Here is a 114,341-nt window from a genome sequence, read left to right on the forward strand (position 1 = left end):
CAAAAGAGTGCCAGTCTCTTATCTCAACCTTCCCTCCCTTCCTCCATGTTGACTAGTATCAGCCTAAAAAATCTCAGAAACAACATTACTGAGTAAACCTTGTTGACAGACACCTGCCACTGATTTTTGACAGCCTTAGGGTGGGACTGTTTTTTGTTTTTATTATTGTATTAACAGTCAATCCCCCTGTCAAAACAAATTATAAAAAGAATTTGAATACAAAAATTCAGAAAATCTACATGCGATTTATTCCGATACCAATAAAAAAAAAATGAAAAAAATATTTACCGTAATTTTCGGACTACAAGTCGTGTTTTTTTTTGTTGGTTTGGGTGGCGGGGGGGGTCGACTTATAATAAGGAGCGACTTTGTTTTTTGCAAAACCTTTCAAAAAAAAAAGGGTACTTTGTTAACGCTACAATATAGTTATATACTAGATCTGTGGAATAACGACGAGGCTGACGTCAGGGCGCACGCGCGGCGTTGTTGACAAAGGACGAGGAATTTGATCGATGGATTTAATGATTTAGAGTGCACAAATGGTTTGATAATATTATTGCTTATATAATAGTTATTTGATAACTAATTTATATATCGTTATATGGGCCTGTGGAATATTTTGAAATGCAAGCGTCGTCAGCGGCGAGCACCCATTGTTGACAAAGGACGATCGATGGATTTAATGAAATGGAGTGACACAGATGGTTTTATAAACGTGTTATTTATATAATCGTTTTTTTAATAACTCTGAATGTTACGTCAGGCACGTTCTCAGCTCTTCGTTTGTGTTTATATCACGTTAGCATACCTATCGTTTAGCCTGTTGTTGCTCGTTTAGGTCTGTTCCTGGTGTTGGATTTTGTCGAATAAATTTCCCCCCAAAATGCGATTTATGCTCCGGAGCAACTTATATGTTTTTTTTCACGGTATTGTGCATTTTATGGCTAATGCGACCTATATTCCGGAGCGACTTTTAGTCTGAAAATTATGGTATTCCAAAAATATCTTACTTGGATGCTAGTGTTGTACAAATAATATTGCCACGGATGAGGACCTGTGCCATGGATTAGGGCTAACCAATCCCTATCAAATATTTTTCAATCGTTTTACTCTATTGTTTATTCCACTGGTTAATTGAATAACATTTTACTTTACATGAAAGTGTATTACAAAAAACAAAAACTAAAAAAGATTGCAAAAGGGTCAACAGTGATATTGTTTTGTTCTTCACTGCAATACCTGTCATGTTTTTCCACTTAGCAAAGAGGACAAATGAGGCTCAAATTTAATTTATTTGAGAAGAAAAATATGCCATGGCAGTTTAAACTGCAAATGTTACGCTAAAACGAAATTCTTTATCAACAACAGTAAACTTGTATTAGAGTGGCTTCCTCAACCAGCTTTATATATGTGAAAAGTCTCTATTACTAGTTGTCTTTGAAAATCATGCTGCTGTTGCCACGTAACTGGGTAAGTAAGTGTTGGAATGACGATTTCGTCCTTGATGCTGTTGGCTTGGGCATGATGTCCCCGAGCTTGGTGCTTTCCAAGGTGAAATTAGTACAGGAAACGTTAGAGGTCACACTAGAGTTGTCTTCATTTGTGCTTTCTTCACTGTGAAATCCCTCAACATTCAGACAAGATAACTGAAAAGCGCTCTTATTGTTGCACTTGCTACTGTTGTCTGGCGGGGGGAGATACTTCTGCTTGGCCATTCGAGAACCCTGAGAATCATCTCTTTGCCTCTTCCTCAGGTTTCTCTTCCTCTGCTTTCTTTCTGCCACTTGGTGAGGCCGTCTGAGGTTCCTGACACACAAACACATCGCATTTCACAGAAAACAGGTTAATTCATTCATCTGTCTTTAACAGGAAATGAGTACTCTGAGTATTAAAGTATTACCTCTGAAGGAAAACATGCTGCCTCGAGCAGAAGTTTTTATGGCCATCCTGGTTGTTCTGCTTTGCTTTTTTCTTGCCCTTCAACTGTGTGTGAACACGGAGCACGCTGTGGGAAATCCTCCTTAAAAACACAACAACAACAATATTGAGTGTTGTTATTTACACTACTCATAGGCCACTTTCAGCTTTCCACCAAAGGTTTGACTTACCCTGAGTGAGGTAACCTTCTTGGCTTCCACTTTTTGACCAGGAACCACTGATCGCATATTAAGGAAGTGGGATCTGAAATAGAAACCGCAACAAGTATAGAAAGCTTGCATCTTTATTGACAATGGACGCACAATATTTGATCGAGAGATGCATAACTAAGCATAAGTAAACTTGTCAAAATGAGTCATACAGTGATGGCCAAAAGGAATCTTTTGGGAAACTTACTATTATCCAAAAGTTTATCTTTAATGGGAGTTTTCAACGTCTTCGCCCTCTGGTAGAGCTTCTGACAGGATGGGCATAGGCCTGTTGGTGATCTTGTTTGTCTGGGAGTCATGACTTTCTGAGGGGAAGGAGCGGTACTAGAGCAGCACTGTGAATCTGAATCATGTAATCCTTGGTCAAACACCACTTTTACACTACTATCCTTTTTGGGCTCTTCCTCTATATGACTGTTGATCAGATCAATGATGTCACAGACACTATCGTCCTTCTTATGAATGTTGCTGTCATCAAATTCCATATTTCTCCTCCTCCTCTTTGGCTGAATCCGGCGTTGGACAACATGTTCACTTAGCTTGGGACTTTTGTCAAATTTCTTCTTTGAAGCTGTTTTCAGCCTGGAAGAGTGTTTATTGCTCATCCTGACTCTCCAACTCAGGTTGCACACTGAAGAGCTGTAACCAAGTAAACATAAGAGTGTTATCGTCAGTGAAGCAACAGACAATATAGTTACTCATAATTTAGAACTCACCTTTGAAACAACCACTTGACTTGTCTTGATTTGCTGTATGATTCAAAGCAATCTGATTGATATTCGGTGCCATCTGAAGTTCTGTTAAATTGAGGACAGCTAAAACACTTTAACAAAGCCAAATGGAGCCGTGAAGGTGGAATGTAAACAAACAGCTTATTCAGACATTTAAAACGGGATATTATCAAAGACTTGCGCCCCAGAAGATCAAGTCACATTTTTGTTCATCTCGGTTTATCTACTGCTGATTAAATATTTTAAAAGGTAGAAAGCTAAAGGCAAGAACCGTTCGCCCTGGCGAACCAAAAAGCAGCGTTCTACTTACGACTGTGTTGGGGTTTTCGACATTATACTTTTACTGTTGAACCACGCGCGTGCTTCTTGAAATTATTTCACACAAAATTGACCGTTTGATTGTCTTTCCTAAGAAATGCTCATTTTCCTTTTCAATCCCACTACTCAAACATTGGTCCTGTTGTCTTCTTTGTTTGCACTACATCTAACTAATTCTACTAAACACTGCCCCCTTGCGGTACCTCCAGCTACATTGCGTGGCACATAATTCAACAATTCGAAGCATTTTAGTGGTAGAAAACAGACAAAAGTAGAAGTATACGGACTCAATTCCTTAAGATAAAAAAAATCCAGACGTGAAATGAATTTATGAATATTGAATTAAGTAAAAAAAATTGCATTTCTATTCTTTTAAGTTTTACATATATCTTAAAAAACACGGTATTCTAGTATTTATCAGAGCGAATAAAAGTGTATCCTACTTTAAAAATTAATGACAATTTCATTCTTGTAACACTGACGTAATTTCCTAAACTATTTATTGTGCGACATGGACAATAAGCCTATCCTTATTAGCGCATCACATTATACATACGCTGTTTCACTGGCATCTAGCGGTAAACTCGCACATTGCTGTTAGAATAGGCCTCTGGCACGTATTAGTTTCGTTTAGAAAACCGGTTTTGTTTTGCAAAATGGGAGTCGCTCCATGTTCATATGCGCTTTCTACCGCAATTCTTAGAAATGGGCGAAAGTGAAAATGAAGGAGCGGCTGGTTTAATTATGTCGACCAGACAAAAACCAATGTCCGAAAATGACGTACAGAAAGTGGAGAAAAAGATAGCTGTTGTACACTGGACTGTTTCACACATTTGGACAAAGGGCGTACATGGACTTTAAGATGGACCTTAAGGATATCGAGTAAATGCTCAAACGGCTTTCCATACACCTGATGTTTACGCCTTAGTTTTATAATACAGAATGCAGCAAGTAAATGATTGTGCCTTATCGAACAACTCCCTCATCTCACAGGGAGGACTTTGAACACACCGCTGTTAATTCACATAAGAATTTCAACAAGCCACGGGAAGCAGTCGCCTCAGGGAGAATTTCACTTCCCCTTTTTCCTTCAAGCTGTTTTTGCTGCCCAAAGAGGAAAAGATAACCATGAGGATTGTAGTGTGCGCGCTCTTGCTGCTAAACACGGCTGATTCCGTGGATCAGGCCAGACGATCTGAAGCAAGAGACAACACCCCTGCAGATCACACGGGGTCTTACGTGGGGAAACTGCTGGTGATACCGATGGATGGGAGTCACTGGGTGGGTATGAAGGCCATTTGTCAGGAAATGGGTCGACGCGGACACCAAGTGACTGTTGTGATGCCAGAGCTCACCATTCTGATGGGTCCAGGGGAGCACTATGAGACGCTGACTTTCCCTGTTCCATTTGACAAGGCATTTGTGGACTTTGTGATGTCCAAGAATGAAGACGTGTTAGAGAAAACTTCACAGTCTTTTGTAGAGAAAATTCAGGACAAATTCTCACACATACAAAGAATTGCGGGACTGCTTCACACCATTGCAGAGAGCCTTCTCTTCAATGACAGTCTTATTTCACATCTGGCTCAGCAGGTGAGGGCCTTTCAGTAAGACTAATCTTGATTTATTGTTTATTGTATCTCTTCTCTGGATAAATCTGAACTACTATTACTTATTCCACAGAGATTTGACGCTGTCCTGACAGACCCCATGGTGCCCACAGGCGCTTTAATAGCTCGGAAATTAGGTGAATCCTGCAGCAGTGCCATTTGTGTGTAGAGGTGGGGAAAAAAATGATCCAAGCAGTTTGGAATGGGTGGAGGAAAGTGGCAGGAGGTTTCTCTTTTTTGTGATACAAGAGTCTCTGCTCAAATAAAAGTGAAAGTTTATATGAAAGTGTTATTTTTTGTTATTACCATGTTTTTGTACCACTTTCAGGTATTCCAACAGTTAATCTGCTGAGAGGGATTCCGTGTTTTTTGGACATGCAGTCTGCAGGGTGTCCATCGCCGCCTTCCTATGTGCCTCGCTTCTTCACGGGCCTCACCGATAAAATGACCTTTAAACAACGGGTCGTCAACACTTTGGTGAGTACTGACACGCATATACAAATACTTGTCATTAAGTTGTATTTGTCATCTTTAAGTTACAGAAACATAAAAATAGTTGGAAAAAAAAGTCACAACCTGCAATGTTGAGACTCCCTGCATATTTCCTGCTCCATTTCCATCATTGTTTATATTTGGTTGGGTTACATGTGTTTTCTTTCTTTTAAAGTGAATTCAATAAAGTGTCTCAACTCAAGCATGTGTCCTCCAGGTGAGTGCGCTGGAGCCACTCCTCTGCCGACTCATCTATTGGCGTTTTGACCAATTTGCTTCCAAGTTCCTGGAAGAGGACCTGAGTGTAGCTGACGTGCTCTCAGACTCTGCAATCTGGCTGCACAGGTAATGTGAAAAAGTCAAACAAGGGAAGAATTCAAGACAAAAAAAAAAGGTTGCTATCTGGGATCTAGCCTTGCTTGGAATTTATTTTAAGCCTTTCTGGGGTGTGGTGGGCCGGTATTGAAATTACATCGGTGTCGTTGTAGCAGTAGTTTATCTTTTGCACATCTGAGTTTTATTTTGGACATTAAAGATTTTTTGCCATAACGCATATTTTTAATTATAGGCTGTAGACGTTGACACAATACCATCAATGTTATCTTTCTGTGGATCCCCTACTGTAAACGGGCCACGCCCCGTATTTTTCAAACCTCTGCTCTAAACAAAGATATGCTCTAAATTTTGGAACAGGATTGACTTCACAATGGAGTTTCCACGGCCGTTAATGCCTAATATGGTGCCAGTTGGGGGCATCAACTGCAATGTGAGAAATCCTTTGCCTGACGTAAGGACCAAGTATGTTTACGGATAACTGTAAGTTCAATGTAGTAAAATGTACAAGTAATGCTTACTGTGTCTTTATCAAAGGATTTGGGGCCCTGGGTGTCAGGAAAAGATGGATTTGTTGTCTTCACACTTGGGACCGCATTGAAAAAAATGCCAAATGAGATGACGCAAATCTTCTTTGAAGCATTCAGACAAATTCCACAGAAGGTATATGACAGTTATTTTGATCATACTTGGGTGTGATGAACCTGGTAGGAAAAATATGACATTATTTCCACAAAAATAAATATTTTTGGGAGGCTATATATATTGTACTGCAGCATTCTGAATCATGTTTTACTGCATGTAAATTTTTCTAGTTATGGAAATGACCATTTAACATTTTTGTTAATGCAAAGTATCTCAATTTTAAGGTGCTCAAAGGTGACAAATGTAATTGGGACCTTTAGATACTTTTTTTTAAAATTAATTGCGACAAATAAAAATGAAAACTCACAAAAGCTCTGTTAATATGGAAATATTTCTTGAGCAAACTGTATTCTCTCTGTCTGTCTGCCTGTCTGTCCGTCCGTCCATACATATATTAGCGCAATACTTAAATTGTTTTCCTTCCTTAGGTAATATGGAGATATTCTGGACCTGTTCCCGATAATACACCAGAAAATGTAAAGATGATGAGCTGGGTGCCCCAAAATGACTTACTTGGTAAAGAAACTCCTGGCTATGTGGGTGGATGGCTATAAATCCACGTTTTATAATAGAGTCTACTGTATGTCATTTTTCAACCAAATTTTAGCTCATCCTGGAGCTCGGGCCTTCATCACTCATGCTGGCTCACATGGGGTATTCGAGGGAGTTTGTCATGCCGTTCCAATGGTCATGCTACCTGTTGGTGGGGACCAGCCTGACAATGCAGCAAAAATGGCAAGTAGAGGAGTGGGAGTGGTGTTGGATATTTTATCCATCACTGCAGAAGACCTGCTACAGGGACTGAATGAGGTCATTAACGACACCAAGTAAGTCTATTTTTCTCTAAGCGTCAACACATTGCCTTAAAAGTTTGAAGGTGACTCGAGCTAAAAGTCACTGTTTTAGGTACAAAGACAACATGAAGAGGCTGTCCGCGTTACACAGGGACCGTCCTGTTGATCCACTGGACCTTTCTGTGTATTGGACCGAGTTTGTGATGCGGCATAAAGGTGCCAAACACCTCAAAGCAGCCGTGCATGGCCTCAACTGGTTCCAGTACTTCTGTCTGGATGTAATAGCGCTACTTGTTACAGTTGTGCTGGTTTTTATAGTCTTGACAGCTAAATGTTTGATGTTCTGCTGTCAGAAAATGAGCAGAAAGAGTAAGCAAGATTAGATGAGAATTAAACAAAAAACAGAACAATGCAGGGAGAGCTGCACATTATTTGAGGACAATAAGTGAAGCCATGTAGTGAGCAAAGAGACTTTTAGTTAATAAATGAATTCAGAATAGCACTGGAATCAAAGACGGTGTATTGGGGACAAGAGTGGGGATTACAATGTGCATTAGTGGGAACCCTTCTTTGGTGGAAACAGGGCATACTCAACAGCCAGAGCAACAGTAAAGGCAGCAAAGCCCCACTTGAATCCTCTCAGCAGTACGTCAGACAGAGTCACAGCACGCGCAAAGCCACCCGCATACCTCCATGCCTCATTTCTAAACAATGAGATAGACACAGTTGAGTAAGCAATTATAGAATCATCAGAAATGTCACAAATAAATAAAAAGTCTGTCCTATGTAAATGCTTACCGGGCCCACGGGTCATTGAGGCCCCTGGCTGCCAGTCTTTGCTGTGTAAACTCCAGTGGAGTGCCCTTTGTCTTCCATTGCTGCCAGTCTGGCATGGACATCTTGCTGTGGCCATGATCACCTCCCATACTAATTAATGAGTGTATAAAGATGAACATATTTACCTTAAAAACCCTGATTTAACATACACTAAATACCGCAATCAAATAGTCTGCTTTGGAAATAAACGTGTTTATTGGTTTGGTTTATGGATGCACTTCATTTGAATGTTAGATCAATATTTGTATTTTAGTAAATCTTATTTACTTATTGTTTCTACACTGGACGTATAAAACAAGGAGCTGACTGACAAAATACAAGTGTTCATTAAGGCTACGGAGTTTATTATTGTCGCACGCTAAACATGAAGGCATATGTTCCTCTCCAACAACTCAAATTCTTTGACACTTAGCTACGTTTTAACGCGAAAGGTAATGAGTTTTTGTAACCAAAACGTGCAAAAGCAACACTTGTCGCGGTAATTGCATGAAGGTCATTAAAACTAACAAAGCTGACATTTAAGAATTAAGTTAATGACAGCGGTTTGTGCGTAGGTAAACGTTCAAATCAATATAAATAAACAAGCTCATTCCCCGGCTTTCAATCATCGCATGCTATTTGTGGCTATTAGTTAGCAATACACGCAACATTTTTCCAGTGTACTTAACAAGCCTTTACCAGTAAAGCAGTTTTGTGACAACACGTCGCAGCACAACTGATCAAAGATTTAATTTCATATTGAAAACACATTGTACCTGGACCCCGTGTCGTGACCTCTGCTTCTGCGTTGTTACGACAGTTTCTAATTTGCTCTACGGCAGTAGTATGGCAAGCGCTTTGAGACAAAACAAACGAAAACGTCACAACAGCAACGCAGCAGTGGTGAGAAAATGTTTAATCACCTTTGCCATAGGAGAATTTCGGGCACGATGTATTAATAATGTATAACATGCACATCATTATCATAGTAATGATAACAGATAATTAGTTATTCACATTCCGGTAGATTACTATGACAAAGTATCCGTGTCTTGTTTAAATCAATCAGCATAAAGCATTTGTGTTTTTGATGGTATCATTGTGGGACAAATTAATCATAGCTTGCTTTGAGGATTGAGGAGGTTCTTCAATGCATCCAAGTTCTCCCCCTTTGGACCTTCGGGCCATGCACTATGATCTAGATCAGACACACAGACAAAAGTGTAAAACACATTTGTATATAAGGAAAAAAAACACTGTGGAAGCACATTGGGACCAAATTCAACATACTGGGGATCTCCCACGTGGAGTGGTACAGACTCTGCCCTGCATCCACCCTCAGTGTGGCTCCAGAGATGTAGGAGGCGGCAGGAGAGAGCAGGAAACAAACTGCAGAGGATATCTGACCGTACAAACAAAATCAACTGACAAATAATAAAAAAAGAAGGACGATATGTCGAGCTGTCCTGAAGATAGAATATTATCATTTTTCCACAAATAAATAAAATTGTGGTTATCAACATTTTTAGCGGCAATTACTGACAGATTTTTGCCTTTCATAGTTTAGTCCCCATCTCCTGCATATCGTGGGGGAATACTGCACTTCAGCATCATAACTACTATGGTATCTTTAAATTCTCACAAATCACACCTCTTCTGGCAACCCAAGTCTCTTTGCAGGACTAAATGGAATAGACATCTTGAAAAGAGTTGGTCCCAGCTCCTTGTAGTTCTCCATTGCCGTTTTAGAGAAAATTGTGCCCTGCAATCAATTGAACGCGAGCTTGATACAACCACAATATCAAACATTTATGGAAGTGCGACAAGGCAAGAGTTATGCATACCGGGGCAACAGCATTGACCCGGACACCTGAGGCAGCCCACTCAATGGCCAAGCTCTTTGTTAAGTTATCCACCGCTGCTCTGGCTGCACCTGTGTGGCTGTCAGTGAGACAGCGGCTGCATTTGGAATCATTCACGTGTTCCCCACTCATCACATAGAAAGTATTGTTTACAGTACTAGTGGACCATATACTGTATTAGCATCATTAGCTGTATCAAATGTTGTTTTTAATGTGTGCTGTGGGCCACTAAAAATGGACAACCCTGATATAGTAGCACACACTGTACTTTCAAACGGTGCTACAAAATGGTGGACTAAATATGTAATGATTTTGGACTTGTCAACATTTTAAGGGTGACTACTTACGCCATGCCCGGAAATCCTTTCCACATGTCAGCAATAATGTTAACGATCACACCTCCATGTTGCTTCATCCATGTAGTGTATACTGTGGGGTGCAATCCAAGGTTATTATAGTTAATAAAAACTAACAAAATAACTAAAATTGAAAACCACATTTTTGTGAACAAAATAATTAAAAAAAATTTTTTTAAGAAAAATAAAACTAACCAAAACTACATCGTAAAGGGATACTCGACTAATTTTGCAATTATCACAAAAGGTTAATGTGTTGACAATAATGACCTTTTAGAAAAACTAAAATAAACTGGCCTCTCACTCACTAAAACTGAATTTAAAATAATGAATTATACTGAAAATCCTCAAACGATTACAACCCTGGTGCAACCGTGAACGCAGTCATGAATCATCTTCAAACATGGAGTGTAAATGGGTAATGTAAATGCCTTACCCTCCTTGCAACAGTGAAAGGTGCCAGTCAAGTTTGTGTCAATCACAGCTTTCCATCCTTTAGAAGACATGTTCTCTGCTGGACTACTGAACTGACCGCCACCGTTGTTCACCAGAAAGTCTATGTGACCATACTGCTTCAGCACTGAAGATACAAGAACCTTCACCTGAAGTGGAAATATTCAAGCACTGTGCATCACTCAATCAGAGGACTGTCTCCAAGGTCGAAGGAGTGTGCACCTCATCCTCATTACGAATGTTGCAACGTAGAGGAGTGACACATGCAGGGCTGGAAGCTGGAATTTTTTTTCGCATCACTTGGGCGGCTGCCTCCAATCTCTCTGCTTTTCTGCTGGAAATCACCACACTACAACCTGAGAACAAGTTTGGGAGTGGTGATCAATTACAATGCAAAGCTAAAATTAAATTACAACCTGAAATATCCAGGCACAGCTCCAGAATTTTAGTTTTGACGCAGAACTGAAGTGGATATTGACCAATATTTTGAGAGGGGAAATAATCGAGGTAAATAATCGAGATGCATAGTATATAAAAGCCTCAGTGGAGCGCCATCCCTGCAAATGTATTTAAGATTTGCTTGTACCATTGTTATTACTGAAAAATGTTTACAAAAAAGGCAAGGTGCAAGGTTCAATAGTTGAACTTCAACTCACCCTCAGTGCACAACCAACAAGATTCTGTTCATAATGTCGGCCACTGATAATTTAATCCACCATGGAGAGGACTTTAGCTCCAAGTGTGAAGCACTGTCAAGCAGTTTTGAACATACACATAGATAAAAAAGAATGTTGCACTATGCTGAAAAGTATGGTTCTTAAAGTCATGGTGAACGTGTCCAGTATTTTCTGTACAGAACAAGTTTGTCGAGTGTTTGTAGTCAAATCCGTTTCTTTTAGCGAGTTGGTCAACAAGACTGAAAAATTCGGACAACGAGATAATTTACCAAGTTCTATAAGCTCAGCGGATATTGCTTTTCCAATGCCAGTCGCTCCACCGGTCACAATTGCAACTTTATGGTTGAACAAACCCGGTCGAAAGACACCGTGCGTCGCCATTGTTTCTTTTTCCTTGAAGCTCACCTGCAGGTGGTTAGCAGTACTACAATAATTCGTCACTTGCTACTACTACTTGCGTGCTAGCTCAAGATTATGCAGCTTTGTGCAGCATTCATTTTTTGTTGTGCTTTTTTGAGTGCGGTATTTATAAAACACTCACAAAGTTCTGCTATAAGCCCAGACTGACAAAGACTTTTACACAAAACCGCAAGGGCGTTTTCTAAATTGATTTACACTCTCAGCCATCCACTTAAATAAATCACGTGACGTTCATAGCGCTGGTTCCATGTGGATGAAGTACTAGAAACTATTATATATATATTTTTTAATTCTGCGGACAAACTTGTTTCAATTTTAAAAGTGTCTTAACGTTTGCCTAAGTTTCAGTGGTGTTTGGCTATCAAGTCATTTTTGATATGGGGCACATTTGGATTTAATTCAGGAGGAAAAAGATGATCATGGACACAGAATTCCACTCCAGACAGGTTTATTGTTGGATGAGGCCAAGTCCGGGTTGGTTCTTTTGTGAGAAAGTCCCAAATTCTTCAGTGACCATTTCACTAGTTTACTGGTCCTTCAACTCCTTCAGCCTCCTGATTGCTGACTTGACTGTGACAGCAGAAGTTGTGCTGCAAAAAAAAAAAAAAGAGAGCTTATATTTGGTTAAGTTTAATACATTAAACTTTTAAGCTAAAATTTCTGTTGGCACTTCTATAATCAAATATTAACTATGACTTCTATTGTAACAAAAAAGGTTATGCCAGTTTCAAATGCTTAAATTTTTTCATCCTTACCCTTATTTCACTTCAAGGTAAGACAGCAGGTTACACTGAGATTGACACTTCTCAAACATGGCAAATTGTAAGTATGCCATAGCACTAAGTGACTAAACTTTCATTCATTCGAGCAAACCCCTGCTAACACAAGTGCGTACACCCTTGACACTTCTATTTAAACATAAAAGTTTAATGGGCTCATCTTCCTGAAATGTGAGAAGTCAAAGGCTGTCAAAGAATAATCAATGCTTAATGACAATAACAGGGTATGTACATTTAAAGGAGAAAAAACAAAGCTCAAACATATTCTTTGAACTACCACTGTGCTTTTGAGAATATGAACTCCTTAAACTGTATTAAGGTTTTATTACATATCAGCAGACTGCATGTGGTTCCATTCATACTACATTGGCTGTTCACATGAGCACATTTACTGGTTTAAAATTCAGCTTACTTGTAAGTCCAGGCTCCACCAGCCACTGTTTTCATGCAGGATCCGCAGTGCCAGATACCCACAGCCCTCCTCTTCATCTTAGTCTTCATGGAACATGTTGGGAAGGGCGGAAAAAACATTAGAATTAGCCATTAGAAGTAGCCATGGCGCAGCACATCAGCTGCAGTAGTTCATATACACATCCTCACCTTGCCACAGAATGAGCAGGTGTATTTGGCGTGCTGGGAGATCTCAATCTTCTTCACCATTTTTCGCAATGAAGCGCCATAACGTGTGCCATATTTACCAACAATGCCCACCTTCTTGGTGCGTTTGGCCTGAGGAGGAATACACAACACATTCGTAAATGAAATTTGCAACTGGACAATATGATTGACATAAATGGTAACCACTGTAATCGAAGCCCATTCGCTAAACCCATAATTAGAAATCGAGGGACAGATTCTATATTGGACTGAAACAAAGTACAAATATATATTTTCACACATAGTTTGTGAATTGAATATGTTAATGTTTATGGTTTGGGCGATAACCTTCTCGTGGCTAAATTAGCACTGTAGCCGGTACGGTGGGTGTTTTACATGGAGGCAGCCATTTGTAATACAGAGAAAATACATGGAAATGCTTCCATCGTTAATTTGCCAAGGGTGGCCTAAAATGAAAAAAATAGAATGGCATATATTAATCTAGTATGTAGGGGTAGCTTCCAGGTGGATTGGTAAATGATATTGACTACCGAAAACCTTAGATTGACGCGGATTTGGAACACTTCTTTAGGGCTCACCATCGTTTCGGTTGAGACGTAGATCCAAAGAGGAAGTACCTAGCGCGCAGGCGCGATTTGTTGGCATCATTGCGCTGCATTGTGGGAATATGAGTATTTAAAGATGGTATAATACTCGAAATGTGGATTCAAATTACGGCAATTGGTGACACGCTTACATACTTGCACTTTTTTTTAGTTGTTTTACAGTATGTCAACCAATTCAAATATTGTAAATGTTTTTGTTATGCTGTTACTAAGGACGCTTAGTGGAGATGCGCAGGCGCATTGGTGTTGAAGACGTTAGCATCCCTTCTGCAGACTAGAAATGTTTCATTTACGACACCTCTGTTTCTTGTTGATGGACTATCTGTGTTGATGGGAGGTATTCTTCAACAAGAACATATGCACCTGGGTCTGTCTATGATGAAGCTAACACGCGAGCAAGTTCTCACCGAGGCAAAAGCGTCCGATCTGGGAAGCGTGAGGAAACTGAACTGCTGGTAAGTGGTCAAATTTGGGAAAACATGCCACATATGTTTGTCTTATTTGTTAGATCAAATAAGCGTACTTTTATTCTGCAGGGGATGCAAACTGACTGACGTGAGTACAACCGTTCCATTCAGTCTCCATAACTCTAGTATGACTATTATGAATGATACATTAACTTCAAGCTAAAACTGTGCCCCCCACCCCCACCCCCCAGGTTTCTATTTTATCTCAAATGCCAAACATTGAAGTGCTAACACTAAGGTTAGTTGCGACAATTTTGCTTACTCAACACGACCTAATGCTCAATTGAACATCACATGGGTTTAAATATAAAATTAAGTATGAGTGTCCCTGTCCAGCGTCAACAACATCTCATCTCTTGCACCTCTGGCTGGATGCTTGTCTCTTTGTGAGCTCTACCTGAGAAGAAACATGATTGCCTCACTCTCGGAGCTTTCTTATTTGCGTTCAATGACACGCCTTCGGGTATTGTGGCTTGCTGACAACCCTTGTTGTGGGAAGAACTCCAGTGAGTATCGGCTGACGGTCCTGCGCTGCCTACCTGGGCTGCAGAAGCTGGACAACCAAGGTCATTACATCGGTTCATTGTGAACAAGGCTTTAAAATGATATTTCCCACAGCTGTTTTCTCATATGTAATTTCACATGTGTGTACAGTAGTGACAGAGAATGAGATTGCATTAGCACACTTGGAGGGTGAGAAGATCAGTGCACCACCAAACGCAGTTCACCAGCAGCTTTCTACCAATGGTCTTCCTGATGCAGAGAAAGAGAAAATATCTCACAGCCACGATATGAAGGAAACCACGTAAGCCCTGTAGGGTGTCATATCACTCACCACAAAATGAAACCAGAAAACAATCCCCTCTTGATTTCTTGCATACAGTAATGTCGAAGAGTTGAAGATGAAGCCTTTGTCCAAAGACAGGTTCCCCTCTCTTCATTCTCAATCGACCAGCTCATCTACGAAAAAGGTAGCCTTTTTTTTCTTTTTACCAATTCGAAAAAAAAGATGATACTCGTCGATTAACCTAAACATGTCTTTGTAGACACACACACTTGAAGCCGTGCTGCTTCTTCTGAGGGACTTGGATCACGAGGAGCTCCGGATTGTGCACACGGAGACACAGAACCGACTCGGGACTTTCACACTGGACTCGTTAGAAACGCTACGAGATACGCAAACGACAAAATCTGCTGACATTCAACACTGAATAAATTCTAGCATGTATCAAGTCATAAGCCTCGCTCGCTATTTACAAATAACTGTTCATGACTTGAAACAGGGTCATAGCTCCCCCGTTTTCTCCCTTATGCACTACTGCATGCGGTTACACATTCAAATATCCTCGCTTAGTGCTCTACTAACCAAATCACCATGTTGTATCATGAATGCTGCCTTACAAGAACAAAATGTATCTTTTATTAAAGGTCAATCTATTTCTGTAAGAGATGAATTGCTGTTTGACTGAATTTATTTGTTCTGCTGCTTTTAGCACACATCATACATACTTCAACACAATGAATGACAAGGTAAGGATGGAGGTGTAGACTAAGTCAATTAAACCAGGTCTATTTTGACTGAATCTGTTTTGTGAGTTAGCTGACAAACCATTATATTTTTGTTAGCTATAAATAAGAGTGTGATTTATAGTGATCTTCTCAGTCACCCACCCTCCTCATTCTCCAAGAAGTCCAACAGTGTGTTTGCATTCACAGCAACCATCAGGTACTCCACACCATCTGCACCCTGGAGAATTAATAAATTGCTGTAAACATGAATTGCATGCCTTTTCAATAAAAAATATTAAACAGTTGGCAAATACTGTGGAAGTTCTGAATTTGAATATCACTAAAGTTGGTAATTTGATTAGCTCAGTGGCCTAGTGGTACAGTGTCCGCCCCGAGACTGGAAGGTTGTGGGTTCAAACCCCAGCCGGGTCATACCAAGGACTATAAAAATGGGACCCATTGCCTCCCTGCTTGCCACTCAGCATTAAGGGTTGGAATTGGGGGGCTAGATCACCAAATGATTCCCGAGCACGGCACCGCTGCTGCTCACTTCTCCCCTCTCCCCCATGGGATGGATCAAAATCACACGGGGATAGGTTAAATGCAGAGGACAAATTTCACCACACCCAGATGTGTGTGTGACGATCATTGGAACTTTAACTTAAATCTTCTATAAAATGCTTTAAAAAAACAACTACTGAGCATCTGCTTCCACAGTTTAGCAGGAATTTACCTTGCGCGTCCGTATCAGTTTGTGGTCTCTGAACTCGGTCAGCTGAGTCCTCAGAGTGAGGTCAGAGTTCACCAAAAATGCCTCACGACAACGTTGGTAAAAATCTTGGAATGACAATCCTGCACGGGATAAAAATATCAATAGAAAATCCTGAAAAGAAACTTTTGAAATATTGAATGTACCTGTGTATGAAGGATTATCTTTGTTTTCCAGCTGAAATTTCACCAGGACCTTGAAAATTCCTCTGCAAAACAAATGTAAGCATTAAGAGCTGCCAAAACATGTTTACAGAATGAAGGCGTAGAAAGTACCGTGCGTTTGGAGGCAAACTGCGGAGAACATGTGTAAGGGAAGACAGAGCCAGAGCCCCCGTTTGCTGCACCAGCAGAGAGTTCTCGTATGACGTCTCTTCAGTGTAGTGCTTGAATGTCACACACTCCCACCACAGCCAGTTAAACTGACTCTGTTTAAACTGGTCCCAAACTGGGAATATATAGAACAAATTGACAATTTGGACAGCATTTAAAAAAACAAACAAACAAACAAACAAACAAAAAAAGCTCAAAACCAACCAAGAGGCGCATTGATGTGGTCAATCGTAGCCACAAAGTGAATGTTGGGTAGGGATGCCAGCTGCCCCAAGGCGCTCTGGGTCTTTTCTCCTCGCAACATTGGTCCATCGATATTATTGATCAACACGTAGATATGAAGATCTGGGCCTGTCTCAAGGGTAGATTTAAACTTCAACAAACCCTGCAAACTTTTTTTTCTTTTAATCATTAAATTAAAGCCGAGGACACAAACAAACTCACTATCTTGAAGTTTTTGGGAGATGTACTGGATCTGATCGGATGGTGTTCGAAAACTACCCTGGTGCTCAAGAACCTCACATGTCAAAGTGTTCAAAATCTGAAGGAACATTTGTTGAAAGAAAATGCCAATCAATCGTGCTTAACCAACATAATTGACGAGTTGAAATTATTTTGTTTTTTCTTCTTTTGGTGCATACTCACCGATTTCAGAGTGATGGAAGGGAAGAAGCCATTAATCACCAGGTGCATTTCTTGAGACAAGTAAAAAGACCGAAATTCCTCCAGGAGCTCTTTCTTGCTGCCCAATCCGTAGAGCAGCACGCTGAATCCCAATCTTTAAACAAGCACTCATCTTTTTTTTTTTTCCTTCCGGTCAAAATGCAAGAACCACAGAAAAAAAATGCCCTCACTTACTGTAATTGCAGCATCCATTTCCCAAAGTGCTTTGTATGTTTGTTGTGGAGGTACTTGATCTCTTGAAGGTAACTGGAGGGGTTTAATTCTAAGAGCTGCATGAGTGTCTCCTGTAAGGCAAGCAAATATATAGTTGAAACACTATTAGGATAGCATCAAGGGCAAGGGAAAATGGTTGACTACAGCTCACCCTGTCTAATTTAGGTGTGTGTAAACGATCGAGTGTGCGGTCCGACGTTAAAACTTTGGAGGTGCCGTGGGCCTCAAAATAGTCCTCAACCATGGTGGGCTGGTTGACAGGTTCAGGAGTGCTCTTGCTCTTTTTGCCAGGGGTCCTGTAGAGTGCTGCTGATAAGCCTTTACTTGGTGTCCTTGGAGTCTGGTTCTCCCCAACATCTTTCTTTACTTTCTGCGCTTCATCTACCATGACGTCATCCTCCTCTTCCTCAGAGTCGGAGGGTGAAAACTCACTGTCGCTGTCTGATCGAAGGCTGGGAGCTGAACAGGCCATCAATGTTACACATTTTAGTTAGTGCTTTTTGTAGATTTTAAAAGAGCTAATATCTGCTGGTTACACTTACTTGACATTCTCTTCCTCAGCCTGTGGGGTGTTGTGGAGACAAACTGTATTTTTTTGCGCTGTCAGAAAAGAAGCAAGTGAGAAAATAGTTCCATTTGTAAGCAGCATATGAAAAGCAGAAGAAAACAAGGCTCACCCGTTGCGGCGTTTGGTTTTTACTTCTGAGGTCTGCGTAGAGAGACAGAATGCACTGAAGGGCATGTGGATAATTATAACAACGAGCCACATAGCAAGGAGATGCTGAACTTACTGTGGCCTGCCCGAGTGGGAGTAGAGGGCTCAATGCTGGGAGTTGTGCTGAAGCTCACACTTTTCCCTGGAGTTCGTGCCAGTTCATTTGCTATGTATGACAAACATCACATGTATAAAAGGTTCATTTGCTATGTATGACAAACATTGCATGTATAAAAGGCTTAGACAGACAGACAGACAGACAGACAGACAGACAGACAGACAGACAGACAGACAGACAGACAGACAGACAGACAGATAGATAGATAGATAGATAGATACAGATAGATAGATAGACAGACACAGATAGACAGATAGACAGATAGACAGATAGATAGAGATAGATAGAGATAGATAGATAGATAGAAAATAGTCACTCACCAGTCTGGGCCATGCTGTGGCCCCGTTTGTTTCTCTGAAAAGTGAAAATGGACGATCCTGCAACTCCGGACATACCCTCATCATCTTTTAAAAATAAAATAAAAAAATGATGGCATCTAGTTTTGAGTGTAACGTGCCTCGCAGCCAAGATTAGCTGACATAGGGTCTATCTAGTAATGACGTTAAACAGACTAAGTGGTTTAGGAAAAATTGATAGAAGATGTAAAACTAATATTCGTTCAAAATTGTCACAGTGTCATCTCTCTTTTACCTTGTGTACTTTCTGCGCAAAGAGCTTGAACATAGTTCTGCTCATCAAGGAGGGCATTTTCATCCCTTTCTTTGACTTCTTCGTCTCTGGCTCGTCGTCCCTTCGGGCTCTTGAACGTGACCATCTTGTGAATTTTGCCAGAACTGCTTGGCACCACTTTAAAAACATCAACACCACTCAGAACGACATGAAGAGAAGAATTCGATCTTTGAATAACCGTAGTTCATACTTACCCTCTTGCTTGTCAACGATGTGCTCCAGAACATCCCTATCCCCGATGAACTTCACCTCCAACAGACTCATGACTCCAGGAATAAGCTTTTACAGCAATAAAACGAATAGTCGATCACGTTTTAGCACAAAACACAGCTTTCCGCGCCATCACGCTGAAGTTTTAAACCACGTGAAAGGTGAAAGTTCACTTTCGACCAATTAGAACGTACACTCTAGTAAAACAACATGTCCTAGAATGCACTTCGGTGTGCCGCTTTCGAAACCGCAGGAGAATAAAAAAATCCAACTTGAAGCTTGCGAGGACTCACCTGTGGCTCCTTTCGGCTTTTCCCCGAGCACAGCAAAACACCCACTTGTTTTGTCCAGATGATCCGCATGAGTAGTATTTGGCACAGTTTTTACGCCGGATGCCTTTTCTGACGTAACCCTCTGCATTTTACTCGGGCTTGGGACCGGCACAGAGGAGACACTGACATGTGCCCCCCTATGGCTGCATATGGTTCTCTGACCGGGAATCGTTCCCTAGCCGCGGCCGGTGAAAGCTTCGCATAAAAACCACTGACCATCAGGGATTACGAGCACTTATCTAAAACATTTAAAAGAATTACATAATTTAAAACAATACAATCAGAAAACTTGTAACTATGTATACAGATTGTTGGAACTTATTTTATAAACAACATGACATTTCTTTTACTTTAAACAAATAATAAAAGTAAAAAGTAGAAACAAATAAATTACTATTTTACAGATACCTAAAAGACCTATTTAAGTGGGATATTATTTTGTTACTTCCCACCCTTGGTATCATTTACACTTTATGAACTTTTCCCTACTTGCTCAAAACATGTCACAATGTTTAAGAAGAAGCCATTAAAGAGTAACACTTCAACCAAACATGAGCAAGATACATAAATTCGGTAATGTAAAGAGATTTCCTTCATGCGTGCACATACAATGGCGTTATATTAAAACATCCCAAACACCGCCCGTGTAAAGGGAGCATAAAACATTTATTTTACATTTATTGAAGTTAAGCACTCGTATATCCAAAATAATTCATACCTGTAGCGTATGATCAAATGCTTAAGACAACTGTGGTCTAGAGTGGCCTGTAATAAAATTCTCCTTACTACAAACGATTCATAATACATACTGCAATATTTAGATAATGATAACATGCATGCACAAACTTGGCCAATGAAGCTGGTTCTGGTCCTAATTTTGACACAAAACAACTGTTCAAAAGCCATGTTCATTGACACATCTTCTATGCCTGAATGGTTGATTAGTATGAGAAAAGAACAACTGCATAAAGGTAAACCGTTTCAGGGATCTATTTACATTTATTCACCATCCACGTGTTGGTATCCACTTGCCCACGAGAACGCCTTCTGAGTGCACATGATACACAGGATGCATTACGGCTGTTGCACATGACTGCAAAAAAACAACAACAGAAAACCCCCCAGAGTCAAATAGGAGCAAAGTTAACAAATAAATGAGCATAGTCCGACATTAGGACACTAACATGGTATGGAATCAATGCGAGTAGAAAGCCCAGAGGGTACATGCTGTAATCCAGTTTTCCTGAGATAGGCTCCACTCTTCCATGCTCCTGAGTCATGGATAATAACCTGGAAGAAAACATAGATGGTAAGCTACATTCAAGTTTGTAATTGGTTCATGAGACATTATTTATATAACTATATAAATTTGCAAATACTTGAGGTTTGAATGCCCTTCGATCACAGCGTATCCTGTTGGAAGTTTCCCAGCCCCATCCAAACTTGAGTAATATGCATTATAGGGATAAAAAAAAAAAAAAAGGAGCAGAAATTGAATTTACACTTACATAACTTCACAACTGTATTTGGTTTGGGTCCTGTGTATTAAACTGGGCCTGGATGCAGGACGTACCTTAACCCAGCCCACCCACAATCAATCAGTAGCTGGTTCCTGTGGGGACAGTGACCTATGACTCTTGTCAAAACACGGACAGCCACGTCTTCAACATTGCATGAGCCAATGAGAGACTGCTGCACATCTAGAAGCAAGCAATGTGATGGGACGGAGCAAGATTCAGTAATTGACACTCACACAAATGGCAGGTGCGACATCTTTAGTACAAGCACCCACCGTAGAAGACAAAATTTCCAGGATGCACCTCACTAAGCTTTGCCATGTCTTGGACTGGGTGACTACAGGAGGGGGTGGAGCCAATGCTGGACTTGCAGGTAATGCCAACAGCCTTTAACCTGAAGGAAAAGAAACACTAGTTTGAAAAGTATTACAACCAAATAGTATATTTGTATACTTGATAAATTACTCCCAAAATGATGATGACAAAGACAACTTTAAATTAGCTGAGAATACCCAGAATAAAATGTGCACTCACTTTTCCATGAATTCCAGAGTAAAGCTGGTGGTCTCCTTTGCGACTGCCTGGATTTCCTCGACCCCTATGCAGTTGTAGGTGTTGCCACAGTGAGCGTACACGCCTGTTAGCTGCACGCCTGCTGTCTCAGCAATGGCCTGTGCCAGTCTGAGCGCCTCTGGCTCTGAATGCAGGATGCCAGCTACAAGAAAAAAATGAAATCAGCAGCTGTTATAAATAGTACATACAGTACTATTAGCCCTATTTTGCCATTCTTGCCTCCTTACCTCTACCGTTGCCACAGTCCAGTTTCAACCAGACATGCCACAGTCGACCATCTTTCAACGGTCGCTTTTTGAGCTGCTCCAAAGCATCCGGATGGTCCAGTAAAACTTGAAAGAGCTCCAGTCTCTCTGACAAGATGGCACAACGCTCCACCTAGCAAAAGATGAGGATAATTGGTGATGTGATCATCTAATATTGACAGATTTAGTTTGGTTGTTTGTAATAGATCAGGGATGAGCAACTTCAATGATGGAGAGGACCACCAATTTTAAAGATGTACAAAATACATGCTGGCCCGCGACTAGCAAAATTCCATCTAGAATTAATGCCCACCAGTTGCGCGTTCCTGTACATCATCATGTGATCTGCAATAGAATGTATAATATGGCTAATAGAGAGAAGAGAAAGAACCTTATCAAAAGGTAGAGAATAAGCATAGAGGATGTCATCAAATCCATGGTCAGCATAAAACCAGGCCTCTGCCAGGGTGGAAACCACTATGCACCGCCGTGAACCCCGTGTCATTATGTCAGCACACTCACTGGATGATAGCAAACACATACACACACACTAGTCAGCGTCCTATATTGTTCGTGACTGAGCTACTCATTCATACCAATACAGAAATTGTTGGTTGCTTTCCATATTATTATAGTTACTTCTCCAGACAGCTTGCTCACCCCCAGATTGATTGACTTTCATGTATGAATTCATTATCATTATAATTTGTTGCAAAAAAATAAAATCAGTGAACATTGAGTGCTTTTTGTCCATTTGTGTATGTGTGTGATCGTACAGGGTTTTGTGGGTCTTCATGTGAGGGCGAAGCTGAACTCCAAGCTTCTCACATCGTTCAATCATCCTCATTGCATTTTTCTTCACTTTGTCCACGTCGACCACCAGAGCAGGCGTGCACAGGGCTGAGAGAGGCTCCCCATCCATATTGGCAGCACTAGAAAACACACTGCACTTAAATTTGAATGCATGAGACCACATATTGGCCCAAAAACGAAACCCTGGTTTTAGATAATTTCTTTACATTTGTGGCATTTCGCTGAACTTGAAAACTACAAGTGGATGAAAAACTCTGAGCACTAGTTTTGAGGCTAAAAGGCACGCACCCGTACACACGTACGCAAATAATATATTGTTCGGTTCTACCCACCGTTAAAGGGCGAGTGGAAGTTCTGTCCTACAACTGGATCATTCATGCAGAGAAGCTTGGGCCAACCTTATTTTTTTCCACCAGGGGTTGCGGGCTATGTCTCAATTCAATTGGAGTTATAGGAAAGACAGACTTGAACTTTATTTTTTTGCGCAGGGGGTTGCGGGCTATGTCTCAATTCAATTGGAGTAATGAGAAGCGTCCTTCGTTGCGACTGCGCCCTATCGATTCTTTGCGCGCCACCGTGCGTGTGTGCGCGTGTACGCGTAAGTGTGCGCGTGCACGCGTGCGTGCACGTGTGTGTTTGTTTGGGGGGACAAATGTGGCACTTTGAACCTGTGACAATAAGTAACTAACTTCACCCAAATAACGCGGGTCACACAAAACATGCATTTTTAAACACAAAATAAGACAGTTGGAGTCACCACATTTGACTTTATTTGGATTTCACGTTTACAGATGTTGTGTCTGTTTTCAGATTTGCATGAGCGTGTATTGTCTGTTCCTGTGGCATTTAAGTGGGATATGAGAGATGGTTTTAATTCCCTTGACAAACTATTGTACAGTTTCTTATAATGTAAATAATAGAAAAAAGTCATCAGAAGTACAAATGGCTTTGTCTTTTTCTCTGCTTTAGCACCTTTCATTAATAAACACTGACTTTGTGACAACAGTGAGAGAGAAAAAGAAAAACCTCCAAATAAAGTCGGCATTTTGGTTCATATAAATGCATATTATACAAATCTTTGATGAGTAGTTTCTTTAGGTTGGACAGCTGACCATAGATTTAGAATTAATAGAATAGAAACTAGTGATTGAAGATTGGCCTAACTTAAAGGGTCGTTCTTTTTTTGGGCAGGGTAAAACAATCTCCACCCATATCAAGCTGCATCAGTGCTTTACATTTGCTAATGATCATGCTCATACGTAGAGACTTGGTTGGTGCTTTTGTGTTCATGTGTACGCTGAAGGTAAGCTCCTTCTTTCATTCTACCAATTCTAATTCTGTGGCGTAGAGAGAGCATTGCAGTTCCTCACTAGCATATCCAGCGGACAAAACGCTCAAAGAAAGACGGCTTGTTCAAAATGGCGTAGTCGTCGCCTCTAAAGATGGACGACATGTCACCGAGCGCCACTTTCCGCAGCACCTCCTCATCTGTGTCACTTCCCAGGGCGATCACCGTAGGAACACCCTCGGCTCGCTTCATTGAGGACACGCCCTCCTCCAGCTGCTCGCTGGACGTAATGCCATCGGTGATGAACACAAAGGCCAGCTCAGCGTTACGACGAGCTAAGCGGTTGCCCTGCAACACACATGATGAATTGTCAACATTAGGGATGGTTGGCTACTGATATCAAGTATTCATACTGGTATCCATCTTGAAAAAAAATTGTATCGAGCAATCTTTTAAGATTAATATTTCTGTATAAAAGAAGCTACAAATGGACAACCTCAAATTCATTTCTATGGGTGATTAAAAAAAATTCAGTGAAGTTAGAATGGACTTCTTTCAGGCTGTGATAGTAAGCAGATGAGATTTTCATTCATTTCCCACCAAAGGGAGCAGATTCCAAAAATTGTTGTTATGGGAGGAAAGAATGACCAAACCTGAGACTCATCTCAGATGACCTACCATATTTTTCTAGGCCAAGAGGAATTGCGGTCATTTAATGTTTGGGTTGGGTTCACAATTTGTTAGCATTCTGGACTCGAGTCACTGTCGTGAAATAACCAGGAACTTTTCTCAAGGGAGACATGAGAGCATAGGCTACTCATTCCTCCAACGTGACTGTGTGTTGTGTTTACCTGAGCACCTGATCGATAAACCACATTGTTGACAGCGTGGATGATTGCGTTGCCCAGAGCCGAGGAAGAGTCCATGTAGGTTACTCTCGCCAGCGAATCAGAGATCACTGTCAGATTGTGCGTGAGTGGGAACTCGACTCGCTGTTCTGTCGGGCTGCCGTACTGCACCAAGGCAAAACGAGCGCTCCTCTCATCCGATGGGCCATCTGCCCGGGGGAGGCGACGAGCCACATTGTCGATGAATTCCTTGGCCCGCCGGTGGTTCTCCAGTCCCATCCGCTCAGAGCCGTCCAAGAGGAACACCACATCCAATGGCCGCTGCACACAGCTGGCCACAGCAGGTTCTGAAACACACAAAAAAAAATATATATCAAGTGAGCCTTTGATTGCAATTACTGGAAAGTCCAATTCGACAGGAAACCATTCCATTTGCTTTCTATGCCAATTTATTCAGTTCCAATATATAACATACTATATTCTTTACAAAATTCACATTTGCAAGTTGCAGTCACTGAGCTGGTATGACAACAACAGCTGAGATGAAAGCCATCAAGTCATCAATTGTCCAAGTTATTCTGCTACAAGCCAAGCCACATGCAGCAAAACATGCACATATAAAAACCATAGCTGGTTTTAAGTCTCTTAAAAAGATAAAGGCACCATAATTACATCCCAAGTGAAATTAATCAACACAACGCCAGACATCTGATTCATACACAATATTGTGTGTAAGTTGACCTTTGTGGCTGATCACGGAACCATGGATATGTGCAAAATGTCTAATTATATGAAGTCATTTCCACAAGCCAGTAATTCACGATGGAAATAAGGCTTCATCACAAAACTACCTTCCACAGGAGAAGCATCAATGGCTCCATACAACTTTTCTCCCAACAAATGGATGACATCCATCATGCGTCATGATTTAAGTTCCCTGGACACAGTCCCTGGTAAAGTACTGAGAATTCTTTGTTTTGCTTTTGGGAAGCCTGCCTGCCATATCTAGCCAATAAACAAAATGACCCGCATAATGTTATTTATATTGCACGACATAAAAGGTGCAGTGGTGTTAAGATCTCCAAGTCCAGCATTAAGCATATTTGTGAGGTAGCGGGGTTAGCATATTAGCATTAGCAGAGCCCTATAGCTTTCTCAGGGTCTCCCATGATGTCTCCATAGACATATTTGAAGGAGTCGATGAACAGCTGGGTCCACTGCTGCCTGTCTGTCCCCTTGGCCAGTTTTGCTCGTTGGGCTGTGTATGCCATGGTTGCCACGCCAACACCATATTGTTCCTTGCCCAGTTGCTTCAGAAGGCCGGCGACACCCTCCAAAGAGGTCGGGACCAATGAGGGGGTGCCTTCCTCGGCTAGAGGCCTCCATGCGGGAGGGCCTTGCCGTGAAGTGAAGCGCCCTCCTGCAACAAGGGGGCGGAATAACATTGTGGGCGGCGTCCCACCAACACCACGCGACGCGGGCAAAGTTTTTTTTTTTACACTGTAAAAACTGGCGAGTGAAATTCACTCAGAAAAACCTAGCAAAGTTTTTCTACTCAGAAATGCTAAGTACATTTTACAAGGAGAGATTTGGGGTCAATTTGACTTATTTTATAGGTTGATGTTTGGACAATACATAAAATGTTTGGTTTGTTTGGCGCATGAAGAAAAAAAACTTTGTGAAACCTTATTTTGTTCACCTTTAAGTTCAAATACTAAAAGTAATATAGTATCACCATTGTACAGACTCATGTTTGTTTTAAATGGTAATTGATTGCGAGAACAGCAAAAATGTCGACGAGATGGACTAACACAATTTGGAAAGACAAAGAGACGGGCACAGAGACAGACACATACTGTAATGCAAGTACCAGATTGACAAATGTCATTTCTCCAAGTTGTAAAGCCTTCCAAAAGCTTACCTGTCTTACATGGCAGGTCCGGGCATACAATAACAGGATCTGAACGAAAGACAAACACAGATTTAGCCAGGATCTACTTTTATAAACCTTTTGTGTCCTTGTTTATGTCCACGTACCTGGGCAGAGGACTGTCTCAATCTTGTCAATGAATTCCTCTGCCACAAGGTCGGCAAAACGCCTCATGCCCAGCACCCTTCCATCCCTCTGACAGGCTATACTCTTGAGAATTTCATTCTCTTCAATCTGATCAAACATGTCTCCAATACCGATGGCGCTGACATCGACGCTGGGATCACTGCAAACAAACAAGTGGACGCCCCAATAAAGCATTAGCTCAATCTCGCTTGACGTCAAGGTTGATGGTACTTTCCAGGTGGTAGGTACCTGCAGAGGTAGGTGAGCAATGAATCATCATCTCTGGGGTCGAAGCGTCCGTCGGTGATGACCACCACGGTAACGTTGGCTTTGGCTCGACGGTTGTCCCTGATCAGATTGTCGTAGGCGTACTTCAGAGCAGATGGAGTCCATGTTCCTCCAGCAATCCACTCCATGCGCTTCACTGCGTCCTGAATATAAAACATCCAACAAGTGATTAGGGTCTACAGAGCAGAACTAGGTTAAAAATCAACATCAAACTTATTGTTGTGCTTAAGTTACAATTCTGTCAGGTGACACGATGACTCAACAGCAAAATGTTAAAGAAACAACAATCGTCCATATTCGGGTGAGACCTTGAACGAAGAGAGGGAATCAATTTTGGGATCGTCGAGCCGGATGGCCTGGAAAGTTCCGCTGTGACTGTACTGAACGACTCCCACTCTTGTACCTGGAAACAAAATCAAGTTGAGAGAGCTGAAGCTTGAGCTGACAAAGTATTCCCATACCTGTTTCTGACTGAGGGTCTTTGGCCAGGGATCCTAGTCGGTTGATGGTGTTGATGACAAAGTTTTTCTCCAAAGTAAAGTTAGTCAGGCCAACTGACTCAGAGCTGTCAATCACAAACACAATGTCCAGAGCACCACATCGTTTTTCACAATCTGCAAGCAGAAACACAGACGATAAGGATGCGAGTCATGTGACGTTGACTCTGATGACATCATAGATATGAATGGAGGTTCACCACAGCAGCCGCACGTTTCCCTGATGTAATTCATCACATCACATTCCTGCAGGAAGATATGATCATCAAATCATGTGTGCCATATTTGAATGGATGCGATAAAAACAATAATCTTACAGTGAGGCCAGGGTCACCCTCAGGACCAGAATCTCCCTGCAGAAGAAACAATGACTTAATCAGATGAGGCCTTGAAATTAGCTTGACGTAGTTTTTCTTTACTTACATCACGCCCAATTTCTCCTCGAAGTCCTCGAGGTCCAGGCTCACCCTGATGTCCTGGTTCACCCTGTTGAAAAAGAAGTTACACCTGCACAATTCAAAGACTTGATATGACAAACAAGTGATGCTTACTGGCTCTCCTGGGGTTCCTTTTTGTCCGGGATCACCCTTGGGACCACAATCTCCTCTGCCGCCACGAGGTCCACGATTTCCCTTCTCTCCTCTCTCACCCTACAAAAAAAGCCGTCAACTGTTGTGGCACAGCTCAGGCGTAGATGTAAACTAGTTGTTGGTACCGATGATCCTCTTGGTCCAGGATAACTGAAACCAGGTCTTCCGTGGTCTCCCTGAATGGATGTGAAAGAAGCAATTAAAACACTCATCATGTTACATCATATACGATGAAGACAGACAGATAGACATCCACCTTTGGTCCAACTTGTCCTGGATCACCTCTTGGTCCAGCATCACCAGGGTCACCTCGTGTACCCTACGATGAAAATAAACTAGAGTTTATGTTCAAAACTACAGCTTTGGTTGATATTCCCAAATCAAACATTTGAGTTACATTTCGTCCTGGCTCTCCTGGTGTACCTGGTGGTCCTCTGGGGCCTGGAAGACCATTGTCTCCCTGTTTAGATGAGAGGTGATTTAGAATTACTCTCATTTAAAAATATTTGAGAATGTCCTCTTACCTTTGCGCCTTTGTTTCCCGATTCACCTGGAAGACCCCTCAAGCCCTCTGATCCCATTTCACCCTAAATATAAAGAACAGTCCAAAAACATAAGAGACACTTTCACAACAGTAAACAACAACAAAAACTTAGCTCAATTAGCTTCTGGTTCCTTCAGATTTCCCGCAATAAAAACAGACCTAAGAGGTGGTTTTGAGAAAGTATACTAAATCATACCTTGTCCCCTTGGACTCCATCTGGTCCTTGAGTACCCTTTGGTCCATAATCTCCTCGCCTCCCCTGGTACACAAACACAGACCAAATCCAAACCAACTCAAAAACAGAAAGAAAGCCAATTATTGAATTGTTCTTACAAGCTCTCCTCTTGATCCAGGAAGTCCTGGGGTACCCTAGAAAACAACGCACAGATGAGTAAATGTGAAAGAATCTGAGATTTCTTGAGTAATTTTTTTATCATCTTACAGCAGATCCTTTGAGTCCAGGTAAACCGGGCGATCCGGGACTTCCCCTTTCTCCCTGTAAACCACAATTGTCCTCCATCATTCCGAGTGATTTAAAAGTTAACCGATGATGTGAGTTTTCATCGTCCTTGTCACCTTAGGTCCACCTTCGCCAGCCAATCCAGGAGGACCAGATCTTCCAGGACGTCCAGGATCTCCCTGCAGGCAGATAATTCCGACAAGAGTGATAGATGATACACTTGATTTCCTTGAAGTTTTGTTTATTTACCTTATCTCCAGCAGTTCCAGGAAGACCACGTTCACCGACATCTCCCAGATGACCATCAGAACCCTGCGAGTGTAAACAATATTTTCAAAGTGTGCCAAAACACGCTTGTTCACGGTTGGGTTGATAATATCTTTGTCATACTCTGTCTCCGGGGTCTCCTTTGCAGCCAGGAGCGCCTATCCGTCCAATTTTACCCTGTAAGCAAATCACAAATAGAACATCAAACAGTGGAACAAAAATATCACTGTTGCAAACTGTTTTGAAAATTAAAAGGTGTTGAAGTTAAATGATATTCTTTACCTTCTGCCCATCTGTTCCATTGCGCCCTGGGATTCCGGCTACACCCTGATGACAAGAAAAAGATGCAATTAAGAAAACAAATGATCACACTAAATCATAATAATATTTAAGAATAAGAAAGATGTACCTTTTTCCCTTGGGTCCCCAACTCTCCCTGTGGACAAAAAAAGTCATTCACGGTCACTTGGCATGATCTTTCTTTGCCTCCCAATTTCTACCGGACTAAGACCAAAGCCTCTCACCTTCTCGCCTGTAAGTCCTGATTCTCCCTACACAGAAGTAAATGAAAAACAGAGAATCAGAGCAAAATTCACATGCTCCTCCTCTAAATGCGGTTGGAAATTTGTCTTACTTTAATACCAGGCTGACCGATGGGCCCCTCGATACCTGGGTCACCTGGGCGACCTATCTGACCTTTTGGACCTGGATCACCATTGTCTCCTTTAGCACCCTGCGGTGAAAATAAGTTGTGAGTGGAAAAGTTGTACAACAAACATTGCAAAAAGTGTGTGTGTGTATGAGAATCTCACTTTCTGGCCTCGATGGCCTTTTGGACCTGGTGGCCCTTCTGTCTCCAGGCAAGACACTTGATAGCACTGTAGGAGATGGAGAGAAAAATCATTCAAGTTGCATTCTGGAAAGTCTTGATGGTGTTTTGTCTCACCTCCACAAATGCTTGATGTTTCTGTGGAAAAAATACAGACGAAACAAGTTGTTATAAGAAACAGACTACTCAATGTGTGCCTACATTTGTAGCTTTGCGTTTGAGTCACCATGGTCTTAATGATGCGGTCAATGGTGTCTGTATGGATGACAGGTCTTCCAGAGCTCAGATCAACAGCCAAGAAGTCCCTCCTGTAGACTGCAGCTGGAGCGTTGGCAATATCCCTCAGCCCGGTCTCATCAATATTCTTGGAAGCCGCCACCACAAAAATACCGATGCCCTCGTCACGCGCCCTTTCTGCCGCCACTTTGATTCCCCCGCAGGGGTTTCCGGTCACATGGCCATCGGTGATGACCACGGCAAATCTCAGGGCGGTGGGGTATGAGGGTGAGCGCAGCATTTCCATGGTCATGTTGGTGAGGGCGCAGTCTGTGTAGGTGCCCTTGCCCAGGTAACGAATTCCCCTGACACCCTGGCAACAGTCAAATGTCAGAGAAAAGAACCCCAAGATATCCCATCTTCATCAAAGGCTGCCGGTGAAACTTACCGAGATGAAATCAGTCTTGGATCCGAGGCGGCTGAACACTTGCTGTCTCTGGGAAAAGTGCAGCCCACCGATATTCCAATTGATTCGAACAGCACCTCGAAGTTCGGCCGCTTCTAAACGATCTGCAAATTGCTCACTGAACCGCTACAATAGAAAGAAGCAGAACAATAAACAAAGATATTCTTTGCAAGGTTAAATTGTGTCTCTCCTGTACTTTGGATGGGAAAATGTCAAGGGGGGACAATGATTGACTTTAGATGCTAGAGTTGCTATTGAAAATGAACCTTAATGCTCTCCACAAGTGATCCAGGGGGGGACTCCTGCAGGGCGATGGTCTCAGACGTGTCAATGGTGAAGTACACATCAATAGGGCATTCTCTCTTCTCTGGAAAAAGTAGAAGGGCGGACATGGATGTTATCAAGTTGATAAGATAAGATGATGATGAGGATCTGTAGCTGTTCAGATAAACATCCACTTACTGTTGCATTCGAGTAGCTGGCCGTTACTCAGGGTTCCAAAAATAAGGCACAGCGCAATGACCTTTAACCCTTCCATGTTCTTGTCCGTTCTGTTAACACACACAGCCATACACCAAGCAAATGAAGACAATCATTTTTCTGTTACACATATCCTCTTTAGATGAAAGTGGAGACTGATCTCCAGTCAGGGCCCTTACAGGGCAACAAACATTCACGCTTACATGGAAAATTTGAGGTGTTCAACGAACCTCACATCCGTGCCCGTGGATTTTGGGAGAAAGCCCGAGTGTTTGGGAAAAAGAACATTCAAAGCATTGGGAGAACACCAAAAGTCTCCACAGGATGGCTTGAAGTCAGAAACTCTCAGATGTGCAAACCACTAGTACAGCTTGCTGCTTCTGATGCCAAGAAACAAACATGATGGGGTTTGACGAGTCGTGACGTTACATGATGGAAGGAGTGAACTTTGGGTTTGAACATTCCCGACATGGCGTCAAAGCAGACTCACAAACGTCTGGCTATGTATCACATGAAAAGATGATACGAGGGCTACTTACAACATATGCAAATGTTTCATTTTGTCAGAGCTGGGAAATGCTTGCGATTGGACCGGATACACCTACCAATCCACTAGTTGGGGGTTGTTCTGTTCTATACTGCTGTAACTCTGACAGTCCCGAACATGTCAATTTTGGCAAGATGTCTATCCACCAATATAACCCATTCTCCTATCAGCAGGTGATCTGCAGCCAATCCCAACCTATATCTTGGCGGGAGGCAACAAGGTCACACCCTGGCCTGGTCGTCAGTCAATCAGAGGGCATATTCACTCTTCCATGGACTATTCACATTGAATTCATTTAACATGCAAGTTAATGTTATGCAGGTAAACCGCACATTGCAAGTCGAGATTGAAAACCCAAACCTCTGAACTGTGAAGCTAACCAGCAATCACACGGAACATTCGAAGCAATGCCTACCTAAAGACGGCAAATAAATGAATAAATTAAGAAATAACCCCCACACGTCCAGTCAACTAGATTCACGTTTCACGCCTCGTTTTGGGCCTCGTCAAAATTCCGCATCGAAGGATCAATTATGTCTCCCTCTAGCGGATGAAAAGTAAAAGGATCCCGAGAAGTCGCTCGTGCAGATGTTCCTACTCTGTTCACTGCCTGGCCGGGAAAGTGACGCGTTTTTAACTCAATCTTTACAAAAAAAAAAAAAAAAAAAAAGAGCAAACGTATATGAAGCGATTTTAGCAACAAAATTAAAGAATTAAAGACTTTGTGAGATTCAATTACCTTCCACATCAACTTTTGTTCTGACACAAGTAAACTCATCTTTAAAAACATAAAAGCAAAAATGAGCCAGATGAAGAAAGGAACAGATGAGTAGAAATAGAAATGCACATTACTGTGGAAGGAAAAAAAAAAAAACACCACTTACCTAAAATATTTCCAACTTCAAAACGTTGTGCACCCCCGGTCCAGTGTGGATTATTTCCTCATTTCATAAATGGGGGTACACAGACAAAAAAATGGGGGAAGAAACGGGAAATAAAGTCCTGGACACCCGTTTACTCTCCGCAGAAGAGCCTCCGTTCGCTCTCCTGTCCCGGTCCAGCCCCAGTCGAAAGCACTGATCCCTCCTCCCGTATGCGCAGAAAGGTTCGCAACCATCCGCTAGGGAGCGCCGTGGCTCTGCAAGAACCACTGTGTGCGCGCGTGCGTGCGCGACAGGCCCATTGTAACAGTGGCCACTGTGGAAAGGAATTGTGCCAAAGCTTCAGATGAGTGTTAACCCTTCAACATACAACAGTGGCAGGACGTACCAAAGTACGTTTCTGTATTTTCAAGTGTTTGCATTCTCCGACTCCTGTCTCTGTCAAAATAGTCATGTTCCTGTTTACAACTTCTTTAGATGTTGACACAAAGCAAAACAGTATCTTTACTTCTCCTTAAAGTGGGAGTGCTTTTGGCACCACTGACGAAAACACACATGAATGCATTTGGGCCTCAAAAATGATGATGACTCCACAGGTATTTTGTGATGTTCACAAGACATGTAGTAAAAAGTCTAGAGCCCCCCCACCCCAAGTCACCTTATTGAAAATATTTCCAGGCGGTTCATCACAGTACATGTGGTGAGAAAGTGAATAAAACCAAACAGGATGAAACGCAGACTAAAGAGCGCCCTTGCTTGTGTCTGTTTCCAATTATTTGGTGTAGTTAGAGAGGTTTATACGCGCCTTAAACACTGACAGACTGTCCTTGAGTCTTTTTACCATCTTGACGTGTGTATAGGTGCGCGTTCGTGTGCCGGTTTGTATGTGTTTGAAGACATGCTGGGAGTTCTCCTCTTGCGTGGATTAACACACTTTCAGCACCTCACTTGGTCTGATTTCATCTTCACTTGATGGTTGCCGTGGCAGCTGCAGCAGCCACATGTTCTATCATGTCAATTTGTCCAGTTGAATTTGGAAAAGGGCTTGCGGTGGCTTGTAGCCACTAATGTGTTCTGCAGCAACAACGCAGGGGTCAAAGGCTCTTCAATGCTGGTCCACATCTGTTACACGAATGAAGGCTGTGGAAGTACGAAGGTCGAACACAACATTGGCTTGCTAATTTGAGCGCTCTTCATATGATGTTTTGCAGACGCAATTTGTTTTTCGGGAATAAAAAATAGCCAAAGGAAGCGCTAAATACACGAAGCCAATGGCCATGAACTGAGGTTTCAAGGAAGTCGTTCTAAATTGCCCGTTGGGGTGTTTGACTGTACATGTTCGAAGTCATTTTCAATCCAGTTTACCTTATATAAACCTTTTTGTTTTAACCAGTTAGAATATTACAATTATTCCAAATAATATCTCTGCGTGGTGAAAAACTTTGCACATAACATGGGCTCCAATTTTGCAAGCAGAAGCAGTTTCCTTGCCTTGTTCAGTCTCCTAGCTCCGCCCTTTGTCGTTATGGTACCGTAATCTTTACACACCATTGGCTCAGCGATAAAAAATGGGGTAGGGTGTGTCTAGTGACACATTTCCTTGAGACTGGATTGTCACATCAAAACAAACTAAGTCTAAAGAGGCTTAAAACTATTTTAACATGTGGCGTAATGCTGGATTGTTGGGCTATTTTCACAAGGTGGGGTGAGAATTTTCCGGGAGTTCACATTTATTCAGAAGTCTCCAAAAACATGATGAAAAGTCCCCAGATTTGTTGCTCATCACCCAAAAAAAAGAAGAGGCTCAAGAGGTTGGAAAAGTCACAAAATATAGCAACGGTGTCACTAAATTGCAGTCGCTTACTTTGATGGATGCCTGAACTTCGCTTTTGGTCATCATTTAGGTACATACTAAATATAATTGGATTCAGTTTTATAATTTGGAAAAAAAAAAAGTTTCCTATAAAATTGACCTTTTGAATTGGATTAAAACATCCCATCCATTGGTCCATCCGTCCGTCCGTCCATCCATTCTTCCTCTGAAGTACAAATATAGTTCAAGGCCATGTTGCAGTACTACATCCTGCAATGCTTTATCTACAGCGTGGTCAGCATGGATTCCAAGCAGTGGAGTGAAACATGGACCAAGATCTGGACTTGTCACTGGTGGTGATTTATGGTACAATTGTAAATGGGGCTTTGAACGGACAATGAGCCAATGCCATCTGAACTCTACGAATGTCTCTCAAATTTAGAATGTGACTCTTGTAAGTTTGTAAATGTCAACGACAGGAAAGCTCAGTGGATTATGAGTCCCTATCTGATTGGAGGCAAAGTCTTTGGCAGCATTTTACCGAGGAAACGGAGGAGGAGAGTGCATGAAGAAGAAAAAAAAGAGGAGGAGGAGGAGTCCAGCTGCTCACCAGTGAATCTCATCTCTGTCTTAGCCGTGAAAAAGTTTTCCCTTAAAAAGAGAAGAGGAGTGGAGCAATGTGCATGGGATGGTGGAATAAAGTGTTGGAGGGGGTGTTCTGGTCCCTCTTAAAACTGTGACTCATAAAGCAGGAATGACCCTCTCCCCCAAATAAGAGTAAAGCAGACTCTCTTTTTCACCCTCTTAGTTCTCACAAATGCTCTCTCAGTCTTTTTTTTTTTTTCCTTTCCTCAATGTCTTTCACATGGACCAAGATGACTTTTCAGCCCGGGGGGAATTTTGCATAATTGTTCCCAGAATCATAAACGGTTCCAGTATCACTTTGCTTTTTCCAAAGAACTACGAATTCACTTCATACTGTATGCGAAACGTGACAATCAAACATGTATGTGCACCAGAATGCTGACATTGACAGTGAAATAGAACATGTATGTTCTCTGCACTGACTTGAGATGTTTTGCAGCGCAGCTCCTGGGTGCTCACGTTTAGTCCAAGCAAACACTAAATTATGATAATCTAACATGTTTCTCTTCGGAATCCCTGATGTCACTTTCTCCAGATGTGGTTTCCGTTGAGGCAAAGCACCTGGGAGTCCTTACCTCGTCGCTCCTCTTCGCTCAACTTGTGTCACTCGCATTGGACGCTTGCACTGAGGTCTGAGAGGAATCCGAAAGGCAGCTTTGGAAAACAGGGGGAAGGAGGAAGTGCGGTCTCAGAAAATACTGAATTACCTGATTATACGCTGAGGAGCTTTGCCATATCAAAAACTAAAACCAGACTCATTAAACTTGCACACCCAAGCGAAGCGGTGATCAAAACAGTGGCTCCAAATCAAGTCTCGAACGTAACTCACAGGGAGACGCTTCTACTGGAATTGTTCAGTAGGCCAAAAGTGAACATTTAATATGAAACATGTGTCAGACTTTTAGATTTACGCATCAATACAAGCTTTTTATTTTGTGTATCCATGGAGTTGAAATTGATAGGCTTCAATTGTGAATTTATGATGTATTATATAAAGTCATTTAGTCACTAGCTAGTGACTAGCATTTTCCTACATTGCAAAAAAAAAACCATTTCTGGTTTAAACAGTCATCACACTTTTTGTCTTTGTGGTGCTATTTTGTCATGACACAAATATAGAAACCAAACCACACTTTGCGGTCTTAATATTTAACACACAAGCTTTGCTGATATCTTGAGTGATGCAACATAAAATGACGACTTGAACTTTGATTTTGAATTTGTTTGACTCCCTCGTAGAACATTTTCTTGTCTAAAATATGATTTTCGGGGTTTTTGACTTTGGAGGTTTATCTCTCGAAATTCCCCTCCATCTAAAGCAGGCTCCTGCAGAACATGAGGATGAACTAATCATCAGGTGTGTTTAACAAGGGAAACTTGGAAAACATTTATGAATGCGGCCCCCGAGGACTGGAGTTTGAGACCCCTGATCTAAAGGAATTGGAACGTTTTCCAAAAGCGGATGTGAGCGTGAATAAATAACATTGAGCAGGCCCATGTTTGTGTAGCAACCTTTATTTTAGAAGCACTTTTGACATCCCTGATGTTTTTTATCCGCGGTGAATAGTGTTCTTGACATAGGTAACGGTTGATACACAGACTAATAGCACCACAACTGTACAGTGACTCTGTGCCACCCGTTGACAATAACATAAAAAGTGACCAAATCACACTTCTCAGTGGGTGGCCTTCTTTTTTGGGGGGGGGGGGGGCTAGGGGGGGAACTTGGTTCTTTTCCAGCCTTCAAGCATGACAGATGTTTTCCTAACTCACTAATGAAATACGAAGGTTTGTTTATGTATGTGTGTGTTTGACAGAGTCCTCTCAAACTGTACAAAAATTATACAGCAGGTTTGTGTCGTTCTGTCATTTGAACCGGTGGACCGGGCAGAATTGTTTATGGAACAATTAGCCGAGGTTAGGAGTAGAAGGAAAACACCTCGACACATACATTTACATTTCGAACACGTTAAGGCATACATGTATACATACTCCTTTAGGCATGATGGCACATGTGGCGCCCAGCTGCTCTCATTAGTCGCAGGTGAAGGGCTGATGTCACATCCTGTTTTCCGCTTTAGTTGATCCAATGCAGATTTCAAGTTAACCAGTCAGCTCGGGAATAGGTTTCAATTTGTGCTCTTACAGCATGCCATTTTCAGTATTGAATTAATAGAAATAAGGAATCATGAGATTTTTAGAAATTTAATTGTTTTCAATTGACATCTGTGGCTGGTTCTCGTACGGGACCAGTCAAAACTTTGGACACATTTTCTCAGGTTTAGTCAACAACACATATTCTCAAAGCATGAAGGTGAGCCGAAACTTGTGACTGTTGTAAAGTGGAAGACTTTTTTGGTGGCAAAGGCATAATCTGTGGTCCTTGAGTGACAATCAAGAGTAACCTAAAACATATTTTGATTGACTTTGATCCAGAAAGGCAGACAAAATGTCAGCAAGTTTTGATGCATGTTTAACTCGTTTACTGCCAGCCCAGTTCAAATCGATCTGTGGTAGGTAGCCTGGTGCATTGATAGCCGTCAATGGCAGTGAATGAGTTAAATTAGTTCCAATGGCCCAAAACCAAAGTGATTCGGATTAAGGCGTGACAGGCAACAATTGTTTCAAATCCAAATTGAAGTCATCGTTCCTGTTAATGATCCAACCTCATGCAGCCCTATGGTGGTCTACATTTGGGAGTCCACTGGAAAACAATCATAGTTGCTTGGTGACATTCTTTACAAAAAAAAACAGTGTATGGTAAATGAGACTGACTATTCATAATGGGACTAAAAATTGAAGAGCGCTGGTCCTGTTCTTCTGGGCTCAAGGCATAGACACTCTTCGGGAGACGGTTTGGTAGAAGACTCCGCGAAGCAGGGAGGGGTAGTCTGCCACGCGGAAGAGGTGGCGCTGAGCGTAGTTGATGTCATCACGCTGACCCCTGCTCACCAGCGTGCGCAGGTTGACCTCGTTGACTTGGCTGCCCACCGCAATTACAAAGAGCTCCAGACCGGCGTCGGCCAGCTCGCGAACCCGTTTCTCCAGCACGGCCTGGGTGACGGCCTGAGACCTGCCGTCTGAGAACAGCACCACCTTCTTCTTGTATCCGCTGCCGTCGCCGCGGCTCGGGAGAGACTTAATGGCAAAGTCCATGGCCTCTAACACGTTGGTGCCGTCGTTTTGGAATGTCATCTCGTTGATGTGATGGGACAGGAGGGTCATGTTTGTGGTCAGGGCTTGCTCCATGCGGGCGTTGCGGCTGTACTGGCCGACAGCCGCTCTCACATTGACACTCCTCTCCCTCTTAGCGTTCAGGAAACGCTCAACCAAGCGCTGCACGAAGGTCTTGCTGATGTCAAAGTTCTTCTGGCCCACACTAGCTGAGCTGTCCATCATCAGCAGGATGTCGTGACTTTGAGAGAAGGAGACTGCAACGCATGCCAAGTTAGTAGACAACCAAGGAAGCGACAATAAGAGCGCTCCTCACCAATATAGTATTATCAATATCATACAAGCAATGCACTATGCAAAAATAAATAATAATAATAATTTTCAAGGTAATTACAAAATTTGTAACATTGTTAAAATGTTATAAAAAAAAAAATCATACTTACTTGGGCACTTGTAGTCTGGGCACTTCTTATCTGCACGTGAAGATGACACATTCTAGGTCAGTTCACAGAACCAAGGACAAGAACAACACATGCTTTTCAATTGAATACCTTGGCAGATTTTGGATGTGAGGTTCTGCAAGAAAGAGTCATCAAGAAGCTCGGCAAAGTTATCCAGGACGAAGGAGAAGCCAGGTTTGGGATCACTCTCACACACCAGATCTCCAAGCTGTTCCTGGTTGGGCTGACGGCCTGAGTAGTCCTTCACCCCTAAGCCTCCCACCTTGAGGCCAAAAGATGGATACACTTCATTTTCAGCCACATGAGCTCACTCGCTCACCACGGGTGTACGCCAGTCTGTTTCTCACCCTGATGTTTTTACCACAGAGGACATTGAGAGGCATCTTATCCCTGAGAGTATCGGAGCGTCCGTCGGTGAGAACGAGAACCACGCGGTTCTCCTGTCTCATTAGCTTGATGGTGTTTTCCAGAGCATAATTTAAAGCTTCAGCAGTGTAAGTGGCCTCAGCCAACCAGTTGAGGTCTTTCACAGCCCTGCACACAAATTCTACATTGGCCAACGCGACTCAGTGCCTTGGCAATTGTGTTTGTATGCCAACTCACTGTTTAAACTCAGTGAGGGTGTTGACGTCGGTGCCCAGTTGAACCACTTCTTGGGCTTGTGCGCCACTGTACTGCACAACGCTCACTCTGGACTCATTACCTGCAAACTGGGGGGTGGGGGGGTGGGTGGGTGTTAGAGGGAGAAATTTTTTCAGTTTGTTTGTTATGCCTACTGTTATATGTTTTCTTCTGCCATCATTTCTGTGTTCCCAACCCTTCCTGACTAATTACATCCAAACAGGAAGAGTGGAGTCTTTGGAGAGACAAATGAGAGCCAATTCGAAAACCCCAAGACACAATCTGTTTTTTTCATTTTTTTTTGTTCCCATGGTTTTATCCCTCAACATCTCTGATGAAGTACTTTTTCCGCCACAACAAAATAAACGGATTCATTCAGTATTTAGGTACACAATGAATATGAAGTCAACACCACAGAGAAGGACATTACCTTGACCTGCTGGTCTTTAATCAATCTGTCCACAACCGTGATGATAAAGTCCTTGGCAAGAGCAAAGTTTGTAGCACCGATACTCTCTGAGCTGTCCACAATGAAGGCCAAGTCCAGAGCAGCACATTTACACTCTGATGACACCAAAAAAGACACACATTAAAACCATCAGGTATTACTCAGCGTTCAAGACAAATTGCTTTGGTTTCAGCAAGTACTTACCACAACAAGCTGCAGTGGATCCCCCCCAAAAAAAACACACACAAAGAAAGTTAAGCAAAGATAATTAGGCAATATATGGGGCTGCCAATAAATGTATGCACGAGTGTGTGTAAAAAAAAAAAAAAAAAGTTCCAGGATAACTCACAGCAGAGCTTCATGATGATATCCAGAATTTCACATTCCTGAGGAGAAGGGTGGAGTGCATGTTATTGTATGGCAACACACTCCTCTAAATAACATTATATAACTTTTTCACAAGGCCATGGCAGCCTTTTCAAGTTACGTCCCCAAAAAAAACAGCTGTTGACATTTTACTGAGAGGACTGTTAGGTGAAAGGCTGCAGGATTTGGTGTTCAGGAAATTGGATGTGTGGCTCAAGCCTGAACATAGGGGATCAAATTCAAACTGTCTCAAAGGGGAATTAAGTCTACGTCGCCTGTGTTTGGCTAATATAAGCGTAGAGCGATCAGATCATTCCTTTCCCCACCCCCTCTTTTGTTCTTTCAAGACTTACATCAGTTCCTGGTGGTCCAGGAGGCCCAAGAGGTCCCTAAAAGAAAGAAAATGAGTGAATGATAGACAGAAATTTGTCTAATATATGTCAATTAAAAAAATATCAAATAGTCTATTATTCTTGTCTAACTGAAATCGTGTTTTTTGGAACTGTAACTCCCCCCCACTTTGACGTGATGTTTCTTCAGAAAACCACCAAGATTCTACTGCAACTGCACTATGGGGATCTGCTTCCGCAACATGCGAATCCTCCAATCATTCATCACCACGACATTTCATTCCCTCACTTGGCTGCAGAAACAAAACATCTGTTTTCTCTTAACAGACGATAAGTCGGTTTAAGAGCATTTTTTCCGCCTCCTTTTGTTCAAAGTGCCTTGCTTGCATGTGTGCTCACAGGAACTCAGACAGACACACAGACATACAGACAGACAAAAGAGAGACAATGGGTCATGAAGACATGATGCAGGGTCTGGGAGAGCCTGGTGTGGAAAGCAACAGGGTTTGGGAGCCGACGCTTTTATTTGTGGAACATGCATCCAAACATATGCTTATATTTAGACACATTTCTTTTTTTCCTAACCCTCTACATTGTCATGTTGGGTAAAGGCGGGGTTATTACACCATTTTTCCCATTTAAGATGATTCAAACTAGGCGGTTATTTTCTGTACGTCTTTGCATGCGGTTTTATGTTGTGTTGAGTGGTGAGAGGAAAGTCGGCAAAGAAAGAAGCGCAATAAACACGACCGAGACCGATTCTAATATTTGTGCTTGCCGTTGGCGTCCACTAGAACAATCCTAGCAGAATGGCATTTTTTGTATGGTCTAGCAGTCAAGTTGGGATACTGAGACAGACCCAAGCCATATGCAAAAATCAAACAGGCCCCCTGACAACAAAGTAGAAGCAGACTTAAATGTTTCCTGCCTGCCTGGCAATATTGTAGACGTTTCATTTCCTGCCTGAGATTCAACATCATTTTGCAAAAGTCCATTAAATACAATTAGCACTCGTCAGTACGGCACTGATTACAGTAGAATTAAAACCACAAACAAAATGAATTTTGCGTTTTACCTCGTAATCTGCCAATATACTGGATTTGTTTGAACATTCATGTCAACTGAATCTGATCTTACTTCAAATTCTAAAAGCAGACCAGATGACTATTGGAGGGTCTCTTGTGCAACCATTCAGTGTCTCAACATGCACACACAAAAATTCTGACTCTGGCTTACTTACCGATCTTCCTTCAGGTCCTCTGTGACCTTTGGCCCCTTTTGGTCCTGGAGGTCCTGGTTGACTGTTCTGTAAAAAAGGAGAAACAATTATTTTTACCCTGAATTAATCCTTAGTGGTATCAACATCCAACACACAGAGGCTGTTTTGTGTAGTATTAATGTTAACCACTATAAACACTAAAGAGTGTTTGGTTGTAAAGGGCTGTGTGGTGATTGTGCACTTGTAACATCATATGGACCATTTTCCCAACAGATGCTATCATATCATATCAGAACATTTTCAACAGGTGATGTAACTGTCTTCCCCTAAAGCCTCTAAATCATGGAGGTCACGTCTTGTTGTCGGGGGCCGATCATCTGCCATAACAGTGCAGCTGCAGACACCCATCGTCAGATGATGGCCAAGGATGAGGAAGCGTGGAGACTATGGTACTTAAATCAATTTAAGGAAATTATGTTCCCACACATTCAACTTCAAAAGGGATTTGGGGAAAGTTGGAAGATTCTGTTTAACTTTATAACTTGCGCCAATTCACAGTGACAAAAATGCAACCATTGGAGTAATATATAACAAAAGTACACAGAAATCGCTACGTGTGATTAAAGCCCACATTCATTCTGATTATAAATACTCATTTGCAGCCAGTGACATCAGACAAAAAAAGAAACACAGCTTTGGCGAAGGGCAAGTCTGACACGGTGGAGTCACAAATTATCACCCTAAATCAGCTCTGCTTTCTGTTAAACTGGACAACAGCACTGCAGCTAAAGCCACATCGACTGCTCTAATACATTTCCAGGACCAGCGGACACATGAAGCAGACATAGGGGAATGCAAACCAAATGACTTTTAAGATGCTTGCACCCAATGGTAATCTCACGAGGCACACCTGTATAAGCTAATGTCATACAATTGGGAAAAACAAATGCATGCTTGTACATGGACGTACGTATCTCCCAAGGAAAATCTGATGCTTATTCATGCTACAGTTTGTGGATATGCATCATAAAAAAATGTTTAATCAAATTTTCCCCCCAAAAAACTATTGAAAATTTTTACTTCACAAAAAATATATTTGAGTGAATAACAAGTGCGAATTGAAATAACCAAGTCAACTATTTCTTATCTGAAAACATGTCTGACATAATAAGCACAAAGTTTCATTGTCCATGACTTTAAAGCACTGCTGAACTGTATTTTCTGCTAGCCAGTACAGTCTGAAGCGGCATATGGACGCAGCCAACAAGTAACTGATTCAGAATCAAATATGTGATCTAAAATGAAATCCGTTGGCTATGGTGTCTAATGGAATGTAATACATAATACATTATTGAGTGAGGCACAAAGCACTTATTGTAATTATAAAAAGATGACAAGAAAAGAATTTGGCTGCACAAAAATTCAGCTTGCTGTCTCCAGCTAACAGCACCTTGACATATTTTCTCATAACAGTCTTTTAAATTCTGCTCAATTAAATAGATACCTCAAATGTTCAGAAATCCACTTGTATTTATTTCTTGAGCCAAGTCAAAAAGGCTGCTTCATTCTCCCTTCCTGTATTTATGCTGAGATAAGATAACCAGGCTCCAGATTGCAGTCAATTATTTGGGGGTATAATTATGTTTACTAAACAACCAAATGACTTACTGCAGAGAGCAAAGCTTGCATGAACACCAACTTTTTATAAATTCCAAATGCAATAAATGCTTTCCATTCCAACTGCCAACTTTTTTTTTTTAAAAAGGAAAACCTCATGTTTTGTGTGTTTTTTTTAATGTATGTTTGGGAGAGCCATGTAATGAAATCCACAACTGTATATACTATGACCTAATGCAATGTAATGAAAAGCAGATGAATTCTGATACGTGGATCTGATCTTGCTTTGCGTCGTCATGACACACAGGACAAATCCCAAGAAAAAGATGAATCCCAAACGTTCTGTGTGTTCGACCTGTCTTAAGGACAACACGCCTGAGGAAAATTACAACGTAGAGAAATGTTTATGTCATAACACACCAAGCTTGCAATTGCCGTAATTTCATGGTAAACATAAACAAGTTGACTTGGAGTTTAACGTGTTAAGACTGCCATGTTATATGGAAGTGCAAATGGTAATGCAGTCGCTTCATCTTTCACACTCATTTCCTGGTATCCTTGACAACAACATACACACAGCTGCATCAGCTCAAAGTTCCCTTTCCCCAATGTCTCACACACACGCACACACACACACACACACACACACACACACACACACACACACAGCAACTGTTCAGATCTACATTAGAAATTATTTCCAGCTGTAATCCAGAAGGAGAGTGTGCAAACAAGACGGAAGGAACACAGGAATATGTTGCACACAGGAATTGAGGGAAAAAAAATTGATATGAATCTAAAGGCATAAACAAATGTGGTTCGTTTGACTCACAGCAGAGAACTGAAGGGAAAAGAATGAGGAGGAAATCAGACAAGGCAGACTTACATCAGGGCCAGGGTCACCAGGCTCTCCATCATCTCCTTTGGGTCCAGGGGTTCCCTTGCCGCCCTGAAGGTCACCACAAAACAGAGTTAAACATTAGGCTACACAACTAGAAATCAATTGCATCATTCACAATTTGACTTGATAAAAATATTATGAAAGTTAAGTCATGTTGGAAAGTGTTTTGTGAAACTTACAGGTTCACCAGCATCTCCGCGAGGGCCAGGATAACCCTGTGGAAAAAACAAATTAAATGTTTATTTATGTATTGTATGTCACAAATTATTTTTAACCACAATACACACCTGGAAGCCTGGGCAACCTGCAGTACCATTTCCTGGCACACCGTCCTCACCCTGACAATGGCGAGAAGAACATAGTTACACAATCTCTGCCTCACACACACACAAATGTTGTGGTAAAGCTCCTGATGGATGGCAGACATGTGCATCCTCCTTAATCTTCTTCACTCACCCTGGGTCCCATTGGGCCTCTGTCTCCAGCAGAGCCTTTGATTCCTCTGGGTCCTTTGGGTCCCTGGGAGAAATGAGGAATGACAAGATGGGGAAACATGTGAAATATGACGCCACGTGCTTTTTGAAAACATTCACATGTTCTCGTAATGGTTCTGTGTATGCGTGTGTGTGATAGCATCTGTGAAAAAGACGCGAGCAGGCTGACATTTGCTCACAAGCTGACTTTTGCTCACAAGCTGCTCATCTTATTTGGGGAGGACAGCACAGGACAAAAGTAACCCAATATCGTACAAGATCCCCTCTATTGATTAGTGTACAAATAGAACCTGTGCTAATTGTGTATATGTAGTATATTTTTGTGGAGCGAAACCGACCTCTGGTCCAGGAGGGCCTTCATCTCCTCTGTATCCGGCGGAACCATCTCTGCCAGGCTCACCCTGCAGAACATCAACATGAGATTAAAGCAATGTAGATGTAGCAAGCAAAAAAATAAAATATTCTTAAAAAGACAAATTCAATACCATGACGCCATAGAGATTGACCCACGAGTTATTTTCAGTTGCATGTTTGTGGAGAATTGAAGTAACCTTTTTCTTCTTTTGGCAAAGCTTAACATGGCTGAAATGCTTCTCAAATACTACAGTGGTGTAATTGATGGTCATGTTGTGCCATGACCATCAGAGGGAAATATCCAGTTTACTACTTTTGGAGTGAGGTCAACAACAGCTGGGCTCAGCTGCTTCATAAGCATTTGCTCTACATTGTAAATAATGCTGTGATATGATATTTTTTTTTTAGGCATAGAAAATCCAAAAAGGACTGCAGGCGATGATTTATTTAGCCTGTGAGGACTTGGCTGTAAGGTCCAAATACAAACCACTAAATACAGTGGACTTATGAACAGCATTATTGCCTAAATTAACTTTTGGATAGCCGTCAGTGTCACATTCAAAAATTACATTCTATAAAAAATGGAGTTTACTGATGACATCCATTCCATTTCGGTTTTAGAGTGGCGAGCCACTACGCAACATGTGCTAGTTGAATGGTCTTTTACTTCAAGTCTATAACTACTGTTATGCAATCATTAAAAATCTACTGAAATCGTTATCACTTTGGCAATTGACCTTTTTTCTTTTTTACTCAGAATTGTTCTTTACTTTTGTGATGGGAATACATACAATGTTCATCAATGTTACTACAACAAACTCATTCAGTATTATCAGGTTATTTCAACAGTATCAGTATTAATGATTCCTAATTCCAAAAGTATTGTTGCGTCCCATGCTATTCCCTAAAATAGCAGCATACAAGGGTGGCCCAGCATCTCAGCTGTCTCCACTTTGAACAGTAGTTCTTTACGCTCCTGTCAGGAAAAAATAGGAGCACAAAGGATTCATTGAAAGCTCTGACATCATCAAAGCCACCGCAAGTAATCCATGTAAATCATTATTTTGATACACTGCCTGGAGCCTTATTAAGAGCCATGCTGAGGTTTTGGCTGCATGAGATGGAGAGAACTGAGTCAGAAAGGAAAGAATGAGCCGAGATGTTCCCGGGAGGGGTTGAACACTCAAACTGGGAGGGGAAGAACGTATGGACGAGTGGGCAGCACTCTGGGGCTGCAGCCAGGTTCAACACCATTCAAATGTCTCATCTCCACCACTGCCAGTGAAAAGTGGCTGTTTTATGGAGTTGCTGCATGAAACAACAAGCTAGAAACAGCGTACCACTGTATTTCCCGTGTCTGTGTGTGTGTGTATGAACGATTGTGTGGAAGTCTCACAGGGTCTCCGTTGGGGCCAGTTGAGCCCTCTCGTCCTTGCTCTCCACGGGGTCCTGGCTCCCCCTGGCAAGGAAAAGAACAAATGTGACCAAGAATGAAGTCTGGTTACTCAATGGCTGGAGCTGAAGACCAGATCACAATTAAAGCATAGCATCAAAATTAGTTATTGCACCAAAGCCCCAACTGTTGGGCCTGAGAAACTCTGACAGTTGTTTTTTTTTTTTGTCCACAACTTGCTGCTGTGTATTCTGGCCTATAGTCTGTTTGATACACATCATTTCCAAACCATCATCATCATCATCACCATCATCATCACCACCACCACTACTTACTGCCTCTCCTCTTGGTCCTCTGTTGCCACGGGAACCCTGCTCCCCCTTTTCTCCAAGTGCTCCCTACAAGAGATGACCAACCATGAAGACTTATTGGCCATGCAATTCACATCACAGTAGTCAGAATCAACATCATTTACTATCTCGCCACGAGGTCCATCTGGTCCCGGTGCACCCTGAAAAACAAAGGAAATGATATGAACATGACCATTTGGGTGCCAAATTTGGATATTTACATTGTTGACTGGGTGAGTGAACTTACATCATCACCACGCTCGCCTTTGTCCCCATTAGCTCCACGGGGGCCGCGATCACCCTGTCATAGCACATGTCAGAACTTTACATTATTTATTTTGTGGGGTATCTATATATGTTGGTCTACCTGACGTCCTAGAGGCCCATAGTTTCCAGGTCTTCCTGGTTCACCATCTCTTCCACCATCTCCCTGGAATAAGCACCGCGTGACTTACTACACCAGGTTTAGTTGAAAACACAACACCGTCGGACATCATACTTTTTCTCCTTTTGGCCCATAAGGACCGGGATCTCCCTTTGGCCCAGGCTCACCCTGAAGACCCTGTAAGAGAAAAACAACCACAACTCAAACCATAAGCAGCCAAGCATGTATGTATGCAAACCTGTGTACAGTATTTGTGTGTAATATGTCGACATGGCTTCATTTAAACAAGTTGACAGCAAGAATGTAAACCTAGCAATGATTAAAGAGCCCACCAGGTTCTCCGCCTGATCTTGGTCAAAGTCGCTCAAGACGAAACATTGCAAAATATACAACTGCAGCTGATGACAAATTTGTAAACAACATGCCTTAGCCATGAGCAGATAAAAGTGGTTTGCATATTGTAAAGTTAGCATGGATTATCAGGACACAGAAAAATAAATACCGTGAATGTCAGGGCATTTGCAGAGCCTAAACCTTCAGTCAGCGCCAAATAGAAGATGAGATATTTCCCTTTTAAGTGATTTTTAATGTTAGCAACGCATAAACGGTCGCACGTGGGTCGAACGAGACTAAAGCGGACCATTTTTAAAAATGACACTCAAGCGGGGGGCACCACAGATTACACTGATTGAAATCTTCAACTCACATCTGCTCCAGGAGATCCTTTACAGCCAGCAAGACCAGGGAAACCAGCTTCACCCTAAAAGGGAAAAAACAAAAGAACTTCATGACTTGACCACATCAGAAAGACAGATCATTCTCATTCCTTTGGTTACATTTATTTAATGCGTCAAATTATTTCTTTAGTATGTATACAGTCAAACCTCGGTTTACGAACATTCCGGTTCTTTAACAAATCAGAATTTGAATGAAAAATTCTAGATTTTTTTGCTTCAGTTGTCGAACAAAATTTGGAGGTCGAACCTCGCGAGATGAGCCGAAAGGACCCGAGAAAACCCGACCGCGCGGCTCGGATGCCGACTGACTCCGTTCGTTATTGTATTTTCGTTCCTTTGAGGATTGTGTTAACCCCTAATCATGCCTCCAAAGAAAGCAAGTGGGAGAAGTTAAGCCATCCTAAAACACAAAGACGCTCTTAAAGCAATGCGCACTGAGGTCCACTTAAATTTTGGAAAGTACATCAGGACTTTAAAAATATTTTCGGCTCTGTCACAATAATGCGACCAGCGCGGTGCAGTTTTGCGGTCGGCGGCGCGCTACGGTTGCGCGTTTGGCGGTGCGCTGCAGATGCGCGATTGAACAAAAACACGCAAATGAAAAAATACTTGAAAAATGTGTTTTTTTTTAGTCTTGGAACGGATTCATTTTTTTTCCATTATTTGTAATGGGAAAAATAGATTCGGAATTCGACCGATTCACTTCTCGAACCGCCTTCTGGAACGGATTGTGGTCGAAAACCGAGGTTTGACTGTACTTCAAAATTATTAACATGCTTTTTTTTTCTTTATTAAAAATTGTACAGGTACAGATTGGATGTTAGTTAAAAACTAAAAAAGCTGCGTAATTTCTGTACATTATTTTTACAAAAGTAGTCTTTAGTAACTAATCTATATTATATATATCTCTATCTCTCTCTTTCCCCATACACAGAATCTATATAACATTTATATCTCTGAACAATTCAACATTATTTTGAGATTAGTTGGCCCTGTTTGTCACCCACCTTGCGTCCATCAACTCCATCGTTTCCCCTTAGACCTTTTTCTCCCTGTTGAAGAGGCACACACACAAATGAAGTGAAGCAAATGACAGAATAATCAAATACAAAAGATGTTCGCAGAGAATGAATAAATGCCAAAGTGTGGAAAGTCGGCCATCAAAATTTAACTCACCTTGTAGCCTTTGTGTCCTCTTTCTCCCTGTAAAGAACATTAATCAGTTGTGTCAAATTTTTGCAAAGTTCTGCTTGTAGCACATATATACTTCAAACAGCAATATTTCATATTTGGATGACTCGATCGTACCTTCTCGCCTCTGCCTCCTCGGTCTCCCTGCAAAATGAAAAGCACACATTGTAATGCATTCAAATTGATGTTATAAATTTTGAATTCATTTAATAAGAAGACCATCCTAATTATTGCTGGCATTAATTAAAGTGCAATGAATTACAATAAATTCCAGAAAGACACAATGGGGGTCAGTAATGTCGTTGTGGTTGTTTTACCTTCATTCCACTGTATCCAACAGGACCAGGATCTCCAACGCTGCCCTGTAACAAACAGAGTGGCAACAATGATGAGGATTTTGATCATTATTCAAGGCAGAGGAGATGAATGTCAAAAGTCACCTACCATTGTGCCAATATCTCCTTTCTCTCCTGGCATTCCCGGTCTACCGGTTTCTCCCTGTGGAAAGGTAATACAAGTGATTCAGAAGCGGCTCCTTAGTTGTTATATTGCTAAAGCTGCTTCTGTGGTCATACCATGCCACCGGCATCTCCATCTGGTCCTTTGGGGCCCCCTGGAGCCTGTGGCAAAGCAAAATGATAGGTGGGTGACAGTGCTCATTAAAAAGAAAACAGCAAATATGATACGAGTTCTTAGAAAGTGTCACGTTGAGCACTTACATTGCAGTCGAATGAGCAGCACTGGGGAAACAAATAGAAATCCGATTTAGAGCGTTTTTTTTTTTTTTTTTTTTTTTTTTTTTATAAACTCAATACAAAGCCGATGATTATACATACCACATCTTTGGTCTCGTTTGTCTGAAAAAAGAAAAGACAAAATGTAAATGACATTTAAACACTACATTTTGAGATGACAGAAAGGAGACAAGAAGAAAGAGCGAAGGCAATACGTACAATCATATCTATGATGGTTCTGATAGTTCCCATCTTGGTGGCTCTGGAGTCATCTGCAGCGGTGAAATTCTGCCTGTAGTTCTGGTCAGTGGCAATGATGGATAGTCTCGTATCCTAAGACAAAAGCAAAGCGGAAATGAAAAACACCCATCTTGATGTAGTTTTTTTGTACTTAGGCATTGTTAGGCGTAAATGTGGCTTATACAGAGCTTTAGTTACAAAGGTTATGATTGATTGATTGATTGATTGATTCTGATTCTACAACAGCACACACAAAATACACATACACGTGAAGTACAATCGCTATGGTTGGGTTTCCACTTTCTATATGTTGATGTCACTTTTGGCAAGATGGCTGCTCATCCATACAAGCATTCTTCATTTTTCAATAAGAGACACAACTTTTCTAGATTTTCTGAGACAGAAGCTGCCATCGTTTTCCTCTAGCGCATGAAGTTTTCTTAAAAAAAACAATCGTAACAATTGTAATAACAACAATATACATGTTGATGTAATCTATAGTATATGTCATATATATTTAGTCATATAAATGAATTATGGGGAAGTATTTTCAGCAACAGGTGGATTTTTCTTCCGAAACCTCTTTAAATTCAAATTCAGTGTTCAATTACCTAAAAGAGGAAGCATTGACAATTAATTGATGTGAATCGGGTGGTTCACATTCTAGAATGAAAATAAATGTGTATATGTACCTCCTGATCAGGTGAGATGGCTACAGCGAACACTTTGACCCCATGTACCCGAGCCTCATTTGCAGCCTCCTGGACGCCTCCACAAGGCTCCTTGTAGCCGGTAATTGGATGGCCGTCAGTCACCACCACAATGTATTTGTTCTCGTGGTAGTGGGAACCCCTGGAGAGTAAAAAGAAAAACAATAGGTGAGCTTTTTGGCAAATCATGGAGGACAGGGCTTCCCTTCAAAATGAGCAAATGCTTAACCTGAATGTGTCTAGTTCAGTGTATTGTTATTATGAATGTAATGAATTATGATTACGCCACGAGCAGCTCAGCAAGACCCCTCTTGATGGCGCAATCCGTGTAGGTCCCTTTGCCGATGTATTTGATGGTGTCGATATCGTTCTTCAGGGCCTGGCGATCAGTGCTCAAGTCACTCAGCTCGCGCACCAGGATGACGTCATCGCTGTAGTGCAACGCCCCCGAGTTCCACGTCAGGTAGCGGTCGCATCGATGGCGCCTACGGGGAGCAAAATGATATTGGTGAGATTGTACATCTCAAAAGACAAGTTGAAGTTCTTACATGTCCTGGAGTTCATCTATGAAGCGCTTGGTGAATTCTTTGATCTGGTCAATGTAAAAGTTGGGAGGTTTCTGTCTGAGGGCCACACTCTCAGATGTATCCAATACGAAGAAAAGGTCAACAGGACATTCTGCTCACACAACAAACAAATCAGTAATGATGGAAATAGTTAATGACACAGCCCTAAAAAACACAAGGTGCATATAATGTGTCTATGTATTGCATGAAAAAGAGGCCTCCACCAATGGTTGTCCTAGACGCTTGCTAGCAGCCTCCTGCAGGCCTGTCAGCATTAGCACAGAGGCTCAACACCTCGAACAAATTGACAAAATGGGAACAATTCAGATGAGCCTTCTTTCAGTTTTGACCAATGTCTGTGAGTGCACCTTATTCTTCATCAAGCGCTCCAATTTGGCACTATGCACTGCAGGCCTTTATGTTCACAAGTTCAGTCAACTATGTTTTGAATGTGAGCTTCTATCCTAATCTTATTTGACCTTGACATTTAATTGGTGAGTGTTCTCCAAAGAAACCGTGCACATCTGGATTATCCTTTGCAGGAATGTCACGTCGGCATGTACGTCATATTTCAACATGAAGAAACAACTTTAACTACGATGTCATCCCTTCAACAATTAATAACTGCAGCATTTCTTCAAACAAATCAAGATTTTGGAACTTACCCGTGAACTTGGGTCTTTGGATCTGCGTTTGCACTCGAGCCAGGAGGACGCATAGCAGCACAAGGAGCCCTCTCAAAGACTCCATGGCTGAACTGCTAAAAATGAAATGAAAGAAAAAAATTCCCAGAAGAAAGAAGTACAAATGCTGCCTGGAACCCCAAACCCCGGTCCTGTATGGCTAAATTCGGCAAAACCTTTTCTGTTCCACCGCCCCGCCGCAGTTAGTCCAGGCGAGAGCCAGAGCGCGCAGAGAAGGACAACGCGCACGACAAGGGAGGAGGAGGCGTGCACGCGCTTTTTTTTTTTCTTTTTCTTTTTCCACCTCCGTGCACCAGAGCCACATTTGGCGAGAGCGCGCATTGGTTGACACTAAATCGCAGATATGGTTGTTTCCTTATAAGGACTCGAGAGAATTATGGACGTAAAAAAAAAAAAACAGTACACACCAAGACAAGACCTTTCAAAATATTTTGTACAGTTTTTTTTAAGGGCAAAAGGAAGTCTCCACTCGAATGTTTAAATTTTAGAACATGAATGAATAAAACCAGGATTAACATGCATATACAAATAAAATTCATTGTGGGAACAATTTGTGTTGCAAACAATGACTTTGATGCAAATTTTGGGGTAGCTTTTCAATTCTGTAAAAAGATCCCCATCTGGTTCAACTTTCCAGACCTGATATGAACATTCAAAAGGAGGGGTGAATTTTTGGCTCGCTCAACAAGTGCAGCAGGAAGAAACACAGTGCCATCTAGCGCACTTTGTGGACACGACTTTGAGAATGGGCGTTTGAACGCGCCGTGGAAGAGCAGAAACCGTGGAAGGGTTCACTTGGCTAGGTGATGAGTAGGGTGGATGTTTCATGGTTGCTGTGGACATACGTGCGTGGTGGGACTGTCCTGGACTCAGTTTTTCCACTGAGCTCACTTTTCTGGGAGACAGATTTGCTCACAGAGAGCAGATGCGAGGCGCTGAGAGAGGGAAACGATGGGATGGGGTAGGGTAGGGACATCTGGTAATAATCTGTGTTTACGAGCCAGTCCTCAATAAATCAGTTCAGTTTTATGGCAGCATGCATAAAGTGTGATGCATGTGTTTTAGGATGTCTCCATACAAGATTTCGTGCAAACCTACATTAAACTTTTGTTTAATAGAGAAATTAGAAGCTGGCGTTTTCAGTTACATAAGTATTTGTGCTCCAAGGGAGAAAGGTTATGCACATTTCCTTAAAAACTTCTTTAAAAGAATGAGGAGCGGCGAGTTTTAAGATCACAGAATGAGTTCACTCATGTTATCATCATTACCCTAAGGAAACTAAGAACATGGGAAAGGAAACCCTCCAAAGGAGCAAATCACACATAGGCCTACATTTGAGATTTCATGACGGCCGCTTCTGGTCAGTGTATTTGGCAGAGAAAAGGAGTTTCCACGAGACTCTGACGTTAAGTAGACAAGACTAGTAGCAAATCTGAGTCAAAGGGCAAGGAAAAACCCAAGGAGAGAGGCTTGAACACAGAACCACTATTGTTTTTTTAGGAATATGGTTTAAGTTAGAAAATTATGATGAAATAATTCTAAAATAACAACCACTCTGTGGAATATTTGCATCAAAGAAGTTTGATGGTCAAAAGGGAGCATTTTGTTGGCCCACTAAAAGAACAGCTGGAAGAACTTGATCACGGTGACATGGATAAAATTCTAGTGAAGGTTTCATGAGAGTCAATGCACAAAAAGCCCCTGATAGTTTACAGTTTATTCTGCTTGCAGATATGCCACAAGGCGCCAGTTGGAACTGCAGGAAATTGCAGTCCAATCAAGATTCTGTGCGTAAATGATAGGAAATGGGGCCAGATGAAAATCCAAAATATAAACAACATTACTGACTCGTCTCCTCATATCAGTGAACATTTCAAAACAAGCAAGTCATTCGAGGATAAACATTGCAGCTTGTGCAAGCTGTGTCAAATGAAGGTACTGCCCCCTAGTGTATGCAATAATAATAATAATAAAAATAATAAAATCCCATGAAGGAAATAAATTCACATCAAAGTGTACCAGTGTTATCCGTTTCGCAATTCATTTAATGTAAATTTCTCAAACTCAGAAAACCGTAACGGCATGGAGAGACACTGTCGCTGATATTTACATTCTTATCTTTAGAGATAGTAACAGAGCCAAATTTCGAAACACTGTTCAAAATATAGACTTTGGGGTTTAGTATCACACAGAAATTATAAACATGATTTTGGCTGTAATGTGGGTGGGGTCACAACATGTGCAAATAATGACTTTACCGGAAGAACAGCGAACCTTGGCCTTATGTAGAGTTAGCTGATGGCGGAGTGACTTTTGAGGTGCCGCCTCAAGTGGTTGAGACAGGTGTACGTCTTGGGACAGATCTGGCAGTGGAAAGGTCGCACCCCTGAGTGGTTGAGCATGTGCTGCTTGAGCACGCTCCCGTCAGAGAAGGCTTTGCCGCACTGGGAGCACACGTAAGGCCGTTCGCCGGTGTGGACGCGCATGTGCACCGTCACCTTGTGCGCCATGGTGAAGCCTTTGCCGCACACGGTGCATTTGAAGGGCCTCTCGCCAGTGTGGGTGAGCCTGTGGGTGCGCATGGCACCCATCTGGGAGAAAGCCTTGCCGCAATCGGGGCACACGTGAGGCTTCTCGCCGGTGTGAACGCGCGTGTGGCTCCTCAGGCCGCCGGCGGTGGAGAAGCACTGCGAGCAGTGCGTGCACTGGTAGGGCCGCTCGCCCGTATGCGTGCGCATGTGCTGTTTCAAGTCGTAGCGGTTTCGGAAGCCGCGGCCGCAGACCGGGCAGCTCTCCGGCCTGTCGTCGTTATGTCGCAGCTCGTGATTAGACAAGCACTTTTCGGACAGGAAGCATTTGCCGCACTCCTGGCACTGGTACGGTTTCTCGTGGTCGACGCGTTGATGATACTTGAGCTCGCTGATCCCGGGGAAGGTCTCGTCGCAGTATCGACACCTGAAGCGATGGTTGGGGCTGTAGGGGAGCTGGTGTTCAGTCATCTGATGGTTCCTCAGGAGGTGGGCCATCTTGAAGGTCTTGCCGCAGTGCGAGCATTCGTATTTGGTCAGCAGCTGCACGCACTGGTGTCGGACGCATTCGTGCATGGACCTAAACTGGCAGCCGCACTTGGTGCAAATGTGGGCGGCGTTCTTGCACTTCCTTTTTCTGTGGCCGGACAGGTGAGCCTCGGTGCGGAAGGCTTTGCCGCACTGGGAGCATTTGTATGGCTTGACGGCCGTGTGGAACCGTTGATGCTCCAGAAACTCAAAGCGATACTTGAAGCTCCTTCCGCACAGCGGGCAGTTGTGGGTGACTCGCCCTCGAGGGTAGGCGGATTTGACGGCCAATTTCCTCGAGGGCAACGAGGGAATCCGATGAGCGGCACCACATTTCCTGCGCTTGTCTCCACTCAGCAATTTGGAGGCCTCCATCTGGCTGCCCCCGTTGTGGCGTTGCTGATGTTTCACCAGACATTTGGAGGAGATGAAGCTCTTCCCGCATTGTTTGCATTGGTACGGCTTGTCGTGATCCACCTGCTGGTGATACTTGAGATCGCCGATGCCGGAAAAGCCTTCGCCGCAATGGCTGCACTTGAAAAGGCGGCTCGGAACGTGAGTGAGGAGGTGTTCCTTCAGGCTGCTTGACTTTTGGAAGGTCTTTCTGCAGTGCCCACAATCATAATTCCGTCCTCGTTTCGGGCAGTGGTGTCGGAATTTCTCCAGGGACGAGGGAAAACTGTTCCCACATTTGATGCACAGGTATGCCGCATTTTTGCATTTGCGCAGCCTGTGTCCGGCCAGCAGAGTGGCTGTTCGGAAAGCCCTCCCGCACTCGGAGCAGTTGTAAGGCTGCAGACCGTTGTGGACTCGCTGGTGCTCCACTAGCACGGAATGATGCTTGAAGCATTTACCACAATCGGAACATTTGTGTGTGGATACCTGCGGTCTGTGACAAGGAGATGAGGACATGTCAGTTCTTTTCGGAGAATCTAGAAAGTCAGTTGACGTGGAAGGGTTTGTGGACAGTTCTTCGTCAAACATGACTATCTGAGGGACGTTGTGGTCATCGTCGCAAGCGCTCGGATGGGACGCGATGGCCACTTCCAAAGACGGGGGCAGAGATAAGGATGGGATGAGAAGATCATCCGACTGAAAAGGAGCTGTGTGAGGAGGGAAACATTTTACATGACAACAAATTTCTTGCGCAACATTTACTGACAATGTACAGAGACCATACCAACAGTACTTTTCGCCAGTTTTCCATGGCACTCTTTGCTTTGGAGGAGAAATTTGAGGTCTTCTCCAGTTGACACACACTGTATGTACTCCTCAAGGACAGAGGGGGCAGCACTAAGCCAAGACGCAGTCTAAAAAAAAGACAACTTTTGTTAGTGACGAATAATGCCAATGTCATCGACCGTCCAAGGGGGCCAAGGTTCAAACATGCCTGCGCACCTGCTTGAAATCTGGGATTGGCAGCAGCTCCTCAAGTCTGGTGAAGAATTCACAAACTAGCGTCTCCAGAGCTGTGTCAAAGTCAGGGCCGTACTCCACCGGAAACACGTTCTGTCGTGGGAAAAGGAATGAAAGATTGTCACCATGTTGCTGCAAAATTAATGAAGCCAGACATTTCTATAAACTTGCATTCACTAAATATATGTATAACATACAAGTTTGGGGTTCAATCTTATTTTGCAATATTTGAAGTGATGTGATTATTAGTTATGCATTTATTTATCATTGTGAGATGTAGATCGGACATGCTACCCAGTGCGGCTCCTTTGGCGCACTTTTGTTAGCACTGGGTAGCATGTCCACCTCACAGTTAGGAGGGTGTGGGTTCGATTCCACCTCCGACCCTCCCTGTGCGGAGTTTGCATGTTCTCCCCGGGCCCGCGTGGGTTTTCTCCGGGTACTCCGGTTTCCTCCCACATCCCAAAAACATGCTTGGTAGGCCGATTGAAGACTCCAAATTGTCCCTAGTTGTGAGTGCGAGTGCAAATGGTTGTTTGTTTCTGTGTGCCCTGCGATCGGCTGGCAACCGGTTCAGGGTGTCCCCCGCCTACTGCCCGATGACGGCTGGGATAGGCTCCAGACTAAGCGGTTCAGAAAATGAATGGATGGATGGATGGATGGATGGAGATGTAGATCAATAGATGCCCACTAGTCAAAAACTGTATGCAAAATGTATCGAAAGTGTAGGCAGGTGGATGTACCTTGAGGAAATGTTCCCTGCCATCAGTATCTTCAATAAGACCTTGTACCAGCTTCATAAAATTGGCCTCCGGTGCTTCAATTACAGGATCATTTGTCTAGACAACACAACACAACAAGAATGGCAGTAAGTTGCGACACACTCTACAACACAACACCAGCGTCACTCACCTCTTCGACACAAGATGATTGGATCCTGTTGAGGTGAGTTTCCACAGCTTTGAGATCGTCAGGATGCTCAGAACGTAACAATTCAAGAGTGGTCTGGTGGAAATGTAACACAAGTTAAGTTTCACACAGGCTGGATATATTAACTATACGAGTCTATGAGGCCCCCACATTTCATCATTATATGTATATGTGTAAATAGCTTGAATTGATTTTGTATGCCGGATCTGTGCATTTATGCTGCAATTGCATAATGTCATCACTACCATATTAGGAAGAGACCCAATTCCAGTCTGAGGGTATCAAATACCATACAATTGTTAAATAGTATTTCACAAAGCGCCTGTTTTCAGTCCAGGCCTCATCTATCACAAAAAGTGATCATATGGAGTAGTTTTCACTTACCCTGGCCCTGAGGCCCAGTGACAAGAGTCTCCCCTCTCTTTTACTCATGAGGTCAGGAACTGCATCTGTAACCATGGTTACAAACTCCTCCAGCTTCACATAGTGTTTGATGTTCCTCTGGTGAACCACTTCCCACATCACTGCTGACATCAGCCTCAGTGGTGGGACCAGGAGGGCCAGTGATGACAGGGGAACATTGAATTCTTCAAACACACAATAGGAAGCTCAAAATGTAATTACACTTGGCCACGGTGACGCTTTCTGTAGGGATCTACTTTCACTGGAGACGATGGGTCTGTTCGGCATTTATCAACATGGTGTTCCCTCATGTTAATTACTGGCCAAAATAAAATTAGAAAGGAAGGCTCACGTATCCTGTGCTTCACACAAGCCTGGTATTAACCGTGCATTTTAGTGCCTCAAGCTTGTACAAAGCGCCGTATGTCCTGTGATGTATTAGCCACATTGGTAGCAAACCAGACAACCGCAGTATGCTACAATTTAACTAGAGTGACACTAAATATTCAGAGGTTAGTTGCACATGTTGTACAAGTATTCGAATAAAAATCCCTTAAATTGGCGAACACTAAGCAATATGCTAGCTCTAAGCCCACTGTCACCATGCTAACGCGCTGTTGGGCAAAACAAGTCTCGTTCCAGGGATTAGTCGAGGCCTGTAGATCCGATGATACATATTTGCTTTTGCAGCGAGAATAGGTAATAATATGTCAATATTGTCGTGATTCTTGATCGATACATACCCATGACGCTCGATGTCAGATTCTTCAGCTCCGAAGATTGGCAAGATTTCTACAAAGTCAATTTTTTATTGTGTTCCCAGTTAGCCTATAAGCTAACTATTTGTGGAGCAGGGGCGCCAACTTCTTCCTGAAACAGGCTCTACATAGTGAAGTGCGTATGCTGCGTTCAAGGAATGTGGGAAGTCCGACTTCCGTCGAGGAAAAGTGCACGATATTGCCCCTCTCAACTGGGAGGTCCAAGTGGCGAAGAAAACACATGACCCAGACTTCAATGTGAGGTAATTCGACAATCTCGAACCCACAGACCGTGAATGGCCATCATAGTTACGAGACAGGACCAACAAAAGTGGTACTTCAGGTTCGACAACTGTATTACAATAGATGAAATCAGATTTGTCAAGGTGGTTTGGGGGGGGGCAACTCAAATATATCTGTGACAAATTTTTAACAATAGAAAAGGTCGAGTTCCATGACAACAGGCAAAACAAATACAAATTGACATGGCAGTACCTGTACCTCGCCCAAAGTCAACTGAGATCGACTCCATTACATTTGTGAGTCTTACAGGGACAGCAGCACAAAAAATAGATGCATGAGTAGAATCAAAGAGACGGTGGTTGGATCCCGTGAGATCTCAAATGCCTCTTCAGGTGATTGAGAACCTTGTAGGTTTTAGGACACAAGCTACAAGTGTAGGGTCGGACTCCCGTGTGGCTCATTGTATGAATCTTCAACTGGCCACCGCTTGAAAAGCCTTTTCCACATTCCGTGCAGACGTAAGGCCGCTCGCCAGTGTGAATGCGCATATGACATGTTAGTTTGGCCGCCATGGTAAATCCTTTATCGCACACGTTGCATTTGTAGGGCCTTTCCCCAGTGTGGATGCGTCTGTGTATCTGCAGCTCGCCGGCTGACACGAAAGCTTTGCCGCACTCAGGGCACAGGTACGGTTTCTCTCCGGTATGAGTGCGTATGTGTACAGTAAGGTTTGCAGACATGTAGAAACGTTTCTCGCAGTACGGGCATTGGTACGGCCTCTCGCCGGTGTGCACGCGCTTGTGACGGGTCAGTTCATGTTTGTTCCTGAAGGATTTGGCGCAAAATGGACAAACGTGTATTTTTTGGGGATCGTGGCGTGCTTCGTGAGCTGCCAAAGATGCAGCAGAAGGAAGCATTTTGCCGCAAAAGGTGCACTGATTGGAGAGCCCCGCAGGATGAATCTTCTGGTGGAATTTCAGCTCACTCATACTAGAAAACTTCTCTCCACACTGTTTGCACGTGAAGATCCGTTTGCCGGTGTGAATCATCTCATGTTTGTCCAACTGGCACGTCTTCTTGAAGCTTTTCCCACAGTGAGAACAGTCAAACCGTGGTGGATTGTGAACACACCTGTGCTTAAACTTTTCCTGTACTGACTGAAAGCTGTTACCACATTTGAGGCAAATATAGGCAGCTTTTGCGCAGCGTGAGCGCCTGTGACAAGACAGATCTGAGCTTCTCCTAAAGGCCTTTCCACATTGAGTACACTTGTAAGGCAGCTCTCCAGTGTGGATCCTCTGATGTTCCAGGAGTTCGTAGCGATAAATGTAGCACTTGTTACAGTGAGGGCATTTATGTGCAACTCTTTGCCGTTGAGGGCTAACTGTGGAGCCAGACATTGCAGGTTGGGGAGTAGATGTGGAAGGAACTGATGCGGTGGATAAATGTTGGTCATCCAAAACAAGCTCAACTGTGATTTCTTCTTCCTTGCTATTGTTTAGAATTACAACCGTTTCTTCCTGAGAGCAGATCTCAGGTTCCTGTTGGACGACATATGTCCAAGTAATTTCTTCAACATCGGTGCTACTCTGTGGAAAAACCTCCTGAGCATCATCATTCAAAGTTTCACAGGCTGAGTTTGTCTCCTTCCCCGAGATGGGCAGTGTTAGTGACGAGATGAGCTGCTGTTCTGAGGTAGACGTCTCTGTTTCTAAAGAGAAAATACAGTCAAATCCATGATGAATCTTAAACAAAAAAGAAAAACTAAAAAAAGGCAGACTTACCATTGGTGTTCACCTTGGTTAATTTTCCTCTTTGGATTATGTTTCTGAGTAGTGTTGTGAAGTCTTCAGCTTCACAAGCGTACCGCTGGTATGCTTCCAACAGGGCTGATGCATCATCACCGATCCACGTTGAGATCTGTTTAAAAATAATACCATGTAACATTAATATGCAGAGTTGAAAATATTATCCAGTGTAACACCCGTGATGATCATGCCTGTTTAAAATCCGGAACAAGCAGAAGCCCATCCAATCTGTTGAAGAAGTCGGACACCAACGTTTCCAGTGCTATGTCAAACTCTGGCCCGTAATCCACTGGGAACTCATTCTGTGAGATCATGATAGTGGTTAAGTTTTGTGTCGTTGTTCTAGGTGTTAAAACTTTGACAAAAAAAAAAAGTAGATGCACACACCTTGAGAAAGTGTTCTCTCCATTCATGGTCATCCACGAGTCTTACAACAAGTGTGGCTAAATTCGTCTCAAAACCATCATTTGGTGGATGAGCCTGCCACAATAAACATACGCTTCATTGAAGACAAGCGTGACATTCTGTGATGCTCATCGATGAAGAACTGACCACACACCTCCTCTGGACTGCCTGGCAGAATGCTCTCCAAGACACTTTTGACACAAGTGACATCTTGCTCACAACTTAACATCTGGAAAGGCATTTCAAATACAGCGCCTTGAAAATTTTTCTCACCCCTTCCCCATTTTCAAGTTGTACGTATTCTGCATTGATACTTTGTACACGGATAGGCATTCTCAAATAAACATTTGCGGTCATCGTTACCTTTAGTTTCAATCCCAGCATAATCAGCATCCTCTGTCTGCGAGTCAAGATATCAGGAATGGCTTCATTCACCATGGTGATGAACTCCACCACTTTCTCATAATGCTCTGTGCTTCGCAAGTGAACCACCTTCCACATGATGGCTGACATTACACGCAGAGGTGGGGCCAGGAGCCTTAGCAACGGCAAAGGCAGGGGACCTTCTGAAGGACCAAAGAAGCATCGTCAACAAGCAGGCATAGACAAATAGTGACACAACTTGAATAAAATTAGGGCTATTAAGTTGTGTAAAATTTCTAAATGGAAATGTGTCCTCTAAATTTGGAAGACACAGGCGCAGTGTATCTACGTTTTTGTAAGTCGCTGTTCTCCAAAGAGCTGGATAGGAAAAATTCACAAAAAGGGACATGTCCTGAGGCATGTTTAAAGCCTTCTGTGTTCATAAAGAGGGAAAAGGCCCCTGAATTGAGTGTTCCAAAGTGACAGCAAGTTGCATAGTGATACAGAAAGACAGGACATTTGCATTTTTGGTCCATTCTAAAGTGAGCGAGCCAAATAGCTCGGACTAAATCGTCTGTGTTTCTCTGTCTATTGCAGTGATTCTCAACCCGGATGTGTACTTTGAGAGATCATCAGGAGTTCTGGAGCAAACTAAACAATTTCACTTAATCTGTCTCGCCTAAAAATGTACATTGGGTTCCTTGGCTCTCAGTGTTGGCCGACACTGTTCTATTACGTTAACTTTACCCCACTTTAATCGCCTTCATGTGTTTTCATTCTAGAAGTGACTGTCATGAAAGAGTTAGCAACGTGTACCAACATCGAAACAAAACGAAGCAAAAACAAGCGCCATGCTAACTTTACCCATTTGATTCCAGAGAAGGTACACAATGTGTCGGAATGTCTCTTTACTTTAAAAAATTCCCTGACAATCTCTTAATTAAGTCAAATCTACGTCTCTTGCCTCTCGAATAACAAAAACTACGGGAAGAGACTTTCTTCTTTTCTTCCCCTGGTGTAAATAGCAGTATGCAAATGACGATTAGGTGGCAGTGTCGCCGTCTATCGATATGGAGTGTGCATCGCCATTGTAGACAAAAATATTAAAAATAACAACTACAATACAAAGAATGATAATTGTACTAAATAAGCGGTCATATCTTACCAAATATAAAAATGGATAGTTGTAATATCTTCTTTACAATAAAATCCACATTATTTTCCCTCTTCAGTGACACAGCCATCTCATTCCCCATTCCTCAAACAATATCATTATCATTACTGGAAAAAAAAAAACAGTACAAATAATACTTCCCCGTGGTGTTCTTAAATTTTCCATGATAAATCTCTCCATCAACAAATTAACATTGAATGCGTCATTTACATACTTAGCCTCTCTGAACGTCTCAAACTAAATCTGTAGTAAATCTCCTGGTGGGGGCAGTCGACGCTCTCTTAACCAGTGCTGTACGGTGCGGCACAGTTTTAACCAAAAGGAGACCACTAAACAGCCTGGGCATATCACAGATTATCAAAGTCAAAGTCTGCTTTATTGTCAATGTCTTCACATGCCAAGACACACAAAGAAATCGAAATTACGTTCCCACTATCCCACGGTGACAAGACATAGTACACAATATACATACAAGTAAACAACACAAAAAAAAATAAAAATAAAAGGCTCCTGTACCTCTTCCCAGAGGGCAGAAGATCAAACAAAGAGTGAGTGGGGTGAACCACATCACTCACAATCGCGGTCGCCTTGTGGGTGAGACGGGAGGTGTAAATGTCCTTCAGGGAGGGGAGTGAAGCGCCAAAAATCTTACCAGCCGTGTTCACTATGCGCTGCAGGGCCTTCATGTTGTATTCAGTGCAGCAACCACCCCAAACAGCGATACAACTGGAGAGGATGCTCTCGATGGTGCCAAGGTTATCATATTATCTCACAATATTATTGAGATTTTGAAGTATATTTTATTTAGTGTGTTTGTCAAAAATAATATGACTAAAATAAAAATCTATTTTAACATTTTTGGTAAAGAAGGTGTGAAAGCTCTATAGCAGGGGTCTCAAACTCCAGTCCTCGGGGGCCGCATTCCTACATGTTTTCCAAGTTTCCCTCGTTAAACACACCTGATTCAAATGATCAGTTCATCCTCACGTTCTGCAGGAGCCTGATAATTTAAGTCAGTTAGTCCTCTAGTTTTTTTGTTAAGTCATGTCAGTTTGCTGAGTCTGTTTTGTTTTCTCCAATAAACCCTGGTCCAAGCTGCATTTGGTCGCCCTGCTCCATCCGATCCATGACACATGGTGAATGCAGATGACCTGTGAGGTATTAAATTGCGTCCATATCCATGCTAATGTAATTTCTAATTAAACATAGAGCTTTTTTAATCTCTTCCACATGTCTAAATGGATAAATATCTCGTCATTGGCAGTCACATTCATTCACGTTCAAATATTCTGGCACTTCACGCACAAATTAAAGCAATCTGAAAGATGAACTGCACAAATGTCTGTAGTGTACTGAATGTGTGCCTCATATGTATATCCTCAATGTGAGTGCAGGAGACGAGGAACAGAGAGAAAGAGAGAGGGAGGTTGTGCCCGTCCTGTGAGTCTGTAATTAAAAAAGTGTCTTTTTTTTCACACGCACACGCGCACACACGCACACAGACACACACACACACTACCACACACACAGATTATCCCTCCATCCCAGCTGCTCAGAGTTGGATTTGACTACCCCAACAACCAGAGAGAGGAAATCTGTTTGGGGCTAAATCCAAATTGGCACCCTTGTTGACTCCCCCCGACTCAAAAATGTGGGAGCACAATTAAAATTTATTACCATAACACAACACTTTTGTGATCTGTCCTCCTGACTTCTTGAAGAAGTAATCATATGCTGAGGACAGAAAATAAACACATTAATAGAAATCTAGAGCAAGAAAACACGTGCATTCAAATAATCACAAGGCCATGCCAAGCAAATAATTTGTTCTTATATTTTGCAATTTTAGTAGATATTGAAACACTTAATCTTTTCAAAGATTCAAATAAATCAATAATTGTCAGCAACGGTATTGAGAGGGTACTGTATTTGTTGAGATATTCTAAACAAATTCAAGCTTTAAAGGGCAACACAACCACAAGGACAAAAATCTGAGCTGGTTCAGAGGCTTGTGCACATCTGTCTTGTTTTTCTCCGCTAAGAGAGAGATTTGTCAGCTTTGTAATGAGGTCAAATAAGCTAACTGGTTTCTCATGTGAAATTACGCCCGCCCTCCAAAAAAGCAAATGTAGACTAAGAAAATGTCTAAAAATCCCAAAAGCGCATGAACAAAAACATCTGCTTTTGTTTACAGTGACGAGAGATTGAACATGCCCAGCTATGGAAAAGATGTTTTATTACATTCAGTAAATACAACCTAAATGCAATACTTACAAGCAAGTTCTCAAGGAAAGTATCTTATAGAAAATTGAGCACAGTATGTACGCATAAAATTTGATCATATGTTATATGATGCATGCATGTCCCTTAAGTGTTCTTTATATATACACACAATACACATCAATATAAATACAAATTTCTCAAAAATGTATTTTACATGTACAACTGGTCATTTTTACATCATTAATATTACAAAATTAGCTTTTAATGCATTTGTGCTTCACCTGCATCCAACAATTAAATAAAATGGTCAAATGAGATTGAGAGAAGTGTGCGGACAACAGTCAAAATCAGGCACATGATTTAGGAATTTTGATACACTGCTCTTCTTTGGATTGGGCACAAAAACTGACCTCATGATGTGCAGAGCAAGAAAATGAAATTGCCTTGAGTTACAAAATTCTCAATAAGACAATATCATTGGATTTCCGTTGGAATTCATTTGAATTACTGATCAATTTTAGGATTTCATCCAGTATAATACGTAGTATAAAGAAGATCTGGACATTGAACGGCTAAAGCATTTGGAAGTTTGGAGAATTATAAAAGGCTATTCTGCATTTTATATTCATACTGAAATTTTGTCTGAAAGCCCAATATCCCATAATATTTTCCGAGTATAACGTATGCAGTACAATCAGTCAGTTATTCAAATTACCATTAAAGGCTTCTCTTCTGAAGGGACATTCCCATAAGTGCTTCAATTTTACAAAATATGCTTGTTTTAAACACTTTCTAAGATTTCATATGACTCGGCAAATCTGTTAGAGTATGTTGTGCTTAAAGCACACATAGCAAACATACCTTACTGAAGCTGATCTCAAGTTTCCTCATAGTTTTCACGAGGATCACCAAGTTCAGAGTCCCTGGCTAATAATCTGACGACATCCGAAAGGTCGCTGGCTGCCCTGGTCACGCTGTCGTAGGAAGGTGGCGACGACATTAGAGAGCCTTCTGTTGTCTCTAAAAAGTCGCCGCCCACAGCGCCGTAGTGATGAATCATGGTTGCTATGAGCCCTTCCGTCTCTGGAGCATTTTCCACATCGACTACCGATTTGTAGTTCATTTGTCTGTAAAGGTAAGAGGCCTGCTTCATCTGCCGGTGCACCAGATGCCTCCTGTAACACCTCTGAATGATGATGGCCGACATCTCCTCCAGCTTGTGGCGCAGTGTGGAAGTGATGGGCTCGTGAGAAATATTGGAAGGGTTGGTCATCATGAACTTCTCCTCCATTTGCTGTTTGAGGGCATCCATCTCCCCCGACTCGCCCAGGACTCGTTTTGTGAAGGCAAACAAGATATCCAAGCAGTGGATTCGATCGCCGCTGACCATAGGGAGGTCCATGGAGATCAGTTTCATCTTGTTGGGCTTGGCGATGCGCAGCGGCTCCGACAGAGTGTCGGCAAAAATCGACAGCATGGAGAACTCGATGAACTGCGTGGCTTCCGAATCAAACTTCTCCCAAACCTCGTAAAACATTTCAAAGTCATCTTCGCTCAGTGGATCAGTGCTTTCTTCTGTGGCCACGCTGAAGTTCTCCAGAATGATGGCAATGTACATATTGACCACAATGAGGAAAGAGATGATGATGTAGCTTACAAAGAAAGCTATGCCCATTGAGGGGCTACCGCAGTTACCTCGAGTATTTGTTCCAGTGTTGACATAATGAACATTGCACTCATCCGGAGAGCTGGACATGATTGGACTCAGGAGATTGTCCCAGCCGGCCGAGGTGCTGATCTGGAAAAGGCAGATCATGCTATTGCCAAAAGTCTCAAAGTTGAACATGTCGTCAATTCCATCTTGCTTCTTCACGTAGGCAAAGTTTGCCATGCCGAAGATGGCGTAGATGAACATGACCAGGAAAAGCAGGAGACCGATGTTAAACAGCGCTGGCATGGACATCATTAAGGCAAAAAGTAAAGTCCTGATTCCTTTGGCTGCACGTATAAGTCGAAGCACGCGTCCGATTCTTGCCAGGCGGATGACTCGAAACAGGGTCGGTGACACAAAATACTTTTCTATGATGTCAGCGAGAACAATCCCTGTAATGAGAGGTAGAAAGACAACTGTTTTTGTCTCTGGGAACTTAAATACTAATTCATAGTTAATTAACTAGTTCATTGTGTTCTTGCAGTGTACATTTTCCAACGTACCCACAATGGAGAGTATAACCACCACAAAATCAAAGATGTTCCAAGCGACTGTAAAAAAATAACAACGAAGGGCAAAGATCTTGATCAGGCATTCTGCCGTAAAGATCACAATGAAGACCAAATTAATCTTGTTGAGAACGGACTCCATGCCGTCCGACTGCTCGTCCGTCTCCACCATCATGGTGAGCATGTTGACGATGATCAGCATCATGATCATGATGTCAAAGGCTTGCTTCGAAACCAGATCGAAGAAGAAGGCTTGCAGGATGTTCTGAGGTGCACAAAGACAAGTACAAGTCAATCAATGTAAGCCTTATCAAAGACTTAACAGGCCCTATTTTTATGCCCAGAGTGCAGTCCAACTGTCAATTAATTAGGCAATAAGTGCAGAAACACTCAAGACAAATTTGAAACATCATGGTGTTACTTTACCGCAGGTCTTGGTATTGGCTTTTGTGGCTTTTTACTTCCTAACTTCTTCATAGCGTTGTAATATTTTTTCTGTTCCTCAGTCATAAAAATATCCTGTCCACCTAAGTATAATCAGAGATACCTGACATTATTTTTGACATTCAGAATAGCGAAAGACAGTAGACATGTGTTAGACAACTTCTTCCCAAAAGGTTGACTTTTTTTCTTTCTTCCTGCCAACGGCATGCGAGTTTTGTGATAAGTGATGAAAAATGCAATATGACAGTAATACTCATCTTTCTTTTCTGCTGATTAAAATTGTCAATGATGACGCCAATGAAGAGGTTGAGTGTGAAGAAGGAACCAAATATGATAAAGACCACAAAGTAAAGGTACATGTAGAGGTTGATTTCTCTGATGGGTTGCTCCTCCACCTGAAAACCAGAATTTCTTCAAGTCAGACGCTCACGCTTGACGTCGAGTCGGTTGAAGTCAAGTGACACACTTACTCCTCTTGAATCAACAGCTGCGTGCATTATTTCCATCCAACCTTTAAATGTTGCCTGTAATAGCACAATACAATGATTATTTAATTTATTATTTCAAATTTAGCTTTTCTATACACACCAGCTCAAGTCAGTAGACACAAGAAACCTACCACTTGGAGAAGGGAAAGGTAGCCCAGTCCCACGTTGTCAAAGTTGACCTTCACTTTGGTCCAGTAGTACTGAGTGTCATTCATGGCCAGGCAGTCGGACTTATTGTTGACGACTGTGAAACTGTGGATGAAGCCAGTTCTGTTCACGCACTTTCCAAACTTGCCCGCAAAAAGGTTGACTCCCATGATGCTGAAGATGAGCCAAAAGATGAGGCACACGAGCAGCACGTTCATGATGGAGGGGATGGCTCCAATAAGAGCGTTCACGACCACCTGGTGAGCACAACAAAGCAGACAATGACGGCTTTCACTTCTACTAATTACAGTCATCCAAAATGCTGTCAACACGGTGGGGCCTTATTTAATGTGTTAGTAGCATACAAATCAAGGCAGAGATTGCATACACCGCCTATTAAGACAGGGTCTCAAACATATGGCCCGGGGGCAATTGGGGGCCCGCAGGATGTCATTGTATGGCCCCTTTCTTGACATCAAAATTTGAGTTCTCACCCGCATGCCCTCAAATCTGGATAGAGCTCTGAGAGGCCTCAAAGCGCGGAGAGTCCTCAGGGATTTGATTGCAGCAAAGTCGGAATAACCCAGCGAGTTTGCCACCAGGCTTATCAGGGACACCTACAATAGGAAGTGAAATATATTGTACTGGCATTCTTAGAAGGTGCAAATGTGCTGAACAAAAAAGTAGCCAAACCCTTGCATGTGAAGATACGGAGAAAAATAAATATTTCAGTTCGGAATAAAATGACAAGAAAAAGAATTTGGACTTTCTGTCATTTTGGGACATTCCACAGTTAGGAAAAGACACAATATAAAATTTGTTAGGTTTAGATTTGTTTTGGTTTTTGCAACATCTTTGAGACTTCCACTCTATTCTACATCCAAAAGAGACAAAACAAAATGACATTCCGCTGTTGAATGGCCCTTGGGGTGCTTGCTATTCATGAAAATGGAAGGATGCCAATGAGACTGAAGATGACAAAACACAGACAAGTATGCATACATGTACAGAACGTGTCCATGCACACATACTCAAGTATATATACATATAATACATATATGGATATATATCAAATAGAGTGAGTTTTATAAAGAATAATAAACAAATCAGCCAAATTTGTTACCAATTTGAGCCAATGAGTTCTTTAAAACAATTTACCACTCAGGTCCTCGGTGGTGTGAATTTCTTTATAAAAGTCTATTTACGGATGTGTTTGTCCAACATATCTAAAGAAGATACTCAAGGTTAATCGTCGAAACAGAACAAAGGTGCTATTTGTCTTATTCTCAGTGTCGGTCATGAAATAAATCAATACAAAAGCAAATATAGAAATCATCAAAGAAATACTTTTATCAAGCAAAAAAGTTGCCAATGTAGCAACAAATAAAACATGCTGAACAAACAGAACAGCAGTTAAAAATGTATCAAAATTGTACAATACGAATCGCCACCATTAAGAATGCTTACCGCCGGGATGTATAGGCCGAGCAGAATTGATCTTCTATAGATAAAGCTTACAGTATGTGGCACTAAAATTGTTTTGATACAAAAGCCAAAGTCCTGAAGTGTTATCAAATGACGAATTGAAGAAGGATTATTGTATATACTATATATATAGTTTTTTTTTCTCATGGCTTTTGGTATCATAACAAATTGCAAAGTGAAAGAAAAAACATGCTTAGGATGCAGATGCGAGTTTCATTCCTGGATCTCATACTCACCTGGACCTGCTAACTACAACTTACCCTAACAATAGAGCGGTCTGTAGCAATCTGTGTAACAGCAGGTAAAATAAGAGTCAGGCCGCGGGCCGCATGCCTCGGGCACTTTGATTGATGTCAAAAGATTTACTAGTTTATTTTTAAAGCCAAAAGATTCAAATGACTGAATCTTTTTGGGAGAAATTTTGGGCCTAATCCTGAGGCGAGAGCAAAACATCCAGAACAGAAGCATTCTGGAAAATCAATTTAGGTGGTAAAAATTCCCTGCAAAGTAGTAATAGTTAAAAATTTGACAATTAGCACTGTGTAAAACATTCAAATCATAATATCAATTTCAGATGCTGCTGGCTTCAATTTTAATTTGATTTGATAAACACAGCATTCTTTGTTCACTTACATCCACAATGAGAAAGTCAAGCCAGCACCAGTAATTGGTGAAATATTTCTTGAAGCCATAAGCGATCCATTTAAGGAACATCTCCAGCACAAAGATGTAGGAGAAGACCTTGTCGGAATACTCCAGGATCACTTTGATGACTTTCCTCTTCTCAATGTAGATATCCTCAAATGCCTGCAGTCAAGAGACGCAAATATTACTTATTATGTTAGGGGTGTCGAACGTGAACTATTATGCAAAATAGCTTCTGCAAAAAGATATTATAGTGTCAAATTCCATTTAACATGATGCTAATGTATATTTTGACTCCATCATCCTGGGAACTATATTATGTTTTGTGTTAGCATGTAGGCAACATATAGTCAATCATTTTACATCTATGTTTACAGCTAAGCTCTGAAAATATGCTTCATCATCATTTTGACGTCAAATTCAGCTAAGTATAGTACAACTTGTATCCTGTTGGCAGGAAAACAAAGGTGTCAAGATACTGTACCAGAGCTCCACTACTGAGCAGGATCATAAAAATGATGAAGGTCTCAAACCAGCTGTGTTCCACAATCTGGTAGCAGGTCTTTCTCAGTCTCCACCAGGCCTGGCCTAAACCTTGGCTGATATCGATATTGCAGCACTGGCAGTGCTTGACGCACACTGTTTGAAAAGGTGAAAGCAAGAAGAACACAGACTGTGGAACTTGTCATCAGGCAAAGAATAAAATAAAGCTAAGAAAAAATGTGAAATAGTGTAAGTACAGTACTGTAGAACTCATCAGACATTAAATTCTACACCAACTTTCTGGGAAGCATTCCTCTGGCTCCAAGCACTCCTCAGCCACCTCGGATAAATTGTCCAGCTCCTCGCCAGGCTTCCTTAAATCCACCGTGCTGCCTTCCGAAAGACTTATCTTCTCCTGCCAGGTAGGAAGTCTCAAAGTCAAAGTCTCAAAGTTTCATTATCATTCTTAAAATAGTTTGATACCTTTGCAATCAAGTGTAATCCAATTTGAGAACGGAATCCAAATTTGGCATTTACAGAGATTAAAAAGTAATTCAGTTTTGATTTGCAAAGTCAATGTTTAAAGGACATTTTATTATTTATCAATTGCCTGTTTCAAGATTTATAGCTATCTGGAGTGTATGTCAAATTTAACTAGAATAAAAATTATTCAATATTTTGTCATCTACTTATGTCCCCAAAATTAATGGAATCATACGTATGTCTCCCTTTAGTACACGTTGGCAAATATTTCAAGAAAACTTGTTGCAGTCCTGTTTGATGTCATAATTAAATAAGCTTCATTTTACAGTTAAGTAATGTACAATATGCAATCATTCCCTAGGAGAGGAGTTGAAGGATTTTCCATCCACTGTCAGGCTGAATAGCAAGTTCACCTACATGACCTTTCAATCTTCTTTATACTTTAATACTCTTTTGATAAGATTTGACTTTGTTGTAAAAGCAAAACATATTAAACATAATTTGTGAGGCAGAGGTCAGTCTCTATCCTGTAAAAAGGTTTGACTTGATCATCTGTACGATCTCAGCAGATTATCAGAGGAATACGTGGGACGATTAAATCAAGTGGATATGTACAATTGCACATACTCTTTGTCTTTATTTTCTACCTCGAGAGTCTACACCAGGGGTGTCAAACTCATTTTCTTCGGGGGCCGCATTGTAGTCATAGCTTCTTTCAGAGAGCCATTATGACTGTCAACCCAAATAAATGTATGAGCACCTCATAATATATACAGTAAAAGCTACATAACAAACTGACAAATAACTCGTTTTCAAATCAGACGAGTAAATACTAGTCAAATATTTAAAAAAATATACGTATATTATTAAAAGTGAAGACAATTTGCAATTCTAGTAATGACACAAATTTGATGCACAATTTGTCTTTGCGGGCCACATAAAATGATGTGGCGGGCCGTATCTGGCCCCCGGGCCTTGAGTTTGACAGCTGTGGTCTAGACCAGGGGTGGGCAAACTTTTTGACTCGCGGGCCGAACTGGGTTCTAAATTTGGACCGGAGGGCCGAACCAGGAGCAGATGGACGTAGTGTTTGTGTGAAGTAATATAAGCGACCTGTAAAGGTCATTGCATAAAAGATTTTGGCCTTTAGTAGGTAGTAAAGCGTGGATATTCCAAACAAGTTTTTTGAAAACAAATGCATTTACAGCATTAAAAAAAAAAAAAAAAATCACTAAAAACCTGCAATCAGTGATTCTCATAAAATACGACACTGTTATTATAAATAACAGTCTCCATCACTTCAGTGCCTGCAGGTCAGATTAATGAAAGATGTTTATCTTATAAGATCACATCAAACGGCAAACATTCTGACCAAATATATCATGATCTTGAAGAATCGGTGAAAGCATACATCCAAATAAAGTAATCAAAACGGCAACACGGTGAGGGGTATCTGAAAATCAGAGCAGAGTTTTAACTCACAAACACCTGGTAACAGAGGTGAGGAAACTGGAAACACTTCCTTAAAGTAAGCCTTAAGAACTTTACAGGTTAAGATTAGTCGCAAACAGGTGGTGCATCAATGTCCGTGAGCATCCTGCATTGTTTGAAAATGAGAATGGTCGCTAGTTTCAATCCCTGCTATGTGTACAAATCACATTCAAAATGCATTTTTTTACAACAAACTTGAGAGCCTCCCCTTCATTTTCAGTGGGAACAGTGTTGTTGGTCTCCCTTTTTTGCTAGTGCGTCATAGTCTGGAGTAAAATTTGTTGTGGCAATTCTTAGGAGAGATCCGAGGTGTTGGTCCGTTTACCTCGATCTGTGACGGGTTGATGTTGATGTGGCTGAACGTCACGTCGCGTACGTCGAGCCAAATTGGCCACTCTTTTTTAAACACTCGGCACTGTGTCCACCTTGCTTTTCCTTGGGCGACTCATTTTAATAGAAGAATTCCAGGGGAAGGTTTGTGGGTGGCTTTAGTGTGAAACTGTATCTGATAGCTCAGCGCGCGAATTACAAGAATGCTGTCGTCACAGCCCACGCTCTAAATTCGGGACTTATACAAATAGTGCGCGAGTGCGCCATGTCCGTACTACTGAGTACGTACACGCACTTGTGAGTGTGCACCGAGCTTTCTGACACGGCTTCCGGTAGTAAATGCGCAGGCGAGCGCTTCCCCATCTACTGTGGAAACGCAGTCATTGCAGGCAAAATGACCAAAACCAATGTTTAATAATACAATTTATTCAGGGTTGGCGGGCCGGATTAAACGGTCCCGTGGGCCAGATGTGGCCCGCGGGCCGTAGTTTGCCCACCCCTGGTCTAGACTGAAACGAGGGCTTTATTTTGGATAAACACTTTAGTGTTATATTTGTGAAGGCCTTTGACTATATGTACAAACAAACTTGATTAATATTTTTTTTTATGGTCCACTCAGTATGTGTTGAAATCGGTTAAAGAAAAGATAACCCCAATTTTTTCTTTGTAACAATATATTCTGTGTAGCCCAACGAGTAGAAGCACAGTGTTGTGATTAATATTTAGTTTGTGGAATATGAATTAAACATCCAAATCCACCTGTTTTTATCATCTCAAGGGGCAGACATTTTGCCACTTGCTGTCGACTGGAAATGACATCAGAGTTGCCAGGTCATAACCAATCACGGCTCAGCTTCAGAACACTGGTTTTATTTTTCCTGATTACATTATTATAAATGTGCACTTTGCAGCAAACAGGGAAACCGGAAACAACACATCTGGATTTTCTCTACAGGACAATGGTCTCCATCATAATTCATTTTGTCTGCTTTACAGATTAACAGATTATGGTTCAGGAGAGCATCCACATGCGCAAGGCCATCCCTACCCTCTCTCTAGCTGTTAACCTGATCCTGTATTTTATTTCTAATGATACTGAGAACTGCGGTAGAGCATCATAAAAGTAGCATTGTGAGCATGAAGTGATTCAAATGAATGTTTGCTTACTATGCTCACAGACTTTTCCTCCATCATGCTAAAAAAGGTAACTAAATTATGATTAAATCAAATACGAGAGTTAACTTGGAGCTCTTGTATTAGATCCAGTGATGGGCTGTCGGGGCTAGCAAAGCCTTCTCTGTTGGCCTATCACAAGCAATGTGAACAAAATAAAGCCCGATATTTCTTCCATGAAATTGCATTAATTTATCCCCAACAATCCATTCAGTTCATTTTGTTGCATTTCTCAGATGGATTTTATACAATGTACTATATGTTAGAATTGTCTTATTTGGTCCAATTAGATCTCAGGCTTGATGTGCTGCCATATAAATCAAAATTTCCCAGGGCCTTCAGAATCAGTTATGCTGGCCAACGTAAAAGAAACTGCATTAGCAATGGGACTGTTTCTCTAATCAATCACTGGACTTCGATGATGTAGGCATTTTTCTGTCCGCCGATTGGTTGGTGAGAGCAAACAACATTTTTACAGCCAACTAGCAAAACACATCAGAGCTGTGAGGCAGGCATGCAAAATATTTCTAGAAATGTATAAAATCACACCATTAATGCTAATTTCTAATCTGGTGATTAGGTTTGGCTCATTGTCCTTTAGTTATTTTTGTTGGTGTTTATGTCAGTTTTTATTGGGTATAAAACGAGAGAGACAAATTGCTCCAAACTTACTTTCTGGTCCTCGTCCTCCGATGACTCCGATATGTCCTCGTCCTCCATAAATTCAACATCAGATTCTCCAGGTGCAATGGGAACGATAACAGTCAGGTTTGGGTTAGTCATGTAGCTGTCCTCTTCCGGTACAATGTACTTCTCTCCATCGCGTCCATAAATTCCACCATTGCATTCCAGGTGGATGGAAACCAGTTTAACGGCCTTACAGGTCTCATTGGATTTTGTCCGTCTGCATTTGAAAGTGTGGTTGAAGAGGTGGACAATGCTTGTGGTGAGCCAAGAGAGACCAGAGTGGATGCGAGCAATGGCAATCTGGATGTTATTCAAATCTCCATCCTCATCTGGAGCTGAGAGGTTGTCAGAGCTGAAAGAGCTGAGCAGCAAGGCCAGGAAGAGATTCAGTACCTGTTGACACACAAGCGGTAGGTAATAAGTTAAACTCAAGCTTATCATATTCAGTGTTCATTTGGGCTTTATGGATGAGGCAGCTGTCGTTTATTCAAATCTTAACTTGAATCTTAACATCCATCCATCTGTATTTCAGCTGTGTGCTTTCATCTATTCTAAAGTCAAGTTTCCTAACATGCAACTTCCAAGTAATCTGTCTCCAAGCTTAGAGAGCATCAGGCTGGAACACACACTGCACTGGAGCGCACTGTATGTGTGCTTTTGTGATGTGCACAGTTGGTGCGTAAGGATCATCTTGAGCCAGTCAGAGATGGGGAGCATGAGCAGTTGATTAGTGATGAATGAGCTTTGACTTGACTGTCCTTTAAGCATCCTGGATTATCTCTCGGATGAAACAGCTTTCCCACCATTTGTGTGCAGAAGACGTTTTTGATCACGATACAAGCCACACTGTAGTCATATGGTCTTGGCCCAAACAAGGTATTAAAGTCACGACTATAGGTGTACACAACTAGTCAAGCGGGATACTAAGTGCAGCTCCCATAACAGGATTGGTATTGAGAAAATGCCGTGTACTCACCACCAAGTTCCCAATGACCATGACCAGCATGAAGACCAGGATGCAGAGAGGTTGCCCAGCTACTTCCATACAATCCCACATGGTCTCAATCCACTCACCACACAGCACCCTGAACACAATCAGGAAGGAGTGAAAGAAGTCCTTCATGTGCCAGCGAGGAAGCTGACAGTCATGAGAGATCTTGCACACACAGTCCTGGTAGTTCTTGCCAAAGAGCTGCATGCCCACTACAGCAAAGATGAAGACGATGATGGCCAAAACCAGTGTCAGGTTTCCTAGAGCGCCGACTGAGTTGCCAATGATTTTTATTAGAGTATTGAGGGTGGGCCAAGACTTTGCCAGTTTGAAGACACGTAACTGAGAACAAGGAGGAGAAAGCATGACATCAGACCAAGCAAGTCCAAATCGAAACACAAACAACAAGCAGAAATATTGTGGTACCAGTCTGAAGGAGCGAAGAACAGAGAGGCCCTCGACATTGGAGAGCCCTAGCTCCATCAGACTAAGGCAAACAATAACGCCGTCAAAAATGTTCCATCCTTGTTGGAAGTAATAATATGGGTCCATGGCGATCAGCTTCAGGACCATCTCGGCAGTGAAGATCCCCGTGAACACCTGACGGCACATTCAAGAATGAAATTGTGTCATTACCATTAAGCAACAAAAAATGACATTACTTTTTTTTCATAAACTGAAGTAATAATGCCCAGCGCAGGTTGTTTGTGGGGTGAGAGGAAATTAAGAGCTGGTTGTTTGACGTAAATGACACAAACAATACATAACTACAACGATCATCATCACTCTCGAGACCCGTATTTGTTAGACTTGTCTCAAAAACCTCACTTGAATAAAAATCCTCACCAAATTCCCCACTGATAGCATGGTATTGAATTCCTCAGTCATCGGGTAATGTTCCAGGGCCATGAAGAGGGTGTTCAACACAATACATATGGTGATCCCAAGGTCAAGGAAAGGATCCATCACCATCAACTTGACCAACTCCTTCAATTTCAGCCACCAGTTGCAGCAGTCCCATATCAGGTACTTTCTGGCAAAGGTGTACCAACAGGGGTGGCACTTTTGTCTGGACTCCTCCAGCTCTGCAAAGAAGGACCAAAGGCAACTGTGACTAACTGCTAAGTTGGTTCTAGAAAGAAGGACGTGAGGCTCTCTCACAACTAACCATCCATGGCATCACTAAAAAAACTGACAGAGCTTAGTCCTCTTTTTCTCTGCACGGGGGGATGATCGGTCACTGTTGGGGACGGCTGAAGAAGAGGCCTTTGGACAGTTTCCCCTTCATTGGTGGTCTTCTGTGGGTGGGTCAAAAGCGTCAAAAGCTAACGTTTTGAAATAGTGCCGCTTAGACACTCACCGTGTCTTCCTTGATCCTCTCCATGCTGTAAGCGGGGAGGGAATTCAGGGCGTGTGGCCCCGCTGCAATGACGCCATTGTGATCTAAAGAAACGTTGAGCCGTCCGTTTACTGTGAGACTTGGGGTGAAGACTTGGGAGCAGTGGCTCCTCACACTGCCAGCCCTTCTCTTCCAGTGCGTGACAGTGGAACTGGTGCGGCTTCTGAAAGCATCCCCATGGATGCTGTACTCATCATCCGCAAAGTCAGCCTCGGAGTTGTTGCGCACCCTCAAGGAACTGAAGATGCTATTCTGACTTCCTCTTCGAGTGCTGAGTGGGTGAGAGGAGAGTGTGGCCAGAAGCGGGTGGGCTGGCAGGGGAGACAAAGGAGGCTGGACACAGAAACATTAGGATGGACATAAGAATGAATGACTCATTGTCTGGAATTGTGTGCAGCAATTGCTTAGTATCTGTGTGCGGTACTTTTACCTCATCTTCCAGGTCAAGGTTGTCTTCAGCTTCCACTGCAGTTTCTTCTGATAGTGCCCTGTGAGATCGCCTCCGTTTAGTGCTGCATCGTCTCATACTTCCTATCTTTGTAAAGAATGGAGACAACTCTGGGGACAAGATGGAATCGCTCTCCTGGGCTTGCCTTTTTGCTGCCAGCTTCACAGAAAAAGTCGAATTGTGAGCACGTACAAATCTGAGCGCTGTTTGCACAGGACTTACTCTTTGCTCCCGACGGAGATGCTCCATGGCCATTTGAAACTCCCTCTCCTTCTGCCAAGCCTCAGCAATGGTCGCCTGATTCTGCTCCTCATAGGCCATGGCGACAACAGCCAGGATTAAATTGACCAGGTAAAAAGAGCCCAGGAAGATAACCAGGACAAAGAACACCATGTAGGTTTTTCCAGCTGAGCGCAGAGTCTGGAAGATGGAAACATATGAATATCTTAGATTATTAATGAGTTTATTACTTCATATTTGATGAATAATATTCACAGGCACACTCAAGACTTGATTACACAGTTAATATAGCAACTTTTATTTGTCTGAGCAATTTATGATTACAGAATAAATCAGAATTGCAAAATGAGATTGAACCTGGTGAAATAGTTTCTCCCAGTAGTCTTGGGTCATGAGACGGAAAAGTGCCAAAAAAGCCCATCCAAAAGTGTCAAAGCTGGTGTAGCCATAGTTTGGATTTCTTCCAATTTTGAGGCAATCAAATCCTTCTGGACACTTCCTGTAATGGAAGTGTACATATACATTATTAAAGTGGAGTCGGGATCAACATAGGCAGTGCACAATTAAATCAAAAGCATGTGGCATAGATCGACATGGGATAGCGTGTGTGGCCGCCCGCCGGCCGCTGTCATGGACATTTTGAGTTTCAACATTTAGCCTCGTGACCTTTGACTCGGCAGCAGAGAGTAGCAGAGTCAATGTCACTGCTATCATCATGCACCATCATTTCAACTGCGAAGGGCACTTGAAATTCATCCCACTCCGCTGCAATCAAATGCACCAGCGCAAAAGAGATTATATGACAAGCCAGATGGATATCAAACAAACATTTCGCACTCCGTTGCCTCCATTTCTGATATTCGTTGTCAGCAAATATTTAGGTCTGGCAGTGAGAAGTGAGTGGTGCTGTCAGAATAATTTCATAATGACTGGGAAACAGCTGGGCAAAGAGTACTGCTAGGAGAACAGCTGGACATCTCACCAACCAACAGGCCAGGGATAATTACTAATATGCAGCGGTGAGGACACAAGAGGCTTCATCACCAGCACCACCATCAATCAATAAATAAATAAATAAATAAATAAATAAATAAATAAATAAATAAATAAATAAATAAATAAATAAATAAATAAATAAATAAATAAATAAATAAATAAATAAATAAATAAATAAATAAATAAATAAATAAATAAATAAATAAATAAATAAATAAATAAATAAATACACTGCTCAAAATAATTAAAGGACCAATTTTTTATCAGGGTATAGCATGAATTCAATTAGACTTTTCTGATAAGGTTTTGGTCAGGTAGGCGGCAGAAGGGGTTGTTAATCAGTTTCAGCTGCATTGGTGTTGATGGAATTAACAACAGGTGCACACAAAACAGGACTGGTTTTGCAGGTGGAGGCTATTTCAAGTTCCTCCCTCTTGATCTTTCTAAACTGTTTTTCCATAAGTGTTGGCTTTAGCTAGAGTCATTATCACGACTGGGAGCATGAGGCGATTTTTTAACCCTCCTGAAGTTGCGCAGGTTGTCCAACTCCTCCAGAATGGCACATCCATGCGTGCTGTTGCAAGAAGATTTGATGTGTCTCCCAGTACAATCTCCGGAGCATGGAGGAGATTCCAGGAGACAGGCAGTTACTCTAGGAGACCTGGATAGGGCCGTAGACGGTCCTCATTCCATCAGCAGTACCGATATCTGTTGCTTTGTGCAAGGAGGAACAGGTTGAGCACTGCCCGAGCCCTACAGAATGACCTCCAGCAGGCTACTGGTGTGAATGTCTCTGCCCAAAGAGTCAGAAACAGACTTCACGAGGGTGGCCTCAGGGCACGACGTCCTGTAGTGTGCCCTGTGCTCATTGCTCAGCACCGTGGAGCTCGATTGGCATTTGCCATAGAACAGCAGAATTGGCAAGTCCGCCATTGGCGCCCTGTGCTTTTCACAGATGAGAGCAGGTTTACCCTGAGCACCTGTGATAGACGTGAAAGGGTCTGGAGAAGCCAAGGAGAGTGCTATGCTGCCTGCAATATCATTCAGCATGACCAGTTCGGCGGTGGGTCAGTGATGGTCTGGGGAGGCATTTCCATGGAGGGACAAACAGACCTCTACAGGCTAGAGAACGGCAGTCTGACTGCCATTAGGTATTGCGATGAAATCCTTGCACCCATGGTCAGACCCTACGCTGGTGCAGTAGGTCCTGGGTTACTCCTGATCCCTGACAATGCCCGGCCTCATGTGGCAAGAGTATGCAGACAGTATCTGGAGGATGAAGGAATTGACACGATTGAATGGCCCTCACGATCACCTGATCTACACCCGATAGAACACCTCTGGAACATAATGTTTCGGTCCATCAGACGCCGGCAGGTTGCTCCTCAGACATTACAGGAGCTCACTTAGACAGATCTGGGAGGACATCCCACAAGACACCATCCGTCGTCTCATTAGGAGCATGCCGCGACGTTGTCAAGCATGCATACAAGCTCGTGGGGGCCACACAAGATATTGAAAAGAATTATGAGTTGCAGAAATGGAATTTAGGCAAAATGGACGAGCCTGCCACATCATTTTTTCACTTTGATTTTTGGGGTGGCTATATACTGAGCCCTCTGTAGGCTGAAAACTTTTATTTCTATCAAAAGATGTGGCATCCTTTTGTTCCTGAGACATGAAACTGTCCATATCAGTATAAATATCCAACTTTCTTTTTTCACCATTGAAATCTGAAGTGTTCCTTTAAATTTTTTGAGCAGTGTATATATATATATACACACACATATAAACACGTATACACACGTATACACGTATACACACCTACCCCCCCGCCACACACACACACACACACATTAAATGCATATTTTTTGTGCAGACTTGGGCCTTGTGGTGTCTGTGCAGGCCTTGGCTGCATGTGTTTGTGTCATCATACCCTATCCAAAGCTTTAATTTGGAAATCTACTCAGGGATTACTTGTTGGAATACACTCAAAAGATTAAGCATCCTCTATGTTTTACGTCCTCCATCCTGACCTGCTTAATATCTTGTCTCCACAGCCAGCCTTAGGATGTTCCATCAAAATAATACAACTGATGATCATTTTGGTCATAGTATGTTAGCTAAGGAGAAAAGAAATCTGGGAAATCTATTTAGATTTGCTTACGCTATATCGTTTTTGAGAAAAACTGTAGCTACAGTATTCAATCTTGTTTTGCCACACAGTCTCAAAGTTACGCAGACAAAATGGAATTCCGTTAAAGGATTAAAACTCGCATCAGCACGATCAACAAGACTAATAACTTGTAGGTAAACTGTAGAGCAGCTGGATTGCTCTGATCTTACTGACCTAAAATGATGTGGTTTCCCCTTTAATGCCCTTAAGCGTATCTGCTTTTTCCTCTGAAATGAACACAAGTCACTGAGTCAGATTTTGCTTCTTAGGAGATTAAGTGCCTGTGCTTTTTTTGGAGGCTAGGTGAGTGTGTGTGGGGGGGGGGATTAAAAACAACAACATTCAAGCCTGACTGATCCCCGCGGGAATAACGCGCCATGCTTTCAATAATCATTTATTGTAATATTGTCTTCATTTGCTCTCAATTGAGTTTCAAGGTCTCTAGAGTCTAATATCAAACAGTCATACAGATAAGACCATTTTTGTCCATTTCTCAACATCCGTGTCAGTTATCAAAGAGTGAGCGAACATTCCGATTCTCAAATTCAGTTTGTTCTCTACACATATTTGAGAAAATTCAAGTGTGCCCAAGTGTGCCTTGATCTTATTTAGCATTTAAAGCCCAGTGCGGTTCACATTTCAGTCAAACCATTTGTATTATTCGTTTTAAATCAAGTCAGGGAAATACAGTACACATGTTCAAACCATCCAGGAGAAAATGCGCTCTAACTCTTGCCTCTTTGCCTTTTCTCCAATCATTAAAAAAAACCACCTTCAGTCACAGAAGGCAAGCGGCAATTGAGATTGCCACAGATGGGTATTTAGTTCACGATCTAACCCCTGAACTGGCCCTGGCATGGCTCGAGTCATCCTGTTGTGCTTGTTTCAAAAGCATTTGCAGATTTATAGGATTACTCCGTATGTAGGCTGAGTAGCAATATTTGGATGGTGTCACACATTTCCTGTGACAGCCACAACAACAGTCCTTGACTGCAAGTAAGATCTTTCTTATCATATACAACGGCCCATACATTCATCAAATCTATTTAGTGTGTGCCTGCTGATCGACTTGTAAGAAATCAAACCGCAGCGCATGCCTTCAGGACATGTCTTTGATCAACCCTAACAGTATTGATCAATTCAGTGATCCACTTCAACCTCATCACTGTGTGGAGCTTTTGAGATGATGAAATCTCCAAAGAAGCTGGCAACTTCATGCCTCTCGGTGCAGGGTGCCAATGGGTGATAATCCACACTGCATGTCGGTCGTCTTGTGCACAGCCTCTCTCACGCTAAGCCCCCCCCCCCCCTCCTCTTTCTGATGCGATCGCTCTTCTTTACATTATGTCATGGACTTAAAATACAGAGCAACAACATCTCGCCTCTGTATCTCTGTTCCGGTTCTGTAAAGACTTATTTGCATGGAGCCCGGGGGCCCGTAAACATGACACGCATGTGATCAATGGAGTTTTACCATTATATAATGGCAAGCAGATAATTGCAACTTACCCTGCGTCGTTGCCGTAGCCACATATTAGCGCATCCTTTGCTCCTTCAATTTTGTAAAAGTTATCTTAAGGAAATGGGAACAAGAATAACTTTGGCATGAATGTTACATTACAATAAATGAATAAATAACTACTGTACGGATTTGGACTGACCTTCACTGGTGAGAAAATCCTCCACTGAGTTCCAGGTTCTGTTGTTGCAGACGAAAGAAATATTTGTACTAAAGGAGGAGTTGACACAGTGTGCGATGCTGCGAACGCACTTCTGTCGCAAAAGCCCCATGAAAAGCTGCAGGCCGATAAGGGCAAACACGCTGAGGCAAAATACGGTCAAGATCATCACATCTGCTAGCTTCTTCACAGACTGGATCAGAGCTCCTACAATAGTCTTCAGACCTGCACGGGATTGGACATATATGGCGAGTTGGCCAAACATCTGAGACATGTGAGACAGATTGGAGATGAGATGAGCATTACCTGGTATAACCGAGATGGTTTTCAGGGCTCGTAGCACTCGGAAGGTCCTTAGTGCCGAAACGTTTCCCAGGTCTATAAATTCTGTCACATATCTGGCATTAGATGAAAAGAGCATAGAGAGAGGTTATGTTCAGTTATTGATTCAAATAATTCAATCCCATAGCCACAATAATGTCATTGGGACACTGTATATACAAATATATATACAATTTATAGTCTAAAATATACAAACAAAGATCTGCTATGTGGCCTGTGCCATAAAAAATCCAAATATGGTCACTGATAAAAATTATATTGTTACTTACGCCATAACAATGACGCTGAAGTCCAACCAGTTCCATGGGTCCCTCAAAAAGGTGAAAGGAACGATACAGAATCCTCGAGCAAATATCTTTATTGCTGACTCGAACGTGTAAATGGCAGTGAAAGTGTATCTGTAAAATCAATGAACCGGAATAAAAAGAGACGGCAATTTTATTCATGAATGCCATGCAGCACAGAAATAGACTGAAATAGCAATGTTACACTTTACTGCACACTTTACTGAAACAAATTGATGAAAATACAGAAATAATAATTTTGTGCAGCAACTAAAATTGTGGAGGAATGACAAAATGTGGGAACATCCAATAAGTTTTGAATTGATTTCTGTGCTGGAATTTCATTTGTTGAAAAAGTATTATATAGTTCAACAGTTTTATTTAATAGCAATTTACTAGTATGGAATTTTGATTCACGGCAAATAAATAAAAACCTCAAGGTCACTGTCATATCCTGACTCTATTCTTTAATCTAAATTAAATTAAATTAAATTAAATTAAATTAAATTAAATTAAATTAAATTAAATTAAATTAAATTAAATTAAATTAAATTAAATTAAATTAAATTAAATTAAATTAAATTATGATTGGTCTACAAACTGGATTCGGTTGAAGTTGGGAAATTGTCTAAAATGTAAATAAAAACAAAATACAACGATTTGAAAATCCTTCTCAACCCATATTCAATTGAATACACTACAAAGACAACATACTTAATGTTCAAACTGATAAACTCAATTGTTTTTTTGCCAAAAACCGTTTTTTTTCCATGTATAATGCGCAAAATTTAACTAATTTATTGTCCTAAAATCTGGGGTGCGCATTGTACATGGGTCCAATTTTTATTTATTTTTTATTTTTTTATCCGGCTATCATACGGAGGCCGCCATTACTGATGCGCTTTCTTCTCTGCTGTTCACTTCAAACACGCTCCATACGAACACAATGCTCTCGTATCAGACGCTTGCTCGATTACCTGCTCGTTTCTTGTCACAATGTACCCTACACAAATCCGAAACCTTTCTTTGCTATTGAGTTTGCTAGCGCATGCGCAGTGATACTGACCGGCAAAATAACATCCGGTTGTTCCCAAAGATGATATTTTTTCTGAAATAATTTTACGTTTACGGACTTAAGTAGGAGTCAAAATTTAGGTGCGTATTATACACGGGTACAGGCTTTTTTCCAGCATCAACATGCCATTTTTAGGGTGCGTATTATACATGGGGGCGCATTAGACATGGAAAAAAACGGTAATAATTAACGTAGAATTTCATGGCTGCAGCACGTCCAGTAGAAGTTGGGAAAAGTGGCAAGAAATACTTAGTAAGCTTAGAAAAACCCATCAAACACCTATTTGGAACATCCCACATGTGATCAGGCTAATTGGGAACAGGTGGGTACCATGATTGGGTATAAAAGGAGCCTCCCCATTCACAAGCAAGGATGGGGCGAGGTTCACCACTTTGTCCACAACTGCGTGAGACAACAGTTGAATCAGTTCATTCTCACGTTCTGCAGGAGCCTGATAATTGAATCAGGTGTGTTTAACGAGGGAAACTTGGAAAACATGGAGAAATGCGGCCCCCGAGGACTGGAGTTTGAGACCCCTGTCCTAAGCAGATGAGAGCTGGCTGCATTGTTTCACCAAGATCACTGACAAACCGTGGCAATTTCTTCACAAAGCAAGGGAATGGAATGTAAATGTAAAGTGAGATTATCTTGAGCAGGCAAAGCTGCATGCAAAACATGCTCAAGCACACCTGCTACATAAGGCGGAGCCCTGAAAGAAATTGACCAATTTCATTCCAGATCGCAAATTGCATGTGGCATGCATCATACTGTACATACACGATTCTTGAGTTACGCCTGGGCACAGCTGTACATTAGAACATACAACACCTGAGTTTGACATTGTTTTTGTAGCGTAAGGTAAGGAAACGACGTGTAACAATGTGAGGGACTTACTCTAGGTGCTTGGTCCATGGCGCTGGGTCAGACATAGCCATGAAAAAACAGTTGGTCAGAATGGTGAACATTATGAACAGGCTGAACAATGTGGACAACAAGTTGAGGAAAGTTGGCTGTGAAATATGCAAACAAATTCAGTAATGCACAAGCAACAATGTTCTAATCCTATGGGATGCATCTATCCATTAAGGCAAAGCAACAAACCATAGTGTGAGCCGTTGGCATTAATACAATAAATACAGCTTAGTGAAATACATTTAGAGTTTGAAAATAAGAGATTTATATCATTTTCCCTTGAGGATAAATGATCAGCAGGCTGAGCACTTACAATGCTCAAGTCATACTTATATAATATGCATATTTTGAAGACAAATGTTTTAGAATCTGATTTTGGAATATAGTGCGTAAAGGGACAGATTCCCTGACACAAAGTTCCTTTTTCTGCCTGATAAATAATAGGCAGCTGTCATGATGCAAAAATCTTGCTCTTTTTTTCCCCATATCAGAGATTAAAAAAGGGATCTCAGAGGGGATTTAGTTTGTGATGCCAGAGGACTATTACAAAGCTCTATCAAAAATGTAACTTGGGGGGGTGGAACAATCACCAACATTCACAGAACAGTTAGAATGATTAGGAATTGGCTTATTCACAGTAATAAACAGAACATTCAGTCTAATAACATTCTATATTGCATTTTTTTTGGATAGTGTTATTTTTATCAATTTAATATTCTATGTACGTCATTCTTAAAGTAGCCACTGTGTTGTGTAATTTTAGATACTATAATAGTTTTGAAATAAAATATTTTCCCACCACACAAAAAGGATATGAATGGACTAAAACTTTAATGGCGATCGATCTGATGAAGTGGAATGGGCTCAATATGTAAAGAGCAGATGTGGCGCTGAATCTGAAGATTGCCATCCCTTTGTTGAGTACGATAAATGTCTGGGTGGGGGGGGAAGACACAAATTATTATTATCATTATTATTATGTTTGTGATCTGTATGCCGTTAAAAAATAAATTGAGTTCAATCTACCATCAGGGGTGTCAAACTCATTTTTTTCCCGGGCCGCATTGTAATCATAGCTTCTTTCAGAGGGCCGTTATGACTGTCAACCCAAATCAATGTATGAGCACCTCATATTATATGCAGTAAAAGCTACAAAACAAACTCGTTTTCAAATCAGACGAGTAAAATCTGGTCAAATATTTAAAAAAACAGATATTATTAAAAGTGAAGACAATTTACAATTCTAGTAATGACACACGAATTTGATGCACAATTTGTCTTCGCGGGCCACATAAAATGATGTGGCGGGCCGTATCTGGCCCCCGGGCCTTGAGTTTGACACCCGTGATCTAAAACATCTATCCTAAGCAACAAGAAAGCATCATAACAAAAACAGAAAACTAAACAGCAACACCAATGGATAGTATAAGGGCAGCAACTCTAAAGCAAACAAAGCCTGAAGCCTTTCCACAACAGATGTGGCATTTATTTAAATATTTTGTCATCTGTGGATAATCCATTAGCAGCCCGTTAATGGCTTAGATCTGCCAACAAAAGCAAGTCGAAATCCAAAATCCTTTTAGAATGAGATGCAGGCATTTTTTGATGAAACATCTGTAAAATACTTCCCAGAGAATGTTCATGACTTGTTACTTGTTATTATTATTATGACTAATTCTACATTCATTATCTGCATTTGGTTTCAACAGCATTTGAAAAAATCTAAAAATGACAGTGGAACCTCGTGTTGAACACAATGATACCGAACATTCCCAGAAGTTGATAGACCTTATTTGTAAAACTGATTTTACTCTGGGAAAACATGAAATGGGGGGGGAAAAAAAGGTTCAATTTTTTGTCATTCCATGGCTTTCTAAATATACTACGGTTCATATCGGGGGCCGAGTGGCAATTGGGAAATACAGAACAACTCCCAAACATCCAGTCTAGTTCGGGTTGATCTGGTCATGTTTCTTTCTTGTTGGTTTTAATAATTCCTCTACAATCTTCTCACTTCCGTATGCCAATGCCCCTGAACTTTATAAAGTTTATTTTTTTTGTTCTTCCAGAAGCCAACTCAAAATCTTTAGACAGTGTGGATATTGATGCAACATAAATGACCAATTAGCAACGTTTTTGGACGTCAACGGACATCATTAGACTCTCTTTAGATTTGACTACAAAAATGAAAAGCTCTAAATTGGGTGCTGTACTCACCCTCTTGTTCTTGAAATAAAAGGGGTCAATGTCTTCCAGTGGCACCCCAACAAGTTCTGAAGGGATGTCCCCGTAGATGCGCGGCAGCTGCTTGCCTGCCTCCAGGTCGACCCTGGGTTTGGATGAGTCCACGTTCTTGTGGGCCTCTTTGCAAACCTTGGCATTCTTGGCCTGCTCCTCTGCAATCCGCTGCTCCAAGGCAGCCAAGGAATCACGAGTAAACAGCCGCAAGCCATCAGGACCCGTTGGTAACAGCATGGCTGCCATCTTTTCATCCTGATTCTTCTGTACTAGAATTTACTTACAGCTAAAGATGAAAAGGGGGCAGTCAAATGAGAAAAGAATACAAGAGCTGAGATAATATTCGAAAGATGACATGCCAAAAACAAACTCTCAAAAAAAGTATGTTTTTGATACAAATAATGCTTTGGGTATATTATATTGCTAAAGTCTGCCTATAGTTTTGTCCCTGTATGTTTTTTTTGTACTGATCTTGAAACTTTGTTATAAATATTTGATCAGCAGTGGAATCCAGCTGTCATCAGTATTCACCCGAATTTATCAAACTGGATTTAGCATCAAGAGTAGGATGAGATTAAACTTGATAAAATCTCATACAAAGTATTTGATGGGTTTTCAGGAAAGCTGGCATGGATATCTGTGCTCATACAATGTAATACAATATCATTATTTCTGCAACAGCAACTCTGTCGCAAAACGTAATCTGTAAATGGAAGATATTCTGCTTTGGATCACAATACTGTAGATTTGTTTGCTATTTATTAGCAGCATTTTTGAAGGCTGGCGGGGCTCAGCGGTCAAATGTGACAGGTCAATGGCAAATTCAGTATCGGAAATGCAGTGGAAGATGAAAATGTTTGCGACACTGGGAAACGAGAGAATTGAGCAAAACAAAACCAACAGAACAATGGCATGCAATGGCCCAAATGGAGTGCAACTAAAAGGACAGCTCCAGGATGGGAAAGGGAAGTGCAGGCCACGGAGTGCTTAGAGGGAGGACACAAGAACAAGCAGCCACCACCACTTCCTACTTCTAAAATAAATAGCAACACTTTTCCATCACTATCTGTCCTGAAATGCATTGATCCCTTCATACATCAGCCAGACGCTAGTTATCTGCTTTCTTTTGATCTGCTTATTTTGGCCCAGGTTGATCGCAGATCAGCGTCTCTCACGTTGAATCCAGTGCTTTCACATTTCCTATCCTGATCCACTTGTAGCATCACATAGACAATTAGCGGGTTCAAACTTTGTCAAGTGTAAATTCTTGCATGTGACTGTGTCCTCTATGGAATGTCATTTGTTATATACATTCTGAAACTGCACCATAGGATATTACATTAAAAAGCAAAGGGAGGATATTTGTCAAGGGGAACTGATTCAAATTGCATGCCAGCTTATATGTGGGTGATAAAGTATCAAACATCACGGGGCGAAACATGAACGAAATTAAATTCCCATATCGGACAGCTATGTTATGCTCATCATCATTCCAAATAATCATGATAATTGGATTCAAAGTCGAGCCAAACCCTTGACGCTTGCCCAAAGATACATTCCTGTTAAGTAGCATTCTGCGGTTTTGTTAGAAAAGCCCCCCAAAACAAATGATGTTACTGTTGTGTTTTATATTCATTGATTTTCAAAAGTATTTGCTTCTATCAAATTATCTCCTGTTTAATAAAGATACAACATCATAATATTTTACAGTGGAATAATTGCAAAGGATCTAAAAGTCGTGAGATGGTACAGAGCAGCTTGCAAAACATATTTATCATCTTGTTTGATTTATCCGAAAATCCGTACTTTACTATTTAGTAGTGGCCTCTTTCTATTTCCTAGTTTACAGATCACAAAAGTATTTCTTATTTTTTTACTTTTGTTCCCTTAAAAAATTCCTTTGGTTGAACAATCCAACCTCATCATAATCTTACTTTTTGTACAGGAAATAATAGTTACTAGAAAATAATGTTTTATAAGTGCTCAAGGGGCTTGTGATATATACTCTGTTTACAGAGTTGGACGTCTTATTCAGATGATTGTATGTAAGCGTGTGTGTCAGTCATGCTTGTACACATTTTATTTTTTGTTTTGTTACTGTGATTTTAAACTAGGAAGCACTTGTTGTACTGCAATACATTTAAAAAGCACATTCAGATCAAAATGATATCCTTGTGGATAACTCTTGAGCAGAACCTGCATTCAAATTGATGATCCCGCTCAAATGTACACATCTTTCTGAGTAATATTGATGATGACCTGCCCTCTGACTATACCAACCGATGATCTACTTCCTCATCAAAAACCTTTCAACGTAATTGCAGTATGTGCTTACAGAGAGTAAAGACCTGCATAATCATCACGAGTCACAAGAACAGAGAGACAAATAGTTGAAAGACCAACATGAGTACATTATGAACAAAGCAAGCTCAAGACCAGTCTTGATAGATCAGATTTGTATCAGTTATCTCTGAGGCAATATGTAAGAACATGGCCCATGCCATGAAACATGGTGCACAATATTCACAATAGGCTGCATCATCACACGCTCCTGAACAACAATTTACTCATCAAATTAAAACTAAATTTGAAAATATAAATTAATTGATTAATTAAGTAATTTACCACGATTAGTAGGAGTCAGGTTATAAATGCATATCGCTAATAGCCCACGTACATGTTAATATCTACTCTTGAAATACATTTTATAGTGTATTCCCTGAAATGATGAAATAATGTGTTTATTTTTTTTTTTTTTATTATTACTATTATTGTAAATTACATTTTACACAGTCAAAATGAAAGTAGACAAAGGGAACGAAGCAGCATTTTACTTACCAATGAAACTCTGAGATTTAAAGCATCATTTACAGAGTCAAATTGTGACGTTTTCAGAAGAGGCATCAGCCAAACCCTCCGTGAAAAATCCATCATTTCTTTTTTTTTAACGGCTTATTCCGCTTCATGCCGACCAAAACTCCAGAAAACAGGACAGAGGAGTGCGTGAGCAATCCACGGTTTGGCGGTCAAAAGTAACTTCTACACTGCCAACGTACTAATCACCTTATGATGGACATATTGAAGCCGGCCTCGTGCGTAATGCCCATGTTTTCAATTCCCCTTCCAGTCTACTGCTACTTCCATAGAAGTCATCACAGAAGTTTGTCTTTCCACACGGCGTGGTGAAGATGTGCCGCTGTATGATGCATTTGAGCGTGGGAGGAAGGGAGGAGGGATGCTGCTGGACACAGAGGATTATTGCATCTATAGCCAGGGTCACCGTGAAGTCATAGGCTGCGATTCAAGGTCCATCATAATAACTGACAGCGGAAAGGGCCTCGAATACACAAATTTCACTTTCCAGCATTCACTTGGGAGCCTCATTTCCCTGGCACCCTTGTTGCCCTGTTGTGTCAGACTCAGATCCACACTCAGACAGCCAAATACGTTGAGGGTGACTGAGCAAAACCGATCAACAAGCGGCTTGCACCGTGATTATTTTCAGAGCTGCCGTAGGGCGTCCTCTAGTGGACAACGCAGGCATCTATCAGGGGTGTCCAAACCTTTTTTCAACGTATAAACATGCATAAACGTATAGAGTGGGTGGGCCATTTCCTAGAATTTAGGTATAGCATAGGTATAGTATACATTATTATTATTATTATTATTATTATTATTATTATTATTATTATTATTATTATTATTATTATTATTATATCCATTTTCTATAGTTAGGGTTAGTACTGTTAGTACTGTTAGTTACTGTTGCCTTCTTCTGCCGTATGTTCTTTTCTCCCTTATCTACGGTATTAGAAGAGAAGGAACCGAAAGGTAGGAAATATCAATAATTTATCTGAATGGGTCGTGTATTTCTAAACCAAAAGAACCAACTTTTGCATGTTTTTATGATTGAACTCGTTGTTTACATAAAATACTGTGTGGGCGTCCCTAAAACACGCAGCGTGAATGGGCGGAGTGGGCAACATATTCTTACCCATAGACCTCAGCGGCACGTGTTTTCTTTTTGTGTCCCGGATGTAACATCACATGAATTGACTGTCAACATGCAAGATGGCCACGCATCACAGGCAAAATGCTGCTGGGCGGAGAAAAGTACAGGTAAATTCGAGTAGTTGTTTGATTTCCAAGCCCTTGGCCACGGCTATTGCATGGCGGTCATTTTAAACGAGTCTTTCGCGGATAATAGACTACCATTAATAAGAATTATTTAAGAGCATTGTTACTGTTAGGACTCTTCAAAGTCGAGCCGGCTAATTTAGCTAGCTTAGCTTAGTGTAGAGCATTTTGTGCTATCGTCGGCGCCAAAAAAAGAAGCACTTTAGCCTGCATTTTCCCTAACAAGTACGTGTCGGATATCTGCACATCACACTACCGCTCGATTTTCCGTGTTGTCTCAGTTGTATTACTTTCGTTATTTTCAATAGCTTTGCGTCACTCTTGGTGGGCTCGGTCTAATTGCTGGGAGAATGGTCGTAGGTGGCTCGATGTGCATTAAGTGTCTCCCATCGATATGATTATTAGGTGAAAGTATGCAATAGAACCTCAATCTGTATCGGTTCGTATATGATGATTTGCGCTTATTTCTCATCGTATAAGCGATTCCCCCTTGCATACGACCGGAGCGGTAGGGATAAAAATTGTAACGTAAACACATTTCGAGCATCTTCAAGAAAAGTGTCGTGGGAATCAGAGGTCATGGCCCTAGCAGCCTGACCTCAACGCTTACCTGAGCCCCCCTTCCGGTTCAGGTATCCTACGTCATTAGGGATGAGGTGGAGAAGTACAACAGAAATGGGGTGAATGCTCTTCAACTTGACCCTGCGTTAAACCGACTCTTCACAGCTGGAAGAGACTCAATCATCCGTATATGGAGTGTTTACCAGCATAAGGTATTGATTGTCATTATGCTGTGATACATGACTATGCCAAACTCCAGATGAAGGTGTGCATTAATTTGTCCTGTCATTGTAGCAGGACCCGTATATTGCTTCAATGGAGCATCATACAGACTGGGTCAATGACATAGTTCTTTGTTGCAATGGGAAAACATGTAAGTTGATCATCAACATCTTAATACATTGGACTTCAAGAAGCTAAATTTACAATTGCCTGATATGGACTGATCTGGTGATCACATGTTTTCAGTGATATCTGCTTCCTCGGATACAACGGTAAAAGTATGGAATGCGCATAAAGGGTTCTGTATGTCAACGTTACGAACACACAAAGACTATGTGAAAGCCTTAGCCTATGCTAAGGACAAGGAGCTGGTGGCATCTGCAGGGCTTGACCGGCAGATATTTCTCTGGGATGTCAATACTCTTACAGCACTCACTGCTTCCAACAACACTGTAACAAGTAAGTTGCATTATTGCTGTCCCATTTTGATGACTGTTACCGTTTGGTTAGTGCGTTGTATCTTCACCTAACATTGTACATTTTGTATAAAACAGCTTCGTCACTCAGCGGGAACAAGGATTCTATCTACAGTCTGGCTATGAACCAGATGGGCACAGTGATAGTGTCTGGATCCACAGAAAAGGTGAGGTTTCCCTTACCGCTTTCACACCGATTGTCGAATGATTCTTAATGCCTTGCTGTTTCCCAGGTGCTGAGAGTATGGGATCCACGAACATGTGCAAAACTGATGAAGCTAAAAGGTCACACAGATAACGTCAAGTCGCTGCTGTTGAATCGAGATGGTACTCAAGTGAGTTCCCCTGTTAAAAATTATAGCTCACAGATTTTTTTTTTCTTTCTAGGGCTGATATTGATTTCGCAAACAGTATTAATTTTCATTGAAAGAGAAAATATTGGTGAAGAAAAGCAAACTAACTCTTCAGTGTGTTTATTGAATAACATTTCAAATTTACAAAATGTTCTAACTTTTCTTTTGTTCTTTTTTTTTTTCTTCTTCAATTGATTCATGATTTTGAAACGTTTCATTTTTTACTATTCTGCTTTGCCGCCCTGCAGTGCCTGTCCGGCAGTTCGGATGGCACAATTCGTCTGTGGTCCCTTGGTCAGCAGCGATGCATTGCCACGTACCGTGTGCACGACGAAGGCGTTTGGGCCCTGCAGGTCAATGAGGCTTTCACACATGTCTATTCTGGAGGTCGAGACAAGAAGATTTATTGTACTGACCTGCGCAACCCAGACATCCGTGTTCTCATTTGTGAAGAGAAGGCCCCAGTGCTGAAAGTAAGAATACACTCAAATAAGAATAATAGTTAGCAGTGTCCCACAATAAATGCGCCATCTATTGTTTGTTTTGATATATATTAAAAAAAAGACCCAATGATTGTCACATGCAAACTTATGCCCAGTATTGTATAAAAATACACTAAACTTATGAGAACATTTCAAAGCACGCCTCGGCGTGTGCATTCTCCAAATAAGAGTCACAGCGTGCTTGCTTCAAGCTTGTTATTACTGCACTTAATGTGTAACTCCAAAATTAGACTTGCAAAAGTATGAAAAAAAAAAACTAGCACAGAACTCCCCAATGTTCATAAGAGTGGTTGTAAGCTAGTAACGAGTATTGGAAATGTACATAAAAAGTTAACCACACGTATTAAAAAGCCCTCTACATAATTAATTTTGAAATTCAATTGGAGCATTCTTTGATGCGTCAGGTCATTTGAGAAAAATTGTGCATGGTCTCAAAGACGACCTGATGTAGCATTAGATTAAATTAAATTTGTCACTGCAGTATAGGAACAGAACTGTTGTAAATCCTGTATGTGATTCATCAATACACATCGATTAATCGATATAATGCTCTACAATTTGTTGGCATCGATGCTAAACGTAAACATCGATCTATATCGCCCGTTTTTGACCTCGGACATTAGACGCGACTTTATTTTGAAATCCAGTTCATTGTTGCTTGCTTCTTCTTTCTGGGAGCAGTGCGCGGCGTGTTGTGTTGTGAGCAGAGCAGGCACGTGAAAGGGGAGCCGACAACTACGCGGCTCCTGGGCTGGTGCTATAGCTAGTGTCCAAGAAGACGAGGAAATTCGCTCCCCTTTGGGCTTCAAGTCATTTGTTTGGAAGGACTTTGTAATTTCCTAAATAAAGAGTTTGCAGTACCTTGTTGATTTTGCGTATGAATTGTTATAAATATGGATATTGTTCTATATCGAGCGTAGAGCAGGCTTTAAGATATCGGCAAATATTGTATCGTGATTTTTTGTATCGATATGAAATCGTATCGTGACAAAACCCGCGATTTACACCCCTATGTATGTGCACTGCACTTCCATTCAAAGTTACCCCTCTATTTCCCTTGCACAGATGGAACTGGACAGATCTGCCGACCCGCCTCCTGCTATCTGGGTCTCCACCACCAAGTCATCTGTTAATAAATGGGTAGGCATGCATAATGCAACGCCCCTATGAACAGAATGACTCTACAATACAGTGTAGTTAAATTCATGTCAACTTGTTTTGGGCGCTAAGAAATAATTCTGTTTGTCATACAGAGACATTTTTTAATAATGTGGTTGTTAATTTTGCATGCCATGGTACATGTAGTTTTGCTGAGTATGCCCATCTACACAGTCTCTCAAGGGAATGCACAACTTCAGATCATCAGGGGAGTACGATAATGACTGCAGCACCCCTTTAATGCCACTGTGCACACAGTCAGAGCAAGTCATCAAAGGTAAACCTGTTTATGTCGCACTAGGAGGTTTTTCCTCAGCCTCTCTTTCCCAGTTTAATGTGGAAACGTCTCAATTGCCTTTGCAGGAGGGGCAAGTATCATACAGTGTCACATTCTGAATGACAAGAGACACATACTTACCAAAGACACCAACAACAACGTGGCTTTCTGGGATGTCTTGAAGGTAAAAATGACAGCAGTAGAGTATGCTCAACAAAACCATCTTCAAATTAGTGAATGGAGCCCTTGCGTGATCTTCAGGCTTGCAAGGGGGAAGACCTGGGCAAAGTGGAGTTTGATGAGGAGATCAAAAAGCGCTTCAAGATGGTTTATGTGCCAAACTGGTTCTCAGTTGATTTGAAAACTGGGGTGAGTCACATTACACTAAGTGGAAACTCGTCTCACTGTGATGCCACACAAACAATACAATATTATAAATTTAATGGCAGTCCTCCAAACATAACCCTCACCAAAAGTACAAATACTGAAATAATGGGTTTGTCTCAAATTTACTCAAAAAATGAAACGCCAACTCACCCATAATTAATGTGTCCCGAAGCATCAGTTGAGAATCATCGCTCTAAGGCAGGGGTGGGCAAACTACGGCCCGCGGGCCACATCCGGCCCACGGGACCGTTTAATCCGGCCCGCCAACCCTGAACAAATTGTATTATTAAACTTTTTTTTTTTTGGTCATTTTGCCTGCAATGACTGCGTTTTCCCAGTAGATGGCGAAGCGCTCGCCTGCGCATTTACTACCGGAAGCCGTGTCAGAAAGCTTGGTGCACACTCACAAGTGCGTGTACGTACTCAGTAGTACGGACTTGGCGCACTCTCGCTCTATTCGTATCAGTCCCGAATTTAGAGCGTGGGCTTTGACGACAGCGTTCTTATAATTCGCGCACTGAGCTTTCAGATGCAGTTTTGCGCTAAAGCCACCCACAAACCTTCCCCTGGAATCCTTCCATTAAAATGAGTGGCCCGAAAAAAAGAAGTGAGTGCCGAGTGTTTAAAAAAGAGTGGCCAATTTGGCTCGACGTACGCGACGTGACGTTCAGCCACATCAACATCAACCCGTCACAGATCAAGGTAAACGGACCAACACCTCGGATCTCGCCTAAGAATTGCCACAACAAATTTTACTCCAGACTATGACGCACTAGCAAAAAAGGGACACCAACAACACTGTTCCCACTGAAAATGAACGGGAGGCTCTCAAGTTTATTGTAAAAAAATGCATTTTGAATATGATTTGTACACATAGCAGGGATTGAAACTAGCGACCATTCTCATTTTCAAACAATGCAGGATGCTCAAGGACATTGATGCACCACCTATTTGCGACTAATCTTAACCTGTAAAGTTCTTAAGGCTTACTTTAAGCAAGTGTTTCCCGTTTCCTCACCTCTGTTACCAGGTGTTTGCGAGTTAAAACTCTGCTCTGATTTTCAGATACCCCTCACCGTGTTGCTGTTTTGATTACTTTATTTGGATGTATGCTTTCACCGATTTTTCAAGATGATATATTTGGTCAGTATGTTTGCCGTTTGATGTGATCCCATAAGATAAACATTTTTCATTAATCTGACCTGCAGGCACTGAAGTGATGGAGATTGTTATTCATAATAACAGTGTCGTGTTTTATGAGAATCACTGATAGCAGTTTTTTAGTGAATTATTATTTTTTTTAATGCTGTTAATAAATGCATTTGTTTTCAAAAAACTTGTTTGGAATATCCATGCTTTACTACCTACTAAAGGCCAAGATCTTCTATGCAATGACCTTTACAGGTCGCTTATATGACTTCACACAACGCCTATACCATCTGCTCCTGGTCCGGCCCTCCGGTCCAAATTTAGAACCCAGTTTGGCCCGCGAGTCAAAAAGTTTGCCCACCCCTGCTCTAAGGCAATGGTCTAAAAACGGCATCTCCTCTCCTCTCTGCTCTGCTGCTGAACAGATGCTCACCATCACACTGGACGAAAGTGACTGCTTCGCTGCCTGGGTGTCTGCCAAGGATGCAGGTTTCTCAAGCTCTGATGGATCTGACCCAAAATGTAGGAAACCTGCTAAGATAATTTTTGCTACACTCATTGCAAATTGAATTATTTACGTTATTCTTTTGTCTCTGCAGTAAACTTGGGTGGATTGCTGCTTCAGGCTCTCCTGGAGTTCTGGCCCAGAACTCGCATCAATTCTGTCGATGAGGAAGAGAATGAAGTGAACCATGGTGAGACAGTCTGACAACATTTATGATCAACACTTGACGTACACTTACTTTGCTTTTTACGTCCACAATGATAGGTTGCTTTTTGTATTATTTTGCATTTAAGTGGCTCGGAAGTTGTCGGATTGACAAAATGAACCTATGTGTTGAATAAACATGTCTACAGTGAATGGAGAGCAGGAGAATCGTATCCAGAAAGGGAACGGATACTTTCAGGTGCCACCACATACACCGGTCATCTTTGGGGAAGCAGGTGGCAGAACTCTTTTTAGGTAACGTTGTGTATCTCGCAAGTTTTGTAAGGTACTGAGAAATCTCCAAAATTGATTTTAAAAGTACTTAAAAAGTTAAGCCTGGAAAATTGGATAACTAGTGCAGACAGCGTAAAAAGGAGCGCACTTCATTGGTGGTGTGATTGTGCTGCAGGTTGCTTTGTCGAGATTCAGGCGGAGAGACCGAGTCGATGCTGCTGAACGAGACCGTTCCTCAATGGGTCATTGACATCACAGTAGATGTGAGTCATGCGCATCTTCACGTTTTTTGTTTGGAAAGTGATTGACATTTGTTTGATTTTTAAATACATGCAATTGTTCCTTAAATTATTTGACAATAAAAGCAGAAACTGGTTGGACTGGATTGCCTTGTCCAGAGAGGTCTTACGTGTCAACGTGTCACATTAACAGTATGATAATAACACTAATTAAACAGAAGTGCAAATTGAAGAAGTTCAATAGTTCATTCAATAGTTTTGTCTATACTTTGTTTTTAACAGCATTCCACTTGCATGTTTTCCCTTTTCTTCTTTTTACCAGAAAAATATGCCCAAGTTCAACAAAATCCCATTCTACCTCCAGCCCCATTCGTCTTCTGGTGCAAAAACTCTGAAGAAGTGAGTTGTTCCTTATCTCCACTTTTTCTTACTTCATAGAGAAGGCAAAGACGTTGTCTTCATTCAACCCATGTACCCCTTGGTGCAACACAGGGACCGTCTTTCAGCCAGTGACATGCTGCAGGTGAGGAAGGTGATGGAACACGTGTACGAGAAGATCATCAACCTGGACAACGAGTCTCAGACCACCAGTTCCTCTGCCAACGATAAGCCCGGGGAGCAAGAAAAGGAGGAGGACATGGCCATGCTAGCTGAGGAGAAGATAGAACTCGTGTGTCAAGAGCAGGTACATTTTAATGGCCCGTCCTTATCCTTTTAGGACATCGACATGCGCAGAACATCTAACACATTTCTTACATTGAAGAACAATTTTAACAGCAATAGAACTTCTGCCACTTTATGATAGACCCTAACGACGAGTTAGTATTATTTATGGTGGCACTTGGTGTAAAAACCTTTAGAAGTATTTCTCTAAAAACTGGTCTCCCTCTCTTCCCCTCACAAGGTTCTGGATCCTAACATGGACCTGCGAACAGTTAAACATTTTATCTGGAAAAGTGGCGGGGACTTGACGCTTCACTATAGGCAGAAGTCCACGTGAAAGTTAGATTTGGAAGAGCAAAAACTTTTCTTTTTTTTTTTTGTCATTTGCCAATCGCCACTCACCCAACATGTATCCTGAAGTCCATTCACGGTCAAACAGTTTGTGCTATCCACATGAATTCAGTGAGGTATTTCCAAGGATGTGTCATAGGGAACATACCAGGCTGGAGCAGCCAAGAGACAAAATGGATTGTTTTTTTTTTAATACAGTTTGAAAAATGAACTCAATTTTACTCTGCAGGACTAAAACTTTTTTGTTTTTTATTTTACATCTTTGACTGCTATGTTTATTATAAACTGCTGTACATGTTTGTTTGAGTGAATGCGTGTGTGTTTACGCACGTGTGCAGAATGTTATAGTACATTCCAGACCTGTCCTTGTTCTACAAACACTCCACGGTGTCAACAGTTTCTCCGTTTTGGAAAGCCCACCCACGCTTTCTGGAAGCGTCAAGTCGCCCATCCTCACTCGAACGTAACCTCCAGTTGTAATCACAAGAAAGCTTGAACATCATTACACTTGTCTTTGTCTCTTTTAGCTGTGCTGTTCTCAGTGAGCGGAATGTTTTCATGTTAACCTTGTGTAAAATATTTTTGATTTAAATGAGGTTTCGCGGGGAGGAGGTTGGAGGACATCAATTCTGTTGTACAGTTTACTTAATACCAACTGTTAATTTTTTCAATTCTTTAGAGCACATTTATGGCTGTAATTTAACATGATACAAATGGCATTTGTTGTATCCACTACAACCTGGAAATTGCAGTTTACTCTTTAAAGAATGTTTGTAGTTGTCTAAATCATCTTAGAAATTTGAAATTATATATACATATAAATATTAAATCTCACTATATGCTTGGGCAATCAGCAATGACCTTGGTCAAAGTGAGAGCTGTTCCTATTGTATAGTTTATTTAAATAGCTCAATGAAATATAGTATATGATTTGTCTTTACCAAAACACACAAAGTGGTAAAACATTTTTGGTATCACCAAGCAGAACAGATCTTTTTATTGTAAACTTGGAAGATATTCATTTAGCCGCAAAGACCAATGTGAACACGCCAAGTGAGGTCTTGTAGGCCAAAACAGGATGGTTACCCCAACTGTAACATTACATTACATCGTTGTAATAATTTGTGAAATATTTATACAGGGTCCGACAAAATGTTCTGACACACTTGTAGGATTAATAAAATGAAAATAAATTAAAGAAACAAAAGTGTTTTTTTTCATTTTCGGAAAGTACATATAATGCCGTTCTGTTTTGTTTTTGAATAATTATTTTGGTCTTAACGCTGCCACATTTTCTGGAGTTCTGGCGGTGCGAGGTCGGCCGGTTGATTTTCGTTTCAATGCTGATCCACTGGCTCTGAAATTAGTAACCCATAACGATCGTGTTTCGAGCAGGTACGGGATCATGTCTACTAAGTCTGAAGCGCAAACGGAACGCTCGTTGTGTTGCAGTTACAGATTGGTTCTTGATAAACATTTCCACTATGAAAGCGCAGTGCTCAGCGGTCCAATTCATGTTAGCAACTGAAACAAAATAACATTATTCGGAAATGAACAGAACAAATCAAAATGGCATATGTACTTTTTGAAAGAAAAAAAAAAAAAACTTTTGTTTTTTTTAATTTATTTGGAATTTATTAAACCTACGACTGTGTCAAATCATTTTTGCCGGACCCTGTATTTTAGGCTTCCAAAGAAATAAATTTGAATGGTTTAACAATGACACATTGGGGATCATGCAAGGATGTGTTTTGAAATTTTGTGTGGCAGTTTGAAACATGAATAAGGGTCTGTTTGTTTCGATACTTTATATATACACTTCATTGATACAATATCTGCAAAAATACTTAAGCAACACCCCCTCCCAGAAATAAAAACCAAAAACATGACTCAAAAGCACCATGACTATAATGACATCTACAAACATTACCTATATTCTATTGCTTTCTTCATCAAGTAAAGTTGTCTATTGTTGCATAGATCACAAAACTGCAGTTGGTGGCCTCAAGCCGACTAGGTTACTACAACTAGCTTCACCAATTGTAAAACAAGAGCCTGGGTTAAAACATGTTAGAAATGAGCTCTTAAAAAGCCACAAGTGAACTACATCAACAGCACAAGCTGCTTAATAAATATAATTATTCCAAAAGTCAGCCTGTCATTTCATCAAGTATTATTTTGCACTGTTGTGATGGATTTGATGGGATTTCTATCTTTGAAAGTGTCCACGACAATATTTAGGATGTCAATCAATTTTTTGAAAAATATTACAAAAACCAGAAGTAACTTATTGATCTCACATAAACCGCTAACAGATTGTACCTTTTTGGATCGATCCCTCTGCCTTGCACAAACCCTAAATTTGCGGATCCCTTTCAAACTATATGTAATTGAATACACTAACAAAGCCAAGATATACAATATTCAAACCATTTTTTTCAAATATTGACTCATTTTGCATTTTATGCTTGCAACAGAAAAAAAAAACCTAGGACAAGGCCATGTTTACAAAACTGTTACATGACCTTTTCTATCTTCATTGAAAGTGGAGTTCGTACTTACAATGCTCAACATAATAACCCCCCCCCCCCCATCTCATTTCTCAGTGAATAGTACAGAAATGTTCAGAAATTTGACGATTGGACTAAGTAGTTGAATTCCGGTGTTTTTTAAATGTTTGATTTGGCCCAGCTTGACAATGTCATATGCAGTGTTCTAGTAAATTCTTAATTCACTAATTAATTAGGCATGAGTACTAAGATTGTCATGCATCACCGATCAAATTGGCTAGTAAGGGTTTAGCAGCACCCGCTCAAATTAATTTTAAAATCGCATGTGTTACATTTATTTATAATTCATCATTATTTGTATATAATTTGCTGTAGAAAATTTGATTTGTTTTCTAACAGTTCTGTTACATGGCTACTCAATGATGAGCACTGTACAGACTTATAATGCCAGTCTTTAAAAACAAAAATGAAAGCGATTGTCACTGGCTTTTTTTTTTTTGCTTGCTTTGTGCTCGCTCCACTCACCAAGCCCGGTGCAGTCTCACTCATACTTTAGCTCTTGCGGTTGATTCTCAGTGTCCCCGTGCTCACATTGATGAATGCGAGTCTCATCTTTAGACTGATCTTCAGTTTCCTGAGTGGGTGAGTCATCTATTTGGGACTCACCTGGGAGCACATCAGTAGCAGGTGGACAGAGATGTTGTTCATCGTCTGGGTCCAGCGAGTCTGCGCAGGGAGACGGCGCTCTGAGTGGTGGACTGTGGCTATGACTGGACTCGCAGAAGGTGTCACCAATGTGAGTGGACTTGAGGTAAGATGGCTCTTCCGCTGAAATGCCGAAATCAGATGCGAGATTCACGGAGGTGGGGGGATTTTGCTCTTGATGGGTGATCTCTTTGGAACAATGCAGTTCACTTCCATCCAGTGCCTCTGCAGAACAAGAAATTAAATAGTATAATTTAGTAATTATAGTACCGTAATTTCCGAACTATAAACCGCTACTTTTTGCTCAAGTTTTCAACCCTGTGGCTTGTCGTCCGGTCCGGCGTATCTATGGATTTTCCGTGATTTTTGTGATGACTTGATCACTTATAAACTCGTAAAAAGGCTGTGGACCGTTGTTGTGTGGCACCGCTTTGCTGGGCGGAGGGATATGTGACACGGTCACTGGGGAGAAGAGTAGTATGTTGATCGCATGTCCATCCACCAGGCAAATAGTGCCGTATAATTGACACAAAGAAGAGACAGAACAAGATCAAGACGGACATTACTGAAGAAAGGAAACTTATACACAAATCCTCATTATGGGGGGACAAAAGAAATGCATATGATGCCGCTTTTAAATTAAAGGCAGTCGATTTGGCTCTTAACGTAGGAACTACAGCTGCTCATGCACTGCAGAGGTTTCTTCCGGTGACTAGGGGGCATTGGGCTATTGTTGATGACATCTTGTTGCGTCACCCTTTTCTTTCTTTATTTCCCGGACACATCTACTCTGGAGCTATACGTGCAGCTCACTAGTTTAATGTGACTTAGCGCTTTGTGCATGAATAAAATTAGCATGAACAGACCCTCATCAAAGAAAATGCTAGAAGAAATGCATAAAAGCTACAAGGAAAGAGAGACTGAGAGTGTATGTGGCGAAGTATATCTGACACTATTCCAATCCAACATTGAGGAGGAAGACTTTGATGGTTTCAGTGCACAGGAGGAAGATGAAGACGGCTCTCAGTGACTTTTGCTGATGTTTATTTAATTAGCCCTGTTAGTGTTATGCTACCGTGTTGCTGCTGTGTTACCGCCGCATCTCAATGCTGTGTTACTTCCGTGTTGCTGCTGTCGCGTGCCGCATCAAGGAAAAGTGGAGGTATGTTATCAAAACTTTGAAAACTCTTTCTGTGTAGCGTCTTTCTTTGTAAATAACTCGTGGGCACATGCGGGTTTTGATACGCGCGGCTTATGTATGAAAAAAACAACAACAAGATTTTCCCCTAATTTTTGCAGGAGAGACTTATAATCAGGTGAGGTTTATAGTCTAGACATTACGGTATATAATATGATAAGTATAATTTAGTAAATATGATTTTATGCCTGTTGTTGTAACAACTATGGCATCAGTATTTTCTCCCACTAGCCTACATACGGTATGTATCAATGTTGTGGCATTTTTGAGAATTGATTAAAGCCGTTTGCGGTTTATAGTATGTAGAAGGATCTGCCGCCTTTTTTAATTCTATACTGTGCAAGTGAGTAAAGGACCCCAAAAATGAGAGTTTGCTTCATCCTAACTCACCAACACCGGAGATGTCCTCCTCTTTCTCATAGTTCAGTGCAAGGGAGGTGTCGTTCATGTCGACAGACGACAAGGAAACATCTAGCTTCTCCAACAATTCAGCAGGTACGGGGCTCAACGCTGCCACTCCAGAGTCAGACAAGCCTGTAAAAACAATTAGGAGAAAAAAAAAAAAACATCACTGTGTCTGACAGAAGTCCAACCATGTCTTTCTACTCAACTCACCAGGATCCATGACAGGAGGAAGAAGAGAAGTACTTTGGAGGCTGAGCTGACTCAAGTCTAACACATCCTCACTTGGGCTTGAAGGTGCCATCAAGGGTGCCTATCACATTTATAGGTTCTATTTAACGGCCTTGGCAGCATGACTCAATATTGGCCATGAGTAAAACAAGCATGGCAGAGGTGGTCCTTTTCTTGCTGGTTGTGTACCTCTGTGAAGCCGTGGTTAGGCAGTTCTGGAGGTGGCTTCTCCTCTGGAGTTGGGGGCCCGGGGGTCTTTGGTGTTGATATGTCAGGATGAACAGGGATTCTATGCAGGTAACCATACCCAATGCCACAACCTAAACTAAAAGTATGAATCAGTAAAAGCAACAAAATCAGTTATGAACCAGTGCTTTTCAAAAAAATGAATGTTGCTTTCAAAGAGCCGACAAGAAAATACAAGGGTGGTCCCCTATTCTCCCTTTGTATTTCCTGCGTGCTCCATACCTTCCTTCGCCTCCCCATGCACCATTGGGTGTGACCACAACCTCTCTGCAGTCATCTGTGAGTGCGCTGTACACCAGCAGCTTCACTTGCTTCCCCTCATGGGCCTCAATCAGCGAGAAGAAGTCTTCTGACTAGAAATCAGTATGTTAGATGAATAACTGGAGTTCAGCCATCTTCTTATGGTCATATTGGCTAATAACTTACATCTTGCAACAATTGATCTGCTCCAACGATGTAGTCAGTGTGGGAATGGAGGCCTGCCAGCGCAGCAGGTGAACTGGTTTCCACATCCTTGGGGAAAACAAGTGTGACCTTTCTTAAAGGAGGGACAACATGAATGATTTTAAGTTAATCACAGTCATCCTCACCAGAACATGCCAAACATTCTCATTGGCTCCTTGGAAGCTGCAGAAGCGAACACTTGCCCCCAGCAGTCCTTGTCCTCCCCACATATTGCTCGGCGTTACCTCCAACTCACGAATCATCATGCTCTTGGTGCTGTACACTTCCATGCTCACCGCTTTTTCCATATTGGCTTTCAGGACCTCCTTCAACATGTCATTTTCTACATTCTGATACATAGCAATGACAAGTTAAAGACATCATGTTTTTGGTCTGCTACATCTATGGCTGTACTTACAAGTCTTTTGTGATCCAGAGACAAAATGAAGTCAAAGAATGGTTGCAGTCCACATTTCTCCGCAGGAGAATTCGGCTGCACCTGCCACAACCCAGGTTCGTTTGAATAATAATAATAATGAAAATCAAGTGAAATATAGGAACCATTGAGAGCGTCCTCTCCAGTTGTATTGCTGTTTGGGGTGGTAGCTGCACTGAATACAACTTGAAGGCCCTGCAGCGCATAGTGAACACGGCTGGTGAGATTATTGGTGCTTCACTCCCCTCCCTGAAGGACATTTACACCTCCCATCTCACCCGCAAGGCGACCACGATTGTGAGTGATGTGAGTCACCCCTCTCACTCTTTGTTTGATCTTCTGCCCTCTGGGAAGAGGTACAGGAGCCTGCGCTCCCGCACCACCAGATTCACCAACAGCTTCATACTACAGGCTGTCAGGATCCTGAACTCTCTCTCCCCTTCTGCGTAGCGTCCTACTTTTGCGCAATATTCTGACTGTCTGCTGTATGCACACTTGCTCCATTTGTGCTCCTCTTATTTATGTTGTTTGTTTATTTATTATTTATTCATTGTTTGTGCCGTGTTTACTTTTTGTGTTGTTTACTTGTATGTATATTGTGTACTATGTCTTGTCACCGTGGGATAGTGGGAACGTAATTTCGATCTCTTTGTGTGTCTTGACATATGAAGAAATTGACAATAAAGCAGACTTTGACTATTGCAAATACTGACGCCATGAGCACAATATTCACTTTACAATGTGTATGTTTCTACTGTAATTTGCAATGGCAATGCGTCCAGAAGTGCCACCTCGACATGTTCGACCGGTACAACTACTTAGTTAGCTGTTAGCACAGATAAGCTGCGATTCTGGCTGCCGACCCGAAGTAACTCAAAGCAGAATAAGTGCGTCAATCAAAACTTACACCGTGGACGTGATAGCCATACGTTCCTCCGTCAGATACATCCAAACTTTGGGTCAAACCCATCTCGTCAGGAGACTTCAAAAAACAAAAATAAAGAGAAAATATGACACGTAAAATGATCACATTTGACAGTCCGCTGCCATATTGCCTGCAGACAAAAGTAATCGAGTAAAGATGACATCGACCTATCGAACGCTCTTCATCGTGTCTTCAAGCAAGACTCATCTTTCGTGAATTGCTGCCCTCTTCAGTCTGATCTTCTCACTGCAAGTTGTTTTTTGTGTGGCGTCCTCGCCAACGTGACGTTAACACAAATTTTTACTGTAGTCTATTACCATCTTTTTCCTGTCTTGTCTTCTCTGCCATTTGCCCCATATTATTAACAAAACCTACCTTCCTCCAACTCACAGTGTTCTTCACTGATACCTGTGAGTACATCTGCCTCCAACCTCGCTGTGGATTTTGCAGGTTTTCTTTGTGCTCTAAATTTCTTACACTATGAGTAGGCAACTCTGGTGTGCTGCATGTTTTCATTGTCTCCCTGTTCCAACACACCCGATTCAATCAGGGAGACATGGAAAACATGCAGGAACCCGGCCCTCGAGGACCGGAATTGCCATCGCCACACAATAGAATGTGTTTATTTTAGCATACCCTCAGTCAGACGGTTCAGAAAGGCTCCAGTTCAGCTGCAACCCAGGAAAAAAAATCTCTGAAATAATTTAGTGCTTGACTATTCTTGTTCCCTGAAATAAAGACTCTTTTTATGTTCTGTTGCTGAATGCTGCAATAGAATGACCACATCGGATTGAGTGATTTAATAAATAAATAGCTCCATTTATTACTACAGTACATAAATATATTGCAAGGCATGGAAAGCACAACTCATTACCAGTCCTGACAATGACTAAGCTATTTGACACGAACGTAAACAGTTTTTTCCAATAGCTTCATATATAAAGTGGGTCGTTTTGCCAGTTAGCAAAATAATTGTAGAAATCTGTTGATATTTTGAGATAGGTGCTCATGCTCCAAGTGGTTCATACACATATTGTCTAATTCCCATATTAGAAATTCTGTATTTTTGTAGCAATGGTATCAATGGAAAGGAAACAACAAATTAAAGTAGGCATAAAAGTTCATGAAATAAAAAATCAGCATTACAAATAGAACTGTACTGACTCCACTGAAAAACAATAGCAGTAATAAAAAAAAAAAATGAAAAAATGCTAATATGAGGGGGAAAAAAAACCTAAACTCTAAATTCTTCTCAAAAACAGCTTAGTGTCTAATCAAAAATGTCCATTTGATTCACAAGGCTGCTCTGGGCTGGGCTCCGTCAGGCCAATCAGAGACTCCAGGAGGTAAGTGCTTGAGTCACACTGTGGCAAATAAACGGAGCTGATCAGCTGGAGGTGTTGAAAGCTGTCTGTGTGTCTGTGCTCTTTGAATGAGCTGTGAAGAGGTCCAGAGGGATAGTCGCTGTCAAAAAACTCCAGGTCCGACTCAGACGAGAGACTCGGGTCCAAGTAGCTGGATGAATAGTCCAGGGTAGGGGAGGGAGTATTTGGATAGTCTTCGAGGGAATCCTCGTTGTCAACGGGGTCTCTGGCTTGGTTTGCATTTTCATCGAGATAATCTGTCACTGCGACCGAGTTTGCTGAAAGTGGTCCCATTCTGTCAGCTGTCCTGTTGGAGTTACAATTGCTGCTCCCCAGGTTCAGTGGTGCTGCGATAAGTCTCATTTGGTGACACATGGAGTCATTATTATTGTCAGAATCACAGAGGCAGAGGCTACAAGGCACGCCTTTGCCATTGGCAGGAAGTGGCCCACCGTCGCAATCGGAAGAAGAGCTGGACGATTCAGTCATGTCGCTACTGCAGCTGCTCTCTTCCATCACTGCTCGCTCCGGGAGAAAATTAAACGTAGGACTGGTGGGAATGATAAGAGCGAGATCATCGTCTTCCAAGGAAAAACCAAAAGGGCACCTCTTGAATGATTCATTGTTCACAGGAAGAGTCTGACTCTCAAGCTCTTCCGAACGTATCGACCGGTCCTCCCGACTTGTTTCGTCTTGCAGTCGCCGCTCTAAATTGAGTCGCATGATGGTGTGGATGTAATGTGTCCGCACACGTTTGGAGTCAAACTCGATGTGTCCCTCGGTGTTTCCGCAACCGTCCTTAGTGCAGCCACAAGGAAAGCTGAAGCGGTCCACCTGAGGGTGAGAGAGATCACGCCACCAAAAAATGACTCTCATCTCTGGTGGACTCTGCCATACTGTCTAACATTTCATTCTCAATTGCTCGCTTTACTTTCAGTTAATTGTCGCCTCATTTCGATCTTATTTTGTTTTTGAAAATGTTTGTTTTTAAACTGCGTTTGTTTTTCGTTGTATGTCTGTGGGTCTTACCTGACACTTGATGCCTGCCAAGCTGCAGGCACATGTCTCGGGCTCACAAAAGCCTTGGCAGTCACATCCACACGCTTCCCTGGACAAGCGCAGAGAATGAAGGTGCTTCTTCTCTTCTTTGTCTATGCGCTTCACCCCTGATGCTAGAAGGAGAGCCTGCCGCTGCCTGGACGAATACAGCGCCAGGGAGCCTCCATTGTCCAGCTCGGCCTCGCTGATGTGGACGTCATCGGCTGCAACTTGGTGGATTGCGAGTTGACCCGCTTCCTTCTGCCCAACGGCGGCCGCATTGGTGGTCAGCTATAATAAAAGCAGGCTAAGTAAACTGATTCTTCTTTACTATACAATAATAATAAGATCAATAATGATAATAATAATTATTATTATAATAATTAAAATAATAATAATTATTATCATTATTGATCTTATTATTATTACAGTTTTTTACCATGTATAATGCGCAAAATTTAACTAATTTATTGCCTAAAATCTGGGGTGCGCATTATACATGGGTACAATTTATTTATTTATTTATTTATTTATTTTTCAATCCAGATATCATACGGAGGCCGCCATTACAGATGCGCTTTCTTCTCTGCTGTTCACTTCAAACACGCTCAATACGAACAGAATGCTCTCTCGATCACCTGCTCGTTTGCTGTCACAATGTACCCTACACAAATCCGAAACATTTCTTCGCTTTTGAGTTTGCTAGCGCATGCGCAGTGATACTGACCGGCAGAATAACATCCGGTTGTTCCCAAAAATGATATTTTTTCTGAAATAATTTTACGTTTACTGACTTAAGTAGGAGTCAAAATTTGGGTGCGTATTATACATGGGTACAGGCTTTTTTCCAGCATCAACATGCCATTTTTAGGGTGCGTATTATACATGGGGGCGCATTATACATGGAAAAAAACGTTATTACCAAGACACTGTATATTAGTATACAAGGTGGGCAGTGCACTCACATTTTGTTTTGATGCATCATTTCTCTCCTCTTCTAATGTGAGCAGGTGCCTTTGCCTACGCCGGCGCTTTTGCTCCGACGAGTGCTCCGCTACTGTGTACTTGTGGAAGGTGCTGTGGCGCCGCATCATGCCCAAAGTGGCACCACCGTGACTGGGCACGCTGGTGAAGCCCTGGCAGCGAGGGAAACTGAAAACGGCAACTTGGTCAAAGCGCACACGACACTGCCTCTTGACCAGCTGAGTTTTTTTCATGATGGACCTGACTGAGAGAGCGAGAAAGAGAAAGAAAAAGATGTACAAGCGTTAGTTTGCTTCTTTAAAAAAATTAAATCCCCAAATGATTCATACGTTCTCCCCAAAAAATATTCTGGTCATCTGGCATGTTTGACCTAAAGATGTGATGCTATGATATTATTTAAAAAAAAAAAAATCAAGCTATATTGACATTTATCTTTATATTGCATAATGTTCAGCATTTGGAATTTGGCAGCACTTTTGGCCTTTTCTACAGGTCAAACTCCTACTTCAGAATTTATCCAATTGTCTTCAAACTTTGATTACTTTGTAACTTTGATCTAAAGATCTCTGTGATGAAAAGGAAATCAAAGAGCGCGTGATGAAAATCTTTTGTCAGTGAGGTCATGCTCCAGTAACTGCCTCGTTTAACAGTTTGCTTTCAAAAAGGTTTTCTGACCTTCACACATAATTGAGGATTGAGAATTCCCACCGCTCAGTAAACAAGTGAAGCCAGCTGACTAAGCTAATCTCATCTCAGGCATGTCCAAAAAGCATGCTCTGCACTCAGCCTCTGTTTGCACCGTGACTCACAAACAGCATCATGCTAACTGACTGATACAAAACAATTGAGTACATTCCATAACACCCTCAAACAAATGATCTTCTGCACAGACAGCCCGGGCGAACAGTTCTGGTCCTGACATTATCAAAATCAGCCCTGAGCTTAGCAATTTCATATCAGTAAGTCATAATATGGCTGCTGTAGTGCGATAAGAGACACACTCCTATAAAACATGAATGGGAAAGGGCTTCAGACGGCTCGGATACTCACTGGGTAAGCCGGCGGGCGCCGAGGGGCTGTGAAGTGTCACATCTGCCGTTCCGCTCTCCCCGTCGGACTCCCACTCTGAAGATGTGGGTGAACACGACGGTGGTGAGGAGGAAGAGGAAGAGTAGCTGGTGTTTTCCTCAACCGCTGCAAACTTCCGCTTCAGGACACCTGCCATTGTTTTGGCTGTGGTGGTTGATTTACAGTCTACATGGGCAAAAAAACAAAAAATCAAGTTCAAAACATGCACCAGGTAATATGCAAGAACAGAAATTTCAAACCAAATAAATTGAATTGCCTGCTAATTAGCATTTTTATTTGTATTTGACCATTTGACTCACTCAATAAACAGTAGCACCAGTGTGACTGCTCTCCCTTTTGTTACTTCACTTGAACAATGACACATCCGTATAAATTCAGCAAAGCAACAAAAAAAAAAAACATGACAGCTCGTGATTTAAAAAAAAAAAAAGGCATTTGGGGCACTCATATGTGAAGCGACCACTTCTTTTGGGTTTTGCATGTCAAACCACTAGCTTTGTGCTTTTTAATGTCCCTTTCCCTGGAGTTATTTGACACACAGAAGAAGGAAACGGCTCTAATTAATAGAACAAATTATCATTAAAGTGTAACGCCGCCAAGTCAATCTCTCATAAAAACCTGCCCAATTAGGGAAGCAATTATCAAGTTCCCCTGTGGTTATGCTTATGGGTCACAATATCAAGTAGGTAGAAAAGAAGATAGACAAGATATACACTCCACCTTTTAAACGTCTCATTGCGCTAAAATTGGCTACATCGTTGAATTCTACCCCTAAAATGAATGCATTAATAAATAAAATAACAGTAGTTGGTTAAGTTTTGTGTGATTTCTGGGAAAATAAGAAACAAAGGACTTCATTATGCACAGTACTGTAGCATTCTCTTAAAGTTCAAACGCAAGGTGTTGTTTTAACAAAAGAGCCGCTGCATCAGTTCTGGCCGAGCCGGTTTGAAGCAACTTGTTTGCGTAAGCTAATTGCATATCAACATCTTGCCCTTCATATTGACACTTGAACTGAATTTTGCTCACTAAACAGCTGAGCACTTGATTTAAGTCAGTTTGAAGGAAAACATTTAACAGGTCCTTTTCTTCTTCCAGCAGGGTAATTAACATTCCAGTGATTCCTCATGTTTTTGGTGAAGTCAGTCAGGAAAAAAAGAGACTGCTTGGAGGTTAAGAAGCTGCATTTAGGGGGACGTGGATAAAGGAAGATTTATTCAAACGTTGCAGGTTACAACCATACCTGGGCTTTTCAGGGCATATTTTGGAGATAGCTGTCATTGTTTATTACACAAGCAGTGTGTAGAAAGTTAACTTTTGGAAAGCATGAAAGGCAGGCTGTAAGCCAAGAAAGGAAGTACAGTATGTGACTGATTGCAAGTGGTCAAACAACAACAAATAGTTTCAATGCAAATCTTCCTAGAAACGCATAGTGAAAGAGGAAATGGGAAATATATTAAAAAAAGATGCAACGACTCTCAATACATGTGCTGACTTAGTCACTAATTGCCATTGTCAGTTAATAATTACAATTCCAGCTTTTATTCATAATAATTCATTAAACTTGTATAACGCTTTTCAAAAACCCAAAGACGCATTGTGTGGTATGAAAACAAATGTTAAAGATTCAGTAAGATTAAAGTCAGAACCTTCTCTAACCAGAAAATACAGCAGGTAAATATACAGCAGCACTCCTTCTGATTGATCTAAATTGACAGCTTGCTTTTTTTCCACCATCCTCAAGTAACAGAGCCATTCAGTGCGTGTGTGTGCGCATGTGTGTGTCTCAATCAACAAATATGTAAAAAAAAAAAAAGGCACCCTTCTGACAGTATCCAGATGCCACAGTAGTTCTAATGGCTCACTGCTTCGTTCCCATCACATGTAATGTATTTAGTACAATATCTTACGTCAGAAAGCTCCTGTGCTCTCTCTCCACTGAGAACCCATCTATTATTTAAAGGTCCAAGCACAAGCAAGCTGGGGGACAGCCAGCCACACTTGAGTTGATGGTGATGAGGGAGGGTAGTTATTAAACGTGCATCAGATTGGTGCACCAACATATGTCACACTTACAGGAATAGTGTGCGTTTTGACTGGAGGAGTCATTTCCCGAGAGCTGATAATTACAGTCATTATGCGGCTGACCCTTTCACCCCTTGCAGAGACATGTCAGTTACAATGACAGCAGCTTTCTTATATATAAAACTACACACACAGGGATCGACGCCTTTCAAAACTTGTGCCTTTGAAGAGAGTCACCCATCCAAAAACAATGATGCCGCTCTAGGGCAATAGCAGCGTGTCGCTTTCAATATTTATCAGTTGAGCAATAAACAAAAATTGTACAGTACTTACTGTGGATAATACTGACGTAATAATTAAAAAATACCATGCCGAAAGCAAAATTCAGGCAGTTAAAAATACAGTGCCAGTTTAATCACTTTACTCACCACGACTTCAGAGGCAGCATAACGACGGAGGTGAAAGTGTGGATTTGTGACAGAGTTGACGGTCTCTGGCAGCCAGCTGCGCCTCTCGTCGGTGTGTGAAGCTAGTGTTTCAACTGTAGTAGCAGGCAAGGCACAAGCAGCCAGCGTGAACGCCTCAGGACTTCTGGCCCCTTTCAAAGAGTACACACGTGACAGCAAGAGAATGACAGCCGCGGGATGCAACGTAACCCGTACCATGCCTAATAATTACGATATAACGACACTCTGACTAAATAAAAGGCTATCACAGCAGTTGTAAAAGTTGACTAAATATATTAGGTTGTAAACCAGAACAACACATCACAACTACATTAATTTATTACAAGCTTCAAAGCAACTGGCTGTCGTGACAAACGAAACCAAGAGTCGTTTAGTGGGATCTCTCTTGCAGCACGAGTCGAGCTCGTGATTAGGATTGCTCCTCTTCGACTCCAGTCGCGTTCTGCCCTTGCAGTGACGTAACGGAAGATAAATAAACTTTAAATCAATAGCTTGTGGTGCTCTTGATAGTTTCTTGCAGCTATTGTACTTTGTGGTAATTTCATGCAACGAATGTTACGTAAAAGCGAATGTTGCTGGTTACTAGTTAAGTTGCAATGACTTTCCGCTGCATCTCTTGTGGTACTCATCCATCCATTTTCTGAAACGCTTAGCCCCACGGGGGTGCTGGAGCCTATCCCAGCCGTCATCGGGGGACACCCTGAACCGGTT

At 41.7% G+C, this 114,341-nt stretch overlaps 16 protein-coding genes across 24 annotated transcripts; 3 read left to right on the forward strand and 13 right to left on the reverse strand.

Moving 5' to 3' along the window:
• Positions 1-1,273: 1,273 nt before the first annotated feature.
• On the reverse strand, positions 1,274-3,376 carry si:ch211-227n13.3 (uncharacterized). The gene is made up of 6 exons (XM_061295860.1): positions 3,189-3,376; positions 2,864-2,944; positions 2,335-2,786; positions 2,109-2,181; positions 1,901-2,020; positions 1,274-1,806 (listed from the first exon to the last, which is right to left on the reverse strand). Exons 1-6 carry the CDS (start codon positions 3,209-3,211, stop codon positions 1,428-1,430), a joined length of 1,128 nt encoding a protein of 375 aa, XP_061151844.1. The 5' UTR covers positions 3,212-3,376; the 3' UTR covers positions 1,274-1,427.
• A 412-nt stretch (positions 3,377-3,788) lies between these two features.
• Positions 3,789-8,114, forward strand: LOC133165932 (UDP-glucuronosyltransferase 1A1-like). Its single transcript, XM_061295850.1, has 9 exons — positions 3,789-4,789; positions 4,880-4,943; positions 5,135-5,283; positions 5,516-5,643; positions 5,992-6,085; positions 6,169-6,294; positions 6,705-6,792; positions 6,884-7,103; positions 7,183-8,114. Exons 1-9 carry the CDS (start codon positions 4,325-4,327, stop codon positions 7,451-7,453), a joined length of 1,605 nt encoding a protein of 534 aa, XP_061151834.1. The 5' UTR covers positions 3,789-4,324; the 3' UTR covers positions 7,454-8,114.
• On the reverse strand, positions 7,527-7,997 carry ndufb3 (NADH:ubiquinone oxidoreductase subunit B3). Its single transcript, XM_061295868.1, has 2 exons — positions 7,869-7,997; positions 7,527-7,774 (listed from the first exon to the last, which is right to left on the reverse strand). The coding sequence occupies exons 1-2, from the start codon at positions 7,994-7,996 to the stop codon at positions 7,624-7,626; spliced, it is 279 nt and encodes a 92-aa protein (XP_061151852.1). The 5' UTR covers position 7,997; the 3' UTR covers positions 7,527-7,623.
• A 673-nt stretch (positions 8,115-8,787) lies between the features above and the next one.
• On the reverse strand, positions 8,788-11,662 carry pecr (peroxisomal trans-2-enoyl-CoA reductase). The gene is made up of 8 exons (XM_061295862.1): positions 11,504-11,662; positions 10,780-10,913; positions 10,541-10,706; positions 10,096-10,177; positions 9,731-9,827; positions 9,538-9,648; positions 9,177-9,288; positions 8,788-9,084 (listed from the first exon to the last, which is right to left on the reverse strand). Exons 1-8 carry the CDS (start codon positions 11,613-11,615, stop codon positions 9,002-9,004), a joined length of 897 nt encoding a protein of 298 aa, XP_061151846.1. The 5' UTR covers positions 11,616-11,662; the 3' UTR covers positions 8,788-9,001.
• A 423-nt stretch (positions 11,663-12,085) lies between these two features.
• rpl37a (ribosomal protein L37a) lies at positions 12,086-13,763 on the reverse strand. Its single transcript, XM_061295867.1, has 4 exons — positions 13,630-13,763; positions 13,034-13,162; positions 12,846-12,928; positions 12,086-12,244 (listed from the first exon to the last, which is right to left on the reverse strand). The coding sequence occupies exons 1-4, from the start codon at positions 13,630-13,632 to the stop codon at positions 12,181-12,183; spliced, it is 279 nt and encodes a 92-aa protein (XP_061151851.1). The 5' UTR covers positions 13,633-13,763; the 3' UTR covers positions 12,086-12,180.
• cfap410 (cilia and flagella associated protein 410) lies at positions 13,762-15,577 on the forward strand. 2 transcript variants are annotated; one of them, XM_061295865.1, is made up of 7 exons: positions 13,762-14,111; positions 14,193-14,211; positions 14,315-14,361; positions 14,460-14,689; positions 14,778-14,928; positions 15,007-15,094; positions 15,170-15,577. In XM_061295865.1, exons 1-7 carry the CDS (start codon positions 13,987-13,989, stop codon positions 15,332-15,334), a joined length of 825 nt encoding a protein of 274 aa, XP_061151849.1. In that variant the 5' UTR covers positions 13,762-13,986; the 3' UTR covers positions 15,335-15,577. The 2 variants fall into 2 exon arrangements, with proteins under 2 accessions (XP_061151849.1, XP_061151850.1); XM_061295866.1 differs by having other exon boundaries at positions 14,781-14,928.
• orc2 (origin recognition complex, subunit 2) lies at positions 14,743-19,786 on the reverse strand. Of its 4 annotated transcripts, none has more exons than XM_061295838.1 (18): positions 19,597-19,786; positions 19,288-19,372; positions 19,055-19,210; positions 18,784-18,867; positions 18,422-18,511; positions 18,308-18,339; positions 18,173-18,230; positions 17,782-18,089; positions 17,592-17,701; positions 17,379-17,511; positions 17,178-17,274; positions 16,938-17,084; positions 16,677-16,848; positions 16,548-16,609; positions 16,366-16,484; positions 15,795-15,870; positions 14,959-15,083; positions 14,743-14,876 (listed from the first exon to the last, which is right to left on the reverse strand). In XM_061295838.1, the coding sequence occupies exons 1-17, from the start codon at positions 19,663-19,665 to the stop codon at positions 15,067-15,069; spliced, it is 1,815 nt and encodes a 604-aa protein (XP_061151822.1). In that variant the 5' UTR covers positions 19,666-19,786; the 3' UTR covers positions 14,743-14,876; positions 14,959-15,066. The 4 variants fall into 4 exon arrangements, with proteins under 4 accessions (XP_061151822.1, XP_061151825.1, XP_061151824.1 ...); XM_061295841.1 differs by having other exon boundaries at positions 18,784-18,817; positions 19,597-19,746; XM_061295840.1 differs by lacking the exon at positions 19,597-19,786 and having other exon boundaries at positions 18,784-18,817; positions 19,288-19,473.
• Positions 19,787-20,282: 496 nt separating this feature from the next.
• Positions 20,283-23,251, reverse strand: zgc:162816 (uncharacterized protein LOC571260 homolog). The gene is made up of 10 exons (XM_061295861.1): positions 23,116-23,251; positions 22,747-22,902; positions 22,362-22,491; positions 21,953-22,103; positions 21,687-21,867; positions 21,428-21,546; positions 21,209-21,335; positions 21,015-21,077; positions 20,820-20,925; positions 20,283-20,728 (listed from the first exon to the last, which is right to left on the reverse strand). The coding sequence occupies exons 2-10, from the start codon at positions 22,890-22,892 to the stop codon at positions 20,639-20,641; spliced, it is 1,113 nt and encodes a 370-aa protein (XP_061151845.1). The 5' UTR covers positions 22,893-22,902; positions 23,116-23,251; the 3' UTR covers positions 20,283-20,638.
• Positions 23,252-23,530: 279 nt separating this feature from the next.
• Positions 23,531-33,262, reverse strand: col6a2 (collagen, type VI, alpha 2). 2 transcript variants are annotated; one of them, XM_061295825.1, is made up of 32 exons: positions 33,044-33,256; positions 31,595-31,683; positions 31,399-31,499; positions 31,115-31,258; positions 30,677-31,039; positions 30,568-30,588; positions 30,434-30,499; positions 30,256-30,354; positions 30,146-30,172; positions 30,031-30,057; positions 29,904-29,948; positions 29,745-29,798; positions 29,604-29,666; positions 29,471-29,533; positions 29,337-29,390; positions 29,228-29,263; positions 29,091-29,153; positions 28,875-28,937; positions 28,748-28,810; positions 28,607-28,669; positions 28,476-28,526; positions 28,312-28,410; positions 28,184-28,246; positions 28,078-28,113; positions 27,961-28,006; positions 27,725-27,877; positions 27,572-27,666; positions 27,225-27,406; positions 26,957-27,135; positions 26,841-26,879; positions 24,923-25,266; positions 23,531-24,419 (listed from the first exon to the last, which is right to left on the reverse strand). In XM_061295825.1, exons 2-32 carry the CDS (start codon positions 31,668-31,670, stop codon positions 24,153-24,155), a joined length of 3,045 nt encoding a protein of 1,014 aa, XP_061151809.1. In that variant the 5' UTR covers positions 31,671-31,683; positions 33,044-33,256; the 3' UTR covers positions 23,531-24,152. The 2 variants fall into 2 exon arrangements, with proteins under 2 accessions (XP_061151809.1, XP_061151810.1); XM_061295826.1 differs by lacking the exons at positions 23,531-24,419; positions 24,923-25,266 and adding an exon at positions 25,351-26,339 and having other exon boundaries at positions 33,044-33,262.
• A 3,944-nt stretch (positions 33,263-37,206) lies between these two features.
• col6a1 (collagen, type VI, alpha 1) lies at positions 37,207-52,762 on the reverse strand. Its single transcript, XM_061295870.1, has 35 exons — positions 52,475-52,762; positions 51,792-51,921; positions 51,528-51,728; positions 51,226-51,385; positions 50,513-50,626; positions 50,396-50,416; positions 50,279-50,299; positions 50,135-50,179; positions 50,004-50,057; positions 49,877-49,921; positions 49,677-49,703; positions 49,545-49,571; positions 49,376-49,420; positions 48,338-48,391; positions 47,746-47,808; positions 47,614-47,676; positions 47,494-47,547; positions 47,372-47,407; positions 47,232-47,294; positions 46,900-46,962; positions 45,488-45,550; positions 45,112-45,174; positions 44,943-44,993; positions 44,835-44,870; positions 44,641-44,703; positions 42,159-42,224; positions 40,922-40,957; positions 40,552-40,588; positions 40,407-40,415; positions 40,185-40,318; positions 39,737-39,843; positions 39,481-39,667; positions 39,224-39,395; positions 39,116-39,145; positions 37,207-38,929 (listed from the first exon to the last, which is right to left on the reverse strand). Exons 1-35 carry the CDS (start codon positions 52,557-52,559, stop codon positions 38,325-38,327), a joined length of 3,030 nt encoding a protein of 1,009 aa, XP_061151854.1. The 5' UTR covers positions 52,560-52,762; the 3' UTR covers positions 37,207-38,324.
• Positions 52,763-54,215: 1,453 nt separating this feature from the next.
• LOC133165921 (zinc finger protein 345-like) lies at positions 54,216-59,386 on the reverse strand. Its single transcript, XM_061295827.1, has 7 exons — positions 59,061-59,386; positions 58,300-58,502; positions 57,898-57,990; positions 57,729-57,824; positions 56,968-57,078; positions 56,750-56,879; positions 54,216-56,672 (listed from the first exon to the last, which is right to left on the reverse strand). The coding sequence occupies exons 1-7, from the start codon at positions 59,062-59,064 to the stop codon at positions 54,805-54,807; spliced, it is 2,505 nt and encodes an 834-aa protein (XP_061151811.1). The 5' UTR covers positions 59,065-59,386; the 3' UTR covers positions 54,216-54,804.
• A 27-nt stretch (positions 59,387-59,413) lies between these two features.
• Positions 59,414-62,916, reverse strand: LOC133165925 (zinc finger protein ZFMSA12A-like). 2 transcript variants are annotated; one of them, XM_061295836.1, is made up of 7 exons: positions 62,759-62,916; positions 61,895-62,094; positions 61,686-61,760; positions 61,514-61,606; positions 61,318-61,428; positions 61,103-61,238; positions 59,414-61,029 (listed from the first exon to the last, which is right to left on the reverse strand). In XM_061295836.1, the coding sequence occupies exons 1-7, from the start codon at positions 62,760-62,762 to the stop codon at positions 59,663-59,665; spliced, it is 1,986 nt and encodes a 661-aa protein (XP_061151820.1). In that variant the 5' UTR covers positions 62,763-62,916; the 3' UTR covers positions 59,414-59,662. The 2 variants fall into 2 exon arrangements, with proteins under 2 accessions (XP_061151820.1, XP_061151819.1); XM_061295835.1 differs by having other exon boundaries at positions 61,895-62,097.
• A 2,441-nt stretch (positions 62,917-65,357) lies between these two features.
• LOC133165947 (sodium channel protein type 4 subunit alpha-like) lies at positions 65,358-91,332 on the reverse strand. The gene is made up of 28 exons (XM_061295869.1): positions 90,986-91,332; positions 88,127-88,433; positions 86,725-86,843; positions 85,892-85,981; positions 83,908-84,036; positions 83,603-83,694; positions 83,279-83,521; positions 83,127-83,190; positions 78,803-78,944; positions 78,428-78,625; positions 78,188-78,364; positions 77,719-78,090; positions 77,527-77,656; positions 77,205-77,443; positions 76,785-76,958; positions 76,344-76,700; positions 75,353-75,760; positions 71,501-71,618; positions 71,205-71,359; positions 70,709-70,882; positions 70,336-70,362; positions 69,085-69,207; positions 68,575-68,847; positions 68,426-68,479; positions 68,209-68,350; positions 67,938-68,038; positions 67,506-67,776; positions 65,358-67,394 (listed from the first exon to the last, which is right to left on the reverse strand). The coding sequence occupies exons 2-28, from the start codon at positions 88,391-88,393 to the stop codon at positions 66,169-66,171; spliced, it is 5,865 nt and encodes a 1,954-aa protein (XP_061151853.1). The 5' UTR covers positions 88,394-88,433; positions 90,986-91,332; the 3' UTR covers positions 65,358-66,168.
• Positions 91,333-92,203: 871 nt separating this feature from the next.
• On the forward strand, positions 92,204-101,815 carry LOC133165923 (WD repeat-containing protein 48). Of its 2 annotated transcripts, none has more exons than XM_061295833.1 (18): positions 92,204-92,266; positions 92,917-93,057; positions 93,140-93,218; positions 93,314-93,526; positions 93,622-93,710; positions 93,777-93,878; positions 94,145-94,369; positions 95,465-95,539; positions 95,732-95,834; positions 95,921-96,018; positions 96,096-96,203; positions 97,796-97,892; positions 97,970-98,065; positions 98,229-98,334; positions 98,489-98,576; positions 98,875-98,951; positions 99,045-99,237; positions 99,457-101,815. In XM_061295833.1, the coding sequence occupies exons 1-18, from the start codon at positions 92,219-92,221 to the stop codon at positions 99,550-99,552; spliced, it is 2,034 nt and encodes a 677-aa protein (XP_061151817.1). In that variant the 5' UTR covers positions 92,204-92,218; the 3' UTR covers positions 99,553-101,815. The 2 variants fall into 2 exon arrangements, with proteins under 2 accessions (XP_061151817.1, XP_061151818.1); XM_061295834.1 differs by having other exon boundaries at positions 93,143-93,218.
• gorasp1a (golgi reassembly stacking protein 1a) lies at positions 101,360-106,829 on the reverse strand. 2 transcript variants are annotated; one of them, XM_061295859.1, is made up of 9 exons: positions 106,646-106,829; positions 105,721-105,795; positions 105,449-105,652; positions 105,285-105,371; positions 105,081-105,211; positions 104,802-104,937; positions 104,595-104,694; positions 104,370-104,513; positions 101,360-103,006 (listed from the first exon to the last, which is right to left on the reverse strand). In XM_061295859.1, exons 1-9 carry the CDS (start codon positions 106,706-106,708, stop codon positions 102,618-102,620), a joined length of 1,329 nt encoding a protein of 442 aa, XP_061151843.1. In that variant the 5' UTR covers positions 106,709-106,829; the 3' UTR covers positions 101,360-102,617. The 2 variants fall into 2 exon arrangements, with proteins under 2 accessions (XP_061151843.1, XP_061151842.1); XM_061295858.1 differs by having other exon boundaries at positions 105,721-105,801; positions 106,646-106,828.
• A 619-nt stretch (positions 106,830-107,448) lies between these two features.
• LOC133165930 (cysteine/serine-rich nuclear protein 1-like) lies at positions 107,449-113,751 on the reverse strand. The gene is made up of 5 exons (XM_061295846.1): positions 113,592-113,751; positions 111,100-111,303; positions 110,031-110,293; positions 109,057-109,356; positions 107,449-108,861 (listed from the first exon to the last, which is right to left on the reverse strand). The coding sequence occupies exons 2-5, from the start codon at positions 111,272-111,274 to the stop codon at positions 107,938-107,940; spliced, it is 1,662 nt and encodes a 553-aa protein (XP_061151830.1). The 5' UTR covers positions 111,275-111,303; positions 113,592-113,751; the 3' UTR covers positions 107,449-107,937.
• Positions 113,752-114,341: the final 590 nt, after the last annotated feature.

The sequence above is a fragment of the Syngnathus typhle genome, linkage group LG13 (assembly GCF_033458585.1).
Source record: "Syngnathus typhle isolate RoL2023-S1 ecotype Sweden linkage group LG13, RoL_Styp_1.0, whole genome shotgun sequence".
Lineage (NCBI taxonomy): Eukaryota > Metazoa > Chordata > Actinopteri > Syngnathiformes > Syngnathidae > Syngnathus > Syngnathus typhle.

What these genes read in the sequence shown, in the direction of transcription:
- si:ch211-227n13.3 (XM_061295860.1), bottom strand. Translation starts at nt 3,211, where the DNA reads ATGTCGAAAACCCCAACACAGTC. An exon ending in TCGAAAACCCCAACACAGTC is followed by an intron (nt 2,945 to 3,188) that starts GTAAGTAGAACG and finishes TCAATTTAACAG; the next exon opens with AACTTCAGATGGCACCGAAT. An exon ending in GTCAAGTGGTTGTTTCAAAG is followed by an intron (nt 2,787 to 2,863) that starts GTGAGTTCTAAA and finishes ACTTGGTTACAG; the next exon opens with CTCTTCAGTGTGCAACCTGA.
- LOC133165932 (XM_061295850.1), top strand. Translation starts at nt 4,325, where the DNA reads ATGAGGATTGTAGTGTGCGCGCTCTTGCTGCTAAACACGGCTGATTCC. An exon ending in TTTCACATCTGGCTCAGCAG is followed by an intron (nt 4,790 to 4,879) that starts GTGAGGGCCTTT and finishes CTTATTCCACAG; the next exon opens with AGATTTGACGCTGTCCTGAC. An exon ending in TCTGCAATCTGGCTGCACAG is followed by an intron (nt 5,644 to 5,991) that starts GTAATGTGAAAA and finishes ATTTTGGAACAG; the next exon opens with GATTGACTTCACAATGGAGT.
- ndufb3 (XM_061295868.1), bottom strand. Translation starts at nt 7,996, where the DNA reads ATGGGAGGTGATCATGGCCACAGCAAGATGTCCATGCCAGACTGGCAG. An exon ending in CTCAATGACCCGTGGGCCCG is followed by an intron (nt 7,775 to 7,868) that starts GTAAGCATTTAC and finishes CTCATTGTTTAG; the next exon opens with AAATGAGGCATGGAGGTATG.
- pecr (XM_061295862.1), bottom strand. Translation starts at nt 11,615, where the DNA reads ATGGCGACGCACGGTGTCTTTCGACCGGGTTTGTTCAACCATAAAGTT. An exon ending in ACATTCGTAATGAGGATGAG is followed by an intron (nt 10,707 to 10,779) that starts GTGCACACTCCT and finishes TTTCCACTTCAG; the next exon opens with GTGAAGGTTCTTGTATCTTC. An exon ending in GACTTGGGTTGCCAGAAGAG is followed by an intron (nt 9,289 to 9,537) that starts GTGTGATTTGTG and finishes TTGTACGGTCAG; the next exon opens with ATATCCTCTGCAGTTTGTTT.
- rpl37a (XM_061295867.1), bottom strand. An exon ending in CCTGCTCATTCTGTGGCAAG is followed by an intron (nt 12,929 to 13,033) that starts GTGAGGATGTGT and finishes TGTTCCATGAAG; the next exon opens with ACTAAGATGAAGAGGAGGGC. An exon ending in GGTGGAGCCTGGACTTACAA is followed by an intron (nt 12,245 to 12,845) that starts GTAAGCTGAATT and finishes TTTTTTTTGCAG; the next exon opens with CACAACTTCTGCTGTCACAG.
- cfap410 (XM_061295865.1), top strand. Translation starts at nt 13,987, where the DNA reads ATGGGAGGTATTCTTCAACAAGAACATATGCACCTGGGTCTGTCTATG. An exon ending in ATTGAAGTGCTAACACTAAG is followed by an intron (nt 14,362 to 14,459) that starts GTTAGTTGCGAC and finishes GTCCCTGTCCAG; the next exon opens with CGTCAACAACATCTCATCTC. An exon ending in GCAGAAGCTGGACAACCAAG is followed by an intron (nt 14,690 to 14,777) that starts GTCATTACATCG and finishes ATGTGTGTACAG; the next exon opens with TAGTGACAGAGAATGAGATT.
- orc2 (XM_061295838.1), bottom strand. Translation starts at nt 19,665, where the DNA reads ATGCGGATCATCTGGACAAAACAAGTGGGTGTTTTGCTGTGCTCGGGG. An exon ending in GCTGAGGAAGAGAATGTCAA is followed by an intron (nt 18,090 to 18,172) that starts GTAAGTGTAACC and finishes TGGCCTGTTCAG; the next exon opens with CTCCCAGCCTTCGATCAGAC. An exon ending in CCACATCAATGCGCCTCTTG is followed by an intron (nt 16,849 to 16,937) that starts GTTGGTTTTGAG and finishes ATATATTCCCAG; the next exon opens with TTTGGGACCAGTTTAAACAG.
- zgc:162816 (XM_061295861.1), bottom strand. Translation starts at nt 22,892, where the DNA reads ATGGATGGGGAGCCTCTCTCAGCCCTGTGCACGCCTGCTCTGGTGGTC. An exon ending in ACTCTGGAATTCATGGAAAA is followed by an intron (nt 21,547 to 21,686) that starts GTGAGTGCACAT and finishes CTTTTCCTTCAG; the next exon opens with GTTAAAGGCTGTTGGCATTA. An exon ending in TCGCATTGATTCCATACCAT is followed by an intron (nt 20,729 to 20,819) that starts GTTAGTGTCCTA and finishes GTTTTTTTGCAG; the next exon opens with TCATGTGCAACAGCCGTAAT.
- col6a2 (XM_061295825.1), bottom strand. Translation starts at nt 31,670, where the DNA reads ATGGAAGGGTTAAAGGTCATTGCGCTGTGCCTTATTTTTGGAACCCTG. An exon ending in CTGGATCAAGAGGAGAGCTT is followed by an intron (nt 29,154 to 29,227) that starts GTAAGAACAATT and finishes TTTGTGTACCAG; the next exon opens with GGGAGGCGAGGAGATTATGG. An exon ending in GGAAACGTGCGGCTGCTGTG is followed by an intron (nt 27,878 to 27,960) that starts GTGAACCTCCAT and finishes TTCTGCTTGCAG; the next exon opens with ATTGTGAAAAACGATGTGGT.
- col6a1 (XM_061295870.1), bottom strand. Translation starts at nt 52,559, where the DNA reads ATGGAGTCTTTGAGAGGGCTCCTTGTGCTGCTATGCGTCCTCCTGGCT. An exon ending in GAACCATCATAGATATGATT is followed by an intron (nt 50,417 to 50,512) that starts GTACGTATTGCC and finishes TTCTTTTTTCAG; the next exon opens with ACAAACGAGACCAAAGATGT. An exon ending in GAGGACCTGAAGGAAGATCG is followed by an intron (nt 40,958 to 42,158) that starts GTAAGTAAGCCA and finishes TCTTTCTTTTAG; the next exon opens with GGACCTCTTGGGCCTCCTGG.
- LOC133165921 (XM_061295827.1), bottom strand. An exon ending in CACTGGGCCTCAGGGCCAGG is followed by an intron (nt 57,991 to 58,299) that starts GTAAGTGAAAAC and finishes CATTTCCACCAG; the next exon opens with ACCACTCTTGAATTGTTACG. An exon ending in CAATCCCAGATTTCAAGCAG is followed by an intron (nt 56,880 to 56,967) that starts GTGCGCAGGCAT and finishes TCTTTTTTTTAG; the next exon opens with ACTGCGTCTTGGCTTAGTGC.
- LOC133165925 (XM_061295835.1), bottom strand. An exon ending in TGCTGGGATTGAAACTAAAG is followed by an intron (nt 61,761 to 61,894) that starts GTAACGATGACC and finishes ATGCCTTTCCAG; the next exon opens with ATGTTAAGTTGTGAGCAAGA. An exon ending in TTGTTCCGGATTTTAAACAG is followed by an intron (nt 61,239 to 61,317) that starts GCATGATCATCA and finishes ATTTTTAAACAG; the next exon opens with ATCTCAACGTGGATCGGTGA.
- LOC133165947 (XM_061295869.1), bottom strand. Translation starts at nt 88,393, where the DNA reads ATGGCAGCCATGCTGTTACCAACGGGTCCTGATGGCTTGCGGCTGTTT. An exon ending in CCATGGACCAAGCACCTAGA is followed by an intron (nt 84,037 to 85,891) that starts GTAAGTCCCTCA and finishes TTGATTTTACAG; the next exon opens with ATACACTTTCACTGCCATTT. An exon ending in GGTTATACTCTCCATTGTGG is followed by an intron (nt 67,395 to 67,505) that starts GTACGTTGGAAA and finishes CTCTCATTACAG; the next exon opens with GGATTGTTCTCGCTGACATC.
- LOC133165923 (XM_061295833.1), top strand. Translation starts at nt 92,219, where the DNA reads ATGGCCACGCATCACAGGCAAAATGCTGCTGGGCGGAGAAAAGTACAG. An exon ending in TTGTTGCAATGGGAAAACAT is followed by an intron (nt 93,219 to 93,313) that starts GTAAGTTGATCA and finishes ACATGTTTTCAG; the next exon opens with TGATATCTGCTTCCTCGGAT. An exon ending in GTCAGAGCAAGTCATCAAAG is followed by an intron (nt 95,835 to 95,920) that starts GTAAACCTGTTT and finishes TTGCCTTTGCAG; the next exon opens with GAGGGGCAAGTATCATACAG.
- gorasp1a (XM_061295858.1), bottom strand. Translation starts at nt 106,708, where the DNA reads ATGGGTTTGACCCAAAGTTTGGATGTATCTGACGGAGGAACGTATGGC. An exon ending in CTCTGGATCACAAAAGACTT is followed by an intron (nt 105,653 to 105,720) that starts GTAAGTACAGCC and finishes GCTATGTATCAG; the next exon opens with AATGTAGAAAATGACATGTT. An exon ending in TCCTCCTGTCATGGATCCTG is followed by an intron (nt 104,514 to 104,594) that starts GTGAGTTGAGTA and finishes TTGTTTTTACAG; the next exon opens with GCTTGTCTGACTCTGGAGTG.
- LOC133165930 (XM_061295846.1), bottom strand. Translation starts at nt 111,274, where the DNA reads ATGGCAGGTGTCCTGAAGCGGAAGTTTGCAGCGGTTGAGGAAAACACC. An exon ending in GGCGCCCGCCGGCTTACCCA is followed by an intron (nt 110,294 to 111,099) that starts GTGAGTATCCGA and finishes TCGCTCTCTCAG; the next exon opens with TCAGGTCCATCATGAAAAAA. An exon ending in ATGATGCATCAAAACAAAAT is followed by an intron (nt 109,357 to 110,030) that starts GTGAGTGCACTG and finishes CTTTTATTATAG; the next exon opens with CTGACCACCAATGCGGCCGC.